General features: G+C 35.4%; 1 protein-coding gene and 1 pseudogene across 2 annotated transcripts; one reads left to right on the top strand and one right to left on the bottom strand.

Moving 5' to 3' along the window:
- The first annotated feature begins 22,254 nt into the window (after nucleotides 1-22,254).
- Nucleotides 22,255-59,181, top strand: LOC121419635 (annotated as a pseudogene).
- A 6,163-nt stretch (nucleotides 59,182-65,344) lies between these two features.
- On the bottom strand, nucleotides 65,345-108,836 carry LOC121420312 (ephrin type-B receptor 3-like). Of its 2 annotated transcripts, XM_041614897.1 has the most exons (19): nucleotides 108,654-108,836; nucleotides 107,727-107,898; nucleotides 96,804-97,070; nucleotides 90,854-91,035; nucleotides 86,632-86,725; nucleotides 85,866-86,207; nucleotides 84,694-84,804; nucleotides 82,986-83,054; nucleotides 78,234-78,338; nucleotides 77,272-77,531; nucleotides 76,409-76,495; nucleotides 74,126-74,312; nucleotides 73,600-73,713; nucleotides 72,937-73,127; nucleotides 72,378-72,500; nucleotides 72,125-72,236; nucleotides 68,911-69,007; nucleotides 67,873-67,972; nucleotides 65,345-67,463 (listed from the first exon to the last, which is right to left on the bottom strand). In XM_041614897.1, exons 1-19 carry the CDS (start codon nucleotides 108,666-108,668, stop codon nucleotides 67,386-67,388), a joined length of 2,706 nt encoding a protein of 901 aa, XP_041470831.1. In that variant the 5' UTR covers nucleotides 108,669-108,836; the 3' UTR covers nucleotides 65,345-67,385. The 2 variants fall into 2 exon arrangements, with proteins under 2 accessions (XP_041470831.1, XP_041470832.1); XM_041614898.1 differs by lacking the exon at nucleotides 82,986-83,054.
- Nucleotides 108,837-144,179: the final 35,343 nt, after the last annotated feature.

The raw sequence follows: 144,179 nt of genomic DNA, 5'->3' as shown, positions 1-144,179 counted from the left end.
CACACTCATTTTTTTCCATTTTAAATTGTCCAACATATACTTAAGTTATTTTTTCTTGCATTTTCCATGAATTACTAATCATTTGTTGATCATTAAATCCTTTGCACATAAATGTCAAGAAAATAACCACACACGTTCTAAACTAGTGAAATAAACTGAGAATTGAGTAAGTTCACAATAAATAATACGGTTTGCAGGGACTTATTGTATATTCTTGGATAATGAAAGAAAGGCAGAATGTCTTGTTTTAATACAATTTTAATTACTAGAATCATTTGATACATAATATTCATTTTTTTACACAAATACATGGCAACGTCTCCGTTGGATTTTGAATTAAGGAAATAATTTGGAGGTTTTTGTTGAACATTTCTCGACGACGTATAAAATCTAGAAATCATTTGAAATTGATTATGGGCCGAATATGCCGGGCACCTATCCTAATGTAGGTTCTATTTTTTAGTATGGGTTGGGCTTGGAGGGCCGGGTTTGGACATATTTCTGTGATGACGAGAATATACTCAGAAGGGAAAAAATAGAGAGAGGGCCGGGGGGCACGGAACGGGAGATGAAGAAGAGAGAGAGAGCATAACCCACTTGTCTGCGCAGTGTTGTAGTACATTTTTTTCGATTAAAAGCGCCTCGTATGAAATTGAACCCTCTCCCCCCCTGCGTAAGCTACTGATTGAATAGAAGGGAAAAAAGTAAAGGGAAAATAGAGGAGAGAGAGAATATAAGTAGAGGTTGACTAGAGGTAAGGGGATTAGAGAGAGTAGAGGGGATGGCATTCATGACAATAACAATAATATTTTTCAATCGAATTAAACTAATTTTTTTTATTCTTTACATGTAAAATATTCAAATGTTTACATAATATCAATGATAACAATTATAAACATTACTATCAACACTAACAATGATAATAACAAATAATAAAAGAAAATATAACAATCGGATAATAAAATAATAATAATATTGATAATAATAACATCAATGGTTAAGATTATGAATATAATAATGATAAGACAAAGAAAAAGATAAAATAAAAAAGCAGACGAAACAGAAAAAAAGATGAAGGGAGAAGATAATGGTGATCATGGGGGATGGGGTGGGCTAACTTAAATAATTGGATGATAAATAATCTTCATAATAATTGTCGTATACCACCTTGCAAATTTTAATCGAGATTATGATTTCTTGTTCAGAAATTATTACTTGTATGCATATAACGATATTTTGAAGATTTATGTTTTGGGGGGCATACTTTTAAAAGGAAATATCATATTCTTCATTTTTTTTCATTTTGCATGAAGAGAAAAACAGAGAGAACAAAATTAAGCAAAATAGGACGACGGGAGTAAAAGAATGAGAATAGGTATAAAGAGAAGATAAGACGACGAAGAAAAAAGGCGAAAAAAAGAAGCACAAGCAAATTCATAACAAGAATAAATAGAAGGGAAATAGAAAGAGAAAACTTAGGAGATGGAGGAGGTGTAGGATTACACAATTATCAGTGAAGAAGAAGAAGGAGAAAATGAAAAGGGAGCATTATAAAAAAGGAAGAAAAAAACAAGGAGGATTTCATTTGCAAGAGGAAACAAAGCAAGACTATATCAAGGGAGAAGGGGGGGGGTCTATAAATAGGAAGTATAAGAACAAAAAGATGAGACAGAGATCGAACAAAAGAAGAAAGGAAATGAGGATGATAAGATAAGAAGAATATCGAAAAAGAAGAATATGAGAAGAAAAGAAATGAGAATAATAATTTTGATAATAATAAGAACATCGAAAAAGAAGAAAAGGAAGAAGAAAGGAAGGGAGAATATTATGATAATAGTAACATTATGAGAATATTATGATAATAGTAATATCGAAAAAGAAGAAGTCCAAGAAGAACTTCAAAACCCACATCACCAACAATACATTCTCAAAGAAGTCACTCTGTACGGACATAATTATAGCACTGGAGCGACAGGTGAGCTCTGAACTCCGTGCAGCCAAAACAGGAAATGAACTACGCATGCGCGAAAACTATCGATCGATCAATTCACTCATCGTGGATCGCACACACGCTTTTGTAATCAACGATCCAGCTCGCACGCACGGAACAATGGAGCTGTTCGAACTTGACATGGCCGGCTGATTAATCTCGTTTGGGGTGTTAGAACCTATTCTACTATGCCGTCGCGAACGGGTTAACATATTTTGCTAACCGATATTTAGCTTAGAAAAACATATTTGTTTTCAAGAAATATACGTGAATAAACAAAGCATATTTCCACCTTTTTTCTATTTATCCTCAATTGAGGTACTTTATTATTCATAAAATATCAAAAGATACAGGTTTTTACATTAAAAAAATTCACATATCACACGACAACATTTTACAAGAAATACAAAAATTACAATAAAATATGGTACTTACACTACCAGTCACAATTCCTCGGCCCGCTGTCACCCGTCGAGAACCAGAGAACAATAGATTCAGTGGACTGAATCCATTGTTCTCCGGCTCCAACAGGCCAACCAACAGCGGACCATAAAAACCGCGACTGGTAGTGTATTCACTCAAAGTAAAAACGTATCTTCCGCAACTCAGTTTCATTAAATCTTTTCTGATTATACTTTAAACTTAGGTGAAATCTTATTTCTGCTTTCAGATCTTTCAATAAATAGTTTCCATGTAACACATGTTTCTTTTTATCATTACATTCTTTGACATAATTCTTATATACAGTATATTGGGCATAATTAAGGATGAAATTGACGAGTTTTGTTTTTCGGTTGCCTATATCATATCCTATAATAATAATTTTTTCATTAATGTCAATATCAAGGCCAAAAATATTCCGAATAAGACACGAAACTATTTTCCAAAATAACCTCACTTTTTTGCAAGTCAATAGAAAATTACATATAGTTTCTCTGCAATTGCAAGTACAACATAAATTATCATTCAAAATTCCCCATTTGCATAAATTGTCTTTGCTGGGCAATATTTTGTGAAAAAGTTTAAAATTAAATTGTTTTATTTTATTGTGATTAATTTGTTGAAATTTGAATTTAAATACTTCACTCCAATCAAATTCGTTTGACAAGTCTAAACGATCTTGCCAAAAATGTAAACAAACGGGTTCTTCTTTATATTTATCCACTAACAAACTATAATAGTGTTTAGCTTTCTCGACATTTATTGAGTCACCTGTTGCTAACTCGATCACATTGGGTTCTTCTTTTTGTAGCCGTTGTGGGGTTCATGTATTACGTAATTTCTCTAACCAGAAGTGTGGAAATGCCTTTTTGAGTTTTGACATTTCGAAAGAAGTAAGCAATTGTCTGCGGTTAAAATAGTTGCTAATACACGAAAAATCTTTCCAATTCCCATCTTCTATAATCTGTCCCACTATATAAATCCCCTCTTTGATCCAGTTTTGAAAAAATAACTTTTCTTTCTCATGTTTTATATTACTATTATACCAGATAATTTCTTGGTTTACAATGCAAACATTAAACATGTGAATATACTTTATTTCAGACCACGATCTAAAAAGGTCAATGTAAAACACTGGTAACTGTTTTCTTTTGCATATTCTTATCATATCATTTTTTGGCAATTAAATCTCAAACACATAGGAATGTCAGAAATTTTACTGATCCAATAATTGAATAAAATTGTCCATGATGTTTTTTCACCTGAGATATATTTTTGAATCCATGATAAACGAAGAGAAGAACATTTGTAAATTAAATTGACCATTCTAAGGCCTCCTTCTATTTCAGAATTACAGCATACATTTCGCTTGACCTTTTCAGCTTTGGAATTCCATAAAAAAGAGTATATTAATCTATTTACCAATTTAATTATTTTCAGTGGTACTGGGACTGCTGTTGCTGTATATACTAATTGAGAAGTGACTAAATGCTTTATGACAGTCACCTTCCCATACAAAGTTAGTTTTCGCATTTTCCATAAATCTAAAGTACTTTTCATTTTCTTCACTTTACCTTCCCAATTTAAGTTTTCAACTTCTCTATGAAATTTTCCAACATAAACCCCGAGACATTTTATAGCATTTTCTGTAAATTCCAAATCCTCAGTGTTTTGGACATTGATATTTAATCTCATGAACTTAGATTTTGACCAATTAATTTTGGGACCGACATTTTTACCAAAATTGTCTACTTCTCTCATTATTTCTTTAACAGAGTTGACAGAATCTGCAAAAATTGTAGTATCATCTGCAAACTGAACTATGCTAATATCTATGATATCTGAACAATCTGATTCAGGGTTAGGTACTTGAATACCTCTAATTTCTGAATTATGTTTAACTTTTGCTGCTAAAACTTCTGCCAAAATAATAAACAAAAGGGCAGACAATGGACATCCTTGCCTTACACCCCTGTTAATCGAAAACCTTTTAGATATCCAACCATAATTCATTATTTTACCACTGGCGTTATTATACAAAGTCTTAATCCATTCAATAAACGAATTTTTAAAACCAAGTTCTTCTAGTAAAGTGAATAAGAAATTATGATTAACGGTGTCAAAGGCTTTCTTAAAGTCTAATGACATAATGATACCAGGTGTTTCAGTACTTTGACAAAAATCAATTATGTCCTGTACAAGTCTAATGCATTCAGGTGCAGAACGATTTTTCATAAAACCAAACTGATCTTCAGATACAATGCAATGAATAATTTTCTTCAATCTAACAGTCAAAACACAAGCTGCTAATTTGTAGTCTATATTAAGAAGTGATATGGGCCGCCAATTATCTAGAAGATTTTTGTTGCCCTTTTTATACAAAAGAGTAAGGATGGCTTGACTTTGAGTTGAGGACAATTGTGTTTTGTCATATCCCTGATTCAAGCTGGCAACTACCATCTGTTTCAAGTCCTCCCAAAAACATTTATAAAATTCAACACTTAAGCCGTCACTACCAGGTGACTTGTTCAGATTCATTGACTTTAGTGCAAGCCAGCATTCATTGTCTGTAAGCTTTCCCTCACATATATTTGCTTCTTCATCATTCAAAACATATAACTTTAAGTTACCTATATATTCTGTAAAATTATTTCTTACATCATCTTTTTGATACAGTTTAGTATAGAATTCATGTATATTTGACAAAATTTTCTCATCTTCCTTAATAATCTTTCCATTAATATCAATACAGTCTATTTCTTTCTTTTTGCCTTTTGCTTTTTCAAGCTGGAATAAATATTTAGACGATTTCTCTCCAAACTCTAGCCACCTTGCTCTTGAGCGAACATAGGCACCTTTGCATTGATATTCATACCATTTATTGATCTCACGTTTTAAACGACTAATTTCGTCTACATCTTTGCTACGTCGATCTTTATCTAGTTTTTCACAAAGTTGATTATATCTTTTCTCAATGTATGTTATATGTTCCCTCTTCTTCCTTGACACATCAGAAGCATACTTAATGCTAAACTCCTTTATTTTAACTTTACACATCTCCCACTTCAATTGATTATCAAAATTGCTATATTCCATTTTGATCTTTTTAATAACATTTTTTATGCCTTTTTTATACATTTCATCATCAAGTAAGGAATTGTTCAATTTCCAAAAACCCTTTCCCCGCTTTTTTGTTGTCACCTGAATTTTCATCGAAACAGCATTATGATCACACTTTAATACTGGTTTAATATCAAGAGAATGCACATACGGAACAAATGCCTTGGAGACTAGCCAATAATCAAGCCGTGAATATATATTGAGTGATAACTGCCTCCAAGTAAATTGACTCCTCTCTGGGAAGTTCTTTCTCCATACATCTATTAAGTTATTACAGTTTTGAAATTTAACAAACCATTTTTTAGGTAAGTATGTATATGACATTCCACTTGTATCCAGCTTTTTATTTTGCACACAATTCCAGTCTCCTCCTGCAATCATAATATCATTCTGTTTCTTTAACCTGTTCACCCAACTATACAGTGACGCATAAAATAACTCCTTCTGTGCATTTTTAGCAGGAGCATATACATTCAGGCAAAAATAAACAAGATCATGACTCATGAATCTTAATGCTATGGACCTACCATCACCTTTGGCATACATATCAATGATATTAATGTCAAGATCCTTTCGGATTAAAATAGCTACACCTTTTGAGTGTTTCGTTCCATGATCATAAATTCCTAAACCTTTCCATTCATTTGAAATAAAATTTTCCATGTCTTTTGACAAAAAAGTCTCTTGTAAAAATGCAATGTCACATTTTTGACGTTTTAACCATAAAAATACTTTCTTTCTTTTAAGTGTGTCACATATTCCACGTACGTTTAACGATACAAAGTGAATAGACTCTGTCATATATTAATTATCAAGATCCAAATGTTTCATATTCATATTTCTTCGAACTCACTTCTTCTTGTTCTTTACTGGTTTCATTTTCCTTTTCTTGGTCTTAGATTCTTTGTTTTTCCCTCCAGCTTTCGATGGAGAGGTCTCTGGTGACAACGTAGATTCATCGTCCTCGCTATTCGTGTAGACGCTACATGTTTTGTCATCATATTCTCCGTATGTTTGCTGCCTTTCTCGCTGTTCGTCTTCGCTACGTTTTGGCGTTGTTCCACTAGCCTTCACCTGTGATCGCGTCCCGTACGTTGATCCATGTGGATTTCTCGACGCGGTTCCCGCGCTGTAAGAAGCTGATCGCGTCCTCATCGGTGATCGAAGATCGATGGCCTCGAATGTATCCGAATCTCTGCTCTCTGACGGTTGCTGAGCAAGCTTATTGATGAAGTCCGCGAGACGAGCTTGTCGCGTCCTGTTGCTTGGATTCGCAGAGTCGATGGACTGCGTTGAATCGCTATCCTTGAGTTGTCGTAGCGGTGAAGCACGAGGCGTTGCTATGTGATTACCTGGTGTGCGGTTGTTTTGTGGGCAGGCATTCTTCACATGACCAGTGTTTTTACAAAGTTGACATTTTACATCATTGTGACATCTGGATACATGGTGTCCCGATTCAAGGCATCTGGAGCATGTGACTGGGCCAGCTGCACCGGAGTGCTCGGGTTGTCCAAGATGATACACGCGTCCCATAAAGTTGGTCCCGAATAACATTTCCTAGTTGGTGGGGTAATATATAATACCCGATCTCCGTTTAGACAGTTTGTAAGTTGACCGTTCACTCTCAGTTTTTGGCGATAGATATCTCCTTGAATCTCGCATTTCCGGTTTTCTATCTCACTGCGTATGACTTCGTCGCTGACGGACAGCGGGATATCTTTCACGGTCACTCTGGTGAGGTTTTCGTCCTTAGACCTTGTGAAAGGATTCACATCGTAGATTGCGACGGTTGCTCCGCGGATTACCAGTCCATTGGATATCAAATTGACGCGGTCTTCATGGGAGTTCAAATAAATTCTCCATAAACGGCGAATTTGCTGGATTCCCACTTTGTTGTCTAGACTGAGCGTTTTGGCTAAGGCAACGTGTATTTCCTCACCTGTGACCTGTTTCTTATCGTCATTCCTGATATCATCCACACGTAGAAAAATGGGCTTGGGTCCTTTGGGCATGTGTGTTTCTGGGCGTGGCGTCGCTTTATGTGCATACATAGTGCGTGTGTATCCTATACGCATTCAGTGTCACATACGCCAAACAGTTAAACTCCCCGAAATATATGAAAAATCGTAGCCAAAATATCCTTAAAACCAAGATAGGTAATATCAATGATCAAAAAACAGTTCCATTGGCTGAAGATTACAAACAGATGGTTGTCCAATTTCGCGATATTTCCAGATATTAATTCCGTAATGGAGAGGATGCTAGAGTGATGTCTTAACACCTCGAAAGCGCCCTCTATTTCCACTTAGAAATCATGCTTGCACCACATTGATATTATTAACAATATAAAGCATAGACATTCGTCTTCACGACTGAATAGAAATTATGAAAGTTTAGTACGTAGCACGTTCAGGAACCACAAAAAAACACGGCAATATCGATCGCGAAATGATTGTAATTGCAGTTGGATTGCCGAAGCATTGCGAGGCAACATCAGCAAACGCACTTTGTTTATATATCATTATGAGCCCGGAAGAGATACAGATACGGTCTATGGACAAATCTGTACGCACTGAGGTTTTTTTATGAGTGTGGGGATCTTGGTTCAAAACTCATTGATTTTTTTTATTTTTGATTATATTCCTTCCCCGTTCCCATCAGCTCTTTTTCTCTTTTTATTTTCATGTGAGATTCTATTCAGTCCTGTATTTATTAAATCTTACTTCTTAATTGCTGCTTTTGATTTTCAAGTTCTTGATTAGATTCTCTACTTATATCATTTGGGCAGCGACTCACTCAATCACTGACTGGAATGGAGAAACACAATGACGACTTCAGTGGACAAAATCGGTCTTTACAGTCCACAATTCAATAAAAACGGGCAAAGGAACACAGTTCTGATTCACGTTTGGTCTGAAGTTGTCGAAAACAGAAATTGAATATCACATTACATGAAGAAAATGGTAAATTCGGAAGGTATTGAACAGGTCAGTAAGGTGATTCATTGCATGATGCAAAGAGAGATGATGAGCTCGCCAATTGTGTGACGTCATTATTCTCGACCGTTTTCGGCTGCGTGATTATCGGTCTGGGGGGCTGAGAAGGGTGTCTAATAATTTCATTTCTTGCATTTCCACGACATCTATAAGACTTTTTAGTGACATATTTGTGTATAAAAAGACAATACCTTTCCATCCATATATAATTTGTCTATAATCATCACTTTCGTGAATTTTTTTCGTGTGCATACTTTAAGCATTTTTTCATCAAAGCATGAGTGGTCACTATTCACTGAGGAAAAAGTGGTCAAAAGGACCACAGGGTCCAATAGTTAGGCCAATAACACTGGACTATATGAAATCATTGTATTGATTTTCACCCAAATGCTTTGAAACTTTTCCCATTGAACAATAACTTATGATAATTTTAGCACAATCCTGAATCTTTCCTCGCCATTTTCGCTATAGGGTGAATTAACATACACATTGGGCAGGGGTCAAGCCCGGGGTTCGAGGTGGACAAAATGACCGAGGTAGTCAAAATACTTTGGGGATACTCAATGTCAATGATTCATACACCAGTGTTATAAGTCACAGCACACCCTTGTAATCATTCTGGTACCATTCGAAGTATTATTGGATAAATTATGTTATTAGTCATTTTGTGGCCAAAAAGAGGCCAAAATGACCAAAGGATTTTGAAAAGGGTAAGACTGATTTATTTTAATAACCATAAAATTGTACACAAGATAGACATTACATGCATTCCCATCTTATAAGGGAAGAAAATAAAATACACTGTAGACCTAAAATTCCTGTCGATTTACACAGTTTATTATGCAGAATTGCGCGAATGGTCAGTTATGTCTAGAGTACCCAAAATGACCTTCTTAGGTCAAAACTGATGGAATAAGTAACATGAGGTCAAAATAGTCTGATGATGCTCAATTTAAAAATATAATAAAACCAATGCTTGGTGTCACAGCACACCCTTGTAACGATTCTGGTATCATTCTCACATATCATTTGATAAATTGAACGGATGTTATTGGTCATTTTGAGGGACATAAATGACCAAAATGGCCATAATCTTTTAAATAGGGTCATTGGGACTGATATATTTGAAGTCAGCATAAGATACTACGGGATAAGCCCGCCAGTCATAAGGACCATAAGTCATAATACTAACTGGACATACGGACCGCTAGTCATAAGGTGTAAAATCCTATACCCGAAAGTTCGCTAGTCATAATAAGGAAAAGGGTCACTAGTCATAAGTCACTATACACGCTCTTTAAGAGCTATATTAGCACTTCATTTTTTTAGAGTGTAGTTATAAAGGAGAAAGGGTTCGCCAGTCTAATAGAAGAAGGGGTTCGTCAGTCAAAATACTAGAAGGTGTTTGCCAGTCATAAAGGTAGATGAGGGTCGCTAGTCATAATAGTAGAAAGGGTTTGCCAGTCATAATAGTACATGAGGGTCGGTAGTCATAATAGTAGATGACGTCGCTAGTCTTATTAGTTGAAGAGGGTCGCTAGTAGAAGGGAACTTTACTACGTAATAGCTGAGGTGGGCGCAAAGCATGAGAACACAAAAAAGGTGATTTTCCAAACCTAATATATGCTATTTTAGGGTATCGTACCGATCACTTAATGCTCAGTTTAGAGATTGGGTTAGATAAATGTCATAAGCGATTCAATCATTGGAAATTTAAGGATTCACTTTTGAAAATAAAATGAATATGTTGATCCTATTAAGGAAAAAGTAAAACAAACTATTTTACAGTATCTTGAAATTGATTGTCTTCATGGTAATGCTTTTGAAACTGTTAGAAAAGAAGAACTTACATTTGTTATTGATTATCATTTGTTGTTTTTATACACTGTTCAGAGGCTGATCTAGGGGGGCCCAAGGGGCCCGCCTCCCCCCCCCCCCTATTGGCGGAGCAAAAAAAGTAAAAGGGGGAAAGAAAAAAATAAAAAAAATAAAAAGGGAAAAGAGAGGAGAAAAAAGGATGGGAAACACAAGAGGAAGACGAGTAAATAAATAAGTTGAGGGGAAGACTAGGAAAATGATTTTTAAGATCCTTAATGTCACTATAAAAAAATGTTAGGTGACATACATATCAATATGGTGCTTGAAATATCAAAATTTTAAGTCAACATAGAAAACATATTTCAGCTCAGAAATCACACTTTCACTATTTTGTTTAATTTACAAACTTTTTTTTTGTTGTTTTCTGTGAACATTTTGGTTTTATGGTATGAATATTAAAATTTCGGCTCGCGATTCGCGCTTGCATTGATTGTTGAAAGTCTATCAACTCATGCATCTTATTCATAAATACAAAAGTGCTTATTCAGGCCATAATATTAATAGATTTCACGCTTATAATAAGATATTAATTTAACAATCAAATTGTCCCTTTTTCAAAATGGAATATCGACAAGTTTCGTCTTGCGCTTAGGAAGAAAAATAAGAAGATACAGTCATAATTTTCATATGATGACATAATGTTCTTGGAATGACCTAGTCCTATGTCAAAACTCAAAGTAATAATAATGAAACTTTTGAGTGAAATTAAAATAATGAAACTCTTTTCTTAAATGTGATTGATGTCCACCTCACAAGTTTCCTACAAAGTACTTGTAATACAGAGCTTGAATTGACCCTTTTCAGATCAAAATATCAACCATTTTAAGGTCGAGCTTCGAGCTTACTTTCTCGGTTTTCATGATGAAAAAAGGTATTCATAATGCCCACTCAGATTCTAGGTCTAAATCTGAAACACGCGCGCACATGTTTATTCAGATACGCAGCTTGTTCTCTGTTTAAATCATTATCCAGTTTTATATCACAATATCAAACATTTTCTGCTCGCGCTTTGCGCTCGCAATATCAATATAGAACGATTTCCAATTACTCATCCTTTTCATGATTTACAAGACATGAATAGAGTGTCCCATTTTTAGGTGTAAATCTCGAATTTTTCCGCTCGCGCTTCGCGCTCGCATCAATTGTTTAGTTACATGCTTATCCTTTTCACGATTACAAAAAGTGCCCAGAATTTTATTCTTCAGGTAGAAATGTCAAAATTTTTAGCTCGCGCTTCGCGCTTACATTATTTCATTATGGAAATATATAGTGCGTCCCAGAAAAAACGAAACCGGGATTAAGCGATCATTTATCATACCTTAATCATAAATAGAATAGACAAATGACCTACCAATTTAAAGCTTAAAATCTCCTCTTTCATCTGATATTGCTTAGAATATTTCTTATTCACGAATGAGTGAGCAAAACAATTTGAAGAAATGATACCAAAATCTCATTTGGCGGGGGTATCTGGGTTTCAAAAAAAAAAAACCACATTTCTGAAAAGTCCAATATCTGCTCTTTGATTTCATACCTCAATTACAGAAAATGGTGAAGAAATAAAAAAGTTCTGGTCATTTGAAATAAGGCTTGTATTTCCATAATTTCATGAGATAAACGTGTTTTCACCGGTTTCCCACAGAAGCTATCGCATGGTGAACAAAAGATTTAATGCATGGCTGATTGTCAACAAAACGGACTGTCGAGTGAGTTTGAACGCCAGCATGGAGAACCTCTTAATTTTATGAAATTATTGAAATTCAAGCCTTATTTCAAATGACCAGAACTTTAGGTAATTTAGGTATGAAATTAAAGAGCAGATATTGAACTTTTCAAAAATATGGTTTTCTTTTTGACACCCAGATACCCCCCGCCAAATGAGTTTTTGATATCCTTTCTTCAAATTGTCTTTGCTCACTCATGCGTGCATGACAAATAATCTAAGTAATATCAAATGAAAAAAGAGATTTTAAGCTTTAAATTGGTAGGTCATTTGTTTATTTTATTTATGATTAAGTAATGATAAATGATCGCTAAATTTCGGTTTCGTTTTTTGTGGGACGCACTGTATAACGTTGTTAGGCTAACTATTAGACCAAAACGTATATTCACTCTAATAAATGAAGTGCAGTCACTATACGCGCTCTTTAAGAGCTAAATTAGCTCTTCATTTTTTAGAGTGTTTAAAATTTCTGCTTGCGCTTTACGCTCGCAATATTAATGTATTAAGATTTGAAATCACTCATTCTTTTTATGATTTAAAAATATGAATATAGTGTCCCGTTTTAGGCCGAAATCTCATTTTTTCCGCTCGCACCTCGCACTCACATTAATGAATTAATTGGTTATATTCCTATCCTGTTCACGATTACAAAATTTGATTAAAATCTGACAAATTTTCTGCTTTCGGCTCGCGCTCGAATTATCTGATTGTTGAAATATTCAACGCCTTCATGACTAAGTACCTATTCGATAATAAGTTCAAAACGTATATAAAAAAATCTGCTCGCGCTCTGCGATTGCATTATTAATGTAAGGAAGATCCCCACTTACTCATCCTTTTCATGATTTACAAAACTTGAATGTGTCTCGTTTAGTAGGTCTAAATCTCGAAATATCGCTTTCGCATTCTGGTTGAGCTACAAAAAGTGCTTAGAATTTCATTCCTTAGGTAAATATGTCAAAAATATTTCATCTCGCGCTTTGCGCTCCCATTATTTGATTTTTGAAAGATGTAACGTATTCGTGGCTAACTGCAAGCAGCCTTTAACATGTACCTTTTCCGTCACTTCATTTCTGCTCGCGCTTTACGTTCGTAATAGTTATTCATTTGCATACACATCTCTTTTAGAATAAGAAACATTGCCCAGAATGTTCAAAATTTTTGGAAAAAATACAAAAGATTAAAAAAATAGCTTGCGCTTCGCGCTCACATTATACTAATAAAGATATTATGATATTATACATTAATGTTTATTCATAAGAATAAAGCTAAGAAGTGACTATTATGCCTACCACCTTTAAAGAAACCAAAAATCATCTTAAAAGAATACAAAGTTATTTAATATGCGGATGACACAATTTTATTTCTCGATGGTACAGCTGCCTGTTTCTGTAAAGTACTAAATATTTTGGATTCATTTGCTGAATGTACTGGGTTGAAGGTCAAATACGCAAAATCTACCACCAACCTCATCTACCATTATGACCCTTTCTTCTATTATGACTGGCGACCCTCATCTACTATTATAAATGGTGAACCCAATCTACTATTATGACGGGCAAACCCCATCTACTAGTATGACTGGCGACCCTCATCCATTGGTTTGACGGTTACACTTCGTAATTCCGAAGCTTCGTAATTCCGAAGGTTCGTAATTCCGAAACACGTAAATTGCGTATACCTCGATGTTCGTTCATCCGAAAACGAAAAAGGGTTCGTTAATCCGAACATTTGTGGCGTAATTAAATAAGGGTCAATAAAAAAGGGTCAATAGGGGCAATTTGGTGCAAACGGATATTTTCACCATTAGATTATCATCTGTGTAAAGAGGTTGTGTGTTTTGTAGTAACTAAATTGAGCACAATTTTGTAGTAATCACTAAAGTTATATATTTACGTTTCATTTCTGCGAGCGTAGAGAGCAAGCGGTTTGGGGGAAAAGGTCAAATCTGAAGATGTCAATTCAACTTTTTGGTCAATTACTGTTAAAAGGGCATCCTTGTGAGATGTTGCGAGCGAATCACGTGCTCAAACTTTTGGGAATTTCATGTGGGCCTAGAATGATAATATTGATATAGATATCATTTACCCACTGGGAAGCCACTTCAGTTCTGAAAACTATTCTCCCAGCTATTATTATTTTTTTACAAGAATGCTTAGAACACGTAGAATGTCCAGTTTTCAGGTTGGAAAATCGGAAAAAATTGGAAAAAATTGGCTCACGTTTCTCGCTCGCATCAATTATTTTTTATTGAGCAACTCATTCTATTCCTGGTTACAAAAAAGGAAGTATGAAATGTCCAGTTTTCAGGTTGGAATATCACAAATTTTAAGCTTGCGGTTCGCGCTCTCATTATTTAGTTCGTGAGATATATATTCTATTCATGAGTCACTAAATGCAGTCCTTAAAAGATTACTTTCTGAAGCCTGTTGCATAAAACTTTTTACCTGAGAAAACTCTGGTAAAAACTGAAAACTAAGGTTAGTCTGATTTCCGCCATTGACTTTAGCACAGGGCAAAACTCCTATAAAAACAACCTGAGTTTTCTCAGGTAAAAAGTTTCATGCAACGGGCCCCAGGTCAGTATATAAACAAATTACAGCTCGACCTCACATTAATTCGTTAGAAAGATACACATCTTTCTCACGATTACAAAAAATGCTCCGAATGCTCACTTCACGTCTTGTTACATGAAATGTTTACTAGTTTCAGCTTGCGATTCGCACTTTCAACATCTCTCAAGGATCATTATTAGTATTATTTTTATTACCAGCAGAAGCTGTTATTAAAAATGACATCCCCTCCAATACAAATCCTATTATCTAGAGGTTGCTCGCACGCTTCCAACACACTTGATCCCTTGCATCTTTAATTAAACCATTTGCTTAAAGGCAGCAATTGCTCAGATAAAATCGAAATTAGCCTATGCTTTGATCAGGGCGCCATTCTTAATGAAATACATGCTTTGGCCCCAACACACGCATGTATCATCGATCGTTATTACTATCATTGCATAATATCGTGTAATCTTGTAATGACAACATCGTTTTTGTTACCAAAATGAATTATTTTCATTTTCGGAAATACGAACCTTATTTAATTTTCGGATTAACGAACCTTATTTCGTTTTCGGATTAAAGAACCTTATTTCGTTTTCGGATTAACGAACCTTATTTCGTTTTCAGATTAACGAACCTTATTTCCTTTTCGGATTAACGAACCTTATTTCGTTTTCGGATTAACGAACCTTCGGAATTTCGAACCTTATTTCGTTTTCGGATTGACGAACCTTCGGAATTACGAACCTTATTTTGTTTTCGAATTAACGAACCTTCGGAATTACGAACCTTATTTCGTTTTCGGATTGACGAACCTTCGGAATTACGAACCTTCGGAAATACGAACCTTCGGAATAACCGAACCTTCGGAATTACGTAGCTTCGGAATTACGAATGTATGCGGGTTTGACTGGCGAACCCCTTCTACTATTATGATTGGCGACCCTCATCCATTTTTATGACTGGCAAACCCCTTCTACTATTATGAGTGGCGACCCTCATCCATTATTATGACTGGCGAACCCTTTCTACTTTTATGAATAGCGACCCTCATCCACTATAATGACCGGCGAACCCCATCTACTATTATGACTGGCGAACCCTTTCTACTATTATGACTGGCGACTCTCATCCATTATTATGACTAGCGAACCCTTTCTACTATTATGACTGGCGACCCTCATCCATTATTCTGACTGACGAACCCCTTCTATAATGACTAGCGACCCTCATCTACTATTAAGACTACCGACCCTCATGTACCAGTAGGACTGGCAAACCCCTTCTACTATTATGACTGGCGACATTCATCCATTTTTATGACTGGCGACCCCTTCTATTATTATGACTGGCGACCCTCATCCATTATTATGACTGGCGAACCCTTTCTACTATTATAAATGGCGAACCCAATCTACTATTATGACGGCCAAACCCCATCTACTAGTATGACTGGCGACCCTCATCCATTGGTTTGACTGGCGAACCCTTTCTACTTTTATGAATAGCGACCCTCATCCACTATTATGACCGGCGAACCCCATCTACTATTATTACTGGCGAACCCTTTCTACTATTATGACTGGCGCGACTCTCATCCATTATTATGACTAGCGAACCCTTTCTACTATTATGACTGGCGACCCTCATCCATTATTCTGAATGACGAACCCCTTCTATATTGACTAGCGACCCTCATCTACTATTAAGACTACCGACCCTCATGTACCATTAGGACAGGCAAACCACTTCTACTATTATGACTGGCGACCCTCATGTACCATTATGACTGACGGCCCTCATCCACTATTATGGCTGGCGAACCCCTTCTACTATTATGACTGCCGACTCTTATAGATAATTATGACTGGCGACCCCTTTCTACTATTATGACTGGCGAACCTCATCCATTATTATGACTGGCGATCCCCATCTAATATTATGACTAGCGACCCTCATCTACCATTTTGACTGGCGAACCCCTTCTACTATTATGACTGGCGATCCTCATCCACTATTATGAATGGCGACCCTTATGATCAACGAACCCTTTTCCTTCCCTGACTGCCGACCCTCTTCCTTGATTATGACTAGCGACCCTCTTGTTTGATTCTGAATGGCGACCCCCATCGTTGATAATGACTAGTGACCTCTATGAACAAAGCCCCTTGTGGATATTGACCCTTATGACTATTATGACAAGCGGTTCTTATAACTAGCGGATATTATGACCAGTGGTCCTTATGACTGGCGGGTGGACCCCGATTCTACACAAGAAGGACCTTTGAATGCATTACCATTTAATAAGGGAAATATGATATATCCTTAAGTCCTCAATCTCCTGCCTGTTTTAACAGTTTATAATGCATGACTGCACAAATGGTCAAGTTATGTCTTAAGTATCCAAAATGACCGTCATATGTCAAAACTGACAAAATAAATTATATAAGGTTGATTGTTATGATCCAGTGCACATTAAAAAAATTTGGATTTCTAAAGACATCCAATCTTTGTTCTGATCCATATTAGAAACACATTTCTGACAAAAAAAAATCATAAAAATTGTCATTTTTAGTCAAAACGTGGCCAAAATGACCACTTCTATTGTGATTTGGAAAATGAAACCACTTTATTTGGAATCTGGTGCATTTTTACTTAGGACAGACCCTTTTAATTGGAGGTGGTTACAAAAGCATTCTGTTAAGGGACCATTTTCCAAAGACTGGTCAATATGGTCATTTTGGGTCAAAAATTGGCCAAAATGGCTTAAAAGTAGTGAGTATGGTCAATAAGACAGACATTTTTGGAATCAGCACACCCTTTTACCCCGGATAAGCCAGTCAAACCTTAACCAAAAAGCATTCTGAATAAAGCCCTCGTAGACTATATTTCTCCCGCAAAAAAGCACTTTTCTGAATTTTTAGGCCCACCAAATTCTAGTTCAATGTTTCTTGCTCCAACTTATAATCAGGAGATAATTAATATTGTTTCTGATTTCAGTTCTAAAAAAAGTACAGGACATGATGACATCAATAATTTTCTTCTTAAGGGGGTTATATCGTCAATTGCGGATCCCCTATCTCATATATTCAATCTGTCACTTCTTAACGGCATTGTTCCCGAGAGCATGAAAATTGCAAAAGTAATGCCTTTGTTTAAAAAGGGTGAAAAACTAGATGTTAATAATTACCGCCCAGTTTCTTTGTTATCTAAATTGTAAAAAATACTAGAAAAGATTATTTATAAAAGAACTATAAATTTTCTCAAATCAAATAATATACTTTCAAATTCCCAATTTGGATTTAGGGAAAAGCATAGCACTACACATGCATTATTGAGTTTCATTGAAAAAGCGGCGCATTCAATCGATAAATCTCATTTACTTGGTTTGTTCCTCGACTTCTCCAAGGCCTTCGACACCATTAATAATGATATTTTACTTAACAAACTAAATCATTATTTGGTGTGGTTCAGGAGCTACTTCTTGAATAGGAAGCAATATGTCTTTTTAAACGGATGCAATTCTCAAATGAAAAAAAAATAATTATGGAGTTCCACAGGGTAGTCTTTTAGGTCCGATTTTGTTTATAGTTTATATTAATGATTTGTTTAGGTCATCAGATGTTCTTTCTTTCATTCTCTTTGCGGACGACTCTAACCTACTTTCTTCGCAAAAAAATCCTCTTCACCTTGCTAATATAATCAACTCTGAACTAGAAAATGTCACCCAATGGATTAGAGCAAATAAATTGTCAATAAATCTTCAAAAAACTAAATATATGTTGTTTAGCAACTCTATTAATACACTTCCTGTTGACATTATTTTGGATGGAACTCCCTTGGAAAATGTATCCCATATTAAGTTTCTTGGAATAACAGTCGATAATAACCGGTGTGTTGGCTCAGTTGGTAGAGCGTCCGTCTCACAACCGGGAGGTCGGGGGTTCAAACCTCGGCCGCGTCAGACCAAAAGACTTTAAAAGATGGGAGTTGCTGCTACCCTGTTTGGTGTTCAACAATTAAAGGGATAGAGCCTCGTCGATCTGACGCTGCACGGTTGCTGCCGGGCCCACGATCAATTGGGCAAAGCAAATTTTCGGAGTATTTCATTTCATGTCTATTTCGAACAATAAATTATGGATTTTTTTTCATAAGCTCTCATGGAAATTCCACATAGATCACATATATGTAAAACTATTTCACGCGACATTTGTATAATTAAAAGGCTTAAATTTTGTTAACCATTATCGTCCCTGCTTACATTATATTCATCCCTTATATTGCCTTATTTAAATTGTGGAATTTTAGCTTGGGGAAACACACATCAAACACTCTTAGACAAATGACTTCTATTACAAAAGAAGTCTCTTCGTATCATATGTCACACAGCATATTTGTCTCATACTGACCCATTATTTTTTTAACATAAAATATTGAAATTAACGACTTATATTTGTTTAATTTCGGTCAGTTTTGTATAATTATAACAACAGCAACCTCCCAAATGTATTTAATTCATTGTTTCCAAAAAATCAATCCATTCATAACTATCCAACAAGGCGATTGGGTGAATTCCATTTACCACTTTTAAGAACTTTGCTGGCTCAGAACACATTTATATATGATGGACCGAGGTTATGGAACTCACTTCATAATGATATAACGACTGCAAAATCTTTGAACTCTTTCAAGACTAAATTCAAATTATCTCTATTAAAATTTTATAATGTAACCTCAAATTAAATCTAATTCATCATCTCTGTCAAGTCATCATTATCACTATAAAGACTATAATTAAAACAAATTAATCATTATTCTTTTTTATTGAAAAAAGCTGACACAAGTCAGATGTGCTCGGTATTGAACCTCGTATATTATTGTGTCTATCATCTAGTTTCTCTTTCTATCCTGTCCTCTTATCCGCCTTCCTACCGTTTATTTGTTTACGGCATCAATCACATTTTTCGTGCATTATATTCTTTCCAGGTCATTTTATATATTTTTCTCCTTTTATACACATCATTGAAACCAGCTTGCTTGAGTCCACGATGGCATGTGTTCTACCTACGTTTAGCGCACCCATCAATCTTTTCAGGACATTCTCCCCTTTTTCTTTTCTTTTTCTGGGGAGGGGGGGGTGGGGAAGGGTGGGTGTATTTTAGGACAGGTTGTTTTGTCCTATACAACTTATAATTTTTGATAACTTCGTATTTATTTTGTATTATTTCTCTCTCATTATTATTTTTTCTCATTTGATTACATATATCTTTATTTGTACTTTGTTATTTGTTGTGTTATCTATTTTTTGAGGGGCCCACATTGTACAATCATTGCTTTTTAGTGGGTCCCTCCATTTCCATCTTAATTCAATTTCTATTGAAAAAAATAGTATACTTATTTGAAACCTCCAATGTGTTGCCGAAATTGTCTAAGTGTTTTTTTCACAACATATGTATTATTATTTTGGTTTCTTTGCAACGGGTACAAATACTTATGTTTATATATGGTATACAATTTGGTTTTGTTTGATGGAAGTGAAATAAATAAATTTGAATTTGAATATTATTTAGTCCTCCTTTAGGACTCCGTCTATATGAGATTTTAATGGTTTTGAATACAGGAAGAGCCCTAAAGGAGGAATAAATAATAGGGATTGATAAGGCGATATCATGGCTAGCCTACAGTCTTAAATATGTTTGAGCTTTTGAAATCGATTTGAAATACGATTTTAAAATCGATCTAAGATCAATTTTAGATCAGTTTTAGTATTAGTTTTAAAAGCCCATTCACATTTGTACTGATGCTGATGAGAAGTTAGCTTGGTTGTCAGAGCATTATTTGTCCTGCATCTAAACTGGGTCAGAGGGACTGTTTTAATTTCGGAAAGTAGGAGAGACAGAGAAAGAAAGACTCCCTGATCAGCTCAACATATACGTTTCGCATGCGAGCACAACGACGACCAATCATGCACATCACCTTTTCAATGTCTCGAGAATTAAGGTAGGGATTATTTTAGGTCTCCAGTTACTTAAACACGATATGAACCTTTTATCTATAAAACAAGACCATTATGAGAAATTGACAATAATCAAGAGCAAAACTTTAAAACGCCGATCGGAAAGATCGTCTTCACAGCTCATTACGTATTACAAGTTTCATGTCATTGTGTGTTACGTTAGAACAGTAGTCAAGTGCATTTTATTTCAGGCACTTGACGGCTTGAAACGAAACTCGAATTTCATTTTATTTTCCCAGCTTGTTTGTCCCATTGAAGACACCGTTAGAAAAAAATCCCATCGAAATAAAAGAAAAGAAGTCGCCAAAATTCCAAAACCCGAGTGATTTCACACGCGACCCGAGTGATTTCGAACGCGCCCGCAACCCGAGTGATTAGTATAATAAAGCTTCAGATTTTGATTTAATTTCATCGTTTAACTTAACAAATACATTGTATAGGCTGAAATCATTTTCGACCCTTAGAACATGGTTAGGGCAATGGCATACTTCCTTCTCTGACCATGCTGACCAGTGAGGAATTTTACTGACCATTGGTCCAAAACCTCTTGATTTAATACTGATGATGATGATGGTAATAATGATGATGAAAATAATCATGGTAATAATAATGATAATAATAATATTAATGATGATTATTATTATTTTTCATTTATATTGCGAACTTCCTACATGTATATAATCAAAATCCCATTGAAATACCTATAAGGTAAAATAGTTTTACAAAGTCAATAAAAAAGTGTGATTTCGAGCTAAGCTCACTTAGTAAACTTATCTAATCTGGTCTACATGCCACTCGGTCTGATTACCACTACGGCTAATCGTCACTCTGATTCATTTCGTCTAATTGCCATTTGGTGTAATGTATTTTTATTGTCACTTGATCTAATCGCGTTTGGGCATTTCAAGTAATTGTCGATTAAGCTAATATTTATAGGTCTAATACGAGTTTGTCTAATCCCATCTTGCTCCTTTATTTATTTGGTCTACATATTGGATTTGATGTAATGTGTAGTTGGTTTAATTTTCAATAATACATTTATTACCACTTTGTCTATTTTCTATTTAGTCAAAGAACCAGTTAGTCTAATTGCAATTTCGTCTAAATATTACTTTGTCTTATCATCATTAATCTAATTTCTTCTTGGGCTAATGACCTATTGGGCTACTAGGCCTACTCCCATTTGCTATTTTCCATTTCTTTTCATTTCCGGATAGTCTAGCATTCTCTTCGTCTACATGCAACATGGTTTAATATATTTTATTTCGACTGCTCCTGATTTTGCTATTATCACGTGGTCTACCTTCATGTATGCACTTATTCTTCTTGTCAGTTGATGTAATAACCAATGTCAAAGGTCATTTTCGGTCAATGAACCTATATTATGTGGGTGGGTGTGAATAAAAATTAAATCTTAACCAAGGTTGATTTTCGAAGTCATAACGTTTTAAAAATTTAGACCTAGTTCATGAATCTTGAACATAGGAGTAATCAAGTGTATTAATGAACATCCTGCGTGAGTTTCACGTCACATGACCAAGGTAAAACAAAACTTTGTTTGTGTTGGGGGTATGCTGTCATATCTTTGAAAGTTTAAGAACCTAATTCATGAAATGTGGACTGAAGGGCAATCACGTATTTCTGATCGTTTTGCACAAGTCATCGGTCTCATGATCAAGGTCAAATATCGTCTAGGGTCGATAAACAGATTATTCTATTTGTTTAACATATATCTTTTTTGGTCTATTCTGTAGTCCTTTATAAGGTTAGCACTGGTGTTATAGTCATTTGCGGAATGCAGGGGAGACTGTTAAAGGCGCTCCACTATACATGTTAATATCTTAGTTGTTTTCAAAGTCTGCATTGCTTATATATTGAATTGAGTAATGCAGGCAAAACTGCCAGAGGTGTTCCACTTGTTTCTACAAAAGCCTTTGGTATGACCCGTCTGAGGATCGATTACTCGACCTCGCACTCATATTGCTGGCGCTTGACCACCGAACCACCATGTCCATTTATACCGTGTTTACACAGTGACACGGCTCGGGGGTTCGACACGCGAGCCGTGCTCAACACGCTGTGTAAACGCGATCAGTGTGATCCGCGAGCTGTGTCGAACACGACTTTTTTGATCCGCCAAAAATCGTAGGTTTCAACCCGCGAGCCGAGTCAGACTCGGCAATTTTTTCGTGTGTAAACAGAAAGCCGTGTCGAACTCTCTTGACCAGGTCACTGCGCGCGCTTTCACTTTTGGCATTGTTGTTGTTCGCACGGACAAGATTCGATTCCGGCGGTGAATTTCCCGCGTTTAATTTGCGACGTCATAATTCTTCTTCCGTTCGAGATCCGCGAGCCGTGTTGAACTCGCCTTTTTATATGTACGTGTAAACGCGATCTCTGATCCCTTTTTCGCAGTGTTCAACCCGGCTCGCGGATTCAACACCCGAGCCGAGTCAATGTGTAAACACGGTATTAGATATGCTTGAACTTGTTGAAGTAAAGATTTGTATGTATTTGTGTCTGTTTGATCTTTTTATACATGTTAAGCCTTATGTAGGCAGTTTAAGCTTTCCTTCCGGGAGTCCAGACGATCTCCTATCAAATTCTAACTACGGAGTACGAGGAAGCTATCTATTTGAAGTATCAAATACAGCTCTTGAAATAGGGAAAGGTATGTCGGCGTACTTAAATGACATAACCTGTCATTATGGCACGTACTGCTTTGAATCTTATATAGCTCGGGCTATTTTAAAATTGCATAGCCCGGGGAGGGAGTTGTTTTTGCCCCCCCCCCCCTCCCCCTACCTCAGGTCTCGTTCGTAGGTCACGCGATTGCTACGAAAATTGACCCATACGTCACCCATGATGTATTCTCTACAATTCATTTGTCGATTGTACCAAAATTATTAATTTTTTTTATTGATCAATTATGCCAAAAATGCATAAAATCATATTTTTAAGCTGTAAATATTTAAATGCAGATCCGAAACAGCTCCACTTGTGTATTTTATGTTATCATTATTATTATTATTTATTTATTTTTTGTTTTTTTTTGGGGGGGGAGGTTCCTTGTCAGAAATTGCTTAAACTTATTGGTCCGGAAATTTCTTCTCTCCTCACAAACATTTTTTATATACCACGCCCCTCCCTACGGTAAAATTTTAGAAAGACCCTTAGAAAAATAGCTTATTGCATTTTTTTCTTCTTGGGACATATCACTATCTTATTTTTTTCTTTCGAGTAATGTAGTAAAATTGTTGGGTTTTAATTGGGGATGAACCTATGGCACCAAAATTAGGAAGTGTTAGATGCCCTCAACACTGTTATCACTTCGCACCCTTCAGCACATCAAAGGAATGTGTATGTCCTATTGATTATATATCGAGGTACCACTCTGTAGTATAATGTAATGCGTATCTTCTTTTTAAGTATACGTAAATTGTGTATCCGGGATAAACTCATAGTTCTTTCAATAAGGTTTTTTTTGTATAATATACCGATTTCTAAGCCCCCCTTGCAATTTTACTAAATTGATATAAGTTTATAATAACAAAAATACGTTATAACAAAACGTAGTAACATATAATGAAAAAGCATACCTATCAGTTTTTCTTGTTTTCCTGTAAATTTCTAATAATGCTTCCTTTTCCAAGTACTCAAATTATTTCTCTCTAATTGTATTGCATTGTAACAATGTCGACTTCATATGTGTTGTGTATAATGTGTTCTTCTGATTGTTTCATGTATATATGTATTGTGCAGGGCCCTGGTTGACGACAGTGTCTAAATCACTGAACAGGCTACCCTCGGTAAAGCAGACAAATAAAATAAATTTAAAAATACATATACATATATATCAACAAATAATGAAATGACATTTCATTTTTTTATGCCAGACATACTTCAAACGGTGCCAACAATAGTTTCAATAGCTGATATTAATAAAGAATAAACAGGGGGGAAAATTCAGTAGGTATATTTCTTTTAGTAAATATTAATTGCATATCAACATTTTTAATGGGATGAGTAATCAAAGTTATAAAAGGTCATCTTTCCCATTTTGCTAGGCCTTAATTTTTTTTATATAGTATTAAAAGTGGCATGTATGCATGTACTCCTTAAGAAAAATTTTAATAACTCTGAAAAAATAATTCAAATGAACCGAGCTGTAAACATGGTAGAGGGGCTTTAAAAGGGTTGTTATTCTTACCCAATATTACGCACTACAGGTCTCGACACAAGCATTTAGTTATGAGTTTTACAGATCAGAAACTAATCTTTTAGTTTAATTCATCTCAAAATAAATCATACAGAAAAAAGAAAATTCAAGCACAAGTTGTTTTAAGTTTTTTGCAATTGTTCAAACAACTTGTTTAAAAAATTGAACAGTTCTCTTAAAAAGATCAAACGATTGTTTTAAAAGTCTGAAAAGTAGTTGTCATATTGGCGGACTTAAACAACGGACTTGAAATTTAAATACAGCGTTTTTTTACAGTGTTAACCAAACGTCACTTTTTTCAACAGTCATATGTGGCAATACCAACCCTTGTTTAAACGGGGGAACCTGTCTGGAAAATAGCCCTGACGAATGCGAATGCACTTCATTTTTTGAAGGAAACTTCTGTCATTTAGGTAAGAAAGGAAGAATAGATTATTTTGGTATTAATTGAGATTTGAAAACAAGCATAATATCTATGATGACACTTGTCTGACATAAAAATAATTGTGAGAGCTTGGGCATAAATATAACGTATTTGCATTAAAAAAAACTGTACTTTCTAAAAAATACTTTCTAAGATTTCTTCTTCGTTTAAACCACAGTTTCAATCATAGTGCAAATCGAGACAGTGGGAACTAAGTGATCCGTCGCGATCCTATGAAAAAACGAACTTCAACTTATAAAATAAAAGCAGACAAGGCTTACGGCAAAGTTGCGATTTTAGCATTATGCCTAATGTAAAGTAGAACTATTTTCCCATTTTATTATTTTTAACGATTTTTAAAATTTATTTCTGTATTCATTTATTCATTAATGAAGTTTTTGGAACTCTTTATGGAATGTTTGCTGCAATTTGTTTTTAGGCGTATCAACCTCGATATTTATGAAATAACTATGAGACGTATATTGTGTTTGTTTTCAGATATTTGTGATCGAAACCCCTGCCATAACGGAGGGACCTGCGGAGGAGGTGTCTGTTCATGCCAACCTGGTTTTTCAGGCATTTTCTGCGAAGATAAACGTTAGTATTTTTTGCTTGTTTGTTTGATCCTCTATCGATTTATTCCTAGTAATCAGGTCATTGAAATATCCATAGAAATGCAGGCAATCTCTAGGGACTAATTTTGTTTTTTCTTTATAGTGATATGCCACTAGTTTCAATTAAAAAGGTACAGGCCAATAAGCCACATTGTCTTTTATTAAATTTGGGAAAATTACCCCAAAATGAGATCGGGTAATGTTAGGTTATGATATGAAAATTAACTGAACAAAACTAATGAAAGTCGCCTTTCGATTCTACCTAGTCATTTATTCACCATAAATACCCGCTATACTCCACCCTTTCTCAGTTAGCATAGTATGTAATGCGAAGGCCATAACATTTTATCATATTGCTTTTGAAATTTAAATCTTTCTCCAACAACCATCCCTCTTTCTCTCTCAAAAGAATTTGGCATGGTTTAGTAGCAAATAACATGTTACACATTTCTCGACCCAAATTTTCTATGAACGCCCAACGTGTTTGGGAGTCTTAAGTGGGAAATGTTTACAGTGTCATGTAATGTAACAAAATGTGTTTATTGTAGGGCCTGTACAACTCGAATTCAAGTTCCTCCTTATCGAAATATAGATTTTAAATTTTGCAAAAATCAAGTCCAACTTTTCATTTTAAAAAGTGCTAAATCTTGTCCCTACAGTGAATTTATTTGTCAATCAGTGTTCCTTAAAAATGTATTGTGTCTTATCCGGCTTGATCTGCATCTGTCAACTACGCCGTATCTCATAAAAATATTGTTGGGTTGTTTTTCAATAATGAAATAATTTGACTATAATAAACAGGAGGCATTGAGCATTTTGCGTATGGTATACACGTAGTCATCAGATCTTGTCGAAACCCTACAAAAGGAACTTTAATACTATCAATTGACATGAAAATATTCAAGTCTCAGTTTAATAATTTAGTACATGTCGAACCTTGGATGAAATAGTAACACAACCGAAACATTTAGATAGTTATATACTTTTTTCCTTTTCTTCTTCTCCTTTCATTCTTTAATTGATATTTTGAAAAGGGGGGCGGCACTCTGCCCTCTGCAATGATGCTTCGAAGTTTGACTATGTAACATTTCCAGGACGCGTATTTTTTTTTACACCACTGCTCCGCCAAAATATTGAAAAACCCCACAGAAACGGCTCGCGCTAGAGTCTAACACGTTGACCACACACGTTTCTTCGTGCACATCTTGATTTCGTTCAATAGTCATACAAAACAAACCTTATGATTTCAATATATATATATAGCTTTTTCCAGAGCTTTTTAAAAGCGTTTAGTTTGTAGGGACCTAATCTGCTTACATTTCATATTAATTCTACACCGTATGAGTATTTTGTTCGCAGTTATGGCACCTCTAGACATTCAGATACATGAAACAAAGAACTAGCGAGGGTTCTTAGCTGCAGATAGACTAGATTTCTTTTCTTCGTCGACTAAATTTTTCACCTCTCTGATCTTCAGCACTCCCCCTCTCTCTCTCCAGCATTCTCCGTTCTGTATTTGGGCGACAGTGGTCTCTGCATTGCTCTCTTGCTTTTTGCCTAATACAAAAGAACTTTATTTTTTGTCATTAAATTAGGCACAATCATTTTTTTCGATGAATTTTGTCTGTATTTATTGATATGCACACCTTGATACCTTTGCTTTTCTCTTACTGAGCATAGGGACTGCTTCTGCAGTGATATGCACTCTATAGAAATATGATTTTATATTATTATTATCATTATTATCATTATTGTTATTTTTATTTGGCAGATAAGGTCTTCTCTCTATCTCTCTATCAATTATTTCTTTCTTTCTCAATTTTTTTTCAAGGAAAATCTATCCCAAAATAACTTTTTTTTTCAACAGGACAAGAAAAATCAGATTGACAGATAAGGCTAAAAAGTTTGAGGGAAATCGGACAACTAATAAGAATGTTATGAATTTTTAATGAAATGAATATCACTAGGCGATTGCCAACTTGCTGACATCATAGGTGCACGACTAACCATAGTTCATTACTACAAAATTTTGATTACCTCAGAAACTTTATCCAGGATATCTAGATGATAGATATGATTCCATTATTACAGACTTTATAGTTCTATTTAACAACCTTGAAAATATAATAATAATAATAATTGGCATTTATATAGCGCTTTATCAATCTACGACTGTTCAAAGCGCTTTACAATTATTATTACCCGGTCACTGGATTCATAGCATTCCAAGCAGCCTGTTAGGCGCAAACTTGCTAAACCAACCACAATGACGGTTGTTTCCTACCGGTACCCAATTAGCACCTGGGTGAGAGTGGCAAAGTGCGGATTGACGCCTTGCCAAAGGGCGCTAGGCCATGGTGGGATTCGAACACACGACCCTCTGATTACAAGGCGAGAGTCAGAACCGCTACACCACGGCGCTTCCACATGATATGAATATGAATTTATGATTAAATATTTATAATAATTGAGCGATTAAAGGTATCAAAATATATTCAAGCTCAATATTTTGAGTTCATTATATTTTAAAAAGGCCTATATAACAATGAAATGTAAACTTGATTCGAGTTCTGAAGAAAATAATGTGATTGGTCAAATAATGATTTTTTGCAGTATAAATACATTTGTAAACAAAATGAATGGTTAGTGGTGCCCCCATGACTTCACGAAATCGGCAATTTGTCCTGTGATTTCCCCATATTTTCATGTGATTGAAATTTCATGAATTATTTAGTTGTCCAATATGAACGTTTTATTTTTGTTCCTCTGATTTTTCTGCTCGGGTAGTCTCTTCTTTTATCCCCCCCCCCCCGTCTTGCTTAAGGCCCATTTCTTTTGATTTTTTTTCTTCACAATATAATTTTTTCCAAATCAATCTTGTATCTCCCGCTTTCACCCTTTATCTCTATTCCTTCGCACTCCCCACCCCTATCTTCTCCTCTCTCAGCTCTTTTCGGGCTTTTCCATCTTTCTCAGATCACAGCTATATATACTGAACTTTGTCCAACAGGTGCACTACGTACAGATTGCTGCAATGTATACTCTGTACGTGATTCTGAAAAGTATTTCAGGACTTCAGGTTGGGGAAAACCTCAGACAAGTCACTAGAAGGCCTATCAGTGGCGTATACCTAGGATTTTCATGGGGGGGGGGGGGGCAAATTCATCCGCCCTAAAATTTGACAAGCAAAAGTAAAAAGGTCTTCATATACAAATAAAGGATTTCGTACCAGAAAAAAATTGACAAGCAAAAAAAGGGCTTCATGCTCGTCAGGGGGGGGGAAACGGCCCCATACCCCCCCCCCCCCCATAGGGACGCTAGTGAGGCCTATATAATGTAGGAAAAATGCTAAAAATTGCCCTCACACTTTCAGCAAACTCAATTCAATTCGCCGAAATAGACAATATCTTTTACATATTCATTTTTAATATAGAATCAGCTCAGTTACAAACTAAAATGGTTTTTAGAACCCTTTTTCGTAATATCAACAATAACCCTAAGAAACTAATGTGGTAACGGAATAATTTCAGGTGGCCGTTTTGGATAATTCATTCAATTTCATACACCGGGTTCATACCATAGAGATATATGGTTCATACACATCTCAGTCACGCGGGAATTCCGAGAGCTTTGCTTTCAAGAGCGCACAGATTAGACTTGCCCGCGAGCCGTTCCTTTCGTTTTTCTGGGAATTTTGGCGGAGCAGTGGTGTAAAAAAAAAACGCTTCCAGGACCCTATTCTAAAAAGGAATACAATCAAATACAACTCTGAACATCATTCACAACTTAATATTTAACCAATCAAATCGGTCATTTGGACTTGTGCTTGATGTTCCTTTACTTGCATACAAATGCAATAATTTTTGCAACGGGTCCTATGCATCAGTAATATTATTTTGTTCATACAAATAGTTCTAAAAACTTTTCCTTTCATATCTCAGTGACATCCGTTGAGTGTGACAGTGATTCAATGACTGTTACCATTGATAAAGGTTTAATCCCGGGGTGGTGCTTCTGAGGTTCATTTCTTAGATACATCCTGCTCCGGAGAAGACAGTGCAAATTCTAATGAGATAACTCTGTCTACAGGCTATGATGAATGTAGCACCACCACCGAGGTATGGCTCTTTAGCAATTTATTAGTAAAACATTTTAAAGAGGTACTCCAAGCTTAAAATAATAAGATATGCACTAATAAATTGAAAACACCAAAATAAATCATCGCAATAGATAATGAATAACAAAATTTTGACATATCAACATTGTAAACTATTTCCGTGAAAGAGTTCTATGCGTGTCGTCTTGAATATGCAGAGGGCGATCTGATGATGTTGTCTATTCTTGTATATTGTTTGTGTTTTATTTTACAAATTCTGACCGGCCGAAAATATAATAGAATTAGATTTGAACATTTTGTAGACTTATACGAAGCTAAGACGTTTGGAAAAGCATTTTTTATTAAGGAATAATCTTCATGATTAATAAACTCAATCTTCGGCTTGTCACTGTTGAATTAATATCGCTACTATAACAATCTTTTTAAATAATTGTTTTGTTGTTTTATATTATGTTCAGAAATCTCTTCCTTTTGTATGTGTATTCATAACTTACATTTGTTTGTGTTTGGTAGCGATTACAAAATCCTTTACATTCCCTTTATGTTTGCACCTTGTGTGTCATTATTTATCTTACTTTATGCATGACTTTTATGATTTCTGTAATGTATTTTTATAATGACTTAAAAAGAAATTGAATTAAATTGAATAGAATATCAATGGTTCAGAAATAAGCATGGAAGAACGTGACTACCGACCATGTGCAAACTGCGCTGCCTTTCCGTAATCATTTTTTTTATCGCTATACAGTGCGTATCAAAAAAATTTAAACTTTGAAAAAGCCCAGGGAATTAAAAAATATACAACATGTGGGTAATATTTTCACATATAATCTTGGCTTTGGGTCTCATCTGTCTAATAAAACTAAAAGTTTTGACAGAATGTTACACTAGAGTGAGCACTGTCCATCCCGAACGACATTTGTAAAGCTCTCAGAAATCTGTTTGCGCAGAAATGCTCGTTTTCACGCTGTGTAAAGGGGAAAGGGCGAAATCAAACTTACCCTGCGAAACATTTCTCATCCATTTCCCTTGCACTTATAGTCAACTGAAATCAAACGGATACATTCAAGCATTTTGTAACAATTTTGACACCCAAAATTGAAATTTCAGCACCTAGTAAGCACAACTTTTACCTTTTTTATGCCAGCTGTATCTCAGGACATAACTGAATCTGAACAAAAGTTTATATCAGACATCTCCAGCATTTTTTCACTAAGTTTGTATCATTTAAAGTGGGATTACATTCCATTTTTCATTTTTATACTTGTTTCTCCACACTTTTCCCAAGCTTGACAATGATTAACCAAATGAAAATAAAGCCTAAGCTATTTTATGTAAATCACGTACAGCTCAGTGTAAAACAAATATCGTCACGATGGCATCGGTGTGTGGGGGAGTGGGGTGGGGCGCAATGCACTCTTCGAAGTGTTTTGGGCAAGGAAACAACTTAAAATCGGTAAAAGATATCATCAAATCAATTTTACTAGCTAAATTCCACGTGTTCTTCATGGTCTACTTTTATTCTCACAACAATGTCAAGTTCTGCGCAAATCATTTTTCATTAACTTTTCAAAAGTAAGTGGTTCTTACTCAAGCGGAAATATTTTTCGACAGTTACATCGCCATTTGCTTAAATGGATCAGTACCAATGTTAAAATGTGGAAAGACTTGAAGATATTACAAATCTACCATTTTCCGGGTTTTTTGTGTGAACCCTTTTTTATATGCATTGTATGACATGTATTATGCTAAATCATGACGTAATACAGTCTTATGCAAAGTAGCAACAACCTGTAAACCACAGGTTATTCGTTTTTTAAAATATTATCTTTTAAGGAAAAAAAAGACTTATCTCGAGTCAGTGATATGGCTGCATGTCTACCTGATTTCAACTCAAGATCTCCAAGCCATTTTGCCATTCTTCTACTACTTATCAGCCATGTTGAGACCAATTACGGGCCTTCATCAAACATTCCCTAGCCAGACCATCCATGTGCAATTTGCCAAGACAAAGTCCTTGATGATGATGCTGCTTTACTATGTGATGCTTGTGGATATTGGTGCCACATTTCACGTGTATTCATTTCACTAATTTCATACGAATGTTTTTTCATAAAATCAACATCAACGATTGCTAAAAAATGCAATGCTTTGGAAAGGACCACATTAGATAGATAGATAACTGGTTTATTGATAAAAAACATCATTGCGACAGAGTCGAATTGCGATGAGTTTACAAAGGTAAGTTTACAAAAGAGGCATTACAAAATCATAATAATCCAAACAAAGTAAATAAAAATATTAGTTAAGAAAAATATATCACATAATCATACATTCGTAATTTCATGAAAGTAATACATTTTAGACACAATTTAGATGTATAATACGAGATCAGTTTGAAAACAAATACATGAATTCAGGGGAAAGGTAATAAAGAATATGCACGTGGATGGAGGGGGAAAATAAGTGAAGAAGGAAAGGAGGAGAAGGTACTGAAGTTAAGGAGGGGAGAAATAAGAGAAAAGGTGAAAGGGAAAAGGCATACAAAAGAAAGAGGAAGGATGGAAGATGAATCACACAGATTGAAATATTGATAATTTAATGAGAAAAAAAATTGACCCATATATGACAATGATACTCTATGTGATGAAATTATATTGGGTTACAGAGTGTGAACTATATTGGAAGATAACCCCCCCCCCCCTTCCTGATCCGAACAAAGTACATGAAGCATTATCCCCGCCCTAAGAAATATACATCTCATTCTCTCACACACACAGCACACACATACACCCTCACACACACCATCATTAGCATATTCCTACAAACCTCAGGGGGAGAGTGTTCCAACGACAATGCATTATAAACTTTTAGCGCATGTATTCACAATACGCGCCATATAAGTTAAAACAACAACAAAGACATAAATTCCACCAGTTTTAATTAACTGGGTCTGGAAAAAAGACTAAGCTCGATTTTCATTTTTATTCCACTGGAAGATCATTCTCATATTTTAGTTTGGACTAATTTCATTTTTTTTTATTTAACCGGGTCTGGAAAAAAGACTTTTGACTTATATTATAATCATTTAATTCGCCGGGTCTTTAGAACTGATTCGCAAATAATCCCTTCAAATTTATTACAATCGTGGGTAAAGTCATTATTACATTTGTGGGCGATCAAAAATTACTACATTTGTTGGTAAAGTACATTATTACATTTGTAGGTAAAGTGTTATTACATCTGTTGGTCGTTATTACATTTGTGGGTGCAACAGGATCTCCGGAACTCATTAGATCGTATGCGTACTCGGTAGCGGCTATGTAAAAAAAATATTGCGCCTTGCTAGATTCCTATCGGGCCAGCACAAGCCAGCAGTGGCCACATGGAGCTTCGGCAGGCCGGTATAATGGCTCCGCGCATATCGAGCTCATCGCTGTGACCGGCAAAGAAATCTTGATTGGCGCTCTCTGGAGTCTGAACAGCGAAACCACAAATTTGAGAGTCTCCGGAACGGAAAACGAAATAGAATCTCTATGGCTGCCTGAATTGGTGATTCTCTTGAACGAAAATTAAGGCTGAAGGCCGGGGGGGGGGGGGTCTCAACCGCAGCAAATATGTATCATACATTAATACTGAGTACCCCGGCCCTCCCCCCCCCCCTTCATCCTCCTTCAGTTTTCGCTGCTTCAGATTGCTAGGGACATAACAAAGACAGCCTCAGGCTCAGGCAACACACTTCATCCCAATGTTACTAAAGATCTAGAACTTGTTCAAGATGTGTTTTTACACCCAGGTATACCAGATCACAACAGTCTTGTTTGCAAGCTTTCAACACGTGCAAAGATTCAGGTCAAACCACCAAGAATGGTATATCAGTTTCATAAAGGAGGTCCTGAATGCCTCAAAGAGGCTGCTGAAGACTTCTCTAAAGGTTTTCTCGAAAGTAGTCCAGAGAAACGAATTGGAACATGACAAGTACTTTTCTCAGCATCTATCTGTCTCACCTTGTGCCTCCGAAGATGGCCAAACGCAGAAGATAACCTTGGATAACACCTACCATCAAACGAGGGACCGGATATTCAAGAAAGCTTGTCGGCACTCCACTGCTGTTGGTTTGGAAACACATAGACATTTCCGCAACAAAGTTGCTACGATGGCTCACAATGCACATTATATCATTGGAGCTAGTCTTAAAGTATACTCCAAAAGGTTCCGGTCATAATTATGTCAAAGAGGCTGCTGAAGACTTCTCTAAAGGTTTTCTTTAAAGTAGTCGAGAGAAACGAAGTGTTGAGGAAAATTGGAACATGATAAGTACTTTTCTCAACAACTGTCTGTCTCAACCTGTGCCTTCCAAGATGACCAAACGCAGAAGACCCCTTACCTTGGATAACCCCCCTACTATCAAACACCAGATGCGCAAGAGAGACCGGTTATCCAATAAAACTCCACTGCTGTTGGTTGGGAAACATATTGAAATTTCTATTCGTTGTTGGAGCTCAACTTACAGTAAACTTACAGTGAAAGATTCTGGTCATTTGTCAAGAAAACAGAAAACATCGGAATACCTTCACTTCGATGGACATCGAAGTTGTGTAACGCCAATTGAGAAAGCTGAAAGTTTGAATGAGTTCTTCACATCTGTTTTAACCCCAAAAGATGTCATATCAATGCTCAGGAAGGTCCCTCTCTATATCCATCCATGTGACAGATGTATTATGCACATATCTGGTGTTGAAAAGCAACTCTTACGGCTAAACCCTTCAAAGGCATGTGGGCCTGATGATATTCCATCAGGGCCCTGTCCACGGAGGATTATTCCATTGACACTGGGGGTGCTGAGCATTGTCATTGCACCCCCAGTAACGATAGATAATCCTCCGTGGCCAGGTCCTTGGACCCCACCAAGACTACTCAAGCTTGTGGCTCATGATATTGCACCACCTTTAGAATTCTTTTTTTATGAAAGTTATGAAAATGGTGTGGTTCCATCCCAGTGGAGACAAGGGTTTGTAACATCGATTCGTAGGTCAGGGGGACAAAGTGACTGATCCAACTACAGGCCAATTTCATGGAACACATCGTTCTGCATGAGCCACTTCTCCAAGCACATTGTAATAATATTCTTGCCGATGTATAACACTTTTTTAACAAGGGTTATCAACTGTTACAAAATACTTCGGTGGTCCATGTGTGGTCTTAAACACTTCAAAGTGAATCTTAGTCAGTCTGATGCTATTTTTTTCTGGATTTTCCAGAAAGCCCTCGAATGGTACTGCATTAGTGTCCTTCCATCAATCTACAATATTATTCCATCTCCTGGGTATATCTCAAGTGGATCCGTGTTTTTTTTTTAATTGGAAGGTCACAGTCAGCTTTTGTTGATGGGAGCCAATCATTATGAAAGGAGGCCTCATCGGGAGTACCGCAGGGTTCTGTTATCGGCCCTAGTTTCTTCCTACTCTATATCAGCAACATCCAAGATGACATTTTATTATCCATACGTCTTTTCGCTGATGATTGTGTAATCTTTCGGGAAATTTTATCAGACTCTGACCGTAATGCTTTGCAACAGGACCTTCATACTACATGGTCTTCCACATGGCTCATGCACTTCAACGTTAAAAAATGTAGTGTGATGTCTTTTACTCGGAAACGCAGTCTAAGGATCTACCAATATTACATCCAGGATGATATTGTCCCGAGAGTCTCGGATTATAAGTACCGGGGAGTATTACACCAGATCTTCGCTGGAATACACTTTGCCAAAATAATCAGGCATAAGCCAGAAAGACCTTCGGCCTTATTGTCTTTCACCATGGTCAAGTGAGGTGAAGTTGAGAGCTAACAAAGTTTTGGTTCGACCCAAGCTTTAATACGCCTCAGAGACATGGAATCCTTACATCTTGACTACAGTCAAAGACCTTAAAGAAGTGCAAATAACAGCTGCTCGGTTTGTTGCCCATACAGGTAATCTACATGATCCTCACACCTGTTGTCTGCTCACGGATGGGACACACTACATCACCGGCGACTCCTCGACCAAAGCTCTCTTTTCAAGATTCACTACAGACTGGTCATCGTGCCAATGCCAGCTATGATAACTCCGGCAACATATCTTGCAAGGAAGGACCATACACTAAATTTGCTGTGCCAAAATCGTCGATTGATTCCTAAAAACACTCCTTCACAAGGACTTACCATATATGGATCCACCTGCCTGGTAAAAAGTTGTATACAAAGTAGGTTAACCATCATTCAAAGAGGCCGCGCTTTCATGTTTGGAAATCTGCAGCCTCCAACCGGATCTCTTGTTCTTTAAGTTGTATCGAGTTTTTTACTTGCCCAATGCACTCTCCCTTTTTTGTAAACTAGAGTTATTAACTATGACACCAATCTTTCACGACATATTGCAAAGTTCATTCCAGCTTATCTTCCTGGAGCTGCAGGCGGAATTATCTCAAGTATCAAATATCTTAAACCATTCAAAAAATTCTACATCCTAATTTTGAAGGATGATATATTTTTTTGCTGAGGTAAAAAAAAATGAAATTGATATCACTGGAAAGCTTAAGTATACGTCTGTACATTGATGTGCCATCTGCTGTGATTTCTTTATCATGGAATGTGCAGTTACCCTGAACATAAGGAAAAGTGAAAAATGGAATGTTGCAAAATGCATTGTTTTCTGAGTGTCTCCATTTCTAAATAACTTGGACCATGCAGGCGGGCGACAGTGAATGTTTTGCAAAAATGTTAACATTAATCCAAACACATTCAGACCATTGCACAAATGAGAATAAACAATGTGTGGACTTTTAATGTATTATCGGTCCATCCTCGAAGCAATTGGTAATTTGGTATCGAAAAGAACGAAATTGGCAATATTTCATTCCAAGATATAATATAAGAATTACAAAATGATTCATGATTGTAAAGAGGGATATTCATGCTTTCCAATAATACAAATTCTTACATAATGATGGCACGCTAAAAAAAATATTAACGCTCAATCTTGATTTACAGAACTTTTTTTTTGCAAATTCCCGCGTCATATGGGGGGGGGGCGGTGGTCCCCTAATATTTTCATTTGCAGGAACATTCCCCCTTGCCCATCCCCCAGGATCGACGCCCCTGTTGCACTCTCCCGTAATTCTGCTCTTTCTGCAGTTTGTAAAACTGTTGATTTTGTTTCCGTTACAGGAGACAGATTCTACAGTTGTCTTCTCCAATGTCATCACATATGAAAAACCTGAAGCTGAAGGAGATACAGCAATCACCCGTGAATATCAAATGCAGCTTCGGGTGGAATGCTGTTTGAACAAATCAGAAACAGTTGATGGGTCCTTCAAACCACACCTAGGTAAGGTTGCCTTTAGCGACAAGAGCACTGGTAACTTCGATCTAACAATGAAAAGATTCAAGACAGCGAGTTTTGCGGATGAGGACTCCAGCACCGTCTGGCTGAGCAAAGACCTCTTCTTTGGAGTCAATCTTAATTCGGTGGAAAGCGTTGGCATGTTCATTGATGAAGCCTGGGCTACAGCTGGTGCCAATCCAGATAGTCAACCACGACACGATCTAATCACGGGCGGGTATGTATAGACCTGGAACCCCGTGAAAAGGAATTCTTGTACCAGTTCACGAGCTAGACAAAGATTATTAAAATGTATTCATTCAATTATAGACATATTGAATACTGAAGTTCAATATCCCTTTGTATATCATAAAAAAGTCAAATTATGAATATTAATACGGTATAAAGTGAATCCCTGGTAAATATTTATTGGAATTACATTTGCAATAATAGACCAGTTTAATGTGAAATACAAACCGAAATGAAAAAAAAGAAGAAAGACGAGTGAATAAAATGGGGTGAGGGGAAGAAAGAAAAAAATATGTCACTATAAAAAAGGAATATTGCTCGCCCTTGCGCTGGCATTGTCTGTTTGATCAGAAATATACCTTCTTTTATAGGCTGAAATTGTGCTTTTAAATATCCTGTTTTAAAGTCAATTAACCAACAAATTTCAGCTCGGTCATCTATCTTTCATTACTTTGTTCGTTTTTACTAAGGGATTCCTAAAAAAGTGATCCGTCAAATATTTCATTTTATTTTGTGATCTGAACATTGTTCGTCTTATAGCTCGCGCTACGTGCTCACATTATTTTATATTACAGTTCCTATTGTCCTCTTGTATTCCATGAAGTTCTCAAAATAACCCCTTTTCAGGACTAATTTTGAAGAAAAAAATCTATTAAATCCGGACACTATTTTTAATAAAGCGTTATGTATACTTCTACATGAAATCCAAACAAAAATTGCATTAAATCACAATTTAAAGACAATCTGTCAAAACATCAGCTCTCGCTTTGTATCCGTATTAAAACAAAAATGAATCAACCCATACATCCTTTTCATAATTACAGAGTGATTAAAACGTCAAGTTTTCTTGTTTTATATCAACATATTTCCCCTGTTCTCATTAGGCTTTTGGATTATTAAATGAGATTACAACCTTTTCCTGATTGTTTCTTTTGTCCCTTTTCAGGTCGGGATAGCAACAATATGACATTTGCGCTTAGGAAGAGGAATAGGGAAATATTTATCGTTTTCAAATGATGGCAAAATGTGATTCTTGCTCGCAAGCATCGCTCACTCGCAACTTTTCATAAATTTTTCGTGGTACAACGTATCTTCTTGTACCCTCAAAATGTTGGGTTCATTACCCCACTGGGATACCAACTGTCAGTTGGACAATGTGGGTATTGGACCAACTGTCTACTGTGCAAAGTGGGTGTTGGAACAAAATGGCAATTGGCTCAACAGGCAGTGAAGCTGGGCAAACTAGCTATAGGCCAACTAGCTAATCATGCTAATGGTCGAAGTTGGTATTAGGCGATGTGTCTATCAAAAAAAGTGGCGTTAGACGAGGTGACGAGGTGAAGTACATGTAAATATCAAACGAAATTGCTCTTAGGCGAAGTGACTTTTGGATGAACTGGCTTTCAGAAGAATTGGTGTTTCGGACGAAATGCATCCGTTTCAACAGACAAAATGAGTTTTTGAGAAAGTGGTTCTTAGACTAAATGGCTACAGGACGAAATGACTATTGATCGAAATGATGTTGTACCAAACGGTATTAGACGACATGATCATTGGGCAGTTTGGCATTGGATGTAGAGACAAATCACACAAACTCTCTCTCACACACACACACACACACACCCACACTCAAAATAACAAAATCCCTTACGAATTGAGGCTTCATTCTCGCCAACGAGAAATACCCACGCCCTGCATTGTATAGCAACGGCGTCCTGTGAGAAACATGTAATGACATTGAAATTTTATTTTATTTTTTTTTTACGTCGTGACCATGAAAATACAGTACCAAACTTACTCGAAAAAGTGTCTTGTGTATCTGTAACCCAATACCATGATATTATTTGTCAACCCATAATAAACGTATAAAAAGAAATACCAATATGTGCTTAATGTTTCAAACATGCAGACGGATGTTATAAATGGACATTTTGGTAATTAAAGGACAAACAAAAAGTTTGAATAAATAGAGAAAAATCCAACTAGCATAACACTGTGAATTTCATCAGAATCGAATGTAAAATAAGAAAGTTATGACATTTCAAAGTTTCGCTTGATTTCACAAAATAGTTATATGCACATTCCGGTTTTTATGCAAATGAGGGAACTGATGACATCACTCACTATTTATTTGTATTTTATTTTATGAAATATAAGATATTCTACTTTTCTCCTCAGTTTTGTTTCTCCCTGGACATGTTGAAATATCATTGCTTAACAATTTATGGTTTGGTCAAGTTGGTCGTTATTGTCAAATCTGCGAAAATTGATATAATGTATAATTCGAACAAAAAAAACAAAGAAAATAGTGAGTGACAGAAATCGTCGATTATCTCGTTTGCATGTGACTAAAATGTGCATATAACTATTTTGTGAAAAATAAGCTAAACTTGAAATTGTCATAACGTTCTTATTTTATATCCGATTTTGATGAAATTTTCAGTGTTATGCTTGTTGTATTTTTATCTTTTTATTCAAATCAACTTGTTGTTGGGGTGGACTCGTCCTTTAAAAATCTCTTCAGGCATAAGTGCATTATCAGCAAATTATAGTAATCATTATTTTCTCTCCCGTCTTCTAGCGGTAGGACACTGATCTAGTACTCCTGCCAGAAGTCGTGGGTTCAAATCCCACCCGTTGTGCCCGTAGGATTGTTTTTCATAGACAGGCATCACACAACAGTCGCTGTGTTACCCTAGACGCATTCAACATTAAGAACTTGTTAATTATTGTTTATCTTTAACACCCTACATAATGAATCATTTGATTATTTACCAAAATGTCCCCTAAGAATAGCTCAAATTTACAATTTAACATTCATATCATAGCTATTTTCTCTACAGTAAGATTCACGCTGTCGTTAGGAACTGGTTGTACAAATTTATAGCTGACAATGCTTTATGTGTGTGTGTGTTTGCCATTGATTTTCATTTAACATGTCGCAACTGATATTTCCAAGAATGAGGATAAAAATGTCATAGCAATCGACCAGTTCCATTAGATTTTATTGGTTGTCATCATCATTACAATTATTATCATTATTATCATTATAACTATTATTATCATTATAACTATTATTATTATCATTATTATTCGCTGTTATTGATTGTATTTCTTGACAGTGCGGTCAGAGGTTGAAACAATAAAAAAAAGTAGCGCACAAAAATGTCTTGCCGTGTCTGAATTTTTAAAAGAATTTCATGTCTCGAACCTTTCAATCTGCTTCTTTGATTAATGTGATACTTCGATCAACAATTTATCGAAAAAAATAACAAAATTGCTTTGAAATAATGCTTTTAATTCCAAAATTGTATAGCACATGTTGATTAAGAGTAGGTAAACCTACATTCCCAACCCCCTGTTGCACCCACAAATGTAATAACACTTTACCCACAAATGTAATAACGCCCACAAATGTAATAACACTTTACCCACAAATGTAATGATTTCACCCACAAATGTAATAATGCACTTTACCCACAAATGTAATAATTTTTGATCGCCCACAAATGTAATAATGACTTTACCCACAAATGTCATAAATTTGAAGGGATTTTTGGCGAATCCGTTCTAAACTAAAATCCAATTTTGACGCATAATGGATTAGCGCTGCTTTCAGTAAATTTGAATGAGATCATGAAAGGCGGCTCATCACAAATCCTTGATTGTTTAAATAGTATTTTCTGGCCGACCCGGATCAGTAATTTGAACGGGCTTCTCAGCATGCGCGTGGTTGCTAATAAAAGCAAGCACTGCCTAGCCCCCCCCCCCCCAATACCCAACCAAGACAGTGTGATGCCTGTCAACAGACCTCTCCTTCCGAAGTTTGAAGAGAACACTAAAACTGTGTAATATAAAATACATGATACTGTATGGTATACCATAACCAAATATAAGGACACAATTAAAAATGCAGACATTCTGGGCTTGTGCTCGGTGCAATTAATGTCATGTGTTATTATTAAATGTTACATGTTTTACATGGTTATCTGGAATATTCTATGGATTCATAGATGGGTGACACCCGTGTACATGGACTCAAGAGGAACTTCAAAATGCAGTAGCCAAAATACAAGTAAACTTAGAGAGGAAAAGAAAATAAAACAAAATAAAACATATTACATACATATGTACACATTATATACATTTATTTACAGGTGCTTTATCTATGTTATGCAGAGAGAACTTAAAAATAAGAGAGTCTATGTGTCCTTCTTACGAAAGACACAAGTGCTCTCTGGTGTGAAGCTTCTGATGAAGACAATGTTCCCTCGAGATCTGCTGCCTCTTGGCAGTCTGTATCCACTAACAGCATTGTTCTTTCTATGATATATTTTGCGCATTCAGTTAGAAAATGTCTTGTTGTTTCGGGCACTCCACAAACATCGCATAATCCAGTTAGGTGTGTTTTGAAAAGAAATAGGTTTTGGTTTAATCCTATATTATCCATTCTTAGACAGTGCAAAATGGATTCACTATTCATGTGGTTCAAGGAACATTTATAAGTTCCTGCTACGTTTTTTTTTATTCTTTTTAAGGGGATACAGTTTCTTCCCATCTATTTTGCCATTTTTGCATATAATAAAATTTGATCAAACTATTTGATTCTCTTTTATTTAGTTTATTATGGATGTCAATTGTGGGATGTATTAACGCACCTTTGGCGGCCTTATCAACCACTTCATTACCAGTGATATTACAATGTCCAGGTATCCACTCATAACAAATATGTATTCCTTTTTGATGAAGTTGTGTCTGGAGCATCAACAACTCATAAATAAACTGTTCTTCATTGTTGTTTTTCAAAGCATCTAGTGCTCCAAGAGAGTCGCAGAAAATAACCGCTCCTGTGAGTAATCCTGGTACCTGTATTTGGTTTAACCAATATAATGACAGAATAATGGCAGCTAATTCTGCTCTGTAAGAGGATGTATTGTTGTGTAGTCTTTTGGACTCTACATAATTAAAGCGTGGTATAAAAAAAAGCAGCAGCTGCCCTGCCCGTATATGGATACTTTGAGCCATCCGTAAATATATGTAGGTGGTTTGGCCACTTCTGATTAATAAGTTCTATACTTCTCTGTTTTTGGAGTAAGGGGTTGTCTGCCTTGGAAATAAGTAAGTAAATGAGAATCAAGCGTAGTCTTTTCTCCAGACCTGGTTACTTAAAACTAATAACTAAAACCCTAATGTCTTCATATAACACAAAAGTGCAGTGTTTTTTCCAGAGCCGGTTGATTAAAAAATTACAATATAAGTCTAAACTAAGATACAATAACGATATTCCAGTGGAATAAAAATGAGAATCGAGCTTAGTCTTTTCTCCAGACCCAGTTAATTAAGACTGGTGGAATTACTGTCTTTGTTGTCGTTTCAACTTACACGGCTTATATTGTGGATATATGTCCTAAGAGTAAATTGATAATCAAGCGTAGTCTTTTCTCCAGACCTGTTACTTAAAACTAAAAATAAACCCTATAGTAATGCATTCATATAGCACAAAAGTGCAAAGTCCTTTTTTCAGACCAGGTTAATTCAAAAATTAAAATATAAGTCCAAAGTCTTTTTTTCAGACCCAGTTGATAAACAAATTATACGATATGTCCAAAGTCTTTTTTCAGACCCGGGTATTTCAAAAATTATAATATACGTCCAAACTAAAATGAGAATCGAGCTTGAAAATCGATTGATTGAAAATTACATTTATTTCCTTCAAACAGATACAAAATTATATTTGACATAGTAACGAATACAGTATATATTTTGACATTAATTTGAAGGAGGCGAAAACCCGAAAAGCAGAGCTTGAGTTGGGGTCGTCAGATACAAATAAATAACAAGTTACGTACTGTAATGACATGATATGTAATGGCATATAAAAAAAGAAAGTTAAGAGTATAAAAGAAACATACAGTAGATGGAGAAGAGGGAGAAGAAATGTAGGCATTAGAAGATAAGTTCATTTGAACAAAAGAGTAAACTGGTCGCAATAACGTGACATTGGTACATGTATATAGAGCTTGACTGACATTTGTCTAGCATAGCAACAGGTAAGGCATGTGCATTAATTAACAATAGAAATGGAAGGTAGTTCAAGCATGTCAACATGTCAATGATCTGCATTTAAATAAAGTTTCTTTTTATAAGAAAAAGATTGCAAAGAACGAGAGTTTTGTAGGTGGGCTGGTAAACTGTTCCAAAGTTTTGGCCCAGAGTAACGAATATCGTACTGGTATCTTCGGGTTCTATGTTTCGGTAAATAAATTTGGGTAGCGTTTCTCGTATTATACTTATGAATATCCGGATTGAAGTTAAAATGACAGAGATTACTAAATTGCAAGGGGAAAATGTTGTTTGTGCTTTTGTACATAAAAATACTTTGCTGATGCAAATTAATATCGCTAAATTTCAATAATTTTAACTCTTTGAATACAGGATTTGTGTGAGATTGAAAATGTAATCCAGATATAATACGAACGATCCTCTTTTGCAGTATTATAAGCTTTAGGATGCTAGACTTACAGGAGTTGGCCCAAATAATATTACAATACGAGAAATATGGAAGTATAAGAGCACAATATAACATACGTAGAATGTGACTTGGCAAGAGATTTCTAATTCTAGATATAATACCAATGTTTTTGGATACTTTACTTTCGACCTCATGTATATGATATTTCCATGTCATAAAACTATCTAAATAAATTCCAAGGAACTTGGCTTTGTCTACCCGTGGTAATATTACATTGTCGAGTATAACACATGCATCATTCAAATCGACATTCTTTCTATTATGAAAAACCATGTAGTTACATTTCTTGACATTTAAAGATAATTTGTAAGCATTAAACCATTCACATACATGTACAGGATTTGCATTCACAATATCACAAAGGGAGTTCAAGTTTGAATTGCTATGAAATATATTTGTATCATCGGCATATAGTATAAAGGATAGCTCATTTGCTGATTTATAAAGATCATTAATATATAATATGAATAACAATGGGCCGAGGAGACTGCCCTGGGGAATTCCACAGGTTATTGTCTTAAAGTCTGACACACACGATTTGTATTTAGTACATTGTAAACGGTTATTAAGATAGCTGGTGAACCAATTATAAACAATACCACGTATGCCGTAACGATATAATTTAGATAGTAATATGTTATGGTTAATTGTATCAAAGGCTTTGGATAAGTCGATGAAAACTCCATTTGCGAACTCATTATTTTCAAAAGCATCTATTATTTTACTAGAGAGACTTGTAAGAGCCATGCTTGTGGAATAATCTTTACGAAGCCCAAATTGATTTTCATAAAGAATAGAACATTTATCAAGAAATTCGAAAGTCATCTTGTAAACAATACGCTCTAATAACTTAGAAACAGATAAAACAGAAATAGGTCTGTAGTTCGTAAATTCACCTTTGTCCCCAGATTTAAAAATTGGTGTCACTTTGGCCTTTTTTAATTCATGAGGAAACATTCCTTTTGATAAAGACAAATTAAATATATGACACAAAGGTCCACAAATATATGGTACGACTTGTTTGATGACTCTTGGACTATATTCATCCAAACCAGCCGCTTTATTGTTTTTAAATGTTTTAACAATGTTACAAATCTCATTCTCCGAGGTGGGATACAGATACAAGGAGTCAGTTGGTGTATCATCGATAAACTTCAAATAGTCCGTTTGAGTTTCAGGGATTCTGTTTGCCAAAGATGGACCGATGGAGCTTAGTCTTTTCTCCAGACCCAGTTAATGAAGACTGGTGGAATTAATGTCTGCAGTTGTTTCAACTTACACGGCTTATATTGTGGATATATGCGCTAAGAGTAAATTGAGAATCAAGCATAGTCTTTTCTCCAGACCCTGTTACTTAAAACTAAAAGCTAAACCCTATAGTAATGCGTTCATGTAGCACAAAAGAGCAAAGTCTTTTTTTTCCAGACCCGGTTAATTCAAAAATTAAAATATAAGTCCAAAGTCTTTTTTCCAGACCCAGTTGATAAACAAATTATACGATATGTCCAGTCTTTTTTTCAGACCCGGGTATTTCAAAAATTATAATACATGTCCAAACTAAGATACGATAATGATATTCCAGTGGAATAAAAATGAGAATCGAGCTTAGTCTCTTCTCCAGACCCAGTTAATGAAGACTGGTGGAATTAATGTCTGTAGTTGTTTCAACTTATTTGGTGTATTATTGTGAATACATGCGCTAAGAGTAAAATGAGAATCAAGTGTAGTCTTTTCTCCAGACCCTGTCACTTAAAACTAAAAGCTAAACCCTATAGTAATGCGTTCATGTAGCACAAAAGTGCAAAGTCTTTTTTTTCCAGACCCGGTTAATTCAAAAATTAAAATATAAGTCCAAAGTCTTTTTTCCAGACCCAGTTGATAAACAAATTATACGATATGTCCAAAGTCTTTTTTTCAGACCCGGGTATTTCAAAAATTATAATACATGTCCAAACTAAGATACGATAATGATATTCCAGTGGAATAAAAATGAGAATCGAGCTTAGTCTCTTCTCCAGACCCAGTTAATGAAGACTGGTGGAATTAATGTCTGTAGTTGTTTCAACTTATTTGGTGTATTATTGTGAATACATGCGCTAAGAGTAAAATGAGAATCAAGTGTAGTCTTTTTTCCAGACCCGGTTAATTCAAGAATTGAAATATGAGTCCAAAGTCTTTTTTCCAGATCCAGTTGTCAAACAAATTATACGATATGTCCTAAGTCTTTTTTCAGACCCGGGTATTTCAAAAATTATAATATAAGTCCAAACTAAGATACGATAATGGTATTCCAGTGGAATAAAAATGAGAATCGAGCTTAGTCTTTTTCCAGACCCAGTTAATGAAGACTGGTGGAATTAATGTCTGTAGTTGTTTCAACTTATTTGGTGCATTATTGTGAATATTTGCGCTAAGAGTAAATTGAGAATCAAGCGTAATCTTGACCTGGTTACTTAAAACTAAAAACTAAACCCTATAGTAAGCGTTCATGTAGCACAAAAATGCAAAGTCTTTTCTCTCGACCCGGTTACTTAGAAATAAAAAATAAACCCTATATTAAGGCATTCATATAGCGCAAAGACATTTCTCCGGGTCATTTAAAACATTCATCAAATCTGTTCAAAAAGACCACACAATCTCTTGATGTTATAGACATTCATCCAGACCAGATTATTTCAAAATAAGAAATGATTGGAAAAAAAATCCTCCACTCTTGTTAATGTTCAATTCCATGAAAATATAGCATAGTCTTTCCTCCAAACCCAGTTATTCAAAATTATGAATTACATGTACAATTTCAAAACAGTATAAAGACCCCATAATCTTATTAATGCTGGATAACATGGACATATACATGTAGCGTAGTCTTTCAGCCCGACCCAGTTTTATTTTTCAAAATTACGCTAATAGTAATAATAAAAAAATCAAAATCTAAGACCAAACAATCCTTCAACCTAAGAAATGTTTTAAAAAGAAATTTAGAGCGTTGTATTTAGTCCAGACCTTATCATTAAAACAAATACGCAAAACAAATTTTCTAACATAAGACCTTATCATATTCTTATTCTTGCGGAATAACGCGAGTTTTAAAACGTACTCTTTTCTCCAGACCCGGCTATTTAAAAAATAAATTTACAAAACTTCCAATCTAAGACCAATCTCCCATAGTTACACCCAGTTAAGAAATATGCCTTTACCCCACACCCAGTTTTTTTTTATAATACTAAGACCCCTAAAAAACATTGCAATAATGCATGGGCAAAGCAAACATCCTTCCTCCAGACTTGGTTATTATTTGAAAAAAATAAATAGTTTTTACAAATATTCTAAAACGAAGACCCAATAATCTGATTACTGTGGAATAACACTAAGACCAATTGTCGAAGATCGACTTTCCTCCAGACACAATTATTCAAGAATAAAAAATCAATAAAACCCAACCCCCAACAACGAATCTAAGAACCAACAATCCTCCAAATTAAGACCACGCATGTAGAAAAGCACATGTTTAGAACGTTGTCGTTATTCCAGACCCAGACATTTAAAAATGATTTAAACAATCTTAAAAACATAAGACTTTGTCATATTCTTATTCTTGTGGAATAAGACGAGTATTATGCTTAGTCTTTCTTCAAAACCGGTTTATTTAAAAGATAAACAAACATTGAAAAAAACACCGTTAAGACCAATCATCAAAATTAAACCCAGTATAAATGCTTGGGCTTAGAGTAATGACTTTACCCCTCATCCATTTCTCTTAAAAATACAAATTAAGCGAAACATTAATCTTAAAACTTAGACCCCAACATCTTCCAAACTATAAAACCCTTGTGATAACGCATACTTAATTTGACCAGACCAGCTTATTAAGAAAACAACAACAAAACAAACATTTCAAATTAAAACCCTCTTCCAGCCTAAGATCCTGTAATATATAATGTATTTAAACATTCATTTTTCTTCCAAGCAAAGAAATTTATAATTAATAAAAACCATCAAAACTTAGAGCCCGGGGAGCATTTCATGAAAGGAGTTGTCTGACGTTTACAAGTCCCATTTTATCCAACACTAACCATGGAAGCACTGCATCTTAGCCAATCAACATCAAGGTCGGACATAAATGTTGATGAAATACTCCCACAATCATCTTTTTCATGTTGAACAGGCACGAGAATAAGATTGAGTCTTAGTTATGAAGATTCCATTTATCCTATATTTGAAGATGACAAGGTCTGGAATAAAGAAAACTCTCTAAACTTTTATTTATTTAAGGTTATTAGTTTGAAGGATAGTTGAGTTTTAGATTCTGTTGTTCTTTTTTAAAATATTTTTTGTTATTTCGAAATAAGTGGGTCCGGAGAAAGACTACACCATATTTCCATGCTATTTAATGTTGATAAGATTACAGGGTCTATGTTTTGTTGTTGTGTTTTTTATGATTTTTATAACTGGGTCTGGAGGAAAGACCACGCTATATTTCCATGTTACTCAACATAAATAGGATCGTGGGTCTTTGTTTACTTTTTTTATTATTACTAATTTATTATTATAATTCATCATGTGTTATTTGAAAGATCTGGGTCTGGATGAAAGACTATGCTATATTTCAATGTTATTAAACATTAATAAGAGGGTTGGGTTACTTTTTGCCTGATTCCACCAGTTTTAAATAACTGGGTCTGGAGAAAAGACTATGCTCTATTCTCATTTTTATTCCACTAGAATATCATTATCGTATGTTAGTTTGGACCTATATTATGATGTTTGAAATAAACTTGTCTGGAAAAAAGACTTTGGACTCATATAATATTTTTTTTATTAACTGGGTCTGGAAAAAATACTTTGACTTATATAATAGTTTTTGAAACAGCTGGGTCTGGAAAAAAGACTTTGGACTAATATTATAATTTTTGAATTAACCGGGTCTGGAAAAAAGACTTTGGACTTATATAATAATTTTCATATTAACTGGCTTTGGAAAAAAAGACTTTGGACATATATAACATTTTTTTAATTAACTGGGTCTGGAAAAAAAGACTTTGGACTGATATTATAATTTTTTAATTAACTTGGTCAGGAAAAAAGACCTTGGACTTATACAATAATTTTTTCAACAACTGGGTCTGGAAAAAAGACTTTGAACTTATATAATATTTTTTTAATTAATCGGGTCTGGAAAAAAAACTTTGGACTTATCCCCAAGAAAGACTGCACTTTTGTGCTATATGAATGCATTCCTATAGGATTTTAGTTTAGAACGGATTCGTCAAAAATCCCTTCAAATTTATTACATTTGTGGGTAAAGTCATTATTACATTTGTGGGCGATAAAAAATTATTACATTTGTGGGTAAAGTGCACTATTACATTTGTTGGTGAAATCATTACATTTGTGGGTAAAGTGTTATTACAGTTGTGGGCGTTATTACATTTGTGGGTAAAGTGTTATTACATTTGTGGGCGACTATTACATTTGTGGGTGTAACGACCCCCCCCCCCAGTGTTGTAGTGACTTGATGCTCGGCCTTGGCCTTAAGGCGCCTTAAGGCCTCTTTTTTCAAAGCCTTGGCCTTGAACATTCAAGCCTTGGCCTTGAGGATTTTGAGCCTTGAAATTTCAAGGCATTTTCAAGGTTTTTTCAAGGCTTTTTTGTATTATGTATTTTCATTTGTTTTATAAAAGTAATTATAAATGTTTCAATTGTTCTGTACATCTAATGACACTAAATACTACCAGTCAGCAGCAGCAGAAGCAGTAAGTGTACTTAGCAGTGCCATCAATTGCAATTATCATCACATAATTATGTAACAAAGAGAAGTGATGAAAATTAATTTTATTCATTGGTAATATGATGTAATCATGACTAATAAGGATAATGACAATATCAATAATAATGATAATAATAATTAGGATTATAGTCAGTCAGCGTAACTACAGGGGGGTGGCATGGGGGCACGTGGCCCCCCCCCCATCGGCTGACTAAAAAAAGGAGGAAAAAGGGAGAAAGGAAGAGAAACGTACTTTGGAAAGAAGACATTAATGTTCATTATGTTATAATTATGTTATGTTACATTACATAAGAAACATTTGTTTCTTATAAATGAAACATAATTGGCTCAGGGCATATATTATGTCTTCATTGTTCCTGGTGCTCCCATTGTCTGTTTACCGAGATATATAATCTTGTTATACTAAAACCTCCCGTTTTCAAGTCAATGTACACCAAACTACCAAATATATTTCCTCGCACTTCGAGTTATTCTTTTACATATACAATAGTATGCTTCTTTTTCATGAATACTTTAAGTGATTGTCCCATTTTATGGTCTTAATATATAACATTTCCTGTCCGTGCTTACGTTCGAAGTAGTGGATTGGTGAAAGATGTTTGCTCTCCATCAATTCCTAGAATGAGTCCTTAAAATGTCCCTTTTTCTGTTTTCTGATCTGAATATCAAAAATTTTCAGCTCGCGCTTCGCGCTCGCATCATTTGGTAAGTGAACTACGTAAGGTCTTCCTGAATTCCTACAAACAAGCCTTAAATGCCCCTCTACAGGTCTGAATATCCTAAATGTTCAGCTCGCGCTTCGCGCTCGCAAGATTTGATTAGTGTGGATGGGTATGTTAATCATAATTACAAGTGCTTTATGTGCATGTTTAGATGTAATTCTAACAAAATCAGCAAGCGCTTATTGGCACTCCCATTAAATGACTATGGTGAGATGCGTATAATCTTAATAGATAAAAGATTCCTAAAATATAGTCCCTAAAATCTTCCTGTTTGGGGTCAATATTCAACAAAATTTCAGTTCACGCTTCGCGCTTGCACTATTTAGCGAGACAGGTACGTATCATGATTACAAAAGATTGATTGTAATGTCCCTTTTTAAGTTTGAATATCAAAAATTTTAAGCTCGCGCTTCGCGCTTGCATTATTTGACTAATGAGATACATGTCCGTTTATTGGCACTGTCCTTATAAAATATCTCTATTAGGTCAGTATACCTGGCAACTGGGCGCGCTTCGCGAGCTCACTAGGCAGTTCCAAGTTTTCGCTGGTGCCCCCCCCCCCAATGCCGTGACCCATGGTACGCCACTGATTATAATGATTTTATGACAGGAATAATTCTGACAGATCTGACTGCAATTTTGACAACAACGTTCATACTTTAAAAATAGCTTACTCTAAAGAATGATAACAAGGTTGATTTCTATTCCATTAGGTTTTCCTTGTATTATTTTCTTTGACCAACAAGAATGTTTTAAGTCTTAATGATATTCTGAAAAGATTTGGTAAACTTGAACACAAACTTCAATTTCGTCATTTCCAAATGGGCTATGGCATCAATGGCATGATGAGCCAAAAATTTTGAGGGGCCAAGCATGGCATACAGAGCAAAATTTTAGGTTTCAAAATCAACAAATTTTGGATTGTGCTTGCATAAATTATTGTTAAGTAAGGTTCGCATTCAATTTACAAAAAAAAAATGCTTAGAATGTTTAGTTTTTAGGACGGAATATTACAAATTTTTGAGCTCGCGCTTTGCGCTCGCATTATTTGATTGGTGAGTTATGTTTCCTATTTATGAGTCACTAAATGCAGTCCAGAACAGTTTTCTTTTCTGGTCAGTAAAAATTCAAGCTTGTGTTTGTGCTCGCGTTAATTTGTTTAGTAAGATGCACACTTTTTCATGATTACAAAACAGCTCGAAATATTTAAATTTCATTTCTTATTACATCTTATTGCAACATCTCGCAAGGATGTCCTTTTAACAGTGATTAGCACCATAATTGACCCAAAATCGAGTTTTACAACTTCAAAATTGTTTTTTTATTTTCAAACCCACTTGCTCGCTATGCTTTCTATAGCGGGAAATTAAAGCCTAAATCAAAATATCTGGCTTATCAATTAGAAATCACTTAAAAAAAGCTTTGCTGAACTGCACCAAAATTCTCATTTTGACTCATATTGTAAGTGCATTTTTGGCTTTGACCTCCCCCCCCCCCCACTAAAAAAAAAAATCTGCCTCCCCTGTACCAGGTAGAGGAGAAAGACATATGTTGAGAATGGGCATGCCAGGATCAGATCACCTTGGTAATAATAATTATTGCAATGTGAGTCGCCTAGAACAATAATTAAATGTTTTTTTGTCTAAATCTACATGATCTATCATGAAATTATTTTCGTTTTAAATGTACAAGGGTCAAAAATTTTGCTCGCTCACATCTTTTATACATTTGGTCCTGTGTGTCATGTATGCCGCCCAAGCATTGTTGTCTAATTTTTTTTCCATATATTGTACAATTGAAATGCCTTGGCCTTGGTCTTGGGTTTCCATGCCTTGGCCTCAGCCTTGGTTATTGAAGCCTTGGCCTTGGGTATTAAAGCCTTGGCCTTGGCCTTGGAGGTTTGAGCCTTGACTACAACACTGCCCCCCCCCCCCTCTAAATGGCTTAATAGCCATTATGCGCTTACCCAGAAGCGGGTTGGTTGTATATGAAATAAAATAGACACTGTGTTCACACACTGCATTTTTTATGAGTCTAAACGCGATTACTTTGCCCCGGCTCGCGGGGCAGACAAGACAAGACAAAAAAGTTGGATCAGGCCTGCGAGACGGGGCAGGCACATCGATTTTTTTTCACAAAGTTAAGTTACTCCGACAATTAGTGCGCGCCATTGTCATGTTCATTTTGAATTAGTTACAACCATGTACAAATGTAGGTTTTTTTAAGCAGTAAAATTTGTTCTGAATTCATTCCTTTTAGATGTCCGGTTGATGACACGGCTCTTGTTTATTTTTCCGGACCGCATCATGAAGGCTTTAGCGTGAACTCTTTCCGTTTCGTAGGAGACCATGAAGAGGTATTTCGCAACATTTTCAACCATTTTTCATGTTTCAAAATAAGTTAAATTAAAACATTTTTCTCCTGAAAATTCGGTAAAACTGTGGAATAAATGCTCCTATTCGAGGAAGTTTGGGAAAACATTAATATAAACTGTATAGAAATGAAAAAAGTAAACAACAGCAAAATGGAACAAAATCACTAATTTAATAGTATTCATTGATCACATCTTAATCGACAGGTGTACTTTCACTCCGTAGTGAAGGTATGTGGTATCAGCAATTACAATGAGTTTGTGTCCAGTCTTGAAGCCGACTGTGAATCTATCCGGTCTCCTCCGTCTTCAATGTCACCTCCTTCTGGTACCGAAAGGCGCAAACGACGATCTGCCGACTTCCTTTCCACTCAGACGATCAGCAGTGGCCCTGTCCGTGTCCGTAGTGCAAACAGTGATATGGCCACTGATGGTATGTTATATTAACATCCAATCTATTTGAGCTGTACTGAGATGTACCTCCTCCCCCCCCCCCCCCCACACACACACTTTTTTCAGACCAGTGTAGAAAGACGTAAAAACGCCATCTGATTTTGATTTATTTTTTTGCATGGTCAGCCCGCTTTCCCTTTCTGAACCATTCCACGGCCCATGCATTCCATATAACCTGTCGCAATGATAAGGGTTTTTTTTTCCAAAAAAGTGTTATTGCTTCTGTTATCCTGCTATGTGATTGGCTGCTAGAGAATGTGGTAAAGCAAATGCGCATTCGTTATCATAACGAATCTTTATGAAATGGTCTACACTCACAAATGGCTTCACAACGTGTTCCCAACTTCGACCGACCTTTATATTTTGGAGGCAATCTTTAATCGCATCTTTCGTAAATGTTCCACATGCAATTTTTATGAATATTACATCTATTAATAGCTTTTAAAAAGAGGTCTGATGAGGTCTGAGTTTAATCTTTATCACCAATATATACATATATATATGATGGTTTGTTTTATAGATATATATATATATATATAAGAGAACAATGGTAGGCGTAGCTTAAATCAAGGTTCCCCAGAGCTATCTACCCTTTGGAAAAATTGGTGATGCCGAAAAAATGTCTCTGCCGGGAATCGAACCCGGGCCCCCAGCTTTGAACGCTGGTGCCTTAACCACTAGACCACAGAGACGGTTAGTAGCTAGGGCGAGCCCGATCCGATGACCGTCAGATAGACAGATTTTCGACACTAAACCATCGGCATCACCAATTTTTCCAAAGGGTAGATAGCTCTGGGAACCTTGATTTAAGCTACGCCTACCATTGTTCTCTTCATCCATTTCTTTACAATATATATATATATATATTTATACTATGTACGTATATAAATGTGTGCAAGGGCAGATACTTGCATCCCTGGGAACCTTGATTTAAGCTACGCCTACCATTTTTCTCTGCATCCATTTATTTCGCAATATACATGTATACAGTATATATATATATATATATATATGTGTGTGTGTGTGTGTGCATGCATACATATACACGTATATACATGCATGCACACACATACACAGAACAATGTTATTGATGCACAAACAGGAAGGTGATATATTTGATAAATGGTGACCACAAAATAGCAATGGCTGCTTATCGGATGTGGCACCCTGTAGGGGAAGGCGAGGTAGGTTGTGACAAGTTTTGTGTTTTGCATGTTAGAATTAATATGATCAACAATCTTGTAGGAATAGGTACCTTTCCATTAAAGGACAAGTCCACCCCAACAAAAACTTGATTTGAATAAAAAGAGAAAAATACAACAAGCATACCACTGAAAATTTCATCAAAATCAGATGTGAAATAAGAAAATTATGACATTTTAAAGTTTCGCTTATTTTTAACAAAACAGCTATATGAACAAGCCAGTTACATCAAAATGAGAGAGTCGATGATGTCACTCACTCACTATTTCTTTTGTATTTTATTGTTTGAAATATGAAATATTTTGATTTTCTCGTCATTGTCATGTGAAATGAAGTTTCATTCCTTCCTAAACACATGGAATTCCATTATTTTAAAATTTTGTGCTTCAGGCAAGGAGGTCCTAATCATCGAATTCGTAAAAAATGAAATATTGTATAATTCAAACAATAAAAAACAAAAGAAATAGTGAGTGAGTGACATCATCGACTCTCTCATTTGGATGTAACTGGCTCGTTCATATAACTATTTTGTTAAAAATAAGCGAAACTTTGAATGTCATAACTTTCTTATTTTACATCCGATTTTGATGAAATTTTCAGCATTGTGCTTGTCTGATTTTTCTCTATTGATTCAAATCAACATTTTTCTGAGGTGGACTTGACCTTTAAGTCTTCTGATATGTTTTTCACCGTTATATAACTTTCTACCCCCACACTTAAAATCAGTGTGTCCTTTCAAAAAAAGAGATGTCAAATGGCTCAACTTGCCCCATCCACAGTCGTTTTTCTTATGTATTTTTAATGCACCTTTTTTCCAGATGTGTCCAACTACAACCCGTTTGCGATGCTCATCCTTGGTATCATCGCCGCAGTGGTTGCCATGGTTATTCTGATGGGCGTGGTCAAGCTGGTTGGTAGATCAACCAACTTCAACTATCAGCCTGTTTCGACCGAAACCGTTGAAGGGATTTAGAGAGGCGAGAGTAACCATTGCTCATACACTGTACAAAGAGGCCACGAATTGGAAAGTATCTTCCATTGTAGAATTCAAAAATCTATTTGCGCCTCCTTAGTCTACTTTTAGTTCTAATTACTAACATACGTAAGTGAGCAATGGACAAGAATGTGGAGGGAATTACATCAGTTCTGAGCCTGCTGCCAGCTTTATAATTAATACAACTTATTAAAGTGAAAATGAGCATGGTATATTGCTTTCTTGAAAATTAATGACAATAACGGTGGTGGTAATAATTATGATTATTATAGGTGACGGTTAGGATAATTATGATTACTAATGATCACATTGATAATGATGAATATAATGAAAAACAAGATATGACATCTTTGATTATGGTGATGGTTATGAAAAGTTTGATTAAGTATAAGCATTATTAAAAGTCTTAAGTATTACTATGAAGAATGAGCATAAGTTTTAGTCATTAAGTATTCAATTCAATTTCATTGAGTATAAGCGTTATAAGGATTAAATATGAGTATTAATTATAAGTATACCTATTAAGCATTAAGTATGGGTAAGAAGTAAATGCATTAACTATGAAATATTAATGTGAAATATGAGTAAAGGCATTAAGCAATCACTGGCCTTCATTCCAGCAGCTAGTCAATTTTTAACTTGCTGCATACAAATTTACGGGAATATACAAAACATACAAATCAGTGAGTGAGAAAATATGAACATATTACCTACCTTTTATTTGAATTACGATACAGTGATCATGTTTATAATCACATTCATAATGAGAATGGTTGACGAATTAAAGGTTCAAGTGTATTGGTATTTTTAATGTATCAGTTATGGGTATATTGGTATTTTTAATGTATTGTCTTATCAATCAACGGTGATGGTTATAATATTGATGGTTAACATGGTTAAGGTTATATCTATGATCGAATTGATACAAATTATAGAATCTATGATTAACGTAGTGAAAAAACAAGCAATTTTAATGAAGTCACATATGTTGTCGGCCTCATGCCAAAAGGGAACAAACCCAAATTTGGAGGAATTCGAGTTGTCATCATGTGTATCTCGACATACTTTTCAAGATGATGTCCTATTGTTTACTTTGTTTTGTAAAGTACGATATTATAGTCACCACAAACATCATGAATTACAAAACCGTCTGCGAAAATTTAACAAGACGAAGGATAATTCTCACTTGCTAAAATACATTAATTAATTACAACTATCCATTTGATCACAGTGATATTCATCACCATCTGCTCCATACCAAAAGTCACTATTGTGCGAACGCAGTGTAATCGCCTTTTGTGCATGGGGGTTGATTTTTTCCCTAGTGTAAACGCATCAAGCCCTTATTATTATTATTATTATTTGGGGGGATATTGAATACACTTAAGTTTCATCAAAATTTTCGATATATTCGGTTAACACGTTGTCATTAAACCTTTGTCATGAATATGTCTTGATTGACTTTGTAAACGAAGAAACGGACATAAGCTTTACTATACATGTTGGAAAGGGAAAATATTTGAGGTATTTATTTAGAAGGGCTAAAACACGGTCCTTTTGACATTAGGCCGATGACATGACAATGGTGACAATTATCAATAATGATTGTGGCAATCTTAATGACTATATTGATAATTAAAATGATTAACCTAGTGAAAATCACACTTATAAGCAATTGGCATATAAGGTAATAATGGTGATGGGATAATCGCAAGGATATAATTATAGTAATTAATTCGTCACTGCTGAAGAAAGAGGTGGTCTGCCGCTATGCTGGGACTTGCATATAAATGTGTGGAATAAACGATTGAATTGATATAGGGCTAAACAAAATCATTAAACAATAATACGCGGGTTTGATTAGAATTTCAGGTTCCTTTCATCTTTTGCATACTTATTCTCCCTAACTAAAGTTGAATTAATTCATTTATTTCAAAATCAACATTTATTTTCTTTAATATGAATTAATACAAAATCATTTGTCATAAAATGCCACGTATCTTTTTTACACAAGAAGGCCTAGTTCCCTGAAAGCAAAACCTTTTGACGGGATAATCATTTAACACAAATGCAATACAAAAAAATAAAATCCTCTGAAATATACAATCATATAAACAATGTTAAAACTGTAAAAAAAAATTAAAAGGGGTATATCTCAATATAAGCAATAAAATCATGGAAATAAGAAAATCATGAAATGAAGCGGAAATACTGACAGGTAAAGGTCATTCACTTGTAAGAGCTAGCTCCCTTCATTACCACATTAACGTTGCTTTTTTTTAATAATGAAACAAACGAAAGAACGAATAATACCTGATACCGCCATCCCCAATCTCGTAAAACAAGAAGTTTTAATTACATTTCAAGTTAAGTAGACAATTACTAGTTTGGTTCCAAAGTAAGATTTCAGTAATGAGAATGTAGCGGACTATCTCTAAAAATATGAGTCTTATTTTTTTTTAATCCAGGGTTTATTTTCTTTCTTTGGTGGTGTACTCACGATGGACATGATATGATCAGAGTTGGAAGGCATCTTTGAAATATAAAATGGCGACACCAACGTTCATTTCAGAGATGATGACATACCGTATTATTAATATTTATATTGATGCATACTGTTGGAACGTCATGGGTTAAAAGACATTGTATTACGGTTGTAATTGATATCATTCTATTGAGTTTCTAAGGAAATGTTTGTAATAATTTACCCATACGGGAAAAGAAAAACTTGATTTAAACGGAAATGGGGAAAAGGGCTAATTCTATTTTCTAGAAACAATTAGATTTAAGCTTCTCGTTGATGTAACTCTTCATAAAATAACTGACTTTTTACTTGCAATGCAGTGCGTTATCAATAATCAGTTTAAACTTTGAAAAACTCCCAAAAATCTCTCAATTGAAAAAAAATCATTCTGAGAATTTTATATTATTTGGCTTTGTTTCCACTTATCAGATAAAAGAAATGATTTTGATTCAATTTTATGCTTGAGTTAGCAATGTCCACGTGTGCAAACAACCATAAAAAAGGATCGCACAGGAATTATAACTGTCCTTTTATAACAACTTGTCTACCTGACTTAATGTCGGGTATACATGACCTTGAGGTTGTTGCAGCTCGGTGACAGAGAACATAACATTAAAGAAATCAAGGTAAACAAAGGTTCATTTTATTTTTTTTTGTCTGGAAATTTTCACCGGGTATAACAATGAATAAAAGGAAAAATCAAACAATTTCATGCAACTCACTGTTGAATATAAAGAATATCATTTTATATGATTATATTAAAGTTTAAACCGTTTGTTTAATCAAACGCGCTGTATTTCTATGCTGGAAAATAGTTATTTAACCTGGATCGATTAGCGGCAGACCTCTTCTTGATGTTGTGATTAAATAAATGAGGGATATAGCGGGAGTTGTTCTTGTATAGTGTAGTCATTGATATTTACAAAGGAAGAGAGTGCATGGAAGGATGCTTGGGTGCGTGTGTGTGTGTGTGTGAGAGAGAGAGAGAGAGAGGCGGGGCAGAATGAGCTTTGAGGGTGCGTGCCAGTATGTGCAAGAGAAAAGAGAGAGGTAGACGCTGAAAGGGTGAGATAGGGCGTGTCTTAGTGTATATGGGAGAGAGTGAGAAAGTGTGTGGGATTGGTTCCTGGGGGGGGGGAGTTGCTTGTGTTCGTCATTCATTTAGGTTGATAACTGCCACGAGAGTTATATATATATGTGTGTGTGTATGTGTATAATTGTATGTATGCATGTATGTATGTTTGTATGTATGTATATATATATATATATGTATATATATATATATATATATATATAACATAGTTGAGGCAAAAGTTTACATACAGCGCGTCCCCAAAAAAATGTCCCTCTGACATAGGACTGAATTAATTCTAAAATGTGGTAGGATTCTCAAATAAATGTTCATGAGTAGAAAGCTCATTTCATGTTCTAACTTTTATGAAAATTTCATTGGTCACGCTTCAGCGGTTTTGAATACACACTCTGTTACGTAACAGTGGTGCATTTTAGCTCATTCCAAGTTTGCAGCATTGATGCATTTCTTCATTGTCTATGGCATGTTAACCCCCATTCTTACATCCAGGATCTGAGCAGGGATAATTCCCTAATCATATCTAGGCTCATCAAATCATAAACTTGAGCATGTTCAGAAGGACAAGAAACATAAAAAATTAAGTTTGTTTGATGATTGATAAGGGGAATCAGTGCACCAACTTGAAAGAAAATGTGAATGATGGATGAGTACAATAAGCTGAAAAAGGGGAATCAACAAGTTCACCCTTGCAAAAAGGAACTATACCAAAGAAAATTTGACTTTTTCTTTTAAAAAGTTACACTGCATTATTGAACTTGACCTCAGTAGCTAATTAACTAAAAAAAAGTAATGAAAACAAAAATGCAGTATTGTTGGAATTATGCATCAACAGACATGACCCGTTGTCTCAATCATTGTGCATCTCCCGTTTATCAAACATGAAATGAACTGTCAATACTGTTTTTGCCCTTCTGAACATGCTCAAGGTTGTGATTTGATGAGCCTGGTTAGATCATGGAGATTTCCCTGGTCAGATCAGGGAATTCCTTGGTCAGAACAAGGAGATAGAGGTGAAATCTCCTTGGTCAGAATGGTCAAAGGTGGTTGATATGCAAGAAAGTGCAGAACACAAAGCAGTGTTGCATGCATATAAACTTGGAATGGGTTGAAAAGCACCACTGTTACATAATAGGCTGTGTATTCAAAACCACTGAAGCAAGACCAATGAAATTTTTATAGAAGTTAGGACATGAGATGGGCTTCCTATATCCATACATTTCATTGAGAATAATTTTTATTTTTGGAAGTTATTAAGCCGCATATCAGAGGGACATTTTTGGGACGCGCTGTACACCCATGGAATTCAGTGAAGTTTGTTCACTTGCCAAGCATCGTAAAATTTGCTATATCTTCAGACCATGTTCGTCATGACGAATTTGGTATCAAATGAAAAAGTGCATTATTCTCTTTCACACGATTTGGATGCCATTAGGATTATAGTATATTTCAGGTGGAATTTCTTTGAAAAAAGGTAATATTCGTGCGAATTGTATTCTATTGTTTGTTATTATGTTTTCAAAAATCGCTTCATAGAAATATATAAATATCAAACCTATGATTCATCTTACATTTGCTGCCAAGATATGTCACAACCGAACAAAAAAAGTGTAATCTGAAATGTTGTTGTTGAGAAGGAACAAACATTAATATGAAATGTTTTTGTCAAGTCTTTATTACTAATTTGTCTACGATATGAAGATTTGGGAGGGAAAATTGCACCTAAATATTTCTCTGCTCCTGATGACAAAGCAATGTGATGAAGGGGCAGGACATACTCATTTGTTTGATATCAAATTCGTCATGATAGCGCAAATATTATATAAGATACAGCAATTTTTATTATGTCAAGCAAGTGTCAATTTTTCTTTGAATTTCTTGGGTGTATGTAAACTTTTGGCCTCATATGATGAAGGGCATGTACCCGAAAGCTTGATGAAGACTGGTATTGACCTTGCTATGGCCCTCTCCATACTCTTGATCTCAAATATAATTATGAAGGAGACCCGTACACCTACATCGCCAGGATTGATCACACTTATATATGTAAACCCCTCAAAAAAAGTTATGAAATATGTGTTTGGCCATTTATTTCTCCCAATTCCAAATTTTACGAGCATACTTTACATCATTCAAACGATCTTTTAATTTTCTTTTAAATGATACCATGCTTGTTGTGATCGTGCCGTCACGAAAAGAGCAGGATTGAAAAGTGTTGGATGAGGTCTGAATTGAAAAGCTGCAAAACGAGCAAAAAAGTTTGGAAATCTGAGCTTGGCAATTAATTTCTCCCAACTTCAAATTTTACACAATGCATACTGGATATCATTCAAATGATCATTTAATTCTCGTTAAAATGATACCCTGCTTATTGTGATCATGCCATTATGAAAGCAGCAAGATTAAAATACATTGTATGAGGTCTGAATTGAAAAAGTTGCAAAAAGAGGATTAAGAGTCAATTACAGAACATGATACTTTTGTCTGTGTCAATAGAGATGAAAAATCTATTCAAATCAAACCCCTGCTTCTCTACAGTAGCGATGGTTCTGTGAGATAACATGGTTTGCGACTTTGAATCGTGGTTTGAAATACCCATGCTTGTTTGTTTGTTATGTGTTTACTTGTACGGACGTGTGTTTGATTCCATGTTGATGTTGAGGTGCATGAAAACAATTAAAAGAAATCGCTGAGAAACTCACCCATCCCCATGGAAAAAAACAGTGACTTTCAATAATGTGTCATTTTGCAACTTTTTAATTTTGACCTTGCCCCACATTTCAAGACAGTTTACCCCCATGTGAACCATAATCATATAATATAGGGTATCATTTAAAGAAAAATAAATGATCTATTCATTGATATTAATTACACATTGACGTCCAATAAAACCGAGGATGGGTTATCGATCAAAGTCTTCCAAACATTTTTGGAGGAGTTTATATACACAGTGCGTCCCACAAAATAAGATAACCCAGATTTAGCGATGGTTTATCATGACTTAATAATAATAACAATAGACAAATGGCCTATCATTGGAAAGCTAAGTCTCTTCTTTGATTGGATACAAGGTAGAAGATTTCTCATTCACGCATGAGTAAAAATAATTTGAAGAAATGATATCATATACCAACAGTCATTTGGCGGGGTTATCTGAATTTCAAAGAAATCATCACAGTGCTTCAAAATGTCAATATCTGCTCTTTAATTTGGTACTTCGATCTCTGAAAATGGTCGAGAAAAAACAATGTTCTCTTCCTTCGAAACAGTGCTTGTATTTTCAAAGTGTTTTAATCGGGTTCCCACCATAGCTATCGCATGATAACCAAAAGATTTCATGCGAGGCTGATGATAAACAAAACGGAGAGTCGAGTAAGTTTGTAAAAAGCTATATACCTGTAAAACCTCTTCATGTTATAAAATTACTGAAATTCAAGCTTTATAACAAATTAACTAAATCTTGTTATTTTTTGCCATTTTCTGTGATTGAGGTATCAATTTTAAGAGCAGATATTGAACATTTAAAAAAATTGTGTTTTTTAAACCCAGATATCGCGAACAATTGACTTGTTCGCACCCTCTCTTCGATTTTCTTATCACTCATGCGTGAATAAGAAATTACATAAGTTATTACAGACGAAAGGGGAGGCTTTATGATTTAATATGATAGGTCATTTGGAATTTGGCTATATTATTTGTGACTAATTTATGATGAATCATAGATAAGTATTAATTTCGTTTATATACACACACACACACACATATATATATATATATATATAGTTTTATACATATATATATATATATATGTATATGAATGTATGTACAGATATACATATGTATATAAATATATAGTTATACATGTACAACATCTTTTGGCAACTCTTTTTTATTTAAATATTGCAAAGAAATGGATGAAGAGAACAATGGTAGGCGTATAGCTTAAATCAAGGTTCCCCAGAGCTATCTACCTTTTTAGATTAGGGTAGATAGCTCTGGGAACCTTGATTTAAGCTACGCCTACCATTGTTCTCTTCATCCATTTCTTTACAATATATATATATATACATATATACAACAAAAAAGTAAGTCCCCCTAAATCAAATTTCTGTAACTTTAGAACGGAATTATTTTGAGATACATTTCGTAGGTAGTTTTCTACACTCATTAAGCAACTTCTGGGGGGAAATGAGATTGTACAGTTGAGTCATGCTTGAGTAATTAAAGATTGAATTAAAAATGACAATTTTAGGTGAATTTTATGGTGTTACGCTGTTTTACTATCCATCATTTAGGCACTCCACACACAATTTTTATATCGTATGTTCATGGTTGAGTGAGCACAATGTATTGCAGGGGCCGCAGAAGCAGGGGGGAGGCTTCTGCCCCCCCCCCCACGTTTTTCCAAAAGCATGTACAAAAATGTAAAAATGCATGGTCAGTCCCCCCCCCCCCCTGAAAACCGTTCCGCGTCCCCTGTTTGTGAGGTATCATCATCGAAGTGTATGGTATCCTCTACAACTTGTTAGATTATGTCAAAATTTGAAAATGTTGGTGGCTCCCCCAATTATACGCCCCTCACCCATTTCAAAATTCTAGATCCACCATTGATTTGTCCATAAATTCAACTGATCATGCGGAATTGTTGAATAATACGTTTGTTTAGTATAAAGAGTATTCATTCCTAAGTTTTCGATTGTGCTCGCTCAACCATGAAAATGTCTAAAGTTCGAAAAGTGTGTGGTGATAAAATGTTGGATGATGAAAACAACAGCAATTAAATTCACATTTGAAACCGAATTTGCCTCAAATATTCACATTATTACCCTTTAAAATGAGTCTGTGACATTGAAAATACCAATTGTTCCACTTTGATGCGTGCTCACTCATCCATAAATAAACAAATCGACTTCATTTTGCCAAATTCTGTCCATAGGTTGATAAACATTACTGCTACATGATATTGCTAAAGACAGCCATGAAAAAAAACGTCCCACCTATTGAATAAGGGGTTACTTATTCTTAAACATATGTACCCAAGTCTATGAGAGAGGAAGTCAAAATTCTAACAAATATGAAATGAGGGTTTGTTTCATGGACGGTTTTTGTTACTTCTGCCAACAATTATTCCATGAAACTTCGCACATGGCTTCAGAGTAACGCTATCCAAAAGGTGCGCACACCAAAATAACCATTCGAAATGGCACAGAGTGGGGCCAAGGCCTTGAACTTTCTTCTCATTTGCATAAATTTCGAATATTATGTGCTCACTGATGCATTAAGCATCGGAATTTTCATAAAAATCAAATCAATTGAATTAAGTAAGGAGGTTTGTGACAGATATCCATAGCAAAAAATTGCATTTTTTCCAAATAACGTAAAAAGAGCTAATCACATTCCATTGTTCATACAAGCGTGAATGTTTAATTAAACGCCTTTGAATAATTAAAGCATGTTAATTGGTCATGAACATAACGAAAAAATTGAGAAAAAATCATTTTCAGTAACCAAAATGAAACAATACTTGCCTAGGATATTCGAAAATCGTATTTTTTGTTTTCAATAAATGTTCATTGAACCGTGAAACGATGAATATTGTTGCATACTCTCTTTCCTGAAATAACACAAAAAAATGAAATAGATTATAGAAAAATTACCTTTTAAAATTTAAAATTATAGAAACGTTATCTTTTTCGATATAAGACTTCGATTATTTTCAAACCCTCGTAATATGATGATTCTTATTTCATTTTCAGAAGATAAACGGTTGGTTTAACAAGCTTTCGGACTAATGAACCTTCGAAATAATGATTAGGAATAACTCTAAGATTAGTTACGTATATCAAAGACACCTCAACATTTACAGTTTTGACAGCAAACAGGTGAAGAAACAGAGAAGATACATAGAAAACTAACAAAGAAGCAAACAATATGCACTCTATAACTCAGGGTCTTGCTTTTCAGCTGAGTAATCTAGAATACTTTAATAGCATTGCACATCACATTTCTAATGAATATATACATCTTACATTTGGTTAGAGTTTGGAAGACATTGCTTTGGCCTTTAAGCACCATAATACAAGTAGTTACACTGTAAAAAATGAAGTGCTAATTTAGCACTTACAGTGCTTGTGTAATGACTGCACTACGAGTGCTGATTTTCTAGTTTAAATTTAAACTAAAGAATCAGCACTCGTATTGCAGTAACTATGTAAGCACCGAAAGTCCTAAATTAGCACTTCATTTTTTACAGTGTGATATTTTTAGATAATTTGACCTTTTTTTCACAAAAGCTCAAAATTTCGTTGAACAGTCTCCTTCATTCGGTCTCCCATTTCATGAAAAGTTGCTATAATATCAAGCCTTGCTGGAAAGTAAGCTATAATGGCAACAGTTATTATTTTTTCTTCCAATAAAAAGTGATATTACAGCAAGAGCTGCTAACAAAGCATTTGGTTTTATGTGAATTCGTCAGCGTTCATTCGAACCGTCGTATCACACATACGACGCGTCGCGACGGTCAAACCCATTTCAGAGAAAGTCAACTTCAAAGTTTATCATAATTTGCACACTTAGCTCTCCAGCCTCACAACATATTTATTGCTTGAAAAATAGATAGTTGGAAAGACCAAGAAAATTGCTTGAAATTGGTATCTTTATTTTTACACAAAAGTGAGGATCTGAGAAAAGATGGCAAAAGAGCTACATGCTTGTAATTTCGGTTCGAGTGCATTAGATTTTCCCTGTACAAAAACCCATTTCAATGCGCGCGAACAGTGAAAACGTATCGCTTTTCACGTCTAAAGTCAATGCAGTGCCAATTGAAGTGACGGTCAGTCAACACGTCGTATCGCTCTGTTACAGTAAACGTTCCCAATGGGATTTGCGCATTTTATTTGAAATTTGTATGACATCGCCGTGAAAATCCTTTTATAGCTCAGAGAATATAATAGATTGCTGCCTAAAAATTTAGTTATTAATAGAATAGGACTTGTACGTTCCTCTTCTGCAAAAAATCTTAAAATTTATTCTTTTTAACCAATAGAAGTATTCTGTCACTATGAAATAAATTAATTTTGTCTAATTGTCAAATGATATGTATAATATAATAATATAAAAGCAGGGCCCGCTAGGAGAACAGTTTTCGTAACTGAACTGGCTACACTGAGAAAATATGCCGCTATTATTATTATTATTATCATTATTACAGGGCAAAATATATGAACAATACCTTTGAAGAATAAAATATGAGTTGTATTCAGCCGAAAATAATGTAATGATTGTCCATCATGTCCATGGACCATTTTGCAACATATCTTGTTGATTACATTCATAAAAAACATGATTTTAACATTGTAGATTCTCAGGTTCCCAGAAAACCTGCAGTATGAAAGACAAGTAATGAAAAATCACTATTTACACATGTGATTACTTCATACATATTTACACTTCATTAAATACATTCATTAACTGTACAACTAAAAATAGAAATCAACAATTAAAAAAATCTCTTTGTATATTCCACATTTGCACATTAAACATATGGCATCATCATAACAACAATATAGTTTATAATTATTCATTTGTGACGTAATGCATCTTCGCGGAATGTCAGGTTGAAACCTCGTTTACTTCCTCATTCCATTGTGAAAAAGGTGGCGAAGATTGCTGCAATGTAATTGGATGACTACGATGACGTGGTGTCGACGACATCTGAAGATCCACTCAATAAATTTTCCAAAAAAAATCCTATTTGTTATAATAGAGTTTGTAAATACTCGTCCATGTAATTTTCTTTTGTGAAAAAAAAATGTTGGAAGATATAATGTCACAATATCCAAGAACAGTTCAGTTATCACCCGATTCCAAATTATCGCTTAAAACACGAATCGTTGCAGTCGACTTTAAGTGCACTTTGGAAAGGGCATGGTGTCCATATCACGGAAGGAAACTGAATAAACATGGCGATACCAATTGTCAATGAAGATAAAAAGAATTATTGTTCATTCGTCCGGTGTAGAGTTCCCATCGTACGTGTATTCATACAGACGTTCATCAAAGTCATCGAGGACAAGATAGTTCTATTATAGGGAAGAAAGGAAAGGTGTCATCGGATTAAAAAAAATGTGATTAGATTTAAAATTGTTATATATTGTTTTATATGTTTACATATAAAACAAACATAATGTGGCAAGAAAAGCGAGTTCAAAACTATAATCCTTTAAAGAGAATGATGATAACTTCATGTTCATTTCTGCAAAACTGATTGATAACAACCGCAATGAGGAGTAAGAGAAGAAAGAAATTACATACGTATACAATAATTTGCAAATTGCTTCTTTATTATCTTTAGGACTTATGTCCTTTTTCTGAAATAACAGTCATCATATCAATAAGTCAAAACTGAAAAAAATGGAAAATATGAACAGGAGATTAGGAGAAGAAACAAGATAGGAAAACAAATCAAGTAGTAGAAGCAAAATCACTTACCCCGGACTCAATCAATATTGTTTCTAATCGATTTCTTAATTGATCGAATGTAGGCCTCAATTTATTTTCCTCTCTCCAGCACTCTAGCATAATAGAGTATCTGCAAAGGGAAAAGATAAAGGAAAGATGGAATCATTTCTCTTGTTCCTACCTTTCGACATGTTCGACTATGTTTCATATGGCAAATGCTTAAACACAGTTACGAGGCTGTTTAGTATTACTTCGTTACCTATGTGCCAAAGTTGCATACTTTACAAGTTGTATAATGCTATTTAGCCTAATTAAATTTAGGTTAACTTTCAATGCTTCCTCGGCCACTGTGGGAAAAGCGCCGCCTACAGTCTCGCTATGCTATGCAGGCGAGTAAAAAGAAATAGGGCCTACTGCAAAGACACTGTATGTAGACCTTCCTGCAGTAGTGAGGGTTTTTTTCGTATTACGACGCAGAACCGATTCAAGACCACAGTTAATGCAATGAAATGCCCGTCAGGGGCCCGTTGCAAAAAGAGTGGCGTTTAAACGCAAACCAAACAATCAATCGCAAGTCCCAAATGCGCATTGTTGATTGGTTGAAAATCAAGTTGCGCATGATTTTTTGAGTTGCGATTGATTGCAACTCTTTTTGCAACGGGCCCCAGATGACATTCAGATGACAAAGAGGGGCTTGGAGGTCTTTGTTGAAAATAAGTGAACCGGAAAAGCAGGTTCGTTCAAAGATTCGAAGCTGACAAAAAATGTCAAGTTTGTCGATTGCCAGAGTTCAAGACAAAACTTCCGTTTTGATTCACCAATTTTCGACAAAGACTTCTTGGTCGCTCTTTGCCATGACAAGCACTTGACAAAGTTTTGTATTTGTTTTATAAACGGTTTTGCATAGCGGTGCGAATCCCCAACACCTACCCCCATTGACTAACCAGGAACATCACTTGCTTAACTCCTTTTTCACCTGTCATTACCCTCCTAAAAATGGACATTGTTTTTAACAAAGAAACGTAGAGGGCGTCAACACTTTGCTGACGTTCATTTTTCCTTCCTTACATGTCTTCACTGCAATGTTCTGGTCGAGGCATCCTGTAGCCCTTCTGAAGGTCTTTGATCAACTTCTTACTCGGGACTCCAGGATATGGGTAGGATCCTAGTGGGAAAAAAAGGTTTTTGTCAGACGTAGCTCTTTGTGAAATACCCCAGTCTGAGACTCATAAATGAAATTAAACAAGTACACACATAGTTACTAAGAATATTCACAGCCAGGGTGACCAGATTTCACAAAATGAAATACGCGACAATTGACAAACGAAGATCAACAAAGAAGTAAGCCCACACAAAATATAGCTAGGACTAGACTTGTGAAAAAATATAAGGAATTGGAAGGGAAGGCGAATGAAATGAAGGAGAGAAAGAAAAGAGATGATTGAGAAGGAAAATAAAGGAAAACCGAAAAAATAACAGAAAGTTAGAATAAAAGACCGGGATGAAAGAAATAATAAAAGAGATAAAAAAAAGGGTTTCCGTCATTCTTTAAATGAATATAGAAAGAAAGATAGAAAGAAAGAAAGGAAGGGAAGATGAATAAATGTCTGAAAGTCAAAATAAACGAGAGAATTAAAGGGGGAGGTAAGAAAAAGAATGAGGAAAGAAATAACGAAGGAAATAAATATGTTTCCTTCATTATTTGAAACTGGAAGGAAGAAAGGGAAAGAACGAAACGAAAGAAAGAATAAGGGAATAGAATAAGAAGGGAAAAAATAAAGAAAGGAATAAGGGAAGAATGAAGGGAGGGGAGAACGAAAAAAAAGAGAAAATAATGGAAGGAGAGAAAGAACGAAAAGAAACAGGAGACGAAGAAAGAAGGAAGCCAAGGTAATTATAAGGAAAGAAAGAATGAAGGAAATAAAAAAGGATATTTGATATAAATAAAGATAGATGGAACAAAAAAGGGCAAGCAGAAAGAATAGGGTATATATAAAAGAAAGAAAAGGGAAAAGTTCAAATTTCAAATAAACCAAAAATCCAATCATCTAATAAAAATCATAATTTCATTTGGTGTTTTTGAAAATGTATTTTTGAAATTTAAAAACTAAAATGTTTTAGAAATAAATAAAATTTCAAAGTGAAACATATTGTCAAAATTAAAAATTAGATGAAACATCGCGGCATCGTGCACACAAAGACTCAAAACGCAAGCTGAAACAACAAGATCTATAAAAAGCCAATAACTTGTTCCTCCAATGACATCATTAATCTGAGAATACATAGTATAATTATAAGAATTTCCCGCCGATTTTGTGATTATTTTGGTGGAAAAACTGTTTATCATGTGAGATTGTTTTCACCATTGAGGAGTTGCTTCGATCCTACATGTCTAGTATAGCTAGTAGCCTGCCACTCACAGGCCAGTTCGTTTGCAATGTATTGGGTTAGCAAGAAATCAGAACTTGCAAAAGTTTACAGTTATCGATTTAATTGTTGTCCCTGCTTGTCAGCTGTTGGTTATCTAATGAAAATTCGTCACTTGTAAATGTATTAACTACATTTTGTTCAATATTCTAAAATACGGGACAAATAGGTGTCCCGGGAAGGGTTTGTCGGGACGCCGGGACACAGGAGCAAAATACGGGACAATCCCGGGAAATACGAGACGTCTGGTCACCCTGTTCACAGCATTTCTGTTTATTTTAATGTAGGATAGAAGAGTTATGTTAATTAAATGCCTTGCTCACGGCCAATGGATGCCGAGGCAGGGGAATGAATTCAAACCCTAGGCTTACATGTGTCTAGTCCGGCACTTAGACCAACCACTCGGCCACGGCACATCTTTATCTAATCTTGACAATCATTTCACTAAATACTCGATGTATGGTCCTACAGATGTGGGGCTCTTGTCCCCCCCCCAAAAAAAAAAAAAAAATAATAATAATAATAAATAAAAAGTTTACAAGATAAAAAAAAGGAGAAAAGGAAAGGGATAAGGGTGAAATATATCATTTCGTGTATATTCTGCAAAAATATATCATAAACTTGGATTTTTTGTAATAGAAATATCGACATTTTTGCTCGCTTGATCGCAACGTCCCATTAGTTACACGCAATACGCCCTACTCAGCCCACTAATTTTTTTTTTGCCTCACTAAGCTACTGAGTCAATGTAAAGATTTTATTTGTCATTATTCTGTCACTGATGATGGGTTATATAATAACCTAGATTATTCAGGATCACCACTATCTTAAAGGACAAGTCCACCCTAATGAAAAGTTGATTTGAATAAAAAGAGACTAATCCCACAGGCATAACAGTGAAAACTTCATCAAAGTCGGACGTACAATAAGAAAGTTATGACATTTAAAATTTCGTTTCGTTTCACAAAACAGCACATCCTGATCAGCACGCAAATGAGGAAACTGATGATGTCATCCATTCACTATTTCTTTTGTACACTGTAAAAAATGAAGTGCTAATTCAGCACTTACAGTGCTTGTATAGTGACTGCACTACGAGTGCTGATTTTCTAGTTTAAATTTGAACTAGAAAATCAGCACTCGTAGCGCAGTCACTGTACAAGCACTGGGAGTGCTAAATTAGCAAATAATTTTTTTACAGTGTATATTATCATATGAAATATTCTAGTTTTCCCCTCGTCGTCAAGTGAAACAACGATTAATTCCTCCCTGAATATGTGGAATAAGTTTTGTTTAATACTATGTGGCTCAGTCAGGTTGGTCCTGACTCCCAGTTTGCAAACGAGTATTCTTCACGGTAATGCTAATCGTATTCAAACTTAGACTAACGGGGTACAAGTTTCCAAACATTTTTATTTCCCTTTTATAACTTTCTTTTTCGCGCCTTCGATGAGTCCGTACAGCGCAGAATAATTTATGCATATGTTTTTTGCCATAATTTATATAACTCGGTATATTGATATTATTATCACAATTATTATTATCATGATTGTAATTATCATCATCGTCGTCATCGTCATCATCATTATTATTATTATCATTATTATTACTGTTAAGTTTTGCCATAGGAGGCCTCCGTGACACTCACCTATTGTAACTATTTCCCACATAAGCGCAGAATAATTTATGCATATGGTTTTTGCCATAATTTATATAACTCGGTATATTGATATTATTATCACAATTATTATTATCATGATTGTAATTATCATCATCGTCGTCATCGTCATCATCATTATTATTATCATTATTATTACTGTTAAGTTTTGCCATAGGAGGCCTCCGTGACACTCACCTATTGTAACTATTTCCCACATAAGAACACCGAACGACCAGACGTCACTCTGAATCGTATACACATTATCAAGAAGCGATTCCAATGCCATCCAACGAATAGGAACTCGACCCTGAAACATTAAACAAATCGATAAGAAATTAAACAATGAAATGGCATCAATAAGCTGGTTGGCGTTTTAGTGTATAGCAAAAGCTTTAAAGAGCAATTAATAAATATCTAATAATAAAGAACAGCATACTTGTTTTCCTACCTGTGTTTTTCTTTGGTAGACCCCGCCATTCATGACGTCACGTGCTAACCCGAAATCTGAAAGTTTACATACGCCATCACGAGACAATAAAATATTTCGTGCAGCCAGATCTCTGTGGATACACTGGAAAGTAAAAAAACACACACACAAATAATAACGAGACGAGTGATACGATCAAATGATTTTATCCTTATCATAACATTTAGTCACTGATCATTGAAATACGGAAACGGTCTCAAAGAGAATAATTTCAAATCCGGCCATTAATGAGCCTAAATCCAACGATTGTTTTAAGAGGGGAACCGCAGTTTTTATTTTCTTAGACGTTCAAAGATTGCGACATTTATCATTATGTTCTAATACTTCACAGCTTATGATTGTTTTTATAAAAACATACTGGGACATTTTGTGCATAATTATTGTTTATGATGTATAATCATTATTTTTGTGTGTTATTATTGCATTCCGTTTAAGGAATATTTCCTTAAAGTAACTTTATCGTAGTTGTTAAAAAACATAAAAATATACTCAAATAAAATAGAATGTATAGTACATTTACCATCATCGAGGCGAGATATGCCATGCCATTGGCAATCTCGTATGCATATCTAATAAGATCTGTAGGGGAGAGAGTTGTGCGCATGCTCGTTCTGTGCATCTCGAAATCTTCGACTCGTTGTCTGCTACTGCGCAGGTGCGAAAGTAGGTTGCCGTTTGGCAGGTATTCCATGATTATTAAAGGTGATTCATCTAAATAGGAAAAAATGTTCTAACAGGTTATTGAAAATAGAAGATGAAACCAGGGAGTGATTTTCCATTTTTTTTTCTTTTGGGGAGGATTTTTTTCTTCTTGTTTTGGCATACGTTCTTTGCTCTAAATAATTTCACAGTATTGTGCATAACCTATTAGGCATGAAACCCAAATTCGATATATCCTTAACTCTTTAACCGAAGATACAGTCATAAATCGCATATTATAGTCATTATCACATTGACTTATCGAAATTAAGCAATATAATGACTAAATGATTTCCTTACGTTCTTGCAATGGATTGGGGCACAAACATTGACATATATTATTCACGATAGGAACATATTTAATGATATTATGAATATCATTAATACCCTGTTTACAGATGACTGCATTTCTTATGTTCAATCAATCGTACAAAGCACATGTCTAATCAACCACCTCGCGTTAACAAGCTCCAGGATAACTTACACCCATCTTTAGTACAGCATCCAAAGAGTGTGACGATGTTGGGATGAGGTTTGAGGAGTTTCATGACCGATAATTCCTTCAGTAAATCTTGATGATCCAATCCGGTTGCATCCTCTGTAAACAAAGAGAATAAAACAGAAATGCTGTTTGAAACAGGGGAGTCGTCACAGGAGGCAGCGAGCATCCTCACCCCATCTACTCTATGATTTTTTTTAGTATTTAAAAAAAAGGGGGAATCGAGAAACTGTAGAATAAAAAAAGAAAATAGAGTGTAAAAACAAGAGGTCTGATACAGTTGTTTAACTCTATAATATACCCATATATTAATCATTCAGGCTCGTCTAGCCCCCCCCCCCCCCTATCAAACATAGCATGTTTTTTTACTATTTCGAAACTACAGTAGGTCTTTCGAAATGCAAAGAATGGTCCTTACACCAGCAGAAATGCAATTCAGGCATAATGAAAATAAAAGTCCTTTCGCTATTCGTATCTCGCACCCATGCATTCATGTGTAGAACTATCATACCTTTTAGCATTTTGATGGCGACGACTGTCTTGCAAGCAGGCTTTATGATCCCTTCCGCGTCCCCTCTGACTACCTTCCCGAAAGAACCAGTCCCGACTACCGCTCCGATCACCAGTCGTTCCCGGGGGAATTCAAACTCCTTGCCCATGGAGCTCATAGATCCCGAATGGACTCCAGGATCGTAATGCTAACGAAACAAACAAGAAGAATGATTATTTATCGTATTTTCTGGATCAAGGAAAAGACAAAATTGTCCATCTCGTCATCCCGTTGGCTAAAATTTATACGCCCGTATTGCGCAAAAAATTGTAATAGGTAATACCTTGAAATGAGATAATACGACTTCTATATCGTCAGTAGATTACAAACAGGATTATAAATTTGTTCATCATCATCACCGCCACCACAATCATCATCTGTGTCATTACCGTCATCATCCTCATCCTCGTCCACATCCTCATCATCATTATCATCATTACCATAGAGTGCCACCATCATTATCATCATCTTTTCCACTATCCGATTGCCTAAGGCAATTAGACCACGAATGGACATCAGGAAATGCCAAAGAAACATACAATAGTAATGATTATCTATCACATTTTCTGGATCAAGATAAAGACATAATTGATGCAAAATTGAATTTAAAACTATCCGAAACTTGGAAGTCAATTGTATGCTTTCGGGTTTTGGGGGTCGTACTTTAAAATTACGCATTACAAATTTTACGTCTTCTGTAGATAACAAGTTTATCCTTATTATTCATCAATATCATGATCATCATTATCAACATCATCATCTTAATCATCAACATAATTTTTATCATCATCAGCATCATCACAACTATCATTAATCATAACTATCATCATCATCATCGACATCATAGTCATCATCATCATCATCATCATCATCGTCATCTCATCCTCTCTTCTTCTTCATCCGCATCATTTTTGGTTTTAAGGATGTTTTAATTGTATTCTCTCAAATCAAAATACACATTCACATTCCATAAACAAGTTGTACAAATTATCTGAAACACGATTAGAAATTTTACAATAAATCCATATCCCATATAATTATTTAAATTATACACCAAACTTCAAAGATACTGTACATTTATGCGCTTCAACAATTACAAAATTAAATATTAACAAGATGTATCAAATGCTAAGAGAGAAAAAAAACAGTGATAAAAAAGTGATGTCCAGGGTTCCCAGCTTTTCAAGAAAACAAATTCCCTGCCTTTTCTCTGATGAAGTTCAAAAATTCCCTGATAATTATTCAAACCCATTCCCAGTTTTGCAAGTGTTTGCAAGTTGTTTCAGTAAACTACATGTCTTTTCAGTATAAAAACAACGATGTTAAACTAATTTGTACCACCATAACCAGTCATTCAATGGATGTTGTTTTGATACGCAACAAAATATACCAGAGTCTGACTGACTTCCATGATTTCGATTTGGGGGTTGATGAAAATTCCTTGATTTTCCCCTCATATTAGGCATTTTCCCCTGATTTGAGGTATTTGTTGTCAACTTCCCTGATTGTTCCCTGACTAGAAGAAAGTAAAATAATTTTCCCTGAAGGGCTGGGAACCCTAATCTTCTACCATCATCATCACTATCATCGCAATCATCGACATCATAGTCCTCATCATCATCACTATCATTATCGTTATCATCATGGTTGCTCTTTATCACCATCACCAACAGCACATCATCATTAGTATCATCGCTATCAATTTCAACATCCGCATACATCCTATAACACCATCATCGCCATAATTACACTGATTTACGGTATGGCCATTATCATTAGCATCAGCAGGGGTGGAAATCACTCCCAAAAGGTAAGGGGGACGAGGGCCTGGAAAATTTGACAGGAACCCCCCCCCCCCCGCCAAAAAAAGAAGTAATTTCGACGAAAATAAAGTTGACAAGAAAACAAAAAATAAAAGGTTATCATGCTAAAAGTAAGGTCATGCTGTCCTAAATACATGTTTTATTTCGATTTGGAGTGATGAATTTCTGACCATCATAAAAGACCAGAAGTAGTAGGGGACATTTGATATTGTGTCCGCCCTACTATTTTGAGTTGGTGTACACGTCCCCCTGCCCCACCCCCATTTCCGCCCATGAGCATCAGCATTGTCTGATGTATATGCCCTGTCACACCCATAAAGAACCGACTCCAAACCAATCATACGTCATTCAAACATAAATATCACATAACTCTGATCGGCCGGGTGTCGGTCTCTGGGTGTGACTGCTACGTTAGGCTTACATTCACAACACTGACTGGGCGCATCTGGATCGATGAAGACTCGCTGTAGATGGATCCACTGAAACGATAGAGCTCCTCCTCCATCTCCTTCAGTGGGAACAGAACAAGAAAATCCAACGTGAAAAACCATTAGCAGAAAGGGGCCTTTTCACAATGCCTAATGATACTACCATTCGACATATTGGGATAGTTACTCTGAAATAACGGCATTGGATATATAAAAAGTGAAGGAGCCCCTACCCCCAATCATGTCATCTCCTTCGGAACAAGGTAATCAAGCGTGAGAATTACAAAAGGGCTCAAAGAGATTGCTTAGTAATGTTATTTTAGCTAATATACTTAGCTTCTCCGAAATGCAAGTTAACAGTTCAATGATTATTTTCTTTCTAAATAGGTCTATAACCTGCACACATGCATTTATATCAATAGATATGAGTCGTATGGCTTCATGAAAAATAGGATGTACTCAAGACTGTACTGTATTCAAAATGTATGAGTGATGTTAGCAAAACAAAACAAAAATGTTCCGTTTATAGTTATAATATACACATTACTATATTTTCACCTTTTTTCAATCTTTATCATAATTATCATCACGATATTAGCAATATCATCGTAAGTTCCATCCAGCCATTAAACTTCTATTGCAATTATTTTCATTATCATCAGCGTCATTATTGTCATTATCTTTATCGTAATCATCATCATCATTATCATCATGATTTGGTTCACCACCAGCGCCATTCTCCTCGTCCTCTTCCTCCTCCACACATTAGTATCTCCGTGTTTGTAGGTTTCCAAGCGGTCGGTCAGCAAGGTCATGGACCTTTGCAATGGGTCCACGGGTCGGTCAAGGTACTTACGTCTGGTGGATTTCGCTGACGCCGTTTCTGCCATTTCAACAATGGCATCGATGAAGCGAAGAAGATCAGCAAACCGCCCAGGAACATTGCGAGGATGGCGCCTACGATGATGGGAAATGGGGACATCCCCTTCTTCGTTTTCTTCCCTCCCTCTGGTAAGGTGGGCATGGGTGTCGAAGGGTCGAACCGTCCCGGGTTTCTCGCCCGGACTTCCGGATCCACATTGCGTGTTGCAGGGAGATTTACTCCCGAGGTGCTAGCTAAGAGTCGTTAGAGGGGGTGGGGTCGTTTTAAACAAAAAGGGGGAATCAGATAAACAGATTCATGACAATTCATAAACAACGAATAAATAATACACTCAGGAATATTGTCTAAATTTGCCTGCAGACCTTCCTTAGTGCTATATACAGAACAAAAGCTGAAATGGAAGCTAAATACTATGCAACGAAATGTCATGATTACAATGACAACTACACTTCTTTCTTTTTAATGTTTGTCAATATAAATGAAAATATGAATATATATGTATAAATGTGTATAATGATCTAAATTGAAATGAGAACGGATGTTATGGTAGATTGACTGAAAGTAGATGACTATAATCAAACACAAAATGGGAGGATGTGGTTTGGTAATATTAACATGCTTTTACCAAATAAAATACTAAAAGAAACACATGATTCAAGAAACGAATGATTCAACTGTTTTCCCACCGGTATATTACTATATTTAAGGGATAATAATTATAAACAGTTCCTTATCAAACGATACATTTACATTTCCTTTCTGCAAAAAAAAAATCTAAACAAATTTGATTTTGAATAGATTGCGCTTTCACTTTTGTTATGATTACGAACGGGAAGAATGGTGTATCATGATACTTGTTATCCAGATTGAAAATAATCAACCAGTTGTAATTGAAATATTATTTTGTTGTAACTGAAATATACTAATATGTGTACCAGGCATGGGGTATGAAGCGGGAGCTAGAGGTGACGTCATCATTGATCGTGTAGGCCCAGCCGTTCGAAACGATGTAGGTTCAACGGGTACCTGTTGATCAGACGCTGCAGAAAGATCAATGAATACCAGCAATAAACCAACTTTACTACAAAAAATAAACAGCAAAGCATAACATTCCGAATACTTTATATTTTACCCATCATTCCCTTATCTGTAGCCTACTATAACTATATAATTTATATACATACTTATGTACATATATATATAAATGCATTAAGTTTTTAGTTCCACGTTTGTTCTTTTGAACAACATACATGACATATGATATCAACCAGGTCAATTTTGAATGACTCCGATGCATTTTTACTAAAAGTAAACATGATTAACGGCGATTGGTTCCAAGCTTTCGGAATCAAGTTTTTTCTACTCATGTATTTGCAATCATGAACATAACAACATAAAGCTATGAGAAAAAGCACATACCAAAATGAGCAAATGAAAATAAATCTATCGTGACTATAGTCACAAACTGAAGCATAATACATTCCTATAAATAATGACAATGGAATAAAGTTAGTAGAAAACAAGAATGCGAACTCGATCTATGCTAGAAGGAATTACTAAGTTATGGCATCCCTTAGATATATATGACTTTTAAAACTTTTCAAAATTGAAATGGATATAGAATATGGATTTAATAAATCGAAGAAACAAAGACAAGAATATTATTAAAGAGAAACAGCAATCAGAATGAGTAGAAGCTTAAAAAAAGAAATATGCATTTAACTAGTCAGTCCTCTAATGTGTTATTTCAATGATGCTTGAAATAGTTGAATAAACTAAATACTGTACGCGTTACACTTTCACAACCACAATCACAACCATGATCAGCGCTGTTGGGTTATTGCTATTGTAATATGCTCCATCGGTGTCGTTAGCGTGACGGTGGCATCCCATTAAAGACCCCCCCCCTAAAAAAATGCACAATGCCTATGATCAGTGGAGAGGCCAGGGTCTATTGGGGGTGTAGAGGCCGGCCTATATTTAAAAAAAAAGTTATGCCAAACGACCTGTTTGCCTCATTTGCGCATTTCATTATCTTCTCTTCCATTTTCTCCGGCTTTTATTTCACTGTTTCCCTTTTCTTTTCCCCCACTTCTTCACTACTTGAAAGAAAAATGGAAGCTGCCCCTACCAGTAGCGTAACCGCTATTATCTGATGTGGTTTACGTTATTTTAAAGGTTGTATTTTTATCTTGTAGACTAAGATGTATTGTTATGACAGAAATGTAACTGACTCCTGCTGAAGGCACCTGAAGAAAAGCATCCAAAAAAGAAAAAAAAACAACAGAAGAGAAGAGAACAAACCAGTTTCATTAATCAACGAAATTAATACAGACCAGCAGAACAACAAAACGAAGAAAATATTTAAACTGCAAGATGATAAGTAGCCTGATCAGAACAATATTGTGAAATGTGTGAGAGAAAATTCGAAAAATGTATGGATTTTTGTTAGTAAAAACATTCAATAGCGCATGCATGTTAACGATTATAGCCTAGATGACACCTATACTGGTACATGAATAAAAAGGGACCCTATGAAACACGACGGGGATATGACTGATTTAGAAGCAGGTTTGAGAACGTGGAAAACACAATTTAAGGGATTGTCTGGGCTGAAAATATTTATCTTAATAAATAGAAAAAAATCACAAAGCAAAATGCTGAAAATTTCATCAATATCGGATAACAAATAACTAAGTTATTGAATTTTAAGTTTATAAATATATTGTGAAAAGACTTATATGCACATCGTCATGAATATTCATTAGATGTGCCGATGACGTCACATCCCCACTTTTTTCTTGTTATTACACGAAATTATAAATGTCCCATTTTTTCATACATGTGTAAATGATGTGTCTCCGTTAAGATGAAAAAAGTTGCGGCAATAAAATATTAATGCACTTAATCAGTCGTCAATCCAATTGTTCTAGTTCTTGGTAGAAAAGTTTGAATAAGCTTAATATCATATGATGAAATACAAAAGAACAAGTGGGGATATGACATCATCAGCCTACTTAATGGTTATTCATGATGACATGTCTAGAACTGTTTCACCGGAAAATTGAAAATGTTTAAAATTCAATTACTTCGTTACATGTTATCCGATTTTGATCAAATTTTCCGCATTTTGCACTGTGAATATTACTCTATTAAGGTAGAATGGTCTCCAGCCTGGACCATCCCTTTACGTATGTAGGCCATACCAACTAACACGCAATGTAATCCTTTTTAGAGCAATAATGTTTTGTACGAATGATGACATCAAGAAAGTAAACGAAAAACGTCCTCCAAATAATAATAATACATAATTTTTCGTGTTGGAGCGCACGGAAAAGTTTGGTTTTTTTTCATGGGGAGACATTTTCTGGGGCCCGTTGCAGAAAGAGTTGCGTTTAAACGCAAGTCAAAAAATCAATCGTAAGTCAAAAATGCGCGCTGTTGATTGGTTGAAAATCAAGTTGCGCATGATATTTAGAGTTGCGTTTGATTGCAACTCTTTCTGCAACGGGCCCCTGATGTCATTGTATGTCTTCCAATGCTTAAGAACATGTATCTGCATTGCATATTATAAAATTACCAGGTTGTCCTCAAATATTTTCTTGGGGAACCCCCCCCCCCCCCCCCCAGTCGCATCCCGGATAGACGTCTTATCTAGGATCTGGGTCCCTTTTATGAAGACTTATTACATTTACAAATATGTTTGTATTTTAGAAATTACTATCAGCCAATCAGATTGAAATATATCAGTAGCTTATAACTGTTATTGACAATGTGTTGTTATAACAAGTTTTATGAAACGGACCCCTGATATGACAAAGGCTATCAATATATTACGAAATCAACAATGTTCTTTTCCGCAATTTGTTGAAATAAGCTACTAATAATAACTAACTTTCTTAAGCTACTAATAATAACTAACTTTCTAGAGAGCCAAAGCTCTCTAGAAAGACAATTTTTAATTGCGATAAATATCTACTCTGATAATTAAAGCAATATATTTCTGTCAAAAAGTGATATCATACTCCCGTAGAATAAGATGACAAAAGATGCGTCTCTTATAATCCTCAGTTTTTAGTCGTTGATCAAGCTTAATAATTTTTTTTTTTCTTTTGGATGGGGAATGATTATTTGATAATATGTATAATAATTACACACATATTATCAAACAATGTATATAAAAAAGTGGAGCGCCTCTGGCAGTCTTGCCTGCATTTCACTAGACAATATGGCAGCAATTCTGACTTTGAAAAACAACTATTGAATATTTTTGTTTTAATACAATTCGTATTATAATAAAATACGGTCAATGACCCTAATAGAACTTTGACCATGATCATATGATCTGAATCTCATGCAGGATGTTCAATGATACATGATTCCTCTTTCATAAACTTGACCCATAAGCTTTCAAATTTATGATGACAATTTTGCAAATTCCCTGGCCAAAGTTCATTGACCCTAAATAAACTTTGACCTTGGACAGATGGCCTGAAACCTGCACAGGATATTCGCTGATACTTGATTGCTCTTATATCTAAGTTTCATTAACTGGATCTATAAACTTTCAAAGTTATAATGGCAATTTAACAAATACCCAAACATGGCAAAAAAATCATTAATCCAAGATGACGTTCAACCTTGGTTATGTGACTTGAAACTCGAACAAAATGTTAAGTGTTAATCTATTACCATAATCTCCAAGTTTGATTAACAAGATCCATAAACTCTCAAATTTATGCTTGCAATTCAACAAATTTCCCCAACATGGGCAAAATACAAGATAACCTTTGATCGCAATTATGTGACTTGAAACTCAGACCGAATGTTTAGTGTTATACCATTACCCTTATGTCCATTCATGAACTAAATCCATTAACTTTTAAAGTTATGATGTCATTTCAAAAACTTAACCTTTGTTAAGATTACAATGTTGACGACGCCGCGGTCGTCATCTCCGTCAGAAAAGCGGCGCCTATAGTCTTGCTCTGCTATGCACGCAGGAATTTGATATTTGTCATATCACTCATTGATGCTGTTTATATTATTATTATTGAAAAAATATATATATCAGTATTCTTTTAATTTGTGCTGTGCAATGAAAATGACTATACGTCTACTCAAATAAAAATGGCAGCTCCAAATCAAATGAATAAATGAGTATGACAACAGGAGAAGCAAGAAACAATTTTGATGAAATGACGTAATTTACTTGTGAACAGAACATCGGATCGATAGGTAATACATTAGCCGATACATTTTCAGTGAAATAACGATAATTGAAATATATGTCAAAAAATAATAATATTTCATTAACATGGTGCTATTCGAGTAAAAAAAGAATAATTTGATTTAAAATGACGACAAATTAAGAAATATTTTGACAGAATATCGGAATTTCATGAAGTAGGAATAATCCAGTAAACCACATGAGCTTTAGGTTAAATATTATTTTGTCAGGATTTGTCATGAAACCGGCAAAATTCGAGAGTCATTTGTTTTGATAGGCCTGATATGTTTTGTTTACTTGGGTGTCCTCAATTTTACAATGGCACTTGTTTTATATTACTAAAGTATATAACCATTATAACATTACGGATTCGACTTGATAATGCTTTAACACCTATGCGATCCGATGCTTCATTGTCACTTTCTTTATTTTAGAGTGTAATAGTGATATTATATACCGGTTGATAGTAGGGGTACTGCTAGGGGATTAGAAAGGTTCGATGCCCGAACTACTGTATGCGATGGAGCTAAAAGAAACGATAAAAACAGAGATGCAAATATCTACATGTTAAGAATATTTATTTCTAAACAACGCATATCTTACGCATGCATTAATTAATAACGTTTTCCCCATTTCAACTGTTTTTATGGAAATACATTTAAGTGCATACTCTAGTATTAAAGCAAACAATGCATATACATATTATTATTCTCAATATCCTCTATAAAAACGAATGTTAGCGCTAGATACCCTATTTTATCAGTACTTATCGTTGGAATATTTGAAATTAAAGGAAATAACAATTTGAAATGCTCTTAAACTTTAGGTTATTCCAGTGTATTCTTTTATTCATTCTTCGAATATATTTTTTTTTTGTATTATTACCATTTGAAAGCACGGAATATAGTATCGCTACTACCCTTGATCCCCACTGTATTATAAATGTTTGCGCTTGTTACCCCACGTGTAATTACTACATACAACATTATTCCTTTAAAAAAAGTGCTTACCTACATCCATATAAATATACGCTGGCCTAAATGTAAATTATAAACATATGTTTCTGATAGTCGGTATTACTACTAAAAGGAATGGGCTTGATGACATGCGTACAGGGGGCCGTTGCAGAAAGAGTTGCAATCGATCGCAACTCTCAAAATCATGCGCAACTTGATTTTCAACCAATCAACAGCGCGCATTTGGGACTTGCATTTGATTTTTTTGACTTGCGTTTAAACGCAACTCTTTCTGCAACAGGCCTCGGGTGGGTGTTTCGTAAAGCTGTTCGTAAAGTTACGAACGACTTTGCCCACGACTGGAACATGTTCTTACAGGTCATAACTCAATTACGCAATGATATCACATAGCAAAAGAAAGGATCACCAGTCGTGCGTAAAGTCGTTCGTATCTTACGAACAGCTTTATTAAACACTCACCAGGGGGGTGTTTCACAAAGATTTAAGTATGACTTAGAGTCGCACTTAAATGCCTAGTTGCGCGCAGTATAAAAGGCGTGACAGCATTGGTCAGATCATGCCAAGAGGACGCGCACTACTGCGTATTGATCAATAAGATTGCGCGTTGCATATCATGTACGCGTCGACATTTAAGTGCGACCTAAGTCATACTTAAATCTTTGTGAAACACCCCCCTGGTAACTAATCCAGGTTATGTTTAGAATATTATGTTAAGAATACAACGGATATCAACATGATTAAAGTGGCACGAACACAGTGCGGAACAGAAGATTTCGAATGCAGGTGAGCAATAGTTATAAAATAGTGACAATAGTTAATCGGTTAAAACCACAGACCATAGCAATCAACAGGTAAAGAAAAGAAGGCTTTCTCAACCGACTAAATAATCTAATGGAGATATATACTTAGCTGAAAAAAACAGATGTTTTCTATACGTCGGACATTTTTTTTTACAGTAGTCATTGTTATTCATCTGGAGATATCTGCTTAAAAAATGACTCGATTTCATGCTGTTGTGCCTAACCCTTTATTTTTCAACAACGTTTTTTATTCGGCTAAACATAGAGCATGCATTGTTTTGTTGTTTTTTATAGACTGGTGGCATATCAAACGTTTCAACTACAAAAATGGTCACAAAATTGAACTAATGCGATATCACATACATGGTATAATGTAGATTTACAATACCTGTAGCGATTCGTAACTCTGAGAAGTTCCCATGTCCGACGGCATTCCCTGCTGATATTCGGATGAGGTAGGTGGTAAGAGGGCGAAGATGAGTCAGAACAAAGCTATTTCCTATAGATGGGATCAAACAAAAGTTTCAGAACAATGCGATTACATTCGTTTTTCTACCGTATCCGTCCCGTTTGACATAAGTCGGGGTAAAATATTATTTGAATTCTGCTGCGAATTTTTGCTAGAAGAAAAATACCGAGTCCTTGTAAATTCAAGATGTAGTCGTTGCTGTAAGACCTTGAGGTCAGAACATGCCGTTCACAATTCGGCGCCATTACCACGTCTATTATACGTAGCTAAAAACACCTTTAGTCCATCATTTAGTGACTGCAAGCTTTTGTGCTTTATACATGTATATACATTGGCGGCGGAAGCCAAAAACTTTAGGAGGGGACAACCAACAATTTTTTGACAAAAAAAAAAAGGTTCTCAACCCAACAATTTTAGGGGGACGTATGAAAATAAAGTATTTTCAGGAGGGGACAACCAACAATTTTTTGACATGCAAAAAAAAAAACAACAAATTTAGGGGGGACCGTCCACCCCCCCCCTCCTCAAATTTAGGGGGGACACGTCCCCCCCCCCCCGCCGCCTATGTGTATATACAAAGGGTTTTCTGATCCCTATTGCATTGTCAATGCTAATCAATAAAAGGATTACGCAAGAGACGTTGCAAGGAAAAGTGGGTGTGTTTAGGGTCTTTTCACACGTGAATCTTGAATCATCATTGTAATGGTGATTGCGTGCTTCGTGATTCTAATCATGTTCTAGTTTCGTTTAACACGTGCTAAAGACTCGTCCCTAGCTTTATTTTTCACTGGAATCATCATTCACATCACAAATTTATGTACCGTGTGAAATGGCAGATAAGATAGACCAAGTCCTCGGTTGCCGTTTTCTATGGTATCTTTTTTTTTACTATACCCATTGTATTCTTCCTTGAGAGTCCCACGGTTGTGACCGCCACAGATGCAGTAATCTGAAGTCCTATCAATCTATAGGATACGTGGTCAAAAGAGGTCCCGGCTATTGTTAAGATGCATTTTCTATAATAGGCCAATATTATTGTGTACGCAAGTTTAATAATGAAGTGATACACGGACACGGGAATTAGTACATACCAATATCAAATCGACGAACTTGGACTTGTGGCGAAACATATGGCTGTTGGATCTGGTCAAGTGGTGGCTGGTCCTGGAACCCATTTCCGTTTTCATACAGCTGCCTTTCCGTCGGGAAGTCCTGTCTGATTAAGGCTGGCCCTTCCTCATCCTGGACATCATTGAGAAGGAATTGGGCCGGGCGACTCTGGCGGAGGTTCCCCATCATGACAGGATGGTAAGCCACGTGAAAATAAAGGAGGGGAAATCCCCGAGCTGCCACGTGTGGCGGGTCGAGCAAGATCTGTATCGTGGTGTCTGTGATCCTACCAGGCCGGATGTGGCGGGGAACGGGTGGAGGCTCTGACAAGAAAACGCAAGTACTTTATGTTTCGTGTGATGTTGAATGCTATTACAACATTTCATTTCATGACGCAAAAATTACCTTAAATAAAACTTTAAATTGTCAAATCTATGATCGAAATTCTGTTGTGACAATCCAAAAAGAAAATTGCTTGTACATAAAAAAGTGCGTTAAGGCCGGGATCCATCAATGCACGAACTAAAATGAGAATGATACATTCTTTATTAATATTGTAGGATTTCATGACTGTTATGTGAGACAAATACTTTCCAGTTATCATGATCATTCTTTGCCATTTTACGGGCATTTTCAATACGTTTACTGCATTTTAAACCTTCCTTTCGTCGCAGAGCGAAAACACCTCATATTGGTTGGACGTCGATTATTTTGTTTTGCGGCGCCATTTTTTTTTCTACTACATACCTGCTCTGGAGAGAACAATAGCGTGTTGGCTCCTTCCCAAATTATTGGATGCATGGCATCTATACGTCCCAAAGTCCCTGGCTTGGGGAGTTATCTGAATAATAATAGAATATCACAATTAGATTGTCAGGTATCTTCATGACAAGTGGCTGAAACAAAAATGATCGAATAGAATTCAGACCACTTGTTCAGGACCGTTGTTTCAGGTATCAAGTGACCATGTAACACTTTCATGCCTCTTGAGACCTCATTTGTTCACTGCTACCACCCTGCCTGTGGGGAATCTAGATGTAGGACTATGGTATGCCAATGTTGTACAGAGCACACACTTTTAAAAAATCATTAAAATATCACTTTTGTGACCAAAATTACTAATTTCCATACAGTTGCAATTTATTTTTAATTAGTAACTTAAGAATATTTTTTTCATTCACCAGCACGCTCAAAAACTTAAATTTTGGGCATATATTTGTGTGCGCCCTCTATTGGTGGAAAGTAAAATGGCAAGAAAATTTTCATTTTTTTATCTCTATTTTTAATTAAGAAAAAAAATGATTTAAAGAATCAAATTTAAATAAGAGCCAAGTTGTATGAATAATAGGTGTATTGGAAACTGTCAGTGTAAAAAAAATCAAGCATTTGCCCCAAAGAAAAAGAGAAAATAAGCCAAACATTGCCACCTTTATTTTGCCACACATGGAGATATATCTGAGAACAAGGTTATATTATAACCTTGTTCATTGAATGAGTGCTTGAGACCTCATTTGTTGCTTCGAGAATGTATCTTTACGACATTTCTATTCACTTAATGATTGATAATAAAATGGCCATTTGAGACAGGTGCATGGTGAAGGTCAACTTAATCGTTCAAAGACTTGATCGCAGACATTCTGAAGCCAAGAAATTTGCCAATATTTGGCGGTGTCCCAAGTTAATGTTCATCCTTTTTGCCACTATTTTACCCCCCCCCCCAAAAAAAAAAATATAATAATAATAATAAAATATATATATATAACTTAAAATGCACTTTTCCCTTCTGATTTCACTTGTGACTTTTGCAGGAAAACTTTTTTTGTTGCCACTTTAATTCAAATTTTAATGACAGGTTGAAACACAGTCATGATGAAAAATATAAACTTCTCTCTCCATTTGTTCATGTTTAAGTACAAGCTTTACACCATATTTATAACCTTATATATCCTTTTTGCATTCTGTGTACATTTCACGAAAACAATTTTATTTAATCATGATCCTCCGAAACATGAGAAATACCCCGTTTTACATTTTACGCCAATCCTAAGATAATAGTCATTCCTTTGAATACGGAATTTATAATAATAATTATATTAATAATAGTTATAGCATAATAGTAATGATAACAAAATTATAATATATGATAATATACAAAATTGATAAAGCGCTTTATACAGTGCGTAAAAAAAAGTTTACAATTTGAAAAAGCACTGGGAATAAAAAAAATATACAACATGCTGGTAATTTTATCACATATATTCTTGGGTTTGGGTCTCATCTATCCAATGAAAGTAAAAGTTTTGACAGAATGTTACACTTGCGTGAGCACTGCCCATTTTTGTAAAGCTCGTGGAAATCTGTTTGCGCAGAAATGCTTGATTTCACGCTGTGTAAAAGGGAAAGGGCGAAATCAAATAGTGCGAAACATTTCTCATCAATTTCCCTTGCACTTTTAGTCAATTGAAATTAAACGGATACATTCAAGCATTTTTTAACAATTTTACCATCCAAATCGACATTTCAACACTTAGTAGCACAACCTTTGCCCTTTTTTTTCTGCCAGCTGGATCTGAGGACATAATTGAATCTGAACAAAAGTTTATTTAAGACATCTCCAGCATTTTCACTAAATTTGTATCATTTAAAGTGGGTTTACATTTCATTTTTTATTTAATACTTGTTTCTCCACACTTTTCCCAAGCTTGACAATGATTAACAAAATGAAAATGAAGCCTAAGCCATTTCATGTAAATCACAGCTCAGTTTAAAACAAATACTGTCACGATAGCTTCTGTGTGTGGGGGAGTTGGGCGCAATGCAGTCTTCGAAGTGTTTTTGGCAAGGAAAGAAGTTAAAAAAAGGTAAAATATATCATCAGATCAATTTTACTAGCTAAATTCCTCGTGTTCTTCATGATTAAGTTCTACTTTTACTCGCACATCTATTTTAAAGTTCTGTGCAAAATTATTTTTCACTTTTCAAAAGTATGTGGTGCTCACTCAAGCGGAAATAGTTTTTAACAGTTATATCGTCATTTGCTTAAGTGGATCTGTACCAATGTTAAAATGTGGAAAAATCGTCAGGATATTACAAATATATAATTTTACGGGATTTTTTGTAAGAGTGAACTTTTTTTGATACACACTGTACAATAGTTTCATTGCTAAGAAAGAAAAAAGCAAGAACTAAGAATATACAAGATATCCAAGTAAACGAACAACAAAGAATCCGAATGCGAAAACCTCATTTAAAACAAATCAATCATGCATACATCGGTGTATATATAATATAAAAACAAAGGTTCGATGTACTTGTATACATGAGGAAATTTAAATAAATCTTGATAATCAAGACTATACACGACTTAAAAAACTAAACACAATATCATTAGCAATGCAAGTTAACTGAGGAGTAAACATTCATTCAAAGTACGATGGAAGGGAAAGAATGGATGGTGAAGCGTATCAAAATAGATCGGACAGTTCTAATGATTACAACACCGATTAGCCGATGGCTGCACTATTCAGAACGCAAGGATCACCATGTTGTCTGATCATGTGCTATTGATTAGACGGAGGCCGTTTCCCATGAAACATGCATGATACGCGCAATCCTGCTTTCCTTTCGTCATACTCATTTGTTTAGTTAAGTAGATGAGTACATGCTAAAGTGTCATGCCTCAGTCATACAAACAAAAAGATAAACAATAAAAAAGACCCCAATCGACGTATGGCATGTACGGCTTACCATTGGAAATTATATATATTTGGTCGGTAGAGGACGCATTTTATACTTGTTATTGTAACAAATTTGAAATGGCAGTTAAACGCTACTGAAATCGTTCAATCTGATTGGCTGATGGTTAACTTATTACAGAAACTGTGCATTGATTACCATAATATCTTTTTGAAACGGAACACTGGAGTAGGTTGGGTCAGCATGATGGTGGCATCAACCCACTTGCGACTGACCAGTCATTACAGCATTTACAAGGAAACCAACAATTAAACGAGCTATAAATACAACACAAATCAATTAAGGAAGAGACACTGTGTATTTCCAAGGTGAACATCTGTTCCCAGGTGTTTCAACCGTTGACCATTAATAAGAATAACATGACACATAGTCGTAAACTTTACTTTCCCTTTCATTATGTTGTCTCAAAAAAAACATGAAGGTCTTGATTTGAGGCAATTACGCCACGTTCAGTTTGATAAAACAGGAATGGGAACATGCAAATAGGCATGTATTCAGATTATAAAAAAACGTACATTTCATTTCCAGTAGAAACATTTCAATTCACTGATAATAAATATCTGTGTTGTTCTAAGGTAATGAAACGTTCAGAGCTCAAAAGTTATGACAATAATGACTTTGCAGTAGCTGTTAATACAATTTTCCACGCTTTCATCAAATGAGTAGAATGAGTACCTGAATCATCATGATCATACAATATTCATATCGCAGTGTATACCCGGGACCCGTTATGCATACAAAAATATTACAAATAATGTAGCTTTTGTCAATATGTTGATTTCAATGCAAACCCCGATTGGGATTTGCTGCTAAGCCCCGTTGTCATGGTAGTTACTATACAATTAAAGTTCCCAAAAGTCTTTTAAATATAAGGTAACGATCCTTGTTATTGCATTGTAATTATTTGCACGTGTCTAGATATTTGTAATGTTTATCGGCATCATCATGTGTGTTATACTTGTAACATATACACTGTAAAAAAATGAAGTTCCAATTTAGCACTTACAGTGCTTGTATAGTCACTGCACTACGAGTGCGGATTTTCTAGTTCAAATTTAAACTAGAAAATCAGCACTAGTGCAGTCACTATACAAGCACTGTATTTTTTTTTACAGTGTATAGTTTATATTGAAACGCGATAGACATGGTCCTATATGACTGTATTGTTTGCGAAGTGCTTGCCCTGTTGCGCTTGCCATTAACACGTGCTTACCGATAAAGTGCTAACGCCATCTTGGTACTGTCTACTTGCTCTTCTTGTGACCGATCTCCCATTGATTGTCCACGTGATGTAAGGAGGCGGGAAACCACTCCATGCACAGGTCATGTTCACCATCTGAGAGTGGTAACCGTACACCTGTGTGTCGGACCGGTCTGTCTGGAGGAATGGTGCATCTGCGTGATGTAAGATCGAGAAACGATAATTGTCTGTCAAAATATGAGTCTTGTTTACGCCATACAGTTTACATGGATAATTATGGAATGACATAGCGTTATTCGTTTTACACGCGCAAGTCTGGAGTACCAAAGTTATCTGTTCCCCCAACTGTGTATTTCATATAATTGTCTGCATAAAGTTAAGTTTACAAATTTGCCCTTATTCAATGTTTAATTAATTGTTTTGAAATTGCATCGTTTCACTTTGTTTGAAGTGGGAATCAATGCAAAACTAGTTAAATTGGTGTTCACATTTCTAACCTAATAAATTGTGTTTAGTCAGTGTTAATATTTTAATGTGAAAGGATAAATGATGTATAGGCCAACCATTTAATATACGGATTTGTAATATTGAAAATATTTGAAACAAATACACATCAAAATAACATAAATTATTTGTTAGAACCACGAATATGGTTTTCTCCCTTGATTTTATAAGTTCGTTCACCTTACCACATGGCATCTAATCGCCTCATTTGTAATTGCTAAAAATAATCTGCGTTATATAGTCCACGAACCATATATAGAATAAATGAATATCAATGTGACCCGCCTGTGGCAAGTGGCTTCATATAGGAAACATCGTTGACAGACATTTATGGTAGCGCAGCAAATATTTCAGTTTTAATATGCCTCTTACAGTGTGCATACGATCTGTTTAACCCAACTGCTCCATAAAGTAGCGGATACTTTAAAATTAATGTTAAGAAAACAACATTTAAATGACATATCAAACCTATTCTGAAGACTCTCCGAAGAACTTGGTTATGAATATTAATTTTAAAATCAAAAGACATTAGTCTTGGATTTATGGCGAGAAAAGGAAACACTACAAATCGGCAAGGTTTCAGTTACAAATTATAAACATGTATCAAGTGTATTGTGACTGGTGACAGGTTAATCACAATGATCAAAACCATTGCAAATTTATGCAAAACACTATGTAATAATGTGTAAAATGCATGCCCATATTTTATCTAAAGCTCCGCTTTTTTAAGGTAGAAAACCAACAGTATTAGCTTTCGCAATCGCCTAATCAGGTGTTCCTAGCCATTTAAGTATTCTAATATGTGCAATAAGGATCGTGCTCGTCCCCTAGTCAGCACCTAGTGTTAGATGAATAGTAAATGGGCCCGTGCATTGCGATGTGAAGGACGTCGTGTCTGAGGGCTTCTTATAACACTGTCTATACAGGATGCAAATACCTATGCGTCTTGCCATGATCTATGCGTCTTGCCATGATCGGCGCGTGCATTCTGAGGCTGGGTTTTAGAAAACCCGCTAAAACATCCTTGTCATTGGCAGTTAAAATCAATTCAGCACAAGCCAGACAGTATCACAGGTTGTTAGGATGCCCCCAAACACCCACGAAATAGGCTAAAGGAAGTTAACACTTGAAAGACCACGGACGGAGGGTGGAGCTCTCAGCCCCAACCCATGACGCATACTTCCTCGCATACTCCTTGATATTAACTTAATATGATCACCATGAGTTGTGGGTTTAATGGAGAGGCTATACAGCGATTGTTTCGGGGGAATGAAAATAGTACCAGGCACCTATCCCCATACCTAGAAATGATCTCTTAATCTATCCATGGATGATAATAGAATGTTTATAAAAATGCTGACGAGCATACCGGCAACAACAAAACTACATGTATAACAAATTTCCAAAAATGACGCGGAATATCTTCAAAAATAATTTCATCAATTGCGCACTATATAGTCACGTTTCATTTAAGGCGATTAATTTTAATATAAGAAATAAAGGAACTAAAGGAACCCAAAGGAACTAAAGGAACCCAAAACTCGTACAAAAACAGGTGATCGCACAATTAGTGTTACTGCTTCTAAAGAGTGGAACACTTACCCACTTTCATTAAATCATCAAACTCTTCAGATCAATTCAAAAAACTTCTAAAACATCCCTCTTTTCCGGTTAATTTCTTTTGAATGTATTTTTATTGTAATTATTATGTACTCTTGTTTTAATCTAGTTTGTAAAGCTGTGATGTAGTTAACTATGGAGAGCGTACTAAATGCTAGTTGTTATTATTATTAAGGATCAAAATGCTTACAAAGAAAACATAAAGTAGGAAGATAAACTATGATTTCTCAGAGGGCCTATTCCTACGAGATACAACATCGTTCTATCAATCTGAGCATTGTAAAAATGGTATACTATATACCAAGGAGTTGATACTACTAATCATTTTGTATAAATAGATGGATAACATCAAAACAACCTGGCTCAGAACAGATCGCATGGAATGATCGTGAAGAGGGCTACATCCAACAGTGGATGAACTCTGCCTGAAATTCATCGACAATTAATCAGGTGTGATTTGGGCACGATGCGTATTAATTGAATCAAATATCTATGGAATGTTTTATTTGCGTTATGTCTATAATGCGTTACGGTTTCATTCCATGTGAAAGGGGGCATCTTGCGTTCACTGCTCTAACTCTCACGATATATGTTTCCTGGGCTAATCATTTGATTTCCTTATTATAAATTAAGGTATGATGTAATCAGCTGGATTTCTAGGCTAAGAGAGTAGAATTGTCTTGTGATATAAAAAAGCCCTAAACATATTTCCCATCATTTTAGTATTCACCAATGCGATTTTTTTCATTTACTCTCTTCACTTTTTGCATAAAAAGGCAATCGATTGCATATTTTTTAATCGTTTCACAACCCAATATTGCTTGAAAGTGATTTCAATAATTTGTGAACTTCCCCATAAATTCCAAGGACACACAGATACTGTCTCCTTACATTCAATACTGCAAGTATGTATTCCGTATTTACTAGTGTATATTAATTACCCTTGTCACGATGCAGAGCTCTATAAGGAAGAAACAATACGTCGCACAAGTATTATTGTGATTCGCGTAATAAACAATACTTCTAGATTTTTCGTCCAGATTCTACATTTTGTCTGGAGAGATTTCAATTGTCAGGGTAGCCTAGACAGCTTTCTCTAGGTTCTAGCACGAAAAGTGCATAGTCTATACAAGAAATACATAAAAAAATGACATAACATATGATATTCGAGTAAATAAAATCAAAGTCATCAACCACTCACCTAATCACCATGTACTCTGATTCGTTTTTTGTTCAACCAAACTGCCAAATGTGGTGAATTGGATGCAAATTGTCATATTACAAATGATTAAAGATTCTAAATCGTCCTAAGAACCAAACAATGATTTGCAAGAATTCTCCAGTAATCGTCATCGATTCAATATGATTACCCCCCTCCTCATGGAGAGATCAGCGAGGAAGCAACAACATATAATGCTTTGGGAATAATGTCAATGGTATTCATCTACACGTAAAGTAACCTATCTTACCAGACATTGCTCATCAGAGAAGCCTTGAGATTGACTCCAACACTGTTTTCTTTGGCCATCCGACCAAAATAAACATATTCTACCATGTCCATGTAAGGTGAACCAATTCATACTTTCAGTTGGAATTAACAAGATTTTGATTGTAACCTCGCATTCAATCGAAAGACTTGTAGTTGATTTCAGATACTGAAGTTGGTTGCAACTTATATCAGGTGTTTGACAACTAACCAATAAATTCCTTGACCGTAATCATTCTTGGTTCTTTTTTCAAATCAATATTGCAAGTATCCTTATGCATCAGTGCATATTACCCCTCTCTTCATGGAGAGATAAGTGAGGAGGTAACAACATAATTCTTTAAATATTATCGTGCCTCGTGTTAAGAACAATATATTATGGAGCGTTTTAGCCCAGTGGATTAGTCTCCGGACTTTGAAACAGAGGGTCGTGGGTTCGAATCCCAGCCATGGCGTAATTTTCTTCGGCAAGAAATTTATCCCCACGTTGCTGCACTCAACCCAGGTGAGGTGAATGGGTACCTAACAGGAATTTATTCCTTGAAACGCGTGTGCGCTGTAATCATAGTAATTACGGCTTCCGAGCTACAACGGGGGTAATGATATCAAAGTCCCTTGAGAGCGCATACTGTTTATTATTGTTGCTATTATTATTATTATCATTAAAAGATTCTGCACATATTATTTGTCTATCTTAACTCATTTAGATCGTCATAAAAGCATTGGCAGTGGTTTAACCATTGTTTTATTATGGACTCTGCACACAATCGTAATTGTACATAATTTACCCATTTCATATACCACGGAAATGCTCATTGGATAAAACTTGACCGTTTTTTTTTACTGTATTTAGCAATCAATTGTAAGTCTTGCAATTAATTTCAGATCATGTTACTTACTTCCGATTGCATTGATTACCCTTGATTTCTTATTCCAATCAATAATTCAAGTAGACCTTTCTATCATTAATGGACATTACCCTTGCCACTATGGAGAGAGACGTCTGGAAGAAACAACATATTGCATTGCAATTGCAAGATATTGATTTCACAAGCTGAAACTCCCTGCAATTGATTGCGAGATTTGGGAAGTTAAAACAAGAAATTAAAAGGACGAACTGCAATTTGTAGATGCCACTGCAAGATCAGAAGAAATATGATATTTCCCTGCCTACTAGTCTGAATCGGCATCGAATAGATACTACTTTATTTGCTTTACGTGACAAAGATGCAACAGTAGTCATTGTCAGATTGGATGTTGATTTGATGATCTTAGCAATAAAGAATAAGACTCTCTTGATCATGATAATAAGTACGTGACCCGCATGAAAATGAGTTACTGTATACAGCCATGTGCCTAGTTGTTATTGTAAAACGCATGAGATCAGTTTCGATTTCATATCTAAAGACGATGAGATAATATCTGTCTACATGCATATCATATTTCTAAAACTTAGTAGAGTTGCCATGAACATTATGAATGTTAAGCATGATGACTGAAACATGGTGATTCGATATACGTGTAGGCCTATTGACATAAGTTATGACTGTTTCTGTTACATATTCCGAAAGAAGAAAATTCGACTTAATTACAAATTCGGGAAAAATAGAGATAAATTTTGGATTTCTACCAATTAACCCTTTTACACTAATCTGCCAATCTAAACTGATGACATGATCTTCGGTAATTTATTGTTTGGTAAAGCAGGATTTACTCAGTGAAATTAAATACCATTCCTATGTAATGTGTGACCTGCCACCCAAAACCAACAATGTGCCGACCAAAATGAATATTACGATTTTTTTAGTGAGCTTGAAAATTAATTTCCTAAGCTTTAAAATGATCATGTATAATATGTTGAAACTGACCAATAATAACAATTAAAAGTGATTGATTGAATGCAGAGGAAATTCGGCAAGAGCTTTAAAAATAAGGAAAAAGCGAGGTTTAAGGTTGACTAAAGTACTATTTTGGCTATTTACAGAGAACCTTACCTGGCGACTTACATGTATTTTTGGTTTTGTGATGGTAGGTCAAGTATATGTCTTAGAAGAGTCGAGCTTACAATGCCGAACAGCTCTACCAGGTCTCTGTGACCAAACAACTACTTCACACTATACTTTTATATCGTAGAAGGCTTGATACACTTGTGGTCATCAGTCTTTTGAAGCTGTGATTGATGAAACTTATATTGAAATGCAAACATTCTCCATAAACATTCATAAAGCTGTTACATAAAAGGTGACCTAGCTAACACTACACAGACAGAATCATTATATCGACTTTTTTGTTTTAAATACTTTTTATATTATATACATAAACACAACTTTAATGAATTGTTATCATACTTACGTTTTACGTTTAAGCTCATCGGCTGTGAGATGACAGCGAGGGAGTTTCTAGCCTCACATATAAACCTTCCGCCATCGGATATTGATGCTATCCGTACTGATAATACCCGGCCTGCTGATACTCGACGACCATTAGGGAGAAGTTGACCCGGGTTTGGCCTCCTCCAGGAGATAGTCGGTTCCGGATCTCCGGTAGCATTACATTCTAGCCGAACCGTTGACCCGATGGTTGTTTCTACTGTTGGTGTGATATATGCTATAGATGGGGCTATAAATGAAAATAATGGAGCAAATGTGGTCATTATTGCGTTTTGCTCTGGTATAATGAGGTAGTGTTTGCAACACTATGCAGTCGCATTCAGGAACGTAGAGAACATAAGATTCTCAAAAGCCTTACATGATGAAGCAGTCATTGTCGAAAATCGGTGAATCGGGATATCCGTGTCGTGGACGACATGTTTTTCAATCTTTCGTCAGCTTAGAATTTTACAACGATCAACTTTCCCGGCTTACGAATTTGAGACAAAGACCTCTCCGCTCTCAATTGTGATTTGACGGGCATTTTCAATACATTTTATATCTTGTAGAATCCGTCGGCATTGATTTGCGGAAAGTCGCTATTATAACGTTTAATCGGACAAACAATACTCCAAGTAATGCAAATCTCCCCTAAAAGACATGATTTATCTGTATATTCCCGAATGCTTTGTTCTTCATATCACAGGCGTTTGTTTTACCCCCGAAAAGTATATTTACCGGAAAACAAACAATAGCATTGTTATTCATCTATGTTTGATGGAAAACCTCAGGTCTAGGTGAATGGTCTGCAATGGATTAATATCCATAACCTTGTTCCTTAACAGAAACGAACCAATTCATATTAATATATACATTTATTATGTATTTTTACAACAAATATGAGCGTATTTTGATGTCTATTATTCATCACAATCCTTTAGGTAATAACAATCTAAGATGTTTTGAGGTGCATATATAGTTTTGAATGCAGTTATTATTGAATTTATGGCGAGCGAGCAGTTCGTGCCCTCACAAAAAAAAACATAAGTCAACCCAATTTGACAAGCGAGCAGACTACCCGCTTGAATATTGATAACAATGGCTGAATTCAAGATTCAACCATTATGCCCATTGTCAAAATAGTCAGAGTTTAAAGTGAACATTTTTCACGTTATTCTAGGTGTTATCTCATAAAAAAAACATTGATTTCAAAACCTCATTTTATTTTTTTAGGTTACACATGGCAGAATTTACCGATGCCGATATTTTACAAAAGTGATCAAGATTGGTTTCCTGTATATCAAAGCAATGTTATACTTTGATCAGGTCAATGGGATACAGAAATATATGGCAAGTCCTAATTATCGCATACCCCTGGATTAGTCTGCAGGCACAGACCCTGATTGAAACTTTGATCAACAAGTGTGACTCCACGCAACTGACACTAGCACATAAAAAAAAACTTGCTGTTTCAAGGGTCTTCAGTACACAAGACATGAGTAGGCTGCAGTTCAGACCCTACTCGAGTGAAGGGTTTACATAGCAGACTAACCCTGGATCATGACTGTTAATTAATTGAGGTTATCTATTTCGCTTTGCCATGCCATTCTATGAACATGTCGAATCACGATCCTCGGTTGCTTTTGTGGATTTCCTGCGGTGTTCGATTACGTGCTCTTAATGACCTTCGAAGTCTACATTTGGCTGTTGTATTAATCTTTTGAATTAAATACAAAGCATGGAATCTCGAATCCCGATGCATCGCGATGTGATTAGCAAATTACAATTCATCAACAATATTGAGTATGGAATCTTGATTCTTTCATTAAACTCAAAAGTGCATTGCAGCTAAGGTCAAATGCACACTATGTATTTTCACGGAATGGATTAATTGTTTCACAAGTCAGAGAAAAAAATCTGAGAAAAAATGTACATGATTATGAAAAATCATGACGTCGTCATAGAAATAAAAATTAAAATTAACCCATCCTAAGTTGAGACAACTGCCTAAACTGTACTTGATCTACAGCTTTCAAAAGCGCTTTTGTATTTTTAAAACTGGTTGGAAAATCGTTCGAGTGTTTTCTATCACAGTACTAGATGGGTCAAACGCATAGTCCAGTAGACGGTCTCATAGGCCATGTACAAGACCTGGAAAAGTTGTTAAGTACAAGGTTTTTTTGTTGATTCGTGTTCTAGATGGGTATTGAAGTAAATTCAGCTTGGTTGCCACCTTGGCAACCTTGAGCAATTTTTTTAATTAGCCTAATTAGCATAATCATCTAATTAGCATATGTACGATATGTAATATACTAGTTCTCTTAAACCAGAAAGACTAAAAACATAAGCAATATAATTTTTCTAAGAGGTCCTGTGACATTGAATCCATGCATAATAATATTTTAAATATCTAAGTTATGCAATTTTCGCAATCAGCCTAATTAGCATAATTAGCTAATTAGCATAAGTGTAATACACTGTATATATGTATTTGTGGATGTCTATCCAGAAAATTCCCAATACGTAAATAATACAACCCTTTTATGGTTTTCTATAGCGAGGAATTCATTTATGACATTATTTTTCCATTTTAACCAATTTAATCGCTGTAATTAGCATAATTAGCATATTGCACTAATTAACATATATGTGTGTAATATATATAAAATACATATTTCTTTGTCATTTCATATCGAGAATGTCCAAAAAATGAATAATACAGCTATCCTATGGTTTTCTATGGCGAGGAATTCATTTATGACATTATTTTTCCATTTTAACCAATGCAGTTGCTGTAATTAGCATAATTAGCATAATCAACCTAATGCACTAATTAACATATACATATAGATTTATTTGTCAAAGTACTACAACAGCCTGAAAGCATAAATAATACAGCTATCCTATGGTATTATTCTATGAGGAATTCTTTTGTGAAATTATTTTTCCGGTTTAAAAAATGTTATTTATAATTAGCGTAATTAGCGTAATTAGCATAATGCGTTAATTAACCTATGAGCAATATTTTATATATGAATATATATTCCTTTGTCATTTTTTATCAAGAATGCCCGAAAACATGAATAGTACAGCTATCCGATGATTTCCTATGACTAGGAATTCACTTATGACATTATTTTTACCTTTTACCAATGTAATTTGCGTAATTAGCATAATACACTAATTAACATATATATATTCCTTTTCATTTTATATTGAGAAAGCCTGAAAACAAACAATTACAGCTATCCAATGGTTTTCTATGATGAAGAATTCTTTTGTGACATTATTGTCCCCGTTTCACAAATGTTATTGTGTAATTAGTGCAATCAGTATACTGCGCTAATTAACATAATAAACAATATAATTACAATATATATATTTATATTCCTTTGTCATTTTATAATAAAAAAATGTCAAAAACATGAATAATACAGCTATTTCATAGTTTTCTATGACGAGGAATTCTATGATATCGTATTTCACTTTAAACAATGTTAATGGTGTAATTAGCTTAATTGGCATAATGAGCTAATCAAAGTGGAACGCCTCTGGCTTTCTCGCCTGCATTAACGATTTTATAAAGCAGCAGTTTTGACTATGAAAACAGGTATTGCATAAAATATTCACGTAAGAACAATTCATATGATGCCCATTGATCCAAAATGGTCTTAGACCATCATCAAATGACCTAACATGTGTGCAAAACAATCCTTCATCCTTGATTACCCATATGTTTATGTTTCATGAACTAGATCCATAAACTTTCTAAGATATGATGCCAAGTTAAAAAATACCCCTAACATGGCCAAAGTTCATTGACCTTACCTTTGATCTTGGTCTGACATGCGCACAGGATATACAGGGATAGGCCTACATGGTTGCATTTACATGTGTATGTCCAAGTTCTATTTACATGTGGATCCATTAACTTTTAAAGTTATGACAATTCCACAAATACCCCAACATGGCCAAAGTTCATTGACGCAAAGTGACCTTTGACCTAGGTCATGTGACCTGAAACTCAAACAGAATATTCAGGATTACTTGATTACCCTTATGTTTAAGTTTCGTGAACTAGGTCCATAAACTTTTTATGTTATGACGACATTTCAAAAACTTATCCTTGGTTAAGATTTCGATATGTATTCCCCCAACAAGAGTTAATTGGCCGTAAATGACCATTGACCTTAGTCATGCGACCTGAAACTAAGGCAAGATGTAAGTAATGCTTGATTACTTTATGTCCCAGTTTCATGAACTATCTTCATATACTTTCTAAGTTATAATGACATTGACGTTGCTTGATGTATATGATATCAATGTTGACGACGCTGCCATCGCCGCCACTGTCGGAAAAGCGGCACCTATAGTTTCCCTCTGCTATGCAGGCGAGACAATAACTTCAGTGACAACGAAATATATGTATTGCACCTGTATTTTAATTACCACTAACCATAGGACAGCTGTATTTTTCATGTTTTCAGGCACACTCGATATAAACTAACATAGAAAAAAAATGAAAATCCATAATTTATTGTTCGAAATAGACATGAAATGAAATGAAAATTTGGTTTGCCCAAATGATCGTGGGCACGGCAGCCGCTGAGCAGGGCCAGATCGACGAGGCTCTATCCCTTTAATCGTTGAACGTCAAACAGGGTAGCAGTAACTCCCATCTTTTAACGTCTTTGGTCTGACGCGGCCGGGGTTTGAACCCCTGACCTCCCGGTTGTGAGACGGACGCTCTACCAACTGAGCCAACACACTGGTCATAGGAATATATACTTGATATATTGCACATAGATGTTAATTAGTGCATTGGGCCAGTAATTCTTAATGGTTAAAATGGAAAATTACTGTCATGAATGAATTCAACATAGAAAACATTAGAAGAGCTGTATTATATGTTTTCAGGCCGATGTAGACAGTACTTTGACACAAAAATTTATTTATTGCAAATATATATTAATTAGTGCATTATGTATATTAAGCTAATTATAACAATAACATTGTTTAAAGGAAAAGATAATGTCACAAAAGAATTCCTCATCGAAAACTATAGGATAGCTGTATTATTCATGTTTTCGGGAATTCTCACTCAGTATAAAATGACAAAGGAATATATATATTGCACATATATGTTAATTAGCGCATTATGCTAATTATACTAATTACGACAATTACATTGGTATAAAGGGGAAAAAATAATGTCAGAAATTAATTCCTCGTCGTAGAAAACCATGGGATAGATGTATTATTCATGTATTCGGGCATTTTTTATATAAAATGACAAATGAATATATGTATTGCACATATATGTTAATTAGCGCATTATGCTAATTATACTAATTACGACAATTACATTGGCAAAAGGGGGAAAAATAATGTCAGAAATTAATTCCTCGTCATAGAAAACCATGGGATAGCTGTTTTATTTATGTATTTGGCATTTTCGATATAAAATGACAAAGGAATGTACATAGGCCTATTGCACATACACTGTATGTGGTAATTAGCTCATTGTGCTAATTATGCTAATTACGACAATGACATTGGTAAGAAGGGAAAAATAATGTCATAAATGAATTCCTCGCCATAGAAAACAAGCATAGAGTAGATGTATTAATCATGTTTTCATACATTCTCGATATGAAATGACAAAGAAATATATATCTTTATATGTATTACACATAATACATGTGTATGTGTTAATTAGTGCATTATGCTAATTAATCTAATTACAGCAATAACATTGGTTAAAATTGAAAAATAATGTCATAAATGAATTCCTCGCTATAGAAAACCCTAAAAAAGATGCATTATCTACATATTGGGCTTTTTTTGGATAGACATCCACAAATACGTATATATTACACTTATGCTAATTAGCTCATTATGCTAATTAAGCTGATTACGATAATTGCATGACTTAATATTAATAATAATAATTGTGAAGCGCTTTGAACAGTCGTAGATTGATAAAGCGCTATATAAATGCAAATTATTATTATTATTATTATGACTTAGATATTTAAATTATTGCTATAAATCGATTCCTCGTCACAGGACCTCTTAGTAAAACGACATTATTTATGTTTTTTAATCCTTCTGGTTTAAGAGAAGTAGCATATTACATATCGTAATATGCTAATTAGATGATTATGCTAATTAGGCTAATTAAAAAAAATGCTCAAGGTTGCCAAGGTGGCAACCAAGCTGAATTTACTTCAATACCCATCTAGAATGCAAATCAACAAAAAAACCTTGTACTTAACAACTTTTCCAGGTATGAAAAATATCTATTGGACTAGTACTAAGGATTGATCGTTCGACCATCCCGAAAAGCGTAAACTTTTGCCAGTCCATCTTCGCGATATTTGGAAACGTTTAGTCAAAATACCACAATATACCTTTTAATTGCCTTTCAACTACATTCCTGCAATCCTTACAACCTTCAAGATTTCCTTCACTTGACTGACCTCCAAAAAGTCATTCTTAAATCCCCTGTCAAACAGGGATCTTCTTAATCTCACATGAAATACGTTCAATGAACAAATATATGACGTATACATTCCATGTGTCATTAGCTACATTCTGATGATACTTTGGAGGGGATCCCTCAAGATGTCATCATGACCTAACATATGATTCATAAGCAACAAATATTCATCATAAACCTTCTTTTAATCTGAAAGATTCATGGATAATCTTTCTGGAAATGTTTAAGGGCGCGGATTGAGACGCACCACCTGTAAACAGAACACGTAATTACCCTGTTTAATAAAAACAGGTCCACTTTCATATCGATAAGGGCGCTCTCCAACCCGAATGGAGAATCATCTGAACATACTTAACAAAAAATGAAAAGCAGAAAAATGGGTTCTTGTGTGAGATTTTGAAATAATTCTGACAAATATTCAAAAGGTTATGAATAAAAAAATATACTAAGGATTGTAATCACGTTATCTATCATATCTATCGGTATTGACAATTTGAAATAAATATGATGTCATTTTAAGCAATGTTTCTCATCAATACACAAAATGACTGAAAAGGCAATATGCTTCAAAATACTTCTTCATTTTTTCTTTATAATGCCGACCTATGATAATGAACTATTCATTTGCTTACAACCACACCTTGCAGGTATTATATGTACCACTAAGAGTAACAACACATTCTTGATAATCAAGTGCTTGTCGAATTGGCGAGTTATCTCTAGCACTTTTCGAAATCCACCCACCGCCGCGTTGCCAATTTGGGATTAACAATATCGTAGTGATTTCATGTTTTAACAGACTTCACTTTCATATTCCTGGATGGTGTTTCTTAAAGTTTATAATGAATTCTGCACGATTTTACTCACTACAACTGTCTTTATTTTTTTTAACGATGAGCATCTTAAAGGGGAAGTTCACCCTGACAAAAAGTTTATTGTAAAAATAGCAGAAAAATTAATAAAAGATATTGCCGCAGGTTTGAGAAAAAATTCATCAAATAATTAAAAAGTTATTAGAATTTCAATTATTTGAGTTGTGACGTCATATGCGAGCAGCATTCATACATAGCAAATGGTAAAAAATCAAAGAAATGTCATTTTCTCAGAAAATGGAAAATGTTTTTCACTGTACCTTTTGTATATCAATAGACAAATCATTTCACACCTGATCATGAATAGAAAACAAAATTATGTAATCAGGAACCATAAAAAATTTGAAATTCATGCATTTTATATTACATAACACATGGGGCAGCTGCTCGTTTATGACGTCACAGATCCAAAACTTTGAACTCTAATAACTTTCTTACTTTTTAACGGATTTTCCTCAAACCTTCACCAATATTTTTTACTAATTTTTCTGCTATTTTTACAACAAAGTTTTTTTCAGGGTGAACTTCCCCTTTAACAACATGAACTATATCCCCACCTAGTCCACAGTGCGAAAAACTGTAAACACGTTTTTGAACTCACTATGCGAAACTGTGTTCTTCCTATCATGGACATTTTATTTAACAGATGAATTGTCTTCTCTTCACAAAATGCCTATATACACGTAGTTGCCAAGTTGGCCGTCTGTTCCCATCTTGATTAGCATAAAACAAGTCATTATGACTATGTCTTATTCTTGTACCCAAGGGTTTGAAGTTGATTCTTATCTTCGTTTCCTCTCTACTTTCCTTTGAAATCCAGGCACTACATACAGTAGCTAAGGATACATCTCAAAGCGTGTCAGGGATGCAGACATTGAGTACGTTTCTAAGGCACATGTAGTTGTAGCGCTCATTTCGTGATAATAGTTAGCTTGAAGCTACAAACTCTGTGTTCGTCAAGACGATTCCCATGTGGTCCGAAATTTCTCCAATTAAATACATTATCCTTTCATTTTTATTATGGCTAATTCTCCTTTTTCTTGTCTATTGATATTTCAGAGAGTAACTACAAGTAACTATACGATTCCTTTAAAAAATATGTACAACATTTGCTTGCACTCTACCATAGGCGGATCCAGGGGGGGGGCCCGAGGGGCCCGGGCCCCCCCTATTGGCGGAGCAAAAAAAAAGAAAAAAAGGGGAAAGAAAGGAAAAAAGAAAAAGGGAAAAGAGAGGAGAAAAGAAGGAAGGCAAGCATAAGAGGAGGAAGATGAGTGAATAAAATAAGATAAGGGGAAGACTTGGAAATTATTTTTTTTTTAATCTTTCATGTCGGAATATAAAATTTTCGCTCGCGCTTTGCGCTCGCATTGCCTTTTAGGTGATATCTTGCTCAATATGGACCTTAAAATATCAAATTCTGAAGTCAATATACAAAACATATTTCAGCTGGGAAATTGAACTTTCATTATTTTGTTTTATTTACAAATTTATTTTTTTTTAAGTGTAAAAATTTCTGTTTTTTTATGGTCTGAATATTAACAATTTCTGCTTGCGCTGCGCGCTCGCAAAATTTTATTTGTCAGGTACCTATTATTTTCCTGTATTCCATGAAGTTCTCAAAATATCCCTATTTAGGTCAGAGTGTCAAAACGTATCAGCTAGCGCTGCACGCTTGCATTTTGATTAGTGAGTTATGTATATCTCAATATTAATTCTAAAACAAACTACTTAAAATCACCATTTGATGACAATTAATCATAAATTTCTGCTCGCGATTTGCGCTCGCATTGATAGATTTTAAACTCATGCATCCTATGCATAATTACAAAAGTGCTTTAAATGTCCAGTTTTCAGGCCATAATATTAATAGATTTTGCACTCTCGTGCTTAGGAAGAGAAATAGGAAGATAGTCATCATTTTCTTATGATGACATAATGTCCTTTTTTCACAATGTGCTTGCAATACAGAGCTTAAAGTGACCCCTTTCAGATCTGAATATCATATATTTTTAGCTCGCGCTTTGCGCTCGCTTTATTGATTTTCATGGTAAAAAAAAGTATTTAGAATACCCAAATTCTAGGTCGATATCTCAAACACACGATTATTCAGATACGCAGCTTGTTCTCCATTTAAATAATTATCCAGTTTCAGATAACAATATAAAAAAAATTGTCTGCTCGCGCTTTGTGCTCGCATTATTAATGTATGAAAATTTCCAATAGCTTAACCTTTTCATGATTTACAAAACATGAATAGAGTGTCCAGAATTTTTCCGCTCGCGCTTCGCGCTCGCATCAATAATGTTCAGTTTTTGTCTTATCCTTTCCACGATTACAAAAAGTGCTTAAAATTTCCATTGTTCAGGTAGAAATGTCAAAAATTTTCAGCTCGCGCTTCGCGCTCGCAATATTTGAATGTTGAAATATGTAACGTCTTCATGGCTAAGTTCAAGCAGTCCGTAACAAATACGTTTTCGATCAGCTCAAAACGTATATAAACATTTTCCGCTCGCGCTGTGCGCTCGCATTATTAATGTAAGGAAGATCCCCATTTCCTCATCCTTTTCATGATTTACAAAACTTGAATAGAGTGTCTCGTTCAGTAGGTCTAAATCACGAATTTTTTTGCTCACGCTTCGCGCTCGCACCAATCGCTTAGTTATATACCTATTCTGTTAAGTTACAAAAAGTGCTTAAAATTTCCATTCCTTAGGTAAAAATGTCAAAAAATTTCAGCTCGCGCTTCGCGCTCGCATTATTTGATTTTTTAAAATATGTAACGTCTTCATGGCTAACTGCAAGCAAGTCCTTAACGTATACCCTTTCCATCAGTTCATTTCTGCTCGCGCTTCACGTTCGTAATAATTATTCACTTGCATACACATCTTTTTTCAGGATTGCCCAGAATGTTCAAAACTTTTAGAAAAAAGTACATAAGATTCCCCCCCAAAAAAAAATAGCTCGCGCTTCGCGCTCGCATTATATAAATAATGATTATGGTATTATATATTTATGTTTATTCATAAGAATAAAGCTAAGAAGTGACTAATAGGACTACCCCTTTAAAGAAACCCAAAATCCCGGCAAATATCATATTCGAGTGGCCGATCGGGGAAAATATGGCTGAAAAAAAAATTCCGGGCCCCCCCTATTGGCGAAGGCTGGATCCGCCCCTGCGCTACTGCTAGATATCCGTGTTATCGTGTTTTCCCTTATATTCTTTTCGATTTTTATAAGGAAATGATTTTTTTCCCATACTGTTTTATTCTGATTCCATGAACAAAAATATATAACATTTCAATTTAACATTCCAAAACACATAATATAATATTTTACATTTCATATTTTGACTTTTTTTCACTAACTTAATACAAGCATAAATCATATATAACTTAAAGGAAAACAATGAAATCAGTTATAAAAATGGTTGAAACACCACTCTGTAACACACCCCCTCACACACACACACTCTCTTCCCACAATGTTTGGTTTTCTTGAATGGAACCCTTCTCCCAAAGTTTATACTCACCACCAATGCGCAATTCTGCAATAGCTTGTGAAGGAGCCCCATTGGCTTGTACTTTACATTTCCAAGGTCCGGCATCATCTACATGTGCGTTTGATATTTCTAGTGTGAACTGTCCCCGGACAGAAGTATCTATCGAGTATCGCTCTCTCGATTCCGCGTTTTTCGTTTTTACCTGCAAAGGGGTGGGGGAATAGTGATAGTTTTTTTTTTCAACACATACTAAAAAGTTTCAAATATGAACCAGAAATGAAAAACTCCCGACATCCGTTTGGAGATTTTTTTCTCTTTAGAGTGAGTAAGGTACGAACATGAATCTCATTTATTCACGTTTATATTATGAAGTGCCCACTTGTACCTCAAAGATGCTAAGGGTGCTTCATTTGTTTGTTTTTTTTTCCAAAAAATGGCAAATTTGCACCTTACATAAAGGTTTCATGTCTGCACCCTATGAAGGGTTTGAACTGTCGCTTACTGCAATTTCAGAGCCGGGAGCAACAAGGTTCATTATGGGCATAATTGAACAGAAATGAGTGCCTTCAGTTTTACATTTTAGTGTAATTGTTATGTCTTGGAACCATTTTAGTTTGAGCTACAATCATTTTTCACAATTGGTCATTAGTCTGCTGATCATGGTGAACACAATTCATCAATAAAATATTGCTTTGTTTAACATTAATTTTATCCAATAATAATATTGTGATATTCATATTTTTTCCGGTGGGTTATGGAATTCAAAGTTACCGGAGATTGAGCATACAGTAACGAACTGAAGGCCCTGAAAACAAGACATAGCATCAATATCTTTTTCCTTTTAATGTCAATGGTGCGAGAGTCACAGGGAACTGCTGACTCCATTCTGTTTAACACTTGAAATGTGATATTTGAATATAAGCGATTAATATTTTAAAAAGGTGAAAGGTCACTTACCCCACTTTCTACCATTTGAAGGTCATGGTGATACCACGTGAACGAGGAGGAATCTGGTGATGTCGCTGTATCACTGCATGTTAGTTTAATGTTGGCTCCGATCTGAAATGGGCCTTTGGCCGGCACAGTGTTGATGACAACTGCACCAAATACTGTTGAATATGGAAACACAAAAGTGTATCAGCCACATCAATAAATAGGGTCTATACAGAAAATTAGATATTAATTGATGGACTGTTGATCCATTAATAGAAAATTATTAATGAACTCATAGATGTTATAGAAAATTTAGTCCTTATTCAATTCTTTTAGTATCTAAACTTTGACCAAGTTCCTGTTATACAAAGCTCGGTTATTAATCGTACAGCGTAATTGATTATGTTATTGGATGTAGGCAATTATCAATGCAATCAGTCGTAAAATCCCGGTCGTATGACCACTGAAAAACTTGATGTTATCAAGTTATGACCAGGAAGGCCCTGAATTCGGAACTCAAATACCTTTAAACTTCAGGTCTAAACCTGTGGGTTAACTATGGGTAGTCAGGTATGACATCGTAGATGTCTAATCCATCGATACATTTGACCCTTGCACTTGATATGATGACTATAAGAATTTGTATCGCATTGAACTGTTAGAGCAGCGAAAAAATCCAACGATCATAAGAAATATATTATTAGCGATTTTACATATCTGTCTTTTCATAGATCCAAAGCAGACTTTATAAAGAAATGGTTTCGTTTAAACGATAGCTGAGAATATGGCACATGTATCTTTAAGCTGGCACCTGTTCACTTACAGTACCTTTACTAAAGAATTGACGACCTTCAACAAACTCTTTTCCAGCCAGGGTAAAACGGCAGAAGATTAGTTACATCCTATCTGCCATTGGGCAATTATCCACGCCAATTCGTATAGTCCGAAAATAATACTCTTTGCTAAGACAATAGCTGAGAAGGAAGGAAGAAGGGTGGTCAATCGATGACACATAATAGGGTGTTTTGCGACAAAAACGCAGACGCTTTTGATGATCTTGTCAGATTTCTTCGAAAGCAAAACAGCCTTTGATAAAAATCGGTAGATCAGAACAGCAGTGGCGTCCAGGGTCCCGTCTAACAAAGAATTGCGACTGATCCGATCAACCACAACTATGGAAAGCCAGCAACGTCAATATCTAAAATGCATGTTTATTCAAAATATTTTCTAGATTATGACGTATATTCACATGGTCATCGTTTTCTTGGTAATTCAGTATGATTCTCTGTTTCTAAAGACATTGTGCAATATTCTGATTGGTTTCCATGTACTAGAAGTGGATCAGATCAATTGTAAAAATCATTGCTAGACCAGATAGAGAGCTTTGTTGTTTGGAAATTCTGGGCAAACGACTTATTTGTTTCGTCCAGTCCACGAATCTTCGGACGATTCTGCTGTCGCGGTCCACGAACCTTTAACAAAAACCTCTTATCATTTGACTTGCATTTTCAAAGGAATGTGTGAAAATACGCTAATATCAATCTTCGACAAAATGTACTTAGTGGATAATATTCTGAACCCTATTTTAACTTAAATAATGACTTAACTGCAACAACCGTGTGAGAGTGTAAAAATATGTTTACACTTAATATTAACCGAGTTATTGGACTCTTTTTACATGCTTGGTGAAAAAAAGTGTTTTATGAATTAATACAATACCAACCGAGTTATTTTTTTCACGTTAAAATGACCTTTATTAATCACATTTCATTTTGTTTTCTTATTTTATCTTTTTTTTATTATTTTTTTTTTCTCTTGTAATCGGTAATTGTGTATTTTGATAGTACATATGCTTAATCTTAATATGGATGTCAGTTTGAGTGGAATTATTGTGTATGCCATGTGCATTTTTACCTTTGTATGTATATTTCGTTATGTTTTTTATGTAAATATTTTTATGTGAATGCAGGGCTCTCTGGGAGAGCAGGTCCAGAAATGGACTTGAAATGAGACCACCCTGTTGAAATAAAACTGAAATAAATAAATAAATAAAAATATTTCTGCAAGAAAAATTGGTAATCTTATTTTATGTGTCGCATATATCACATATGTTTACCATAGTTAAACCGTAGTCTAGAACATAGTCTTCATACTTTGCATTAATAGTACTTAAACAGCACGACGTTATATTGTCATCTTGCTTCCACTGTAGGTGTTTATTCGTATGGCATACATGGTAGAGGGCAGAATGGGTTCATTATTATTTGGGGTCGGATTCAGGATTTCCAAAAAGGCGGCACAAAAAGTTTCCATTTATAAATGAAGTCATTTTGTCTTCTTAAAATTTGAAAAGCCAAAGAGGTCCTCAATTGTGTATGAACGAAATATTCCTATTACAAAAGATCTATGGTGTTACCTTAAAAAAATGGGGGAACACTTGTGCTAGAACGGCATATTAACATATTACATATCTTTTTAAAGGAAAAATACCCTCTAGATCCGTCACTGCTACTAGTGTAGATAATCTTATGATTAGTACAATACAATATCACGTACATTAGGTCTATATTGTCCCATTTACATAATTCATGACACATAAAGAAGTTGGCTTAATGTGACTTTATGGTTCATGGTATTAAGGATTGGGCAGTATCCACTTCCCTTTTATACCAAAAATACGACCACATTAGAGTGATTCAGAACATATATAAATACTAATTCAATTATATCTGACTAGAGTATTCTCTACGAACCATCCTCTGAAGGAACTCTTTTACCAGACACCACTCTGCACTGTTCTGGGAACATCTCCGACATCCCCAGGTAGCAATATGAAAGAAAGGTATGTTTCACAGTTGCTATAGCGACAAGCTATTTATAACATCACTGGTCAATTCAATCAGGAAGGAATGGGGAGGGGCCAGTTAGGAGAGATGGGATAATGAGTGCAAGAAGGCCGTATGTAACATGGCGTTATTTGGATTTATTACTCGATGATTTTAAGATACTGGAAGAATATCAATCTATAGATATACAAATAATTCCACTGAAATCTCAGAGATTAAAATATATATCTACTTAGACACGTACGAAAGAAATTATTAGGAACTATGCTCGTTAGACGAAATCGCTTTAGGGGGAACAAGAGGAGCTGGCAAAGCAAATATGATATGATTCATTAAAGAATTTATATTGGATGCGCGGCATATTACTTGTTCGATGAAGGAAAATATTTAAGGAGAAACATAATAATATCTAAATTCTAGCTCTGGCAAGCGTATTACCTTTCATCTTTACGATCCACGCTCCAAACAATAATGATTAAAAAAAAATAGGTTCTTTATTCTTCAAATTATGTTTCGTTAGATATGTTTTAGTTTTTTAATATCATTTTCCCTAAACAGTGTAAAGTCTATCCAAAATTAGCCAACATGATATCAATATGTTTTTAAAAAAGGGGAAGGGTTAAATTTTGCAATTCAAAGCATGTACAAATTAGGGATATTTTGTTTTATTTCACATCTGTTGAAATTAACACAAATTTCATACTTTCATTGATTTATTTTTGTCTGAACATAATTGATTTTCACTAGATTAGGTATTCACAGTCTGCGTTCTAAAAGTCAACAAAATCATGAATTTGCTGTGGACAGATACAATTTCCCGTCGTTTGATTAACTGGTTAGAAGAAGTTTTAAGATAGGGTGGGTATAGAGACGTAATCATGGTAATTATGGAACGTTTATGCAGTACAGACTGTTTCACTTATTTTTGTCTATAATGGGTTCCGTGGTTGTATAAATGGTGACATAGCCATGTTCCAGTTTTCAAACACCCAGTGTTTTTTTTTTTCATGACCAAGAAAACAAAACAGAGAAAATGAAAGAGAGAAGGAAAAAAATACAATATTATTTTCTGAATAATATTTTCTCAAAATCTATTGGGTTTGTGTAATAAAAAAGTGTCCAAAACTTTTTCTCACTCGTTTCGCTCACTCACAACTTTTGTTGTTTGATGAATTTTGCCCGATACCCCATAATATTTATCTGGCACCCTCATTTATTTTCGACTGATTACGCCACTGCGAATTCCCCTATACGGTACCCCGTTTACCCCTGTCCTGAAGCTTTGATAACGATTCAATGATGTTAATGGCCTGAATACAGCATAGCGAATATTATATGCCTTTTTGATTGATTCGCCTTTTCATTGACAAGTTTTCATTTCGTATTTAACAAACCTAGGGAATACCAAATGGTGTTTCATTTCTGGAGTCGAAAACCTTTATAACATGAATCTTTGGATTAATGAAACTTTGAAACATCAAACCTCTTCATGATAACGAATCTTGGGAATATAAGTGCTGAACTAGCGTTGACATGTTTGGTGCCTCTCAGTATTGAGGAAAGGAGGGTTAAGGGTGCCCAACAAAGGAAGTGAAAATTAGTCGGCACTTAACAAAATCTTAGTGGATATCAAAATAATCTATCCGAGGAAGACATTCGTAACATAATCTATCATCTATTTAATAGAATTACTGCTTCTTTCCCAAAGCTCGGGGTATTCTAATTACGTCCTGGTGCATTAGCCATTAAAAGCGATGCAAGAAAATCTCGCCAAATTAGCAGCAGTAGGCCTACATGGAGGCATGTTATAGGGGTGTGTTTGTCGTTCAAAATATTGGTCGGAATTTAGAATATTATCATTATTGTTATCCGATATTATTCATTCATTTATCTCGTCTAATTTAAGGATGCAAAAATGCCTATGTAATGCGAAATTCAGAATGTTATTTTTCCATATTTTCAATGTTATTTTTGTTCATTGTTATCTGTTCGCTTATCTTATTTATTCATTCATTTGTTTATTGGGTTAATTTGGGGGATGCAGAAATGGCGCCTTGAGCATCCCTAATAGGGTGGATATATTTTACGCATTATAAAAGTCTTATTTTTGTTATTATTATGGTCTAGGTCATATGATGTATTTTCTTTAATTTTGGTATTAACATAATAAGCAGATTTTTCTTTTTTACAGAAAACACAGCGAAAAAAAAATGGAAAGTAATACTCATGAAAAAAAAATGTGGATATTATCATTTGCTGTGTATCCGGCAATCATTGAGAAGACACCCCGGCATACCAGTAGCAAACATTCAAAATCACACATGGCTGAACATGATTCAATGGTATTAAGAACATGCGTATTCACTATCTCAAACATTAAAACATGACAGGTATGACGTCATCAGCAGGTGTCTGCGATTATCCCTAAATAATCCAAAACCAGACAATCCCATGATTTAATCATGAACATAACTGCCACCAATTATCATATTGCAGTATGTATGCTATTTATAATTGGATCCATTCGTGATTTGACATAAACGCACCATGTCTCTGTGACCGTGATACATTTCTATTATGCTGCACTGCATTATGAATGAATATAAGTACAATTGAATGTTCAATGTTATAATTTTTGTTCGTAGCATAGGATACATGTATGTATACAATATTGTAGATAAATAGCATGTGCTGCAAATGAATTGAACTTCCAGAGGGGAAAAAAGGAGAAGAAAGGAAAGTGGGCTGAGATTGGTCAGAACACAGTTTCCCACAGTGTGGAAAACGATGCGAAATCCCCGTCACACTTTTGCATTTGAACATTTTAACAGTGCGACCCCCATATTCACACGTTCGACCATGTAAACAGGCTGTGAACAGTCCCGCTGTCAAGGTGTCCACATTTGAAATTGAGCACGTTAACAACGTGATTGATAACTTCACGTATCCACCGTGTGAACACACTGTGCTAGAAAATACATTATTCGTCAGTGGGAGAGTAAAAATAACGAATCAAGGATTAAACGACGAGTAAACCCATTACATCAAATTGAGTGTTATTGCAATAAAGCTATCGAAATCCGCAATCGCAAACAGTATACGAAGACTGAAATATGTGACCGTTTACAAAGAAGATCGTAACAAAAATATGAAGTAAACATTATTCAAATACAATACACAAATTCATACAAACGAAACAAACGATTGTATCATGAGTACATACAATGAAAGAGCGCAAAGAAGCATAAGAGATTAGAATGATATTATTCATTGTTACAGAAGGAGGTGCAGATAACAAGAAACAGATAGATCTAATTGAATCTAATGAAATAGAATAATATTTTTATAAATATATAAATCGCATACAATATATAAAACCTAGCAATTTATTTAGAAATCATAGTAGAAGGATGCCATCAACAAACTGAAGTCATATATTTGCAAAAAAAGAAAATTTGATTTGATTTGATTTCATTGTTTACTTCTGCAATTACATCATTCGTATATAATACATTTTCCATAACATAACAAACATAGTATATTGAGAACTTTTTTGGCATGAATCATAACTAAATGTACTAAAATTATCATTACAAACAAAACTGATCTCATACCAAATTAGTTAACATTTACAATTTGCAGGAGAAGGATTGTCATCATAAGCAGATTGCTTGAAAAAATGACAACCCCAGGTTAAAACTCATTGATTAATATAATACATTAATACAGCAGAATCGATAAACAGTTCATTTCATGAAAAACAACAGTAATGTAATTTGAGCAATGAAGATGGAGATGATAAGGATGAAGATGATGGTGAAATGGTGAAGATGAAGGCGATGGAGAGGATGATGGTGATGATGCTTTAATGATGACACATCGACACAGAAATTTTACTTCAAATATTCTGATATCAACATAGATTTAACGTTTGCCTTAAATGAGTTTGCCTAAAATGAGCATAATAGAGCTCTCAAAAATGAAGGCAAAGGGAGTGAGACAGGGGGTGGGGGGAGAAAGAAAGAGAGGTAGAGAGAGAGGGGGAGAGGGATATCAAACATGTTAAAGGGAGGGGGATGTCCCTCATAGACATTCCAGGAAATTCGTCACCCCTCCGTGTACCTCTGTTCGTTTCTGTTTTGTACATGTGTCATACTTCACCCCCTAACGACCTGCTACAACATGCTACTGCGTAGGATATGATGGGATTCCTGTTTTTACTCCTCTTTGCATTGTTCTATTGTATTCACAATTTATTGCTTTCTAAATCTCGAGAATGTATCTCAATGATATCTCTCTTAATTCTCGTTTGGGCACATTAACCGAAATTTGGCACCATCCACACTTTCAATTTATTGGATCGCATTATTTTTCTTTTATTTTTTATGTACATTTGGTACAATATCAAGTGAATTGGTAATCAGTCATGTATTCATGAATGTATCAATTTTCATTTGACTACTTGTCATTTTCCATTTATTATTATTATTATTATTTAGTCATTTGTAGTTAAATGGTTATCATTTTCGTTAAACGGCTGGTTAAAAGAACCGTTGACCTAATGGTTGTTATTTTCGATATTATCAAGGCCATTTTTACATTTTACACAAACTTGATTTTCAACCCAATTGGCTATTCGATTCCCCTGAAACACTTCCGAAAAAGTCGATGCTGTTAATCTCATTCCTCTCTCAACATTTGTTATTATGTCCTTGATATAAATAGTGTCTTGTAATTACCGCCTATACCCCTTAACATCATCTATTGTTGGAATGTATTTCTGTTATTTTATTGCATTTTCCGAATATAGATTTGTTCTCGTCAGCTAGAGTAAAACCTAAAATACTTAAATGATTTTATAACTTCTTTTATCTAATTTTAAACTTATACTGGTTTCGTGAATGGTGTGGTCCTCTATGTACACCGGTTAACACCACAGTTTTTGCTGTGTTGATATTTTCTTTGTACGATGTTTGAAAGTGCAATTGGTTTTATTGGAAGTTTTATCTACGATTTTGTTGTAGTTAAAGTAAACATGCAAAGTTTTGTTCTTGGAGCTTTGTATCATGTATCTACATGTATTTCTTAAAAGGAATATATGAATGCATAAATCAAACAAATAATAATGAAAGAGGTTTTAACCTGGGAAACCATTGCGCTATGTTCGAAACATGTCAAATCGTTTCACAATCAAATAAAGGACCCTATTGATAATCCATTTTGAAGACATAACTTTCGACCAAACCAAACCTTGTCATATATACCTGGTGTATCAGAGTAAAATCGACCTACCATGTAAATAACGTTATCATACAGATTTTGTGATGTTCCAATTAAAAAAAAAACGGAGGAACACAAGCTGTGAATCTCCTCCAGAATACACTGGTTTTTCAATTGTTTACTCTCAGCTTTATCTGTTGAGGAAGACAGCAAAAGAGGCATATTTTTTATAGAACACCAACATCTGTGTGGATTTTTGTAGCTGTATTCATAGTCTTCTTAAAATAGTAATACCAATTCCAATATGTATAATAATCGATAATATGTTAAATAAGTAGGATTAATGTCCCTTTTTTCTTGCGACAGAATTCTTTCCAGAGGCCCCCTTATGTTTATAATACTAGATGCACAGAGTACGAGATTTGAAGAAAGAGAAGTAAGTCTAAACGATTAAAATGAATAGTACACAGTTATCATGATATCTATCTAGCCATGATCATGATGATGCTGCTATATGCCATAACCTGGATACCGTAATACCGGGAAACGCAGGCAGAGGAAATGAACGATTTACCACCGAGCCAACTAAGGCTGATTAAATCATAACCCAGTCGATCTAGAAATCAATCTCGAATCAAACTTCTCATAATGGTTCGTCATTATGGCTAAATATAGCGAAGGGATTTAAAATGCAGATCGCGTAATTTATACGAAAAGCAAGGTGACATACTTCCCAACATATTCGATGCCGAATCGTTCCACATCTTCCGTTCAATCAACCCCTATATTTAGGTCCTGTCTGTGTATTTCCACTTTGCTTTCTTATTTTTGATATCTGAGAGTGGACAAATTTCCTGTTCCATTTTGAATAACTGACAAACTTTTTTCGCCTCTGCAATTTTAACTACAACATAAAGTTGAACAAATCTAGGTCTATATTTATCTTAGGTGAACATGTTCGTACGCGGAAAATTGTTCGTGGAGTACAAGACGCGTAAAATTTTCGAAGAAATGCAAAAGCGAGGGAGCAAATCGACCAGGCAGGAAATGGGGGCGCTTTTGTATTTTCTTGCGTGAATTTAAAGGACTTTAGTAAATAAATGAAAATTTTCATTTAAGAATTGTAAAAGAAACAAACCAGATAAACAAATTATATTAACTGAAATATTTCAACATTTTACTTCACAATGATTATATAATAGACGCAATAATCTGTACACCTTAAATATGTTGATTTTCTGGTTGGGTACACTATAAACTTGTTAGCTTCTGAGCACCACTACAAAATGATTATACACAGAAAAATACAAACATATATATATAAATATCTGTGAGTGTGTGTGTGTTTAAACATATTTATATATGTGTGTGTGTGTGTTTAAACTTTACAATTTACACTAAAGTGAATTTGTTTAGATTTGGATTTGTTGAAAATAATCTCTGTTCGTACTGTAAACGGGAAACGGAAACATATTCACATATATTTTTGTCTTGCTTAAAGGTCAAACTGATATGGGAAACTTTGATACAGCGATTTGAATTAGATGAAATAAAGGACTTGATGGCGGGATATATTTTTTGGTTTGTCAGGCAATACAAATAGAATAAAAATTTGTAATACTATTATCTTTTCGGTAAAATATATATCATTTATATTTAAAAAGGAAGGGGTATTACCAACCATTGACGATATACATAAACTTATTTTAGAATATAAGGATCAATTAAAGAGAATAGCTATTAAAATGGGGAAATTAGGGCGGCACTTGCCAAAATGGGAAACAGTAGAATTATGACAAGGTTAAGTTGTAAGTCTTTATTTACTTTTAATATATGTAATGCTTCTCCCGTGAGCTTGTTATATTCAAAATTGTACATCGAATTGTTTTGTACTTTAAAACATGATTTATTTATGATGAGTGTCAGCAGATCTTCTGGACAGTGGTGTGTCGTGTGTGAGGGGTGTGTGTGTGTTGGACGGGGGGAGGGGGAAGTTTGGTCTTTAAGCATTTTTATAACAACTGATTTCATTGTTTTCTTTAAGATATATATGATTCATGATTATATTAAGTTAGTGAAAAAAAGTGAAAATATGAAATGTAAAGTATTATTTGTGATTTGAAATGATAAATTGAAATGTTATGTAACTTTTTGTTACTTAAATCAGAATGAAAACATTATTCAAAAAAAAAATATATATGACCCTCTTATAATCTGAACCTAACCGCGTAGTAAGGTTTATAACAGTTTAATCAACCATGCTTAATTTATGGAGAATTACATGTGTATTACACATTAAACTTTGTTGTTTAAGACTTGTTAAACATTTTAACAACTATTTTAAGATTCGTATAGTAAATAGCGTTATACAAAACAAAGCAAAAAGCATTTTGAATATAAAATTTCCAGCTACAGACCCGACTATGACTTGCTATTTAATCTACTTCATTGTACAGGTTATGAAAAGTTTATTCCTGATCAAATAAACATTAGAAAACAAATCCATATTTGATGATCATGCATCATTCGGCATGTACAGAGTGGGATGGGGCTAAACTAAATGGCCTTAGCTGCATCCTTCAGGAACAAAAACGAGACTTGCTTGTTCTTGACCTTGTGAGATAGTTCTTCCGAAACAGGTAAACGTACTATGCTGTTCAATGACCATGGCCTTAATTCTAGTGTGATATAGCGCCTATGGCTTATTTAATTCTGAAGGGAGTCTCATCTCATATACTTTCACCTTGTCTTCCCAAACCGCCCCATTCTTGTATTCAATCAGGGTCCTGTTTCATTGATTACTGTAGTACATCTTGGGGAAGAATGCAGTGCAAAAATACATTTAGATAAGATACAAAAACTTCAAAATAAATATGCCAGGATGCTTTTGAAAAAAGATCATAATATATCACAAATTTCTTTGTTGCAGTCACTGAAGTGGCAATCAGTAGATCAGCGTATAAAATATCAGTATTGTGTTCTTGTATATGAAATAATGAATAATTTAGTTCCAAATTATTTAAAACCTTTAGTATGTAAACGGCCCGTGAAATACAGGACACGGTTTTCTTTGCGATGCCCCCTTCAGTTTCCCAAAGCTAGAATTGATTATAAAAGACAATCTTTCGCATATTTCAGACCCAAATTATTTAATGCACTTCCTTCAAATTTACAAGCCTGTACCTCCTTGTTAGTTTTTAAAAAAATATGCAAAGCCTTTCATACGAATTGATAAAGAGCGAAATAATATTCCATTGATTTACAATGCTATGTACTTGTATGTTTAAACTGTCACTTCCCACTTATATTTTTGGTGTTAATTGTTTCTGATGTTGAATAGTTTGTATTTTGTATTTTTGACGTTGATTGTTTTTTAATGATATATTTTATAGTTATCTTGACATGTATTTTAAACTGCAGGACGCCTTTGTAAAGCAGTTTTAAGAACTGAACAGGACTACCCTGCAGTATAAAATAAATAAAACAAAATAAATAAATAAATAAATAAAAAATAGATAAATAAATAAATAAATAGATAAATAGATAGACAAGTTATATAATAACAAATGCACAATTTCTATAACAAGTTTACTGTCAGCCAATCAAATTTAAGAATTTCAGTAGCTTTAGACTGTCATTGAAAAGAAGTCTTATGAAACAACCCCCTGGTTATAATACGCCTGGGATCAAGCGTAGAAAGGGGGGATATTGATATGGGCTTATTTTTGTCCGTTACCATGGGAATCAAGGATTCGTTTTCCACACAAAGCGGCAGGATCACCTCGAAGAGGGGTGGAAATTTGACTGTCACTATGACTGAAACATACCACAGACGAACGGATAACATGCCATTTGATATACCGAATAGCTCATATCACGGACCTATCACCATGATCACGGGGTTCAGATCGCTAGTATAAAACGAAAGCGGCCTTAGCGCTCCCATTCATGCCCCGCAACAGAGTCGGCCCTCATGGGTCCATGCTTAGATCGATAGAGTTCGTTTCGTTTGCATGTGTGACAGCATGGGGACATTATCGCAATCGCTAAGCAGACGCTTTGCATAACAGCAGAGAATCTGTTGTCAAAATCCCCTTAATGAAAAAATAGTCTTTGTCGAAATCGGTGAATCTAAACAGCAGTCTCGTCGTGGGCTCCGTACCACAAATGTTTGCGATGAATTGCAAATATGAACGAACCACACTGATTGGTCCCTAGTCAGTATTTTAAACCAATTACGCGTGTAACATTGATAATGATTGTTCCGTTCATTTAGCGGTTGATCGTTAATCTTTGTGCTACGGAGCACTGGACACATTTGCAAGTTTTGTCCTGTCCGAATCTCCGGATGATATGCTGTCTTGGGGCCCGTTGCAGAAAGAGTTGCAATCAATCGCAATTCTAAAAAGCATGCGTAACTTGATTTTCAACCAATCAACAGCGCGCATTTGGAACTTGCGATTGATTTTTTTTTTACTTACGTTTAAACGCAACTCTTTCTGCAACGGGCCCCTGGTCCACCAACTTTCAACAAAAATCTCCCAGCTGCCCATTGCGATATTAAATGACTTGCAGTTGCAGAGGAAATAGTGCGTTGTAGAAAGCGTAGGCCTATGCAGTTATTGCAAAAATACGCTATGAACTCATCATCTACGCATTTCTATTTGTATCTGGAGGGTGTGTATACGAGCAGTAGTGTCCACTGATGGGGGGGTGGATCGGTCAATTGCATTAGTTACCTGTATTACTGATACATTTGATGTCTTTAACCAGCAGATGGGGTGATGAGGCCACAATTTGGAGAAAAAGAATGAATACATATACTATAACATTAAGGGGTTTCCTTTCAGGAGCGTTGTGGCCCAGTGGATTAGTCTCCGGACTCTGAAACAGAGGGTCGTGGGTTCGAATCCCAACCATGGCGTCATTTCCTTCAGCAAGAAATTGATCCACAGTGTGCTGCACTCAACCCAGGTGAGGTTAATGGGTACCTGGCAGGAATTTATTCCTGGAAACGCAGCGCGCGTTACAGCTGCACTGCTAAAGCCAGGGTAATTATGCTGCATATACTGTAGAGCGCTTATTAGAGACTTCTGACAAAGTAAGTGTAAGGCGTTATATAAGCAAGTATAATTATTATTATTATTTCACAGATTTGATCCATTTGATTACAAAATACATCAGGATCCCGTCTCATAAAAAAGACTTGTTATATAACTTGCAATAATTTTTACAATAGGTTTCCCATCAGTCAATCAAAATTATGTATTTTATTGGCTTTAAACTGTTATTCCAAATTCATTATGATACCAAGTTTTTATGAAATGGGCCCCAGGGTAATCGGCGAGCCAAATTCCCGGAAAATAACAGAAAGTAGCAAAATTAGAATCAAGTAGAATTTGGGAAACTCTCTCCTCTACGAAAGAAGTATACACTGGGAAGGAGAGAGGGGGTGGGGGTAATTCGATGTTTCTGAACGTAATATGTGCCACGAGGCCCTATCTAAGTTGTCGTCAAGATTTAATGCCCTGCATACTTCCACAGGCTTGTATCATCGGTATTCCTGTATCACAGCGATAAACTTCATTTCTATCTTCTAAAATCCCCCTTTTAATCTACTACATTATGAGATCCGTGTTAAAACAGGGAACTTTACCGCACTCGCACCCCCCCCCCACCGAGTCATCTCTCTCCCTTCTCCCTCCCTCTCTTTCTCTCTCTTTCTTTCGCCACCCACTGTATTTTATTGCGTAGATATTGGATTTTGGTTAAATAGATTAAATTCATATAGCACACGGCAATTAATGTTCAAATTAAAGAAGAAACAAGAATGTCTTAAAATAAATAAACCCATAAACGTGTAAATAAAATTATTTTTTAAAATAATGATTAATGTCTTTATACACACTAAGCATACTAGACGGTGTGTCATTGTATGGAGTCTCTGTGTGCATAGAGATGTATTAAACATGTCGAATGGAGAGAGGTTCATTATTAGTTTTTTCAATCCGTGCAAAGTGGTCCCTTTAGCTTTCTGGGCCACTGATTTATTTAGATCCAAAATACATGTTTCTACTGTGACATATCTGAAGCATTCCATACACTTTTCAGACAATAGCATATGCTGGTTTCTGATGTTATAGCACATGAACAAAATGAACACGCTGTTTTTATTGTCTATTGCGTACTAGTAAATTGTTGTTTATACACATTAAACAAGTGTTAAGAACCAAGTAAAGTTCAAATATTAATCTTTAATAGGCCTATTAATTTCTCAATAAATTAGGCATGGTTGTGTACACTGTTAAAGGAAAGATCCGGGTCGAAAATAGTTACATTTCAATAAATAGAGTAAAATTCAAAGAGCAAAATGATGAAAGTTCGATCAAAATCAAATAACAAGGCTATTAAGTTTTAAAAAAAATTGCATTATTTGGATGAAACGGTTTGAAGGCATGTCGTCATTAATATTATTAAGGTAGGCCAATGATGTCATATCGCCATTCGTTCTTTTGTATTCTTACTGCAATTTATTTTATGATAATGAAGACACATAATTTACACATTTATGAAAAATGAAAAAATTATGATTTCTGTAATAACATAAGAAAAGAGGAAAGTGGGGATTTGAAGACACGTCTAGAACTGTTTCACCGGAATAACATGAATAATGCAAATCTCTAAAATTCTATAACTTCGATATTTGTTATCGGATTTTGATGAAATTTTTAGCATTTTGCTCTGTGAATCTTACTCTAGTTATTCGAATATAAATATTTTTTAGCCCGGAACATCCTTTCAAACAAGTAAAGTTCAAATAGTAATCAGAGTTATACATATTTTTTAACAGCGTTTTACAGTGTAAAGGTGATATTATGAAGCTACACATCCCATGCTTAATATCATTTGGGTTCATTTTGAATTAATGCTTCCTCACGTACTTGATATATACCTTTAAAACATGGGAAAATATATACACAGTATATAGTATGCATACAGAGTGTGTACTGCAGCTAGCTATTAAACCAGAACCACTCACACACAACATTTTTTTTCTAGTAGACGATATGCCTTTAACGTCGCTCTTCAATCTTGAAGAAGAAACAATTTTTTTTTGCATCCAAACAATAAAAAAGAAAGAGCAACCTGGGATGTGAACTGAAATTCACCTTTTGTATTTGATAAATACCACTGATCATTAATTATGATGATTTTGTGAATCATATAACGTTAGGTGAATCGCTGATATTTCAATTAATCATAATCTTTAGCAGATGAAGAAAAACAAATCGTTGGAAATTGAATTTCGCACATACACACACCCACATGCAAACAAAATTTGATATAATTCTACTTTAAGTACCTTTCCAACTAACGACTAGGATTCGTAACCAAAAATATATATCAAATTAATTTAGAGTGTGGATCCCTAGTTAACCGTTTAATATGCTTAGAAAAAAAATCCTCAATTTGGAACATGCAAAGAAGCAGTGGAAATGTAACCCTAATTGAATTATATAATTCCGTCTCCCTGCGCCAAAACCAACAGGTGGGACATGTACAATAAGGGCAGGTGACATTTACATGCAATTTATTAATTATTGAGATATAATGAATTTCTATTTAGAGTCGTACGGATTTAGGTTTTAACCAGCGTAGGCCATGGCGGCAAGTCGTTTACCTAATTCCATTTCTCGATATCAAATATCAAGGACTGCGCTTTGGTAAAATTAATAATGATTATTTAGGTAAATACCTAATATATTTTATTATTGTTGTAATTGTTATCATCATTATTGTTGTTATCATTATTATCAATATTATTAATATAACTCTTTCGCTTCGTCCTTGATAGCTAATCCATGTATATAACATGTGTAATGACTATGGATTTGGTATTGGCAATAATCACTGATGTTTGGCACGTATCTTCCTAAATCTTCTATTCTGAACTTAATTAAAAGATGTTATTTGTGGCCAATTATGATGAAATCCTCTTCCTAACTTTTAAATTTGGAAATTTCTTTTCGCCCCCAAGATGTAATTATTTTTTCGCTTTTGTCAGACCCACGTCAACGATTGAGTCTGATTAGAAATCATTGAGTATTGATCCGTTTGAACTTTGTTTCGAGGATTTTGGCAAATGTTGACTACATCAAAACAAAATTAGAACTCCTAAAGATGAAAATTCTGATTGTATTCAATAAAGGCATTTAGACGCCTGTTTGTTCTTGAAATAAATTCAATTGAAATGAATGAGAAGTCCATATATTTGGGGAAACTATGCTCTTCTCCAAAAGAGCTTTTTGTACATGTACATTATACAGTTTTGTTTAATTATAACACAGTACAAAGTTATTATTAATATTTTTATTTGTTTGGCGTCACCTGTGCCTGGGAGGCGAAACGAGAACTAAATCGCTATGACCCGCAAGTCTTTCCTCCCGATATTACTGATTGGGAGTAGTGCAGTTGGATCACTACACGGGGGTTTCCCCCCTACTCTAATACGAATAGTGCAGTGGGTTCTTAACATGCAAAACTGGTGACTCTCCTCTACACTTGACCTCCATTTAACATCCTATCCGAGTGTTTTCCATAACAAATCCTTCTATGAAATATGGGAGAGATGTTTACACAAAACGCACTGGCTTCAGTCATCCGCCCGGGGTGGACTCGAACCCACGATCTTTGGTTCGACGGGTAGACGCGTTATACCGACTGAGCCAACAACGCTCTAAAAGTTGAGCATAGGGAATGATTAGGAAAAGGTTAGGTTATCTGGAATAAAATAGCAAATAGGATGATGTATTTTTTTTATTGATTTTCATATAATATACTTTTTTCAAATTTAGTTCACTGTCGTGGAAATGATGCAACCGTAAAAACTATTTTGTCTGTTTGTTCATTTGTCTTTTCCTCGTCCTTTTTTTTTACTCACTGCTAAAGAGTACATCTTTTTCATTCAGAAAAGGAACATAATATTTTGGTGGGTTTTTACGATCTTGGATACATCCCTAAGAACGCTGTTTCGTTTCATTATTCTCCTTCGAAGAAACCACCATTAATTTTCATTTCATTTCTAAATACACCATCTTAGATAATGTGATTCTCCGTGGCCGATTCATGGAGGATGGCCTGCTGATTCAGATTTTCCTGTTTATTTCGAGCAACGTCAATTAAAGACGTCATGAAAACAGCCGTGTTCACTCTGCTACTCCTTTCATCTAGGTATCTCCTTCCCTCTGTGCCTTTTTTATTTCCTTTTCATTTACTCCCTCCTAATGACCCCCCTTGCTTCGCACCCCTCCCCTCACATACCCTCTTCCGATTCTGGGTCCCGTTTTATACACTATAAAAATGAAAAGCAAATGTTTTACAGTGCTTGTATAATGACTGCACTACGAGTGCTGATTTTCTAGTTCAAATTTAAAATGAAAAAAATCAGCACTCTTATTGCAATCACTATATAAGCACTGTAAGCTCTAAAATAGCACTTCATTTTCATTGTTTTTTTTGTGAAGACTTGTTATAATGTACGTTTGTATAACCAGTTTACCATCAGCCATTCAAATCAAATGATTTCGGTAGTTATTGCAAATTTATTATATTATATCAATGGATCATCGGCATCGCCTTCCTCTATACCATCTTCTCTTCTCTATCTTCATTTTAATTTATTTTTTTATAGTTTTTCTTCTTTTCCTCCTTCATCTCCTTCTTTCTTTCTTTCTTTCTTTCTTTGATCGTTGTTCTTCATTTTCTTTTTTTCTTCTTCTTCTTTTTCCTTTTCATCTTTCACCTCCTCCTTTTTTCTTCTTTTCCTTCTTAATCTTCTTTCCCTCAACTCCGCCAAAATGAAACGATGTATAAATATTATAGAATATAGAATATTGAAATACCATGAAAGAACTCATATTCAAGATAAATTTCGAGTGATATTTTTTTATTTCCCACCGAACCTTGAATATGTTAAACATCTGATATAAACATTTCCTATTAGTCTTTTGCTTTCATTCTGAACGAACTACTTCCAACTCTATCTAATGAGAACCAAGTTATTCTGAGAGATATAAAGTTAAGTCTATTGCTCAAAGAGAACGAAATTGTATGGAAACCATCACCCGTTAACATTGTTAACATAATCCGAACCAAGTAGACAAGTTTAGTTTCTCACTTCTCTGTCATCATCTGAAAACAACAAAAAATACTCCTTTTATCTATCTAGGAGTGTGAAGAGTAAAAACGTTCCTTGGTAAAAGTCGAATAGAAATTGGTATGAACACACCATCCAAGACGGAAATATTCATTACAGTCACGGGAAATACAAGAGCCTCTAACTCAAATCAATAAATATACATATGAATGGTCAATGCAACTAACATCTACATCCGTCTTTAGCTTTTAATTCTAGTTCTTTTTATTTTGAGCAGGCAGCCGTGTATCTGTTTTTCCGCACTGATTTAGGCATGCTGTTTTTAGAACGTTAATTACTCATTAAGCGATGTGCCTTGTTCTCCAATATTTTGAAATATAACAGAGAAATCATCATCATTTCGGGTATATAGTCGTAACAACGTAACCCAATGAATTCAATCGTGACCAAAGAAGTTTGAATTCCTTTTTTTACTAATTAATTTAACACCTGTCTGTATTATTTGATTATTTAAATGCCATGAATTTCACTATACTTTCTTCGCTACAATCATTATATTCAAAGTGTTCTTATTAAGGAGTCGGCACTTGTATATCATCATTATTTTACGTAATATTTACGAATTCATAACAAGTAACACAGAATAGTGGGCTTAGCTCCCCTCTCTCGACTTAAAAAGGGGTTGAACCTAGCACCTAGGTAAGTAATTCGATGCTTTCGCGGAGCATGCTAATATTATCTAGTAAAGGATGTGAATGCAGCGAAAATCGGGAAAAGTGGCAGCCTTGCAGGCAGTCTTGCAGTTATTTTTAAGATAGCCACAGACCCGGGGTTAGAAGTGGGGTGTCTGGAAAACGAAGACCGAAGACCGAAGACCGGGGACACATATCACACTCGTGTGAAAGCGTTTGTAGTTCACGCACGAAGTGTGTACAAAGCAGTGCAAAGTGTGTACAAAACACGTGCGCGGGTTAGAATGGACTTTGGACCTTGCCCCCTACACATGTTCTCCCATTGACATAACGCATGTCCCCGGTCTTCGATCTTCGTTTTCCAGACCTGTTGTTGGGTGTCTGGAAAACGAAGACAGAAGACCGGGGCCATCGCATCCGTCTAGCTAAAATAAACCATTATTATATTCAGATCAAATTCAGGAATATTCTGATATTGGATATGTAATGAATTATGATTGGTTAATGATTAATTGTATGGATATCGTAATGTGAATGATAATTGATTGAGCAATATATCGTGCTCAGCTCAGCTGGCATTAAAATTTTACACCATTGACATAACGCATGTCCCCGGTCTTCGATCTTCGTTTTCCAGACCTGTTGTTGGGTGTCTGGAAAACGAAGACAGAAGACCGGGGCCATCGCATCCGTCTAGCTAAAATAAACCATTATTATATTCAGATCAAATTCAGGAATATTCCGATATTGGATATGTAATCAGTTATCATTGGTTGATAAGTTAATGATTAATTGTAAGGATATCGTTATCAACTAGGGCATAATTAATACCTAACAATTATAACGTACATAATTTATTTCACCCACGGAATTCAGCCATTGCAATTCTCAAAACTGTCATAAAAATGAAAACTTGCATACAATACACCTCATACTGCGCAATCACGTACAAGCAGACTCAACTTAAACTGGCGTTTGCAACTATTTTACTACCATTGACATTACGCATGTCCCCGGTCTTCGGTCTTCGGTTTCCAAACCTGTTGTTGGGTGTCTGGAAAACGAAGACAGAAGACCGGGGCCATCGCATCCGTCTAGCTAAAATAAACCATTATTATATTCAGATCAAATTCAGGAATATTCTGATATTGGATATGTGATGAATTATGATTGGTTGATAAGTTAATGATTAATTGTATGGATATCGTAATGTGAATGATAATTGATTGAGCAATATATCGCGCTCAGCTCAGCTGGCATTAAAATTTTATACCATTGACATAACGCATGTCCCCGGTCTTCGATCTTCGTTTTCCAGACCTGTTGTTGGGTGTCTGGAAAACGAAGACAGAAGACCGGGGCCATCGCATCCGTCTAGCTAAAATAAACCATTATTATATATTCAGATCAAATTCAGGAATATTCTGATATTGGATATGTAATGAATTATTAATGATTAATTATTGTATGGATATCGTAATGTGAATGATAATTGATTGAGCAATATATCGCGCTCAGCTCAGCTGCATGGCATTAAAATTTTATACCATTGACATAACGCATGTCCCCGGTCTTCAATCTTCGTTTTCCAGACCTGTTGTTGGGTGTCTGGAAAACGAAGACAGAAGACCGGGGCCATCGCATCCGTCTAGCTAAAATAAACCATTATTATATATTCAGATCAAATTCAGGAATATTCTGATATTGGATATGTAATGAATTATGATTGGTTGATAAGTTAATGATTAATTGTATGGATATCGTAATGTGAATGATAATTGATTGAGCAATATATCGCGCTCAGCTCAGCTGGCATTAAAATTTTATACCATTGACATAACGCATGTCCCCGGTCTTCGATCTTCGTTTTCCAGACCTGTTGTTGGGTGTCTGGAAAACGAAGACAGAAGACCGGGGCCATCGCATCCGTCTAGCTAAAATAAACCATTATTATATATTCAGATCAAATTCAGGAATATTCTGATATTGGATATGTAATGAATTATTAATGATTAATTATTGTATGGATATCGTAATGTGAATGATAATTGATTGAGCAATATATCGCGCTCAGCTCAGCTGCATGGCATTAAAATTTTATACCATTGACATAACGCATGTCCCCGGTCTTCAATCTTCGTTTTCCAGACCTGTTGTTGGGTGTTTGGAAAACGAAGACAGAAGACCGGGGCCATCGCATCCGTCTAGCTAAAATAAACCATTATTATATTCAGATCAAATTCAGGAATATTCTGATATTGGATATGTGATGAATTATGATTGGTTGATAAGTTAATGATTAATTGTATGGATATCGTAATGTGAATGATAATTGATTGAGCAATATATCGCGCTCAGCTCAGCTGGCATTAAAATTTTATACCATTGACATAACGCATGTCCCCGGTCTTCGATCTTCGTTTTCCAGACCTGTTGTTGGGTGTCTGGAAAACGAAGACAGAAGACCGGGGCCATCGCATCCGTCTAGCTAAAATAAACCATTATTATATTCAGATCAAATTCAGGAATATTCTGATATTGGATATGTGATGAATTATGATTGGTTGATAAGTTAATGATTAATTGTATGGATATCGTAATGTGAATGATAATTGATTGAGCAATATATCGCGCTCAGCTCAGCTGGTATTAAAATTTTATACCATTGACATAACGCATGTCCCCGGTCTTCGATCTTCGTTTTCCAGACCTGTTGTTGGGTGTCTGGAAAACGAAGACAGAAGACCGGGGCCATCGCATCCGTCTAGCTAAAATAAACCATTATTATATTCAGATCAAATTCAGGAATATTCTGATATTGGATATGTAATGAATTATGATTGGTTAATGATTAATTGTATGGATATCGTAATGTGAATGATAATTGATTGAGCAATATATCGTGCTCAGCTCAGCTGGCATTAAAATTTTACACCATTGACATAACGCATGTCCCGGTCTTCGGTCTTCGTTTTCCAGACCTGTTGTTGGGTGTCTGGAAAACGAAGACAGAAGACCGGGGCCATCGCATCCGTCTAGCTAAAATAAACCATTATTATATTCAGATCAAATTCAGGAATATTCTGATATTGGATATGTAATCAGTTATGATTGGTTGATAAGTTAATGATTAATTGTATGGATGTCGTGATGTGAATGATAATTGATCGAACAAAATATTGCTAAATTTTAAAATTCAATAACTTTGTTATCCGATTTTGATGAAATTTTCGGTATTATACTCGTGAATTCTACTCTATTCATTAAGCTATACATACTTTCAGCCCGGACCATCCCATTAAAAACTCCTTATAAAATAAACCTAATTGTAATAGAAAGCAACATTTGTCATCGACCTAAGACAGGTGGCAAGCGCGCCCTTGTGAATGTATTTTCCATACGGTCGGCGAACATGAAACAATAGTGCGTCGATCGCTTGCTTACTACTTTGCGGTTAAACCGGCCGAGACGTTCCCACGCGTACATTTCGAGACAGCAACATTCAGTACGCGTTTGGAAGCCCTTTACACGTGCATCGGCTTTTGGCTCAGAACCATAAGCCGATGCAGAATTGGCTTTTATGGTCTATCTTGCACCGCAGAATCGGCTAACCCTCTCTGGGAATCGACGGGCGGACGACATTTATACCGTTTTCATACTGAAGGCGAAGTTGAGTTACTCCGGAATAACTCCCGATTGAGTTTATACGCTTGTACTGCGGACCGACTTTAAACCCCCTTTCATATTGGCAAACACCGCAGCGGTGTATCCGCAGTTGTTGCCATGGTTTCCAAGCGAGTTCGCGCCATACGTGCTGCGAGATCACAGCGATAAGTGCATACCGCATTTCCGGTGCGGAGTAACTCCGTTTGTAACCCTCTTCTCGAAGTGGGTTGAGTACACCGCTTTGAATCCGGATCAACTAATCTCAGACTTTTCGGTTACAGCCCGATAGACCGCGGGTCTATCAGACCGCGGGTCCGATAGACCGCGGGTCCGATAGACCGCGGGCCCGATAGTCCGCGGGTCCGATAGACCGCGGGCCCGATAGACCGCGGGTCCGATAGTCCGCGGTGTGTGTAAAATTATCATCATGACAATATAATGAAATTCATGTTATAAAGAGGTCAATGATACGAGTCCATGGGGTTCTATAACGATGACCCACTGGACAATCGCCCCCTGACATCTACTTCAAGGAAAATATTATCCCATATTTTTATCGTCGGGGACTGTTACCCCCCCCCCCCCCGGAAATATACCCTCTAGACGCCATACGGAGCCTCTAAAATGCCATCGACTTGACGACATGGCGAGATACTTTATCTTGCCATATCGACTAAATAAGATTATTATGTCCGCATGGCGAGATACGTTATCCTGCCAAGTCAGTCCACTTATAAAAAGTTATGTGTCAACAGTCAACATGACGAGAACATGGCGATTCATCGGGATTCTTGCCGGGACTTGTACACTTCATATCTCGCCATGTGGACATATGGACTTGACAAGATAGAATATATCGCTATGTCGAAATAATAAGCTTATTAATTACTTAGGCGGCGGAAGTGGGGGGGGGGGCTTTCCCCCCTAAATTTTTAGTTGAGAACCTTTTTTTGGTCGTCAATATCTTTTCTACGTCCCCTCTCCCTAAATTGAGGTAGACCACCCTAAAATATTTTGCCCCCCCCCCCTAATTTTGGTTGATAACCTTCCTTTTTTTTCCTTGTCAAAATATTTTGGTGGTCCCTCCTAAAATTTTGGTTGATTTGCTTGTCAATTTTTTACCTGTGTCCATCCCAAAGTTTCAGGTGGATCCCGGCCCCTAAATGTTTTGCCTTCGGCCGCCAATGATTAATTAAGACATGGTAAGATAAAGTACCACGCCATGTCGTCACGTTAAGGCATTTTCACAATTATTATTTTCATAATTATCTGGGACAATTGTCTGGAGAGTAAATTTCTGGGGGGGGGGGTAACAGTCCCCGGCGGTAAAAAAATATGGGGATAATATTTTCCTTGAAGTAGTTGTCAGGGGGTGATTGCCCTAATGGGTTATTGTTATAGAACCCATGCAGGCGCGGATCCAGGATTTCAAGGGGAGGGAGGGGGAGCAAATTTGATCTGATGTTTGGCGCCCATGTGTACTTTTCGAAAAATGGCGCCTACTCCCTACCGGTCAGACTAACTTAAATTATCTTATAATCACATTAAAAAAGAAATAAAGACCACTTTTTAATCTGTTCTTGAAAAAAAATCCATGAATACATAAATACCAAAAGGTAGGGGGACACAGGGGCGGTTCCAGCCTTCGCCAATAGGGGGGGGGGTGGGGCGGAAATTTGTTTTCAGCCATATTTTCCCCGATCGGCAGCTCGAAGATAATTTTTGTTTGTTTCTTTGAAGGGGTAGTCCTTATTAGTCACTTCTTGGCTTTATTCTCATAAATTAATACATAATATCATAATCCTCATTTATATGATTCGAGCGCGAAGCGCGAGCTAATTTTTTGGGAAATTTTAAAGTTGAACTGATTCTGGGCAATGTTTGTTATCCTGAAAAAGACATGTATGCAACTTAATAATTACTACGAACGCAAAGCGCGAGGGGAAATGAACTGATGAAAAAAATACCTGTTACATTTGATTTGACAATCAAATAATGCGAGCGCGAAGCGCGAGCTGAATCTCTTCGAAATTTTCACCCAAAGAAAGGAAATTCTAAGCACTTTTTTATTAACTCAAGCAGAATAGGTATATGAGAAAACAAATAAATCAAGCGCGAAGCGCGAGCGGAAAATTTCTAGATTTAGTTCCATGATATTTACTGAACGAGACACTCTATTCATGATTTGTAAATCCTAAAAAAAAAAGAGAGATTTAGACCTAAAAGGGGGCCACTCTGTTCATGTTTTGTAAATCATCAAAAGGATGAGTAATATGGGGTCTTCCTACATTAATAATGCGAGCACAAAGCGCGAGCAGAAAATTGTTTAATATTGTGATCTGAAAATGGATAATGATTTAAATTAGAGAAAGTTGGGTATCTGAATAAACATGCTCGAGTGTGTTTCATATTTAGACCTAGAATCTAGGCATTCTAAATACAACTTTAATCATGAAAATCATGAAACTTTGATAGTCCGATCTGAAAAAAGAGAGTCAATTTCAGCTTTATATTTCTAGCACTTTGTAAAAAAATTGTAAGGTGGATATGGATCGCACTTAAAAAAGAGCTGATATTATTATGACTTTGAGTTTTGACATAGGACCGGGACATCCTTACGACATGCCATCATATGAAAATGATGACTATCTTCCTATTAATCTTGCTAAGCGTGAGATGAAACAAGGGGACAATTTAATTATTAAATTGATATCATATTTATTAATGCCTATTGAGGGCACAAAATCTGATGATATCATGGCATAAAAACTGGACATTTCACTTTTGTGATTATGAATAGGATGCATCAGTTAATATATTTGTAACCATTAATGCGAGCGCAAGTCGCGACCTATAATTTTTGATAAACTGTCATGAAAAGGGGATTTTAAGTAGTTTGTTGTATAAACTATATTGAAACATTTATATAACTCGCCAATCAAAATGCGAGCGTGCAGCACGCTAGCTGATGCGTCTTAACAATCAGACAAGAAAAGGGATATTTTGAAAACTTTATGGAATACACGAAAATATAGGTACATGATAAATCAAAATTTGCGAGCGCGTAGCGCAAGCAGCAAATGTTAACATTCAAACCATAAAATTGACATTTTTACAGAGCACTTTTCAAAAACCAATTTTTAAATTACACAAAATAATGAAAGTGACCTAGATTTCCGAGGTGAAATATATATGTGTTGTATATTGACTTCCAAACTTGATATTCGAACTACATTTTGAGCAAGATATGTAAATCACCTAATAGGCAATGCGAGCGCGAAGCGCGAGCGAAAGTTTTATATAGTTGCATTAAAGATTCTTTTTATTTTCCAAGTCTTCCCCTCATCTTATTTCATGCCTTCGTCGTCCTTCTCTTCCTTTTCTCCTCTCTTTTTCATCCTTTTTTCTTCTTTCTTTCCTTTTTTTTTCTTTTTTTGCTCCGCCAAGGGGGGGGGGGGGAGCTCGGCCCCCTGGATCCGCCTATGGGGAGAAGGGGCGGGAAAATATAACAAGCAAAAAAAAAGGGTTATCATCGCCAAATTAAGGTCATCTCGTCCCAAAATACATGTTTTATTTCGATTTAGAATAATGTATTTCTATGATTATAAAAGACCAAAATAGTAGGGGACATTTTATATTGTGTCCCCCCGACTATTTTGAGTAGGTGGGACACGTTCCCCCCCCCCCCCTTTCCCCCTGGGATTTCCGCCCATGATGTAATATCAGTGGGAGCGCGAAGCACGAGTGATTTTGGGGGGTTTCAATTTGGTTTAACTTCTCACCAGATTAAGCCCTACCAGAATATTGTAAACCGGAGCTGTAGTTTCTGTACTGTTGTTTTAGTATACCCTTCAATATCATTAATGATAACCTCTAGGGAATATGCAATCTCGACTAATTATCCTCATCAGTGGCATATTTATTCAGCATGGGTGCCGGGGGGGGATCGAGGGCACCAAGATATAAAAATAGATGAAATGGGGGGTAGACGTTAAAGAAAATCTGAGATTTTATTCTTGAAAAACACATTGAGGTATCTCACAAGGCCTGAATAAATAATGAGAACCCGAAGCGCGATCTGATTTTTTTCCCTGTATTTTATCTTGAAAGCCTAAGTTAGGGGCGGTCCCAGCTTCCGCCAATGGGGGAGGGGCCATTTTTTCACCTATATTTTCCCCGATCGGCCGCTCAAAGTTGATTTGTCCAAGTGCCGTAATGAGCCAACAATTTCGAGGGGGCTCGATATGGCGTATCGCATAAAATTGATAAGAAGTTGGCAGTGAGCGAAGCGAGCAAGCAAATATGTTGACACTTTTATTACAAAAATACAAGGTTGTGATAGTATTATAGATTTTGACATGATATTTGGAAAATAATAGTATATTTCATCCTAATATCCCTTTCATTTCTCTCTATTTTTTCTAAGCGTTGATTCTCTCTTTTTTGTTGGGGGGAAGAGGCAAACGCCCATGTCCTGACAGTAATTTCCTAGATTTACTTTATAAGCAACATAAATGTGTTAAATCTCATAAGCCAAATGCAAGCTAAAAATCAAATTTCATGTATATTGTCCTGAAAATTTAACATTCTGGGCAATGTTTGTGAACCTGAACAGGACGCGTATGTAACTAGATAATTACCACGAGCGCGAAGCGCGAGCAGAAATGTTACATATTATGGCCTGGTCGAAAAGTTAGCCATTAAGAAGATACATATTTCAACGATTAAACTGAACATTTTTGATATTCCAACCTAAAAAAGATGAGATTTCAAATCCCCCAATGGGACATTCGACATTCATTTCCATCTCTCTCTTTCTTATCTTTCTTCCCATCTTTCTCTCTTTTTAATATTATTCTCTTCCTATTTTTTCTTCTTCTTTTCCCCCTTTTCGTTTCTTTTCTCTTTCCCCCAATTACTTATCCCTCTTTCTTTTTCTTTCCTTTCCCCTTTTTTCTCTTTTAATCTTTTTTTCTTCTCTCCCTCCCCACTCTCCACTCTCTCTCTCTCTTTATTCTCTTCTTTTCCCTCTTCCTCTATCTCTCTTTCCAGACACCCAACAACAGGTCTGGAAAACGAAGATCGAAGACCGGGGACATGCGTTATGTCAATGGTGTGAAATTTTAATGCCAGCTGAGCTGAGCGCGATATATTGCTCAATCAATTATCATTCACATTACGATATCCATACAATTAATCATTAACTTATCAACCAATCATAATTCATTACATATCCAATATCAGAATATTTCTGAATTTGATCTGAATATAATAATGGTTTATTTTAGCTAGACGGATGCGATGGCCCCGGTCTTCTGTCTTCGTTTTCCAGACACCCAACAACAGGTCTGGAAAACGAAGATCGAAGACCGGGGACATGCGTTATGTCAATGGTATAAAATTTTAATGCCAGCTGAGCTGAGCGCGACATATTGCTCAATCAATTATCATTCACATTACGATATCCATAACTTATCAACCAATCATAATTCATCACATATCCAATATCAGAATATTCCTGAATTTGATCTGAATATAATAATGGTTTATTTTAGCTAGACGGATGCGATGGCCCCGGTCTTCTGTCTTCGTTTTCCAGACACCCAACAACAGGTCTGGAAAACGAAGATCGAAAACCGGGGACATGCATTATGTCAATGGTATAAAATTTTAATGCCAGCTGAGCTGAGCGCGATATATTGCTCAATCAATTATCATTCACATTACGATATCCATACAATTAATCATTAACCAATCATAATTCATTACATATCCAATATCAGAATATTCCTGAATTTGATCTGAATATAATAATGGTTTATTTTAGCTAGACGGATGCGATGGCCCCGGTCTTCTGTCTTCGTTTTCCAGACACCCAACAACAGGTCTGGAAAACGAAGATCGAAGACCGGGGACATGCGTTATGTCAATGGTATAAAATTTTAATGCCAGCTGAGCTGAGCGCGATATATTGCTCAATCAATTATCATTCACATTACGATATCCATACAATTAATCATTAACCAATCATAATTCATTACATATCCAATATCAGAATATTCCTGAATTTGATCTGAATATAATAATGGTTTATTTTAGCTAGACGGATGCGATGGCCCCGGTCTTCTGTCTTCGTTTTCCAGACACCCAACAACAGGTCTGGAAAACGAAGATCGAAGACCGGGGACATGCGTTATGTCAATGGTATAAAATTTTAATGCCAGCTGAGCGCGATATATTGCTCAATCAATTATCATTCACATTACGATATCCATACAATTAATCATTAACCAATCATAATTCATTACATATCCAATATCAGAATATTCCTGAATTTGATCTGAATATAATAATGGTTTATTTTAGCTAGACGGATGCGATGGCCCCGGTCTTCTGTCTTCGTTTTCCAGACACCCAACAACAGGTCTGGAAAACGTAGATCGAAGACCGGGGACATGCGTTATGTCAATTGTATAAAATTTTAATGCCAGCTGAGCTGAGCGCGATATTATATTGCTCAATCAATTATCATTCACATTACGATATCCATACAATTAATCATTAACCAATCATAATTCATTACATATCCAATATCAGAATATTCCTGAATTTGATCTGAATATAATAATGGTTTATTTTAGCTAGACGGATGCGATGGCCCCGGTCTTCTGTCTTCGTTTTCCAGACACCCAACAACAGGTCTGGAAAACGAAGATCGAAGACCGGGGACATGCGTTATGTCAATGGTATAAAATTTTAATGCCAGCTGAGCTGAGCGCGATATATTGCTCACTCAATTATCATTCACATTACGATATCCATACAATTAATCATTAACCAATCATAATTCATTACATATCCAATATCAGAATATTCCTGAATTTGATCTGAATATAATAATGGTTTATTTTAGCTAGACGGATGCGATGGCCCCGGTCTTCTGTCTTCGTTTTCCAGACACCCAACAACAGGTCTGGAAAACGAAGATCGAAGACCGGGGACATGCGTTATGTCAATGGTATAAAATTTTAATGCCAGCTGAGCTGAGCGCGATATATTGCTCACTCAATTATCATTCACATTACGATATCCATACAATTAATCATTAACCAATCATAATTCATTACATATCCAATATCAGAATATTCCTGAATTTGATCTGAATATAATAATGGTTTATTTTAGCTAGACGGATGCGATGGCCCCGGTCTTCTGTCTTCGTTTTCCAGACACCCAACAACAGGTCTGGAAAACGAAGATCGAAGACCGGGGACATGCCTTATGTCAATGGTATAAAATTTTAATGCCAGCTGAGCTGAGCGCGACATATTGCTCAATCAATTATCATTCACATTACCATGGGTGTCGATCACGGGGGGGATGGGGGGGATATATCCCCCCCAATATTTCAAGTGGGGGGGATGGCCTGTATTATCATCCCCCCAATAATTTAGGGTAGAAAAATTATAATAATGATGATGAAAAAATGAAAAGTTTGATCATAATGATTATAGTATGCCATCAATCAGTGTGTTTCCCTCGCAGTTCATTTAGTAAATAAAACATTCCTTTTCAGGACTATTAAACAGATGGGTGGAGGTTCAAGATGAAAAAGAATGAAATGTTTATGTATATGATATTTTTGACACGACATAAAAGGACCCTAACGAAAAACAACTTTTTGTTGATAGGGTGTTTCATCCCACCAGTGGTGAATAGATAAATCAATTAATTCAAAAGGGTGGAAAAATAAACCGGAGTAAAAGGGTGGCAAGATAAATTGTCTAAGGAATTACCATATAGCTATTACAGTATTAGCTCTATGGAATGACGGTAAGCCCGATGGCGCACGAGAAGCCACACAGTTTGTAATTTGTGCTAGTCTTAATTTGTCCGAATCTGCATTTTATCATCATGTTTCATCCCACCAGTGGTGAATAGATAAATCAATTAATTCAAAAGGGTGGAAAAATAAACCGGAGTAAAAGGGTGGCAAGATAAATTGTCTAAGGAATTACCATATAGCTATTACAGTATTAGCTCTATGGAATGACGGTAAGCCCGATGGCGCACGAGAAGCCACACAGTTTGTAATTTGTGCTAGTCTTAATTTGTCCGAATCTGCATTTTATCATCATGCATTAAGAAGAAAAAAGATATTGCCAGTCGGGTTAGATTTAAGAGAAGTTGTATACACAGAGGCGTCGATCGGGGGGAGAGGGGAAAAGATATCGTTTTGCCTCCCCCCAATAATTCCGCATGTGCAACTAAAAAATAGAATAAGATTGTAATGCTACACTGAAATCAGCAAGCGAGAGTGAGATACCAACTCGATTTTCATTTAAAATCGTGCTCAAAATGTCTTCTTTTCAGATTGGAATATATACATGATTTCTGTACCAAAAACCCATACTTTTCATCATTAAATAGGTGAATAGAATGTCCCGTTTTCAGTTCTAAACCTCAAAAGAACTCCCGCTTCGATTTGCAATAATCTTTTGTTGGATATAATATATCTTGTTCTTTAGTAAAAGCGTCCATTAAACTATCTTTTTTTTTCCAGATCGAAATATCAAAATTTCTTCTAGATACCCATCTTAATCATTGGTACCAAAAATGCTTAGAATATCAAGCTTTCAGGTCAGAATATAAAGGAATTTCAGCTCGCTCTCTAGTGAGATACATACTGATCTATCCTCCTCATGAGTTACTAAAAACAAACCTAAACAGGTAAATTTTTCCTGTTTTCATGTCATACTTAAAAATTTCAGCTCGCGCTTCGCGCTCGCATTGTTGGTGAGGGTGATATATATACATAAATATATATATACATATATGTATATGTGTGTATACATGGTATACATCATGCTCAATAAACGGATCACTATGTACATGGTCCAGACAATTTTTTTGTCATTTTTTCTTTCGTATTAGTTTAGATTAGGCTTACTTGTAACACAAATTGAAGTTTCAGTACACTACAACAATGAAGGAATTTCCAAGAACCCCATGCATATCAACCACTCTCAAATATCCTAACTTGTTATTTTAGTGGGGGCAATGTTGAAAGATCCCCATCCAAATGATCATTTGTGTCAATCATCCCCCCCCAACCAAGAATACCGATCGACACCCATGCACATTACGATATCCATAACTTATCAACCAATCATAATTCATCACATATCCAATATCAGAATATTCCTGAATTTGATCTGAATATAATAATGGTTTATTTTAGCTAGACGGATGCAATGGCCCGGTCTTCTGTCTTCGTTTTCCAGACACCCAACAACAGGTCTGGAAAACGAAGATCGAAGACCGGGGACATGCGTTATGTCAATGGTATAAAATTTTAATGCCAGCTGAGCTGAGCGCGATATATTGCTCAATCAATTATCATTCACATTACGATATCCATACAATTAATCATAACCAATCATAATTCATTACATATCCAATATCAGAATATTCCTGAATTTGATCTGAAATTAATAATGGTTTATTTTAGCTAGACGGATGCGATGGCCCCGGTCTTCTGTCTTCGTTTTCCAGACACCCAACAACAGGTCTGGAAAACGAAGATCGAAGACCGGGGACATATGCGTTATGTCAATGGTATAAAATTTTAATGCCAGCTGAGCTGAGCGCGATATATTGCTCAATCAATTATCATTCACATTACGATATCCATACAATTAATCATAACCAATCATAATTCATTACATATCCAATATCAGAATATTCCTGAATTTGATCTGAATATAATAATGGTTTATTTTAGCTAGACGGATGCGATGGCCCCGGTCTTCTGTCTTCGTTTTCCAGACACCCAACAACAGGTCTGGAAAACGAAGATCGAAGACGGGGACATGCGTTATGTCAATGGTATAAAATTTTAATGCCAGCTGAGCTGAGCGCGATATATTGCTCAATCAATTATCATTCACATTACGATATCCATACAATTAATCATAACCAATCATAATTCATTACATATCCAATATCAGAATATTCCTGAATTTGATCTGAATATAATAATGGTTTATTTTAGCTAGACGGATGCGATGGCCCGGTCTTCTGTCTTCGTTTTCCAGACACCCAACAACAGGTCTGGAAAACGAAGATCGAAGACCGGGGACATGCGTTATGTCAATGGTATAAAATTTTAATGCCAGCTGAGCTGAGCGCGATATTATATTGCTCAATCAATTATCATTCACATTACGATATCCATACAATTAATCATAACCAATCATAATTCATTACATATCCAATATCAGAATATTCCTGAATTTGATCTGAATATAATAATGGTTTATTTTAGCTAGACGGATGCGATGGCCCCGGTCTTCTGTCTTCGTTTTCCAGACACCCAACAACAGGTCTGGAAAACGAAGATCGAAGACCGGGGACATGCGCATTATGTCAATGGGAGAACATGTGTAGGGGGCAAGGTCCAAAGTCCATTCTAACCCGCGCACGTGTTTTGTACACACTTTGCACTGCTTTGTACACGCTTCGTGCGTGAACTACAAACGCTTTCACACGAGTGTGATACGTGTCCCCGGTCTTCGGTCTTCGTTTTCCAGACACCCGTTAGAAGTGGCATCAAACATTCGCACATTTCTATTTATGTATTCATTAGTTTTGAGGGGAGGGGGTGAGTAAAATAAATATTAAAATAAAAATATTAGGAGCAGTTCCGGTACCCAAGTCATGTTTCATTGGTAAACTGTTCACAATCAAGCATTTAAACAGTATCAACAAGAAACAATATGTCCGCAGATTTCTCGCTATGTCAATCTGATACCAGATCGCGATATTCTGCCGAATGTCGGAAGGACAGCAGCGATTATCTTGCGATTTTGCACCGATCCTCGGAAATTCGCATTGTTCAGTGAATTTCGTCTGGTCGTAAACCTCAGCCAACTGAAGGCATTTCGGAGAAAATAATCTGGACTCTTTATAAAAACAAGTGGAATGCCTCTGGCCGTCTCACCTGCATCACGCGATTCAACATAGTTCAGTTCAGTGGTTATTTCCACGTTTTATGAATTAGACCAATACACTTATAGAGATAGGATGGTAATTCAACAAATACCCCCAATGCGGCCAAAGTACATTGACCTTTGACCCTGGTCATGTGACCCAAGATGTGCACAGGAAGTTATGATGACATTTCAAAAACTTAACCTCACGTTAAGATTTTGATGTTGATTCCCCCAACATTGTCTAAGTTCATGGACCCTAAATGATCTTTGACCTTGGTCATGTGACATAAAACTCTAAGAGGATGTTCAATAATACTTGATGGACATTATGGCCAAGTTTTATGAACTAGGCCCATATACTTTTTAAGTTATGATATCATTTCAAAAACCTAATCTCAGGTTAAGATTTGATGTTGACGCCGCCGCCGTCGGAAAAGCGGCGCCTATAGTCTCACTCTGCTATGCAGGTGAGACAAAAACAACATATTTATTTTTTCTTCGTCAGCTCCGAAACTTTTAAGACGAAACTTCTGTTCCGTTTCACGAATGATCGACGAAGACGGTTAAGCTGTTCATTGTCATTTGACGGACATTTTGCAATACATTTATTGTGTTCCTGGATTTGTTCTGCGTTGCGTTTGCGAAAACTGTCTATTTCCAGCGAATCACAGAAGGAAATGAAATTATCTGTAATGTATTCAGATCTGAAACGCCTGTTTGAATTTGGCAGCTTTGTCGAATCGATATTGTGGCTTAAAGGGAATGAAGTTGACAAAGTTGACAAAATAACCTCGGGAAAGGTTATTGTTTTGCTTGTTTCTTGGCAAAATGATGCAAATAAAAGGATATCTTTCCAGGATTAAACAAGTGGATTTTTAAGTATGCGTCTTTATAAACATGGTGTGCATTTCCAGTTAATTCTAGGGAACGGCTTACCGCTGCCACAAAAAAAAATGTTTCACTGTTATAAGATACCTGTAAACTTACAAGATTGCGTAGTCTTACATTATATCATGTAAAATTACAGGAAATTGGTATTTGGTAAATGGAACCTTACACATGTTACAAATTTCCTTAAATAAAACACGATTTTCCTATTTTTAAACAAACCTGTTCTGTTAAATTGTAGACAAAATCCTGTTTTATGAATTTACAGAATGTTTCTGTTATTGCTTTTTGCAAAATCTTGATTTTTCTGTAAAATCATGGGGTTTTTATAAACAGCGTAGACTAATCGAAGCCTGTTTATAGCTTGCAAAAGATTTGGCGACGTGTGATCTATTACACTTTTAGTATCATGTATTATTCTTAAAGAGGTGTTAAGGGGACCGTTGAATATTTTTCCTTCCAATTTATTTATTTTTAATTTTCAGCACGCACCCCTCTCCCCTCCAAACCTCTCTTTCAAGAAAGAAAGAAAGAAAGAAAGACAGAAAAAAAGAAAGAAAGAAAGAGAGAGAGAAATAAATAAATAAATAAAGAAAGAAAGAAAAGAAAGAAAAAGAAAAGAAAGAAAGAGAGAAGGAAGGAAAGAAAGAAATAACGAAAGAAAGAAAGACAGAGAGAAAAAAGGAAGAAAGAAAGAAAGAAAGAAAGAGAAAAGGAAGGAAAGAGAGAAATAACGAAAGAAAGAAAGACAGACAGAAAAAAAGAAAGAAAGAAAGAGAGAGAGAGAGAAATAAATAAATAAAGAAAGAAAGAAAGAAAAGAAAGAAAAAGAAAAGAAAGAAAGAGAGAAGGAAGGAAAGAAAGAAATAACGAAAGAAAGAAAGACAGAGAGAAAAAAAGGAAGAAAGAAAGAAAAAGAAAGAAAGAAAAAAAGAAAGAAAGAAAGAAAGAAAGAAAGAAAAGAAAAGAAAGAAAAGGAAGGAAAGAGATAAATAACGAAAGAAAGAAAGACAGACAGAAAGAAAAGAAAGAAAGAAAGAAAGAAAGAAAAAAAAGAAAGAAAGAAAAAAAAAAAGGAAAGAAAGAAG

Source organism: Lytechinus variegatus, chromosome 8, assembly GCF_018143015.1.
Source record: "Lytechinus variegatus isolate NC3 chromosome 8, Lvar_3.0, whole genome shotgun sequence".
NCBI classification, from domain to species: domain Eukaryota; kingdom Metazoa; phylum Echinodermata; class Echinoidea; order Temnopleuroida; family Toxopneustidae; genus Lytechinus; species Lytechinus variegatus.
The sequence above is the reverse complement of the archived record's forward strand: the minus strand, read 5'-3'. Positions and strand labels throughout refer to the sequence as shown.

Bases quoted from the DNA above. Each gene is read 5' to 3' on its own strand.
- LOC121420312 (XM_041614897.1), bottom strand. The intron at 84,805-85,865 runs GTATGTACTAAT...TCCCATCTATAG, and splicing joins AGTTCGTCGATTTGATATTG to GAAATAGCTTTGTTCTGACT. The intron at 77,532-78,233 runs GTACACATATTA...AACGACTCTTAG, and splicing joins CGCTTCATACCCCATGCCTG to CTAGCACCTCGGGAGTAAAT.